The 121896-nt window shown below is 42.8% G+C and overlaps 10 protein-coding genes across 17 annotated transcripts in view; 4 read left to right on the top strand and 6 right to left on the bottom strand.

Annotated features, from left to right (window-relative positions):
- Positions 1 to 2248: 2248 nt before the first annotated feature.
- LOC308109774 (golgin subfamily A member 7-like) lies at positions 2249 to 6879 on the top strand (the record flags this gene model as incomplete). Its single annotated transcript, XM_080463578.1, has 5 exons — positions 2249 to 2290; positions 5169 to 5294; positions 6026 to 6178; positions 6262 to 6363; positions 6796 to 6879. The coding sequence occupies 5 exons, from the start codon at positions 2249 to 2251 to the stop codon at positions 6877 to 6879; spliced, it is 507 nt and encodes a 168-aa protein (XP_080319704.1).
- Positions 6880 to 15023: 8144 nt separating this feature from the next.
- LOC308109773 (golgin subfamily A member 7-like) lies at positions 15024 to 19615 on the top strand (the record flags this gene model as incomplete). The annotated part of the gene is made up of 5 exons (XM_080463577.1): positions 15024 to 15065; positions 17914 to 18039; positions 18762 to 18914; positions 18998 to 19099; positions 19532 to 19615. The coding sequence occupies 5 exons, from the start codon at positions 15024 to 15026 to the stop codon at positions 19613 to 19615; spliced, it is 507 nt and encodes a 168-aa protein (XP_080319703.1).
- Positions 19616 to 27876: 8261 nt separating this feature from the next.
- LOC308109772 (golgin subfamily A member 7-like) lies at positions 27877 to 32456 on the top strand (the record flags this gene model as incomplete). The annotated part of the gene is made up of 5 exons (XM_080463576.1): positions 27877 to 27918; positions 30761 to 30886; positions 31603 to 31755; positions 31839 to 31940; positions 32373 to 32456. The coding sequence occupies 5 exons, from the start codon at positions 27877 to 27879 to the stop codon at positions 32454 to 32456; spliced, it is 507 nt and encodes a 168-aa protein (XP_080319702.1).
- Positions 32457 to 43152: 10696 nt separating this feature from the next.
- crtac1a (cartilage acidic protein 1a) lies at positions 43153 to 50200 on the bottom strand. Of its 2 annotated transcripts, none has more exons than XM_080462651.1 (14): positions 50006 to 50200; positions 48876 to 49082; positions 48591 to 48787; positions 48343 to 48479; positions 48099 to 48255; positions 47881 to 48015; positions 46865 to 47001; positions 46654 to 46790; positions 46486 to 46568; positions 44480 to 44580; positions 44184 to 44352; positions 43643 to 43788; positions 43442 to 43481; positions 43153 to 43348 (listed from the first exon to the last, which is right to left on the bottom strand). In XM_080462651.1, exons 2-14 carry the CDS (start codon positions 49070 to 49072, stop codon positions 43341 to 43343), a joined length of 1644 nt encoding a protein of 547 aa, XP_080318777.1. In that variant the 5' UTR covers positions 49073 to 49082; positions 50006 to 50200; the 3' UTR covers positions 43153 to 43340. The 2 variants fall into 2 exon arrangements, with proteins under 2 accessions (XP_080318777.1, XP_080318778.1); XM_080462652.1 differs by having other exon boundaries at positions 43608 to 43788; positions 50006 to 50173.
- Positions 50201 to 50469: 269 nt separating this feature from the next.
- r3hcc1l (R3H domain and coiled-coil containing 1-like) lies at positions 50470 to 58506 on the top strand. 2 transcript variants are annotated; one of them, XM_080464328.1, is made up of 7 exons: positions 50470 to 50518; positions 52311 to 52805; positions 52954 to 53144; positions 53878 to 53948; positions 54064 to 54159; positions 54505 to 54645; positions 55622 to 58506. In XM_080464328.1, the coding sequence occupies exons 2-7, from the start codon at positions 52335 to 52337 to the stop codon at positions 55672 to 55674; spliced, it is 1023 nt and encodes a 340-aa protein (XP_080320454.1). In that variant the 5' UTR covers positions 50470 to 50518; positions 52311 to 52334; the 3' UTR covers positions 55675 to 58506. The 2 variants fall into 2 exon arrangements, with proteins under 2 accessions (XP_080320454.1, XP_080320453.1); XM_080464327.1 differs by lacking the exon at positions 55622 to 58506 and having other exon boundaries at positions 50478 to 50518; positions 54505 to 55022.
- Positions 58507 to 64286: 5780 nt separating this feature from the next.
- On the bottom strand, positions 64287 to 85725 carry LOC308110144 (lysyl oxidase homolog 4-like). Of its 3 annotated transcripts, XM_080464256.1 has the most exons (16): positions 85316 to 85457; positions 84955 to 85228; positions 84176 to 84447; positions 83479 to 84086; positions 82583 to 82794; positions 75671 to 75709; positions 75356 to 75563; positions 74464 to 74644; positions 72783 to 72937; positions 72059 to 72226; positions 71360 to 71522; positions 69923 to 70166; positions 69005 to 69120; positions 68142 to 68278; positions 65367 to 65478; positions 64287 to 65270 (listed from the first exon to the last, which is right to left on the bottom strand). In XM_080464256.1, exons 3-16 carry the CDS (start codon positions 84441 to 84443, stop codon positions 65200 to 65202), a joined length of 2682 nt encoding a protein of 893 aa, XP_080320382.1. In that variant the 5' UTR covers positions 84444 to 84447; positions 84955 to 85228; positions 85316 to 85457; the 3' UTR covers positions 64287 to 65199. The 3 variants fall into 3 exon arrangements, with proteins under 3 accessions (XP_080320382.1, XP_080320380.1, XP_080320381.1); XM_080464254.1 differs by lacking the exon at positions 84955 to 85228 and having other exon boundaries at positions 84176 to 84444; positions 85316 to 85725; XM_080464255.1 differs by lacking the exon at positions 84955 to 85228.
- A 1952-nt stretch (positions 85726 to 87677) lies between these two features.
- On the bottom strand, positions 87678 to 90941 carry tekt4 (tektin 4). The gene is made up of 7 exons (XM_080464787.1): positions 90323 to 90941; positions 89852 to 89922; positions 89336 to 89479; positions 89172 to 89258; positions 88953 to 89088; positions 88726 to 88880; positions 87678 to 88090 (listed from the first exon to the last, which is right to left on the bottom strand). The coding sequence occupies exons 1-7, from the start codon at positions 90848 to 90850 to the stop codon at positions 87877 to 87879; spliced, it is 1335 nt and encodes a 444-aa protein (XP_080320913.1). The 5' UTR covers positions 90851 to 90941; the 3' UTR covers positions 87678 to 87876.
- Positions 90942 to 91678: 737 nt separating this feature from the next.
- Positions 91679 to 96719, bottom strand: LOC308109447 (polymeric immunoglobulin receptor-like). Of its 2 annotated transcripts, none has more exons than XM_080463011.1 (8): positions 96665 to 96719; positions 96178 to 96504; positions 95234 to 95554; positions 94513 to 94809; positions 93750 to 93803; positions 93012 to 93107; positions 92857 to 92927; positions 91679 to 92716 (listed from the first exon to the last, which is right to left on the bottom strand). In XM_080463011.1, the coding sequence occupies exons 1-8, from the start codon at positions 96699 to 96701 to the stop codon at positions 92564 to 92566; spliced, it is 1356 nt and encodes a 451-aa protein (XP_080319137.1). In that variant the 5' UTR covers positions 96702 to 96719; the 3' UTR covers positions 91679 to 92563. The 2 variants fall into 2 exon arrangements, with proteins under 2 accessions (XP_080319137.1, XP_080319138.1); XM_080463012.1 differs by having other exon boundaries at positions 91685 to 92716; positions 92826 to 92927; positions 96665 to 96714.
- A 3458-nt stretch (positions 96720 to 100177) lies between these two features.
- On the bottom strand, positions 100178 to 106864 carry metrnlb (meteorin like, glial cell differentiation regulator b). 2 transcript variants are annotated; one of them, XM_080463047.1, is made up of 5 exons: positions 106457 to 106864; positions 104948 to 105119; positions 104636 to 104858; positions 102431 to 102490; positions 100178 to 101326 (listed from the first exon to the last, which is right to left on the bottom strand). In XM_080463047.1, the coding sequence occupies exons 1-5, from the start codon at positions 106549 to 106551 to the stop codon at positions 100986 to 100988; spliced, it is 891 nt and encodes a 296-aa protein (XP_080319173.1). In that variant the 5' UTR covers positions 106552 to 106864; the 3' UTR covers positions 100178 to 100985. The 2 variants fall into 2 exon arrangements, with proteins under 2 accessions (XP_080319173.1, XP_080319174.1); XM_080463048.1 differs by lacking the exon at positions 102431 to 102490 and having other exon boundaries at positions 100598 to 101326; positions 106457 to 106801.
- A 6154-nt stretch (positions 106865 to 113018) lies between these two features.
- The window catches only part of b3gntl1 (UDP-GlcNAc:betaGal beta-1,3-N-acetylglucosaminyltransferase-like 1), a 20844-nt gene continuing 11966 nt past the window's right edge, over positions 113019 to 121896 (bottom strand). The window contains exons 7-12 of one of the 2 annotated variants that reach the window (XM_080462969.1): positions 119562 to 119657; positions 118747 to 118871; positions 115401 to 115536; positions 115232 to 115300; positions 115053 to 115127; positions 113019 to 113319 (exon numbers count right to left, since the gene is read on the bottom strand). In XM_080462969.1, coding sequence (XP_080319095.1) covers positions 113239 to 113319; positions 115053 to 115127; positions 115232 to 115300; positions 115401 to 115536; positions 118747 to 118871; positions 119562 to 119657 — 582 coding nt within the window. In that variant the 3' untranslated portion in view covers positions 113019 to 113238. The remainder of the gene's footprint in view (positions 113320 to 115052; positions 115128 to 115231; positions 115301 to 115400; positions 115537 to 118746; positions 118872 to 119561; positions 119658 to 121896) is intronic. The other variant, XM_080462970.1, reaches the window with a different exon arrangement.

Raw genomic sequence — 121896 nt, 5'->3', positions numbered from 1 at the left:
GTAGTAAACTCACCATGGCAAACTCTGTGTAGTTTCCCACTGAATGAAGCCTTAGCTTGACGCTCTATCGATTTCCCTCTTCTTTATCCACATAGAAAAAATCCACAGGACCACTCGTAAAGTTTAACAGTTTATTTAGGCTCAGAAACAAACAAAAAAGGGGTGGTACAGGAAAAATGTCCAAAGGTGTATAACGTCATAAAAGTAGTCCGTTAAATCCTGGTAACAATCATTAATGATAAGAAAAGAAGGAGAGAGGTCAAAAAACCGTGTGGCTCCACTCTCAGACTGCCTGACTCACAGTCCCAGGTAACCCCCAAACTCCCCCCTCCTGAGAGCATCAATTAAGTAATTAAAGGTACACAGCTACCTGAAAACACCAAACAGTTACTCATTTCCAAACAGTGCAAATATGACATAAAGTAAATTTTTATCCACCTAAATTAACCCCAAATACTAAATCATTAACTTATTACAATATTGCACATATGAACTGAAAATACCTGTAAATGATCCTCCTAATTCCTTCTAAATCAATTAACTTAAATTACTGCAGTTTTAGATTAACTTAAAGGAGACATATCATGCTTTTAAATCCTTCCTTTTTACATATAAATCATACAGTTGTGGTCTATATAAAGCGGAACTGCAATGCTTGGGTCTGAATTCCTCATTATTAGAGCTCCACAGGCCCCTTTTCTACCCCCTTTCTGATGCGCTTCTGAGAGCAACTCGTTTTGGGGCGGTCTCTTCAAATGCAAATGAGACACTTCATACCCCGCCTCCTCTCCAGGTTGCAGAGGTGACACTCGGTTCAACGCCACCCTGTTCGACCATCTTTGTAGTTTGATAGAACAGATACAATTATCTAGCGGCGCAGAAACTTTATATTCACACATTATTTACAAAATGTCAACAACGGAAGATTTGTCCATCCAGCCATACATGTTGGAGCCAGAGTCGGACCCGGCGGAGCGAGATGAAAATGACGATGATGCACCCGAAGAACAACGTCTTCATATGGATGTAACGCAATGGTGTGTTACTATATTTACACTAAATTAAATCACGTAGGCCATATCATAGGATTAAAGGATCTAAAACGAGCACACAGCGCTAACATATGAAGACGGTGCAACTGCTAATGCTAACAAAACAATGACAGGGACGTCTTATCATCACACTTTTTAGCGTTATATACAGCTTACCCAAGTGCTCTGTTCGTTGTCTCCATAGATAGAAGGAACTGACCGCTCAATCAGACGAAGTCTTTCGGCAAATCCTTTATACTGGCGGAGGTTGTTGAAGCAGTCGTCCTTAAAGTGATTCGCGCACACAAAAATGACCTTACCCACAGATGTGGGTACATTTCTGTGAAAAATAAAACTCAACCAGGCACTTCGAAAAGGTTCTGATGCTGGGAGACGGTGTAACGAAGCTTGTGGGTTACTACATCCAACAACCGAACATTTCGACTTATCCTCTCGTAACTTCGGCATCCTTGAGGTTGGACTACAAAATCGCAGCGAGAAACCAACATGGCGGATTGCTCGAAGTTGTGGGCCTGGAGTCGATGTCCTAATTTGGCAGTTCCGCTGCGAATACTTTGACGTCATTGTTCAAAAAACGTAATAGAGAATAGAAAAATCGAAACAGATTGCAAAATATGACCAAAACAGAATATAAAGATATCAACGGAGCACCTGAAGAGACTACTTTGAACTTTTCTGTACTTCTAAACACTCTAAATATACAACAAAATGCATTTAAGGGCTAAAAAAGTGGAGTTAGCGTGATATGTCCCCTTTAAATTGTTATTTACCCTTTTAACCAACGTCAATAAAATGCATTTAGGCTCCTACACTCTGATTAGTTAACTACTCGAACTGTGTGCTCCGTTCTCTGCGTTGTATGCAGAATGCACAACCTTTCATATGATTTCCTCACTAAAGGACTGAAATTTCATCTGATGTCTCGTGTGCTCTCTGACCGGAGCCCTGTAGTGGTCAGTTAGGCAAAATTAATCAGCAACAGAGGTCGTATTCCTCAACAAAGGGTCCTTCGAGCCGGATTATTGACAACTACAGAATATGGCATCAGAGGGCTATACAACGTCCCGCCCTCATAGGGACGCACCAGAGCGACAAGTGAGACAGCGCCGCACACCTGGACATCTGGAATAGTACATCCTTGCCTACAATCCTCACTGGCCTGCCCCTTCCTCCCACTCTGACGATGATGAATGAGCATGAGGAGCAGGGAGGAGCAGCGGGCGCAGCACTCTCTTAAGGTCAGTCCCCTTACAGCCCCAGAGAACAGAGGCGTATCGCTGTGAGGATGACGTTCCATACAGGTACCAGCCTCAGGTACAGCAGCCATCAGCCCCTGCAGCCCTGCCGTCAGCTTCATATCAGACGCCGCAATCATCAACAAACTATCCTCCAGCTCAACTCGTTGTCTACCTCAGTATGTACCCGTGCCAGGGATGAGTAACACCACTGCAGCACATCAGGCACTGTTCCCGACAAGTCAGACTACAGTCTCACACAATTTTGGTCCACAATCACACTCCACATATGGTGTGCCCAAACCCAAAATCCCAGACTTCACTACGGATAGTGAAAGGTAATTTGCTAACCTGAAGTTAGCTTTGGACAATCTGCTTGAACCCCATCTGGAACTGTCTGAAAAATACAAATACCTTGTGCTACTCGAACATCGTATACTCCCTGAGGCGCAGATGATAGGTCAGTCATGTCGACATGATCCATTCAATTACACAGCAGCCATGCATGCACTACAGCTCCAGTACAGTCAGCCACATCAACTAGCACAGAGTGAAATAGCAGCAATCCTCACGACACCTGATGTGAAACCTGGAGATGCACCAAAGACACTTGAAGAATCCCTGGTCTTACACATTTGCAGGCAAATGTGGGGGCGGCTGTGTGTTCTCTGACCGGAGCCCTGTAGTGGTCAGTTAGGCAAAATTAATCAGCAAGAGGTCGTTTTTCTCAACAGAGAGCGCCACACCGTCACCATTCCCTCCCTCAACAGTCCCTCGCTTTGCTCTGACCTCCTCTTCGCTGAGCTGGATATTAAGACATGCTTGTTCGTACGGCTTTTTCAGGTTCATCTTGTGGAACTGAAGATTCTTGTTTTGCTGCACCCGCAAATTATTTTGCACCTTCTTCAGTGGTAAAAAGTCACTTTTCATCTGAATGTCATTGTTCAGTTTTTCTTTCAACTCCGGATGCTGTCGCTGGAGTTTGGTTCTGCTTCCCGTTAAGTCTAGGCTCCTTACCGGCTCACGCTTGTACTTTACTTCCAAGTGTTTTTGCTGGTTGAGTTTCATCAGGTCTCGAACCTTCACCCGCGGAGACTTATCTCGGCTCAGGGCTTTGGTCTTTGCATTTATTGCCTTGCCGTCTTTTTCCAGTGCTTTGCAGTCTTTAAGTCCGCTGCTCATAACCTTCAGATTGTTCCGAAGAGCTTGGTTGTCCTGGATGAATTTGTCCCTGTCTTCCTTTACAGCCCTGTATTTCTCCTCCAAGGCTGCTTGAGCTTTGACTTTGCCGTTGAGCATGAGCACTTGCTTCTTCAAAAGATTATTTAAACTTCTGATCATTTTTCTCTCAGCTTTCAGTTCTTCATACTTACGCTGGAGGTCTCGGCTGTTGGTGAGCTTGTTGTTCAGCTCTTCCAGCTGGAGATTCAGGGTGCTGTTCTTTCTTTTAATGGCTTCTGTTTCCTCAAGAACAGTACAGCACTTTTTGTGAAGGCTTTCTTGTAAGTCCTCATCATTCGAGAGGAGAGGACAAGTATCGTCTCCACGACGCAGAAACTTGTTAATTTTTGCCTTGAACGTCATCTCTTCTGTGTTTATGTTGCTCTGTAATCAATTTGGCAGATCATGTAATCTGGTACTTCTAGTGAAACCTGCGAACGACACATATGAACTCTGGGGCAGCTGCAGTGTCTGTCCTTTCAAAATCTGCGCTTTGATCTGTGACATCACAACCATACTTCATAGCTTTGATGCCACTGAATCATCACCATCACAATGTGTGACATCATCTTTCTTTCATCTTACCACGCACACGCACACGCACACACGCACACACACACACACACACACACACACACACACACACACACACACACACATACACACACACACACACACACACACACACACACACACACACACACACACACACACACACACACACACACACACACACTTGTGTATGATATTGCTGTTTGAACTCATTCCATTATATCTGATAGTGGCAGTTTGGATACTAGTGGACACTCGTCGGCAGCAAGCAGCAGGTGCATAACATTTTAACGGAAATGTTCTAGTTCTAACTTTTGCTGTTGTGTCAGCGAGTTTTAGAGCAAACTGGAGACACACAGGTTGTGTGTGAATATTTGGTGTTTCAAAAATATGAAAAGCAAAAATAAGCCGACTGAAAAATAGTTTCTCCTCCTGTGTGTGTGTGTGTGTGTGTGTGTGTGTGTGTGTGTGTGTGTGTGTGTGTGTGTGTGTGTGTGTGTGTGTGTGTGTGTGTGTGTGTGTGTGTGTGTGTGTGTGTGTGTGTGTGTGTGTGTGTGTCAGAGGTATAGTATGTCCAGTGCTGGGCTTTGGTCCACCGAGTGATCGATCACACTGTCTGCTTGTCGTCCATCCTCGGTTTCACCTCCATCAAACTGTTTCCACACGTTTTGAGCGAACATGTGATCAAAGAGGTCCAGCCGAGGGAATACACCGTCTCTGGGGACCCATTCAGGAGTTACTGTATGAACGGTGTTATGCGTGAGTTAATATGTTTAAACCTGAAGCTGAACCTCATTCTAGTTTGACTTTTTCTGTTGCGCTTTGTAAGATATCAGCTTTATAGTTGAGAAAAAATTCAATGATATTTGATCATATTTTACATTTACCATGTTACTCTTACTACTTGCATTGTTTCTCTCAGCTTTTTGATTCCCGTTGATGTTAATTTTATTATTCTTATTAATATGGATGACTTATCAGTTTATGGATTATAAAGTCTTTTTCTTCAGAAGCACGAAGATCGATAAATATGTCTCTGTGTGTGTGTCGTCATATTGGATAATATATTGCATAAAGACTGATCATTGTGTGTCTTTGTCATCTTCAGTTTCATAACCTGCAGGAGCTGAGGCACAGCGCGTCTCTGGCCAACAAAGTATTCATCCAGAGAGACTACAGCGAAGGAACCACCTGCAAGTTTCAGACCAAGTTCCCCTCCGAGCTGGAGAGCAGGGTACGCAGAGCATTTCAAATTTAACATACTTCATAAGTAGATGTGCAACTAAGTAATTTATTCACCTTGTGTACAATTAGCGACAGTTTTCCCAAGTGTGAAAAGTAGGAAATCAAATCTCCAGTTTCATAACTCGATGTAGATAATTCATGAACTGTTTTATGGAGTCACAGAAGTCTACATTTAATGCATCAGAAACAAAACAAGTCTATCAATGCTCTTCCAGAAACTATCCATCACTGTATGTTTTATTGTAGCGAACACATGCTCCATGTTTGTAGTATTAGTAGTAAAGCCTTCATAATGACATTTAAATATTGTTCAATAATCAGCTGTACAGTTGTATAGTGACTAGCACTTATTATTATTATTATTATTATTATTATTATTATTATTATTATTGTATTTGTTTATTTTTTTAATTTTATTAGTGGTGGTAGTAGTAGTAACACATACTACTATGTATGTAAAATAAGAATACTATTGTTATTGCTACACACCGGATTCCTACCTGAACATTAATCAAACTTATTTCTCAAATTAAAATGTGAAAAATTGTAGAAAGTGAACCTGCCGTCACGCGACGTCGTGTTTTACCGAGCCGACATAAGTAGAATGAATTGAATGTGTGAATAATATCACCTCACTAAACTGTTTAAGGACAACATAGCAGTAGCTGTGTACCTACATTCCATTGATGGTTGCCATTTCATTGCTCCAAACTTGTGCAGATTGAGAGGACGTTGTTCGAGGACACTGTGAAAACGCTGAATAATTACTACGCAGAGGCAGAGAAAATTGGAGGACAGTCGTACCTGGAGGGCTGTCTGGCCTGCGCCACTGCGTATCTCATCTTCCTCTGCATGGAGACGCGTTACGAGAAGGTGGGACTGGTCGTCCTCATTCATGTCGATTGAATCCCGACTCCACCTTGCTGCTCATGTCTCCTGCTCTGTGTGTCTGTCAGGTTTTGAAGAAGATTGCTAAGTACATTCAGGAGCAGAATGAGAAGATTTATGCGCCCAGAGGTCTCCTCATCACAGATCCCATCGAGCGAGGGATGCGTGTTGTATCCTTACACACCCCGCGGATATTCACAATAATGATGATGTCACTGTGGGGAGTGACATGCAAGTCACTGATTACTGTTGTGAAATGATATCATTACAAGTACTGAGGCTTTTTGATTAAGTTACTAGTTGCTTTTCTCTGTCCTGATCCATGTGACTGCTGATAGCTTCAGCATTAACCAACCCAGTACTAAACCAACACCAAAGACAACTTTTTTAAACGAAGTAGATCACAAGGTTTCAAATGTACTAAAGCCTGAGGAAAATCACATGCTTGAAAAAAAACAACCCACAATTAAGTGTACACAGAGATTGAAACTAATTACAGTAATATGAGTACCTGTACTTATTTGCTTTCAGCCCTGAGCATCGTTACGTATCAACGCGTGTCCAAACAGAAACAAGTCGCTCCCTAACGACTCCCTCTCCAGATCGAGATCTCCATCTATGAAGACCGGGGCTCCAGCGGTTCCAGCTCAGGCAGCAGCTCTGTGTCCGGCAGCACCGCTCGATGACTGAGTACTTCCTCACGCCCCCACACTTCACCCGCACCCCGACGCCACGCTCACACCGACACCACGCTCACACAAAGGGTTTACCAGCTTGTTTCTGCTCAGTCCTCACATGGAAACTTTTGGAAACATGCACTTTAACGGTTCGTTTCAAAGACGTGTGCAGGTACTGACGTAGTGATGTTAGACAGCAATATATCTGAAAATCATGCAGCGAGAAATGCTTTGTGTGACTGTACAATTCCTCTCCTCGCTGTACTCTTAAACGTTAAGAAAAGAAAATGCTCGGATAGAAGTGAACACAGACCTCTTTAAACGTCATACCTCAGCCAGCATAACTCACCTCATAGTCCAGATTAACAGTTATAGCAGTTTGCCAAGAACCGTGGACCAATCAGACTGAACTCATTAGACTGTAGCTTTATAATCCTCGCTCTAATTTCCTACGTTTAGCAAACACAAGAAGAATATATAATAGTTTAAGGAAGGCAATATATAAGTTCACTGACCCAGAGCCCAGATTAATCCCATAAAAACACCTCTTCTCCCTTCGCTTTGCTTTTAATCCTGTTCTCTGGTGCATGAATGTCTGCCAGTCCATTCATGTAAATAATGTAGCAGATCTACCATCTTTCACACATGAAGCCTACGTTTTATTTGTAAGAGACACACACGCACACACACGCACACGTGCACAAATCCAAACTTTAACCTCTTGGTTTCACTGAGCGAGACCAAGTCTTCCTAAATTTAGATTATGCAAAACTTGTTACTGCATGAAATGCAGCAGCGAGCAGAAGAAAGGGTCAAAACGTCTTCCTGAAGCTCACCTGTGGTGTTACACAAACCCTTCCTTAGTTTATTAGCAAACTTCCAAAGAACCAGAACTGCCAAAAACCTGGCTCGCAAATGTGAATGTGTCTTTTCTGTTGGTGACATTTTGTGCAAGAACAAATTTTCATAACGCTTGTTGTTTGATACACATTGCAATGAGGTAAATATGACTGGTGTCAAATAAACCGTTTCATCGCACCGACGCAGAGCTCATTGTTCTTTCATCTGCTATCATGGAAATATGCAGAATGCATGCCTCTTATGTCAGGCAGGCTCAGAGCTCGACGTCCTCTAAAAGTCTCCTGTTTCAAAGATCGGAAGTCAAAAGGTTTTGAATTCTCTCTTGAGCTCGTCTGTCACGCAGCTGTTTCTGCCACTTTTCATGTGGAGCAGTATAACACGGTGAAACCTCGCCAGAGGAGACTGACTGCAGGGACACAGTTTGCAGGCATTCCCGCATTTTCCCTAAGAACACGATTAGAGACATTTTGATCAGATATGAAAACTCGTTGACATGCAAAGACGTGTGTGTCTGGTCCAGGGGTGTCAAACATAAGGTCTGCGGTCCAAAAAACTGGCCTGCAAGAGGCTTCAAACTACCAAACAAATGGTAACAACTAAAAACTGTTTTTTGGTTGCTGTCAAACTAGCCTCAAAGACATGATGTCAGGGCGAGTTTGTAAAAACACCCATAATGCAACAGCTAGAGGAAAAGGTTTTTGGACTTTTCAATGTATTTTGCATCAGAAGGTTTCATTAAAATTGTCTTTATCTTGAGATTGCTCATTTTTTCGCAGTAATTATGTCGTTGTGTGAAAATATAGACTTTTTCATTACGAATAATCTGCGCCTCAACAAAGGAAAACCTTCAAGTTTACATTTAAAGGTTATTGTGGCTCTATTTTACTTGTGGCCCCTGACCTAAAAGGAGTTTGACACCCCGGTCTGTTCTAGTCTTAACTTTACTATAACTATAGACACAAAAGTAAACTCAGCCAAGCTCAAAGTGAGAACAGGGATTTTCTGAGTTGCACTGGCTGAACTGCATCTGACAGGGTCGCCCTGTGTGGAATAGGTCAAAGGTCAAGATATAGAGAATAAAAGTGATTCCATTTTCTGGTGTGTTGGGGTCAAACTCGTAACCTGCACCCGTGAAAACCGGATCACTACAGACACAGAGAGTAGCGAAGTGCCGACAGACATGAGGAAGTACGTTTAGTCAGGAGCTTTAAGAGGAACAAGTCAGTGACCGTCCATCGTCTGTTCTGCTCGATCAAACTTAACAATTCTCTTCTGTTTTGATGAACTTTCTTTATTGGAAGTCACAAGCAAACAAACTATGAAAATAAAGAGAACAAAGTCAAAGAAATGTACAATTTACACAGGAAGAACATGCAAACTCGGCACATGAAGGCACCTCGAGCCCATTTCTCAAACCGGCATGTAATGTCACTGTAAGGCGTGAGAACTAACCACTGCACCTCTTTAATGGACATGGTTACCTTCATAATGCCTCCATACAATATAAAAAGGATTGCACACGCAGATTTTGGTGAGTTTTCTCTTTATTTTTTTTAAGTTTTGTTTCAGTCTCATGACTTTGATCATGAAATCCCACCAGAAAAGTCAATGTAAGACTGTTTTAACATCAAATTAACGTGATGGATATTTTTTCCGACGTCTAAAAATCTAAATTCAAAGGAAAAAAAAAAAGATATCATTATGTATTGATTGTTGAACAGAGAGCTGCAGTTTGATACGAGGAGCTCTCCCGAAGCACCGTGAACCACCAGCACAGGAACGCAGTGTGATTCCACTGTTTGTCCCAGGATCCATGTTCAGGTCCGGGGTTATTTTTTTACCCCAATAAAAGTCCCATCAGCATCAACCTGGTTTCTACAAAGCGTCCTGGACTTCAGGCAACGAAGCTCCTGAAATGTTTTCACTTCCTTGAAGCAAAGCTTCTAAAGGTCACAGGTACTTTTGGTCTGCTGTGGAAATGTTTTACGGAAAACCACAGATCTAATAATTTGCATCATGGTTTAAAACTCCAGACATTTTAATCAGGATCACTTCTTGAAATGAACAGAAGAGAGATTTAAAAAGTAGTTTCACCATCACAGCTGTAAAACAAATGTTTTACACGCCTGCACGCCTGCATTCATGCTGCATAAACGGCTCGGCCCAGTTTTTCCTTCTTCATTTCCAGCATGCATACAGAAGAAAGAGCAGTGTCCTGATAAGCAGAGACTCTGTTACTGCGCGCCACCAAGGGTCCTCTGAGTGGATGTTTGCTTCCAAGTGTGAAGCAGGATGTTTGCTTTTCACTGAAGGTCGTTCTCACCTCAGGTGTGTCAGCACAGGCAGCGCCATGACACACGTGAGGAAAAGCATCTTAAAGCTGGAGGCTTCGCACGGGGCTGCAGCAGAGTGGAAACCATAAAATGATGGAGCCAGCGCTGCGTGGACGGGGGCGTGGAGAACAACAAAAGAAGGTGGAAGAAGACAGAATGAAACACGTTAGATTTAGACACAACATGGTGAATGGTGGTGAAGAGAGTAAGAGAGTGTGCACAAGGGAATAAAGAAGCAGAGCAGCACTGCATTTCCTACAAAACCCTTTGTGGTTGTTTGTGAACTTTTTATTAAAAGGGTAAGTAAAAGAGGTGTAGCGTCCTAAAAATGTGTAGTCATGAACAAGTTTTTGTTCAATTTCCTATTTTATACTTAATAAAAAGTTACTCTCATTATAAATGATTTGATGAACAATTTTTGTAATCCAGGGGTATCAGTCAGAACGGTGAAATAGTGAAACTTTCCATTGCGAAATACAGTGAAATGTCCAGAAAACTTGTGTGTGTGTGTATATATATATATATATATATCTTATCAGCTCAGGTCTCAGTGTTGATTTGTGTCTGCTACTCTTAAGAACTTTGTCTTTTTTTATAAAAATCTACGTTTTCTTTGAAATCTATACAATATGCTTGGTGGTTTGGACGGATTGGAGCCTCTTGTTGGCCAGTTTTGGCCCACGGGGCTTATGTTTGACACTCCTGTTGTAATCCTTTTACCTTTGTGAAATATCTGCATTCAGAGCAAACAAACCTCTAAAAGTGGTGCTCATTTACTTTCTGAACAAATGTTTAAAAATTCAGTCACAAAATAAACTTACTTGCCTGAAAAATGCAGATAAAAACATTCAAGCATTAATTCAATTAAATTCATGATTTTAAAGGTACTATATGGTGTAAACTGTACTACATTTGTGCACAATTATACATGATATATGAAATTGGACACTTGAACGTACCCAAAATACTAAAACAGAGTAACTATTATAAACCTTAACTTGATGCTTCCTCCACTGTTTTTGATATGAGAACATATTAGTCATCTTTGTTTAGGTCAAAATAAGCAAACAAGAACAGAAAATAAAGACATACTGTCTGATTTATGTGGATTTAAGTGGGAAATGTTCATTCACACACGACTTTGCACTTTTTGTTTCTCATGATTTCATCCTCAACCACACAAACATTGACCTGCTGATTAGTTCACTTGTTTTGGGCAGAATTTATGTTTTATTCTCACTTTTACTGTTTTCTCAGCAGGTTTAACAGCAAACTGATGACAAAACACACACACACACACACACACACACACACACACACACACACACACACACACACACACACACACACACACACACACACACACACACACACACACACACACACACACACACACACACACACACACACACACACACACACACACACACACAGTGATTTGAGGGTCATCAATAAACATAAAATGCCTTTTCCTTTTTCTTTGTTTTCATTTATTTTGAACTGTGGGAGTTAACTGAAACACCGCAGAAAACCCACACATAGTCCACTGAGCAACAGTCCAAATCACGTGTTCAAGACGTCATTTCCATACCTCCAGAAGACGTCTTCAGGGAAGACAGAGTGTAAGAGTTTTGCACGTCTTTCCTGGACATTGTATGAACTGATGTTATCTGAGGCACTGTTAGTCTAATCACAAATACTTTTTAAGCTGGTCATATATAAGTGACATACTTACAAAATTATTGTGAGAATTAATTTGACGAAGTGTGTGATGTTGGTCTGTTGGGTAGGGTTCTTGCCTGTCATAAAAGAGGTTTGGGTTTGTGGCAGTTGTGCACACCACCGCCGGGTTCCCCCACAGAGTCACAGAGTCAGAAGTTCCCAAAACCATAATTCCATCCATCCATCCATTTTCTCCCGCCTATCCGTTTCCGGGTGGCGGGGGTGGCAGTCTGAGCACTGTCACCCAGATCACATTGCACCGATTAAGAACCTTTCCAGCAGGTGGTGAGCCCACGGGAAGGTCAAAACCATAATTCTTTTATTGAAATAAACAAAAACCACAAACTGAAACTCTCACATGCAGACTCTGCAGTCCTGCATGTCTCTTCCGCCTGTCACACCAGTGTCCGGGGAGAGAGGTGAGGAAGCACACCTGATTCCCATCAGGGCTTAATCACCTCCCTGTCACAGGGTTCAATTCCAGGTGTGGTCACAATTATTATTGTTTTTTTCAGTGCGTCACCTCAAACAGAGGTCTTGTTTGGACGTTCCCATGACGTCCAGACAGGACAGCCATGCAATGTCCAGGAAAGTCGTTCAAAAAAATATTCATTCTGGTTTCCCTGAAGACATCTTCTGAAGACATGGAAATGAGGTCTTAAAGACATGATTTGGACCACTGTTTGCTCAGAGGGACACAATGGGAACGCGTCACCTCCACACAGAGAAGCTCTAGGAGCTTTGTAATGGGTGACGGCTCCCCTCTGGTCCTCTCACATGAAGCTTATGAGGTTTCCTGTGCACATCATGTTGGTTTGAGCCGTCGTCTGATTGGTCAGGATTATGGTCTGGCTCTGTGGCGCAGGATCAAATACAATCTCATGAAGGGGGAGTGTTAAGAATTCTCCAAGTTAAATATTCTGAAGTGGGCGCTTTTATTGTTAAAGGCCGAGTGGGCACTTGCGTCCTCCTACGCACGTTCTGAAGCAAACAGGTTTACGGTGGTGAAGCAGTCACTGACGATTTCTTTAATTCTCGTGTCTTTTCAGAAACTGCTAAACCGTAGTAAACTCACCATGGCAAACTCTGTGTAGTTTCCCACTGAATGAAGCCTTAGCTTGACGCTCTATCGATTTCCCTCTTCTTTATCCACATAGAAAAAATCCACAGGACCACTCGTAAAGTTTAACAGTTTATTTAGGCTCAGAAACAAACAAAAAAGGGGTGGTACAGGAAAAATGTCCAAAGGTGTATAACGTCATAAAAGTAGTCCGTTAAATCCTGGTAACAATCATTAATGATAAGAAAAGAAGGAGAGAGGTCAAAAGACCGTGTGGCTCCACTCTCAGACTGCCTGACTCACAGTCCCAGGTAACCCCCAAACTCCCCCCTCCTGAGAGCATCAATTAAGTAATTAAAGGTACACAGCTACCTGAAAACGCCAAACAGTTACTCATTTCCAAACAGTGCAAATATGACATAAAGTAAATTTTTATCCACCTAAATTAACCCCAAATACTAAATCATTAACTTATTACAATATTGCACATATGAACTGAAAATACCTGTAAATGATCCTCCTAATTCCTTCTAAATCAATTAACTTAAATTACTGCAGTTTTAGATTAACTTAAAGGAGACATATCATGCTTTTAAATCCTTCCTTTTTACATATAAATCATACAGTTGTGGTCTATATAAAGCGGAACTGCAATGCTTGGGTCTGAATTCCTCATTATTATAGCTCCACAGGCCCCTTTTCTACCCCCTTTCTGATGCGCTTCTGAGAGCAACTCGTTTTGGGGCGGTCTCTTCAAATGCAAATGAGACACTTCATACCCCGCCTCCTCTCCAGGTTGCAGAGGTGACACTCTGTTCAACGCCACCCTGTTCGACCATCTTTGTAGTTTGATAGAACAGATACAATTATCTAGCGGCGCAGAAACTTTATATTCACGCATTATTTACAAAATGTCAACAACGGAAGATTTGTCCATCCAGCCATACATGTTCGAGCCAGAGTCGGACCCGGCGGAGCGAGATGAAAATGACGATGATGCACCCGAAGAACAACGTCTTCATATGGATGTAACGCAATGGTGTGTTACTATATTTACACTAAATTAAATCACGTAGGCCATATCATAGGATCATAGGATCTAAAACGAGCACACAGCGCTAACATATGAAGACGGTGCAACTGCTAATGCTAACAAAACAATGACAGGGACGTCTTATCATCACACTTTTTAGCGTTATATACAGCTTACCCAAGTGCTCTGTTCGTTGTCTCTATAGATAGAAGGAACTGACCGCTCAATCAGACGAAGTCTTTCGGCAAATCCTTTATACTGGCGGAGGTTACTGAAGCAGTCATCTTTGAAGTGCTTCGCGCACACAAAAATGACCTTACCCACAGATGTGGGTACATTTCTGTGAAAAATAAAACTCAACCAGGCACTTCGAAAAGGTTCTGATGCTGGGAGACGGTGTAACGAAGCTTGTGGGTTACTACATCCAACTACCGAACATTTCGACTTATCCTCTCGTAACTTCGGCATCCTTGAGGTTGGACTACAAAATCGCAGCGAGAAACCAACATGGCGGATTGCTCGAAGTTGTGGGCCTGGAGTCGATGTCCTAATTTGGCAGTTCCGCTGCGAATACTTTGACGTCATTGTTCAAAAAACGTAATAGAGAATAGAAAAATCGAAACAGATTGCAAAATATGACCAAAACAGAATATAAAGATATCAACGGAGCATGATATGATATGATAGCGTGATATGTCCCCTTTAAATTGTTATTTACCCTTTTAACCAACGTCAATAAAATGCATTTAGGCTCCTACACTCTGATTAGTTAACTACTCGAACTGTGTGCTCCGTTCTCTGCGTTGTATGCAGAATGCACAACCTTTCATATGATTTCCTCACTAAAGGACTGAAATTTCATCTGATGTCTCGTGTGCTCTCTGACCGGAGCCCTGTAGTGGTCAGTTAGGCAAAATTAATCAGCAACAGAGGTCGTATTCCTCAACAAAGGGTCCTTCGAGCCGGATTATTGACAACTACAGAATATGGCATCAGAGGGCTATACAACGTCCCGCCCTCATAGGGACGCACCAGAGCGACAAGTGAGACAGCGCCGCACACCTGGACATCTGGAATAGTACATCCTTGCCTACAATCCTCACTGGCCTGCCCCTTCCTCCCACTCTGACGATGATGAATGAGCATGAGGAGCAGGGAGGAGCAGCGGGCGCAGCACTCTCTTAAGGTCAGTCCCCTTACAGCCCCAGAGAACAGAAGCGTATCGCTGTGAGGATGACGTTCCATACAGGTACCAGCCTCAGGTACAGCAGCCATCAGCCCCTGCAGCCCTGCCGTCAGCTTCATATCAGACGCCGCAATCATCAACAAACTATCCTCCAGCTCAACTCGTTGTCTACCTCAGTATGTACCCGTGCCAGGGATGAGTAACACCACTGCAGCACATCAGGCACTGTTCCCGACAAGTCAGACTACAGTCTCACACAATTTTGGTCCACAATCACACTCCACATATAGTGTGCCCAAACCCAAAATCCCAGACTTCACTACGGATAGTGAAAGGTAATTTGCTAACCTGAAGTTAGCTTTGGACAATCTGCTTGAACCCCATCTGGAACTGTCTGAAAAATACAAATACCTTGTGCTACTCGAACATCGTATACTCCCTGAGGCGCAGATGATAGGTCAGTCATGTCGACATGATCCATTCAATTACACAGCAGCCATGCATGCACTACAGCTCCAGTACAGTCAGCCACATCAACTAGCACAGAGTGAAATAGCAGCAATCCTCACGACACCTGATGTGAAACCTGGAGATGCACCAAAGACACTTGAAGAATCCCTGGTCTTACACATTTGCAGGCAAATGTGGGGGCGGCTGTGTGTTCTCTGACCGGAGCCCTGTAGTGGTCAGTTAGGCAAAATTAATCAGCAAGAGGTCGTTTTTCTCAACAGAGAGCGCCACACCGTCACCATTCCCTCCCTCAACAGTCCCTCGCTTTGCTCTGACCTCCTCTTCGCTGAGCTGGATATTAAGACATGCTTGTTCGTACGGCTTTTTCAGGTTCATCTTGTGGAACTGAAGATTCTTGTTTTGCTGCACCCGCAAATTATTTTGCACCTTCTTCAGTGGTAAAAAGTCACTTTTCATCTGAATGTCATTGTTCAGTTTTTCTTTCAACTCCGGATGCTGTCGCTGGAGTTTGGTTCTGCTTCCCGTTAAGTCTAGGCTCCTTACCGGCTCACGCTTGTACTTTACTTCCAAGTGTTTTTGCTGGTTGAGTTTCATCAGGTCTCGAACCTTCACCCGCGGAGACTTATCTCGGCTCAGGGCTTTGGTCTTTGCATTTATTGCCTTGCAGTCTTTTTCCAGTGCTTTGCAGTCTTTAAGTCCGCTGCTCATAACCTTCAGATTGTTCCGAAGAGCTTGGTTGTCCTGGATGAATTTGTCCCTGTCTTCCTTTACAGCCCTGTATTTCTCCTCCAAGGCTGCTTGAGCTTTGACTTTGCCGTTGAGCATGAGCACTTGCTTCTTCAAAAGATTATTTAAACTTCTGATCATTTTTCTCTCAGCTTTCAGTTCTTCATACTTACGCTGGAGGTGTCGGCTGTTGGTGAGCTTGTTGTTCAGCTCTTCCAGCTGGAGATTCAGGGTGCTGTTCTTTCTTTTAATGGCTTCTGTTTCCTCAAGAACAGTACAGCACTTTTTGTGAAGGCTTTCTTGTAAGTCCTCATCATTCGAGAGGAGAGGACAAGTATCGTCTCCACGACGCAGAAACTTGTTAATTTTTGCCTTGAACGTCATCTCTTCTGTGTTTATGTTGCTCTGTAATCAATTTGGCAGATCATGTAATCTGGTACTTCTAGTGAAACCTGCGAACGACACATATGAACTCTGGGGCAGCTGCAGTGTCTGTCCTTTCAAAATCTGCGCTTTGATCTGTGACATCACAACCATACTTCATAGCTTTGATGCCACTGAATCATCACCATCACAATGTGTGACATCATCTTTCTTTCATCTTACCACGCACACGCACACACGCACACACGCACACACACACACACACACACACACACACACACACACACACACACACACACACACACACACACACACACACACACACACACACACACACACACACACACACACACACACACACACACACACACACACACACACACACACACACTTGTGTATGATATTGCTGTTTGAACTCATTCCATTATATCTGATAGTGGCAGTTTGGATACTAGTGGACACTCGTCGGCAGCAAGCAGCAGGTGCATAACATTTTAACGGAAATGTTCTAGTTCTAACTTTTGCTGTTGTGTCAGCGAGTTTTAGAGCAAACTGGAGACACACAGGTTGTGTGTGAATATTTGGTGTTTCAAAAATATGAAAAGCAAAAATAAGCCGACTGAAAAATAGTTTCTCCTCCTGTGTGTGTGTGTGTGTGTGTGTGTGTGTGTGTGTGTGTGTGTGTGTGTGTGTGTGTGTGTGTGTGTGTGTGTGTCAGAGGTATAGTATGTCCAGTGCTGGGCTTTGGTCCACCGAGTGATCGATCACACTGTCTGCTTGTCGTCCATCCTCGGTTTCACCTCCATCAAACTGTTTCCACACGTTTTGAGCGAACATGTGATCAAAGAGGTCCAGCCGAGGGAATACACCGTCTCTGGGGAACCATTCAGGAGTTACTGTATGAACGGTGTTATGCGTGAGTTAATATGTTTAAACCTGAAGCTGAACCTCATTCTAGTTTGACTTTTTCTGTTGCGCTTTGTAAGATATCAGCTTTATAGTTGAGAAAAAATTCAATGATATTTGATCATATTTTACATTTACCATGTTACTCTTACTACTTGCATTGTTTCTCTCAGCTTTTTGATTCCCGTTGATGTTAATTTTATTATTGTTATTAATATGGATGACTTATCAGTTTATGGATTATAAAGTCTTTTTCTTCAGAAGCACGAAGATCGATAAATATGTCTCTGTGTGTGTGTGTCGTCATATTGGATAATATATTGGATAAAGACTGATCATTGTGTGTCTTTGTCATCTTCAGTTTCATAACCTGCAGGAGCTGAGGCACAGCGCGTCTCTGGCCAACAAAGTATTCATCCAGAGAGACTACAGCGAAGGAACCACCTGCAAGTTTCAGACCAAGTTCCCCTCCGAGCTGGAGAGCAGGGTACGCAGAGCATTTCAAATTTAACATACTTCATAAGTAGATGTGCAACTAAGTAATTTATTCACCTTGTGTACAATTAGCGACAGTTTTCCCAAGTGTGAAAAGTAGGAAATCAAATCTCCAGTTTCATAACTCGATGTAGATAATTCATGAACTGTTTTATGGAGTCACAGAAGTCTACATTTAATGCATCAGAAACAAAACAAGTCTATCAATGCTCTTCCAGAAACTATCCGTCACTGTATGTTTTATTGTAGCGAACACATGCTCCATGTTTGTAGTATTAGTAGTAAAGCCTTCATAATGACATTTAAATATTGTTCAATAATCAGCTGTACAGTTGTATAGTGACTAGCACTTATTATTATTATTATTATTATTATTATTATTATTGTATTTGTTTATTTTTTTAATTTTATTAGTGGTGGCAGTAGTAGTAACACATACTACTATGTATGTAAAATAAGAATACTATTGTTATTGCTACACACCGGATTCCTACCTGAACATTAATCAAACTTATTTCTCAAATTAAAATGTGAAAAATTGTAGAAAGTGAACCTGCCGTCACGCGACGTCGTGTTTTACCGAGCCGACATAAGTAGAATGAATTGAATGTGTGAATAATATCACCTCACTAAACTGTTTAAGGACAACATATCAGTAGCTGTGTACCTACATTCCATTGATGGTTGCCATTTCATTGCTCCAAACTTGTGCAGATTGAGAGGACGTTGTTCGAGGACACTGTGAAAACGCTGAATAATTACTACGCAGAGGCAGAGAAAATTGGAGGACAGTCGTACCTGGAGGGCTGTCTGGCCTGCGCCACTGCGTATCTCATCTTCCTCTGCATGGAGACGCGTTACGAGAAGGTGGGACTGGTCGTCCTCATTCATGTCGATTGAATCCCGACTCCACCTTGCTGCTCATGTCTCCTGCTCTGTGTGTCTGTCAGGTTTTGAAGAAGATTGCTAAGTACATTCAGGAGCAGAATGAGAAGATTTATGCGCCCAGAGGTCTCCTCATCACAGATCCCATCGAGCGAGGGATGCGTGTTGTATCCTTACACACCCCGCGGATATTCACAATAATGATGATGTCACTGTGGGGAGTGACATGCAAGTCACTGATTACTGTTGTGAAATGATATCATTACAAGTACTGAGGCTTTTTGATTAAGTTACTAGTTGCTTTTCTCTGTCCTGATCCATGTGACTGCTGATAGCTTCAGCATTAACCAACCCAGTACTAAACCAACACCAAAGACAACTTTTTTAAACGAAGTAGATCACAAGGTTTCAAATGTACTAAAGCCTGAGGAAAATCACATGCTTGAAAAAAAACAACCCACAATTAAGTGTACACAGAGATTGAAACTAATTACAGTAATATGAGTACCTGTACTTATTTGCTTTCAGCCCTGAGCATCGTTACGTATCAACGCGTGTCCAAACAGAAACAAGTCGCTCCCTAACGACTCCCTCTCCAGATCGAGATCTCCATCTATGAAGACCGGGGCTCCAGCGGTTCCAGCTCAGGCAGCAGCTCTGTGTCCGGCAGCACCGCTCGATGACTGAGTACTTCCTCACGCCCCCACACTTCACCCGCACCCCGACGCCACGCTCACACCGACACCACGCTCACACAAAGGGTTTACCAGCTTGTTTCTGCTCAGTCCTCACATGGAAACTTTTGGAAACATGCACTTTAACGGTTCGTTTCAAAGACGTGTGCAGGTACTGACGTAGTGATGTTAGATAGCAATATATCTGAAAATCATGCAGCGAGAAATGCTTTGTGTGACTGTACAATTCCTCTCCTCGCTGTACTCTTAAACGTTAAGAAAAGAAAATGCTCGGATAGAAGTGAACACAGACCTCTTTAAACGTCATACCTCAGCCAGCATAACTCACCTCATAGTCCAGATTAACAGTTATAGCAGTTTGCCAAGAACCGTGGACCAATCAGACTGAACTCATTAGACTGTAGCTTTTTAATCCTCGCTCTAATTTCCTACATTTAGCAAATACCAGAAGAATATATAATAGTTTAAGGAAGGCGATATATAAGTTCACTGACCCAGAGCCCAGATTAATCCCATAAAAACACCTCTTCTCCCTTCGCTTTGCTTTTAATCCTGTTCTCTGGTGCATGAATGTCTGCCAGTCCATTCATGTAAATAATGTAGCAGATCTACCATCTTTCACACATGAAGCCTACGTTTTATTTGTAAGAGACACACACACGCACACACACGCACACGTGCACAAATCCAAACTTTAACCTCTTGGTTTCACTGAGCGAGACCAAGTCTTCCTAAATTTAGATTATGCAAAACTTGTTACTGCATGAAATGCAGCAGCGAGCAGAAGAAAGGGTCAAAACGTCTTCCTGAAGCTCACCTGTGGTGTTACACAAACCCTTCCTTAGTTTATTAGCAAACTTCCAAAGAACCAGAACTGCCAAAAACCTGGCTCGCAAATGTGAATGTGTCTTTTCTGTTGGTGACATTTTGTGCAAGAACAAATTTTCATAACGCTTGTTGTTTGATACACATTGCAATGAGGTAAATATGACTGGTGTCAAATAAACCGTTTCATCGCACCGACGCAGAGCTCATTGTTCTTTCATCTGCTATCATGGAGATATGCTGAATGCATGCCTCTTATGTCAGGCAGGCTCAGAGCTCGACGTCCTCTAAAAGTCTCCTGTTGCAAAGATCGGAAGTCAAAAGGTTTTGAATTCTCTCTTGAGCTCGTCTGTCACGCAGCTGTTTCTGCCACTTTTCATGTGGAGCAGTATAACACGGTGAAACCTCGCCAGAGGAGACTGACTGCAGGGACACAGTTTGCAGGCATTCCCGCATTTTCCCTAAGAACACGATTAGAGACATTTTGATCAGATATGAAAACTCGTTGACATGCAAAGACGTGTGTGTCTGGTCCAGGGGTGTCAAACATAAGGTCTGCGGTCCAAAAAACTGGCCTGCAAGAGGCTTCAAACTACCAAACAAATGGTAACAACTAAAAACTGTTTTTTGGTTGCTGTCAAACTAGCCTCAAAGACATGATGTCAGGGCGAGTTTGTAAAAACACCCATAATGCAACAGCTAGAGGAAAAGGTTTTTGGACTTTTCAATGTATTTTGCATCAGAAGGTTTCATTAAAATTGTCTTTATCTTGAGATTGCTCATTTTTTCGCAGTAATTATGTCGTTGTGTGAAAATATAGACTTTTTCATTACGAATAATCTGCGCCTCAACAAAGGAAAACCTTCAAGTTTACATTTAAAGGTTATTGTGGCTCTATTTTACTTGTGGCCCCTGACCTAAAAGGAGTTTGACACCCCGGTCTGTTCTAGTCTTAACTTTACTATAACTATAGACACAAAAGTAAACTCAGCCAAGCTCAAAGTGAGAACAGGGATTTTCTGAGTTGCACTGGCTGAACTGCATCTGACAGGGTCGCCCTGTGTGGAATAGGTCAAAGGTCAAGATATAGAGAATAAAAGTGATTCCATTTTCTGGTGTGTTGGGGTCAAACTTGTAACCTGCACCCGTGAAAACCGGATCACTACAGACACAGAGAGTAGCGAAGTGCCGACAGACACGAGGAAGTACGTTTAGTCAGGAGCTTTAAGAGGAACAAGTCAGTGACCGTCCATCGTCTGTTCTGCTCGATCAAACTTAACAATTCTCTTCTGTTTTGATGAACTTTCTTCATTGGAAGACACAAGCAAACAAACTATGAAAATAAAGAGAACAAAGTCAAAGAAATGTACAATTTACACAGGAAGAACATGCAAACTCGGCACATGAAGGCACCTCGAGCCCTTTTCTCGAACCGGCATGTAATGTCACTGTAAGGCGTGAGAACTAACCACTGCACCTCTTTAATGGACATGGTTACCTTCATAATGCCTCCATACAATATAAAAAGGATTGCACACGCAGATTTTGGTGAGTTTTCTCTTTATTTTTTTTAAGTTTTGTTTCAGTCTCATGACTTTGATCATGAAATCCCACCAGAAAAGTCAATGTAAGACTGTTTTAACATCAAATTAACGTGATGGATATTTTTTCCGACGTCTAAAAATCTAAATTCAAAGGAAAAAAAAAAAGATATCATTATGTATTGATTGTTGAACAGAGAGCTGCAGTTTGATACGAGGAGCTCTCCTGAAGCACCGTGAACCACCAGCACAGGAACGCAGTGTGATTCCACTGTTTGTCCCAGGATCCATGTTCAGGTCCGGGGTTATTTTTTTACCCCAATAAAAGTCCCATCAGCATCAACCTGGTTTCTACAAAGCGTCCTGGACTTCAGGCAACGAAGCTCCTGAAATGTTTTCACTTCCTTGAAGCAAAGCTTCTAAAGGTCACAGGTACTTTTGGTCTGCTGTGGAAATGTTTTACGGAAAACCACAGATCTAATAATTTGCATCATGGTTTAAAACTCCAGACATTTTAATCAGGATCACTTCTTGAAATGAACAGAAGAGAGATTTAAAAAGTAGTTTCACCATCACAGCTGTAAAACAAATGTTTTACACGCCTGCACGCCTGCATTCATGCTGCATAAACGGCTCGGCCCAGTTTTTCCTTCTTCATTTCCAGCATGCATACAGAAGAAAGAGCAGTGTCCTGATAAGCAGAGACTCTGTTACTGCGCGCCACCAAGGGTCCTCTGAGTGGATGTTTGCTTCCAAGTGTGAAGCAGGATGTTTGCTTTTCACTGAAGGTCGTTCTCACCTCAGGTGTGTCAGCACAGGCAGCGCCATGACACACGTGAGGAAAAGCATCTTAAAGCTGGAGGCTTCGCACGGGGCTGCAGCAGAGTGGAAACCATAAAATGATGGAGCCAGCGCTGCGTGGACGGGGGCGTGGAGAACAACAAAAGAAGGTGGAAGAAGACAGAATGAAACACGTTAGATTTAGACACAACATGGTGAATGGTGGTGAAGAGAGTAAGAGAGTGTGCACAAGGGAATAAAGAAGCAGAGCAGCACTGCATTTCCTACAAAACCCTTTGTGGTTGTTTGTGAACTTTTTATTAAAAGGGTAAGTAAAAGAGGTGTAGCGTCCTAAAAATGTGTAGTCATGAACAAGTTTTTGTTCAATTTCCTATTTTATACTTAATAAAAAGTTACTCTCATTATAAATGATTTGATGAACAATTTTTGTAATCCAGGGGTATCAGTCAGAACGGTGAAATAGTGAAACTTTCCATTGCGAAATACAGTGAAATGTCCAGAAAACTTGTGTGTGTGTGTATATATATATATATATATATATATATATATATCTTATCAGCTCAGGTCTCAGTGTTGATTTGTGTCTGCTACTCTTAAGAACTTTGTCTTTTTTTATAAAAATCTACGTTTTCTTTGAAATCTATACAATATGCTTGGTGGTTTGGACGGATTGGAGCCTCTTGTTGGCCAGTTTTGGCCCACGGGGCTTATGTTTGACACTCCTGTTGTAATCCTTTTACCTTTGTGAAATATCTGCATTCAGAGCAAACAAACCTCTAAAAGTGGTGCTCATTTACTTTCTGAACAAATGTTTAAAAATTCAGTCACAAAATAAACTTACTTGCCTGAAAAATGCAGATAAAAACATTCAAGCATTAATTCATTTAAATTCATGATTTTAAAGGTACTATATGGTGTAAACTGTACTACATTTGTGCACAATTATACATGATATATGAAATTGGACACTTGAACGTACCCAAAATACTAAAACAGAGTAACTATTATAAACCTTAACTTGATGCTTCCTCCACTGTTTTTGATATGAGAACATATTAGTCATCTTTGTTTAGGTCAAAATAAGCAAACAAGAACAGAAAATAAAGACATACTGTCTGATTTATGTGGATTTAAGTGGGAAATGTTCATTCACACACAACTTTGCACTTTTTTTTCTCATGATTTCATCCTCAACCACACAAACATTGACCTGCTAATTAGTTCACTTGTTTTGGGCAGAATTTATGTTTTATTCTCACTTTTACTGTTTTCTCAGCAGGTTTAACAGCAAACTGATGACAAAACACACACACACACACACACACACACACACACTCACTCACACACGCACGCACACACACACACACACACACACACACACACACACACACACACACACACACACACACACACACACACACACACACACACACACACACACACACACACACACACACACACACACACACACACACACACACACAGTGATTTGAGGGTCATCAATAAACATAAAATGCCTTTTCCTTTTTCTTTGTTTTCATTTATTTTGAACTGTGGGAGTTAACTGAAGCACCGCAGAAAACCCACACATAGTCCACTGAGCAACAGTCCAAATCACGTGTTCAAGACGTCATTTCCATACCTCCAGAAGATGTCTTCAGGGAAGACAGAGTGTAAGAGTTTTGCACGTCTTTCCTGGACATTGTATGAACTGATGTTATCTGAGGCACCGTTAGTCTAATCACAAATACTTTTTAAGCTGGTCATATATAAGTGACATACTTACAAAATTATTGTGAGAATTAATTTGATGAAGTGTGTGATGTTGGTCTGTTGGGTAGGGTTCTTGCCTGTCATAAAAGAGGTTTGGGTTTGTGGCAGTTGTGCACACCACCGCCGGGTTCCCCCACAGAGTCACAGAGTCAGAAGTTCCCAAAACCATAATTCCATCCATCCATCCATTTTCTCCCGCTTATCCGTTTCCGGGTGGCGGGGTGGCAGTCTGAGCACTGTCACCCAGATCACATTGCACCGATTAAGAACCTTTCCAGCAGGTGGTGAGCCCACGGGAAGGTCAAAACCATAATTCTTTTATTGAAATAAACAAAAACCACAAACTGAAACTCTCACATGCAGACTCTGCAGTCCTGCATGTCTCTTCCGCCTGTCACACCAGTGTCCGGGGAGAGAGGTGAGGAAGCACACCTGATTCCCATCAGGGCTTAATCACCTCCCTGTCACAGGGTTCAATTCCAGGTGTGGTCACAATTATTATTGTTTTTTTCAGTGCGTCACCTCAAACAGAGGTCTTGTTTGGACGTTCCCATGACGTCCAGACAGGACAGCCATGCAATGTCCAGGAAAGTCGTTCAAAAAAATATTCATTCTGGTTTCCCTGAAGACGTCTTCTGAAGACATGGAAATGAGGTCTTAAAGACATGATTTGGACCACTGTTTGCTCAGAGGGACACAATGGGAACGCGTCACCTCCACACAGAGAAGCTCTAGGAGCTTTGTAATGGGTGACGGCTCCCCTCTGGTCCTCTCACATGAAGCTTATGAGGTTTCCTGTGCACATCATGTTGGTTTGAGCCGTCGTCTGATTGGTCAGGATTATGGTCTGGCTCTGTGGCGCAGGATCAAATACAATCTCATGAAGGGGGAGTGTTAAGAATTCTCCAAGTTAAATATTCTGAAGTGGGCGCTTTTATTGTTAAAGGCCGAGTGGGCACTTGCGTCCTCCTACGCACGTTCTGAAGCAAACAGGTTTACGGTGGTGAAGCAGTCACTGACGATTTCTTTAATTCTCGTGTCTTTTCAGAAACTGCTAAACCGTAGTAAACTCACCATGGCAAACTCTGTGTAGTTTCCCACTGAATGAAGCCTTAGCTTGACGCTCTATCGATTTCCCTCTTCTTTATCCACATAGAAAAAATCCACAGGACCACTCGTAAAGTTTAACAGTTTATTTAGGCTCAGAAACAAACAAAAAAGGGGTGGTACAGGAAAAATGTCCAAAGGTGTATAACGTCATAAAAGTAGTCCGTTAAATCCTGGTAACAATCATTAATGATAAGAAAAGAAGGAGAGAGGTCAAAAGACCGTGTGGCTCCACTCTCAGACTGCCTGACTCACAGTCCCAGGTAACCCCCAAACTCCCCCCTCCTGAGAGCATCAATTAAGTAATTAAAGGTACACAGCTACCTGAAAACGCCAAACAGTTACTCATTTCCAAACAGTGCAAATATGACATAAAGTAAATTTTTATCCACCTAAATTAACCCCAAATACTAAATCATTAACTTATTACAATATTGCACATATGAACTGAAAATACCTGTAAATGATCCTCCTAATTCCTTCTAAATCAATTAACTTAAATTACTGCAGTTTTAGATTAACTTAAAGGAGACATATCATGCTTTTAAATCCTTCCTTTTTACATATAAATCATACAGTTGTGGTCTATATAAAGCGGAACTGCAATGCTTGGGTCTGAATTCCTCATTATTATAGCTCCACAGGCCCCTTTTCTACCCCCTTTCTGATGCGCTTCTGAGAGCAACTCGTTTTGGGGCGGTCTCTTCAAATGCAAATGAGACACTTCATACCCCGCCTCCTCTCCAGGTTGCAGAGGTGACACTCTGTTCAACGCCACCCTGTTCGACCATCTTTGTAGTTTGATAGAACAGATACAATTATCTAGCGGCGCAGAAACTTTATATTCACGCATTATTTACAAAATGTCAACAACGGAAGATTTGTCCATCCAGCCATACATGTTCGAGCCAGAGTCGGACCCGGCGGAGCGAGATGAAAATGACGATGATGCACCCGAAGAACAACGTCTTCATATGGATGTAACGCAATGGTGTGTTACTATATTTACACTAAATTAAATCACGTAGGCCATATCATAGGATCATAGGATCTAAAACGAGCACACAGCGCTAACATATGAAGACGGTGCAACTGCTAATGCTAACAAAACAATGACAGGGACGTCTTATCATCACACTTTTTAGCGTTATATACAGCTTACCCAAGTGCTCTGTTCGTTGTCTCCATAGATAGAAGGAACTGACCGCTCAATCAGACGAAGTCTTTCGGCAAATCCTTTATACTGGCGGAGGTTGCTGAAGCAGTCATCTTTGAAGTGCTTCGCGCACACAAAAATGACCTTACCCACAGATGTGGGTACATTTCTGTGAAAAATAAAACTCAACCAGGCACTTCGAAAAGGTTCTGATGCTGGGAGACGGTGTAACGAAGCTTGTGGGTTACTACATCCAACAACCGAACATTTCGACTTATCCTCTCGTAACTTCGGCATCCTTGAGGTTGGACTACAAAATCGCAGCGAGAAACCAACATGGCGGATTGCTCGAAGTTGTGGGCCTGGAGTCGATGTCCTAATTTGGCAGTTCCGCTGCGAATACTTTGACGTCATTGTTCAAAAAACGTAATAGAGAATAGAAAAATCGAAACAGATTGCAAAATATGACCAAAACAGAATATAAAGATATCAACGGAGCACCTGAAGAGACTACTTTGAACTTTTCTGTACTTCTAAACACTCTAAATATACAACAAAATGCATTTAAGGGCTAAAAAAGTGGAGTTAGCGTGATATGTCCCCTTTAAATTGTTATTTACCCTTTTAACCAACGTCAATAAAATGCATTTAGGCTCCTACACTCTGATTAGTTAACTACTCGAACTGTGTGCTCCGTTCTCTGCGTTGTATGCAGAATGCACAACCTTTCATATGATTTCCTCACTAAAGGACTGAAATTTCATCTGATGTCTCGTGTGCTCTCTGACCGGAGCCCTGTAGTGGTCAGTTAGGCAAAATTAATCAGCAACAGAGGTCGTATTCCTCAACAAAGGGTCCTTCGAGCCGGATTATTGACAACTACAGAATATGGCATCAGAGGGCTATACAACGTCCCGCCCTCATAGGGACGCACCAGAGCGACAAGTGAGACAGCGCCGCACACCTGGACATCTGGAATAGTACATCCTTGCCTACAATCCTCACTGGCCTGCCCCTTCCTCCCACTCTGACGATGATGAATGAGCATGAGGAGCAGGGAGGAGCAGCGGGCGCAGCACTCTCTTAAGGTCAGTCCCCTTACAGCCCCAGAGAACAGAGGCGTATCGCTGTGAGGATGACGTTCCATACAGGTACCAGCCTCAGGTACAGCAGCCATCAGCCCCTGCAGCCCTGCCGTCAGCTTCATATCAGACGCCGCAATCATCAACAAACTATCCTCCAGCTCAACTCGTTGTCTACCTCAGTATGTACCCGTGCCAGGGATGAGTAACACCACTGCAGCACATCAGGCACTGTTCCCGACAAGTCAGACTACAGTCTCACACAATTTTGGTCCACAATCACACTCCACATATGGTGTGCCCAAACCCAAAATCCCAGACTTCACTACGGATAGTGAAAGGTAATTTGCTAACCTGAAGTTAGCTTTGGACAATCTGCTTGAACCCCATCTGGAACTGTCTGAAAAATACAAATACCTTGTGCTACTCGAACATCGTATACTCCCTGAGGCGCAGATGATAGGTCAGTCATGTCGACATGATCCATTCAATTACACAGCAGCCATGCATGCACTACAGCTCCAGTACAGTCAGCCACATCAACTAGCACAGAGTGAAATAGCAGCAATCCTCACGACACCTGATGTGAAACCTGGAGATGCACCAAAGACACTTGAAGAATCCCTGGTCTTACACATTTGCAGGCAAATGTGGGGGCGGCTGTGTGTTCTCTGACCGGAGCCCTGTAGTGGTCAGTTAGGCAAAATTAATCAGCAAGAGGTCGTTTTTCTCAACAGAGAGCGCCACACCGTCACCATTCCCTCCCTCAACAGTCCCTCGCTTTGCTCTGACCTCCTCTTCGCTGAGCTGGATATTAAGACATGCTTGTTCGTACGGCTTTTTCAGGTTCATCTTGTGGAACTGAAGATTCTTGTTTTGCTGCACCCGCAAATTATTTTGCACCTTCTTCAGTGGTAAAAAGTCACTTTTCATCTGAATGTCATTGTTCAGTTTTTCTTTCAACTCCGGATGCTGTCGCTGGAGTTTGGTTCTGCTTCCCGTTAAGTCTAGGCTCCTTACCGGCTCACGCTTGTACTTTACTTCCAAGTGTTTTTGCTGGTTGAGTTTCATCAGGTCTCGAACCTTCACCCGCGGAGACTTATCTCGGCTCAGGGCTTTGGTCTTTGCATTTATTGCCTTGCAGTCTTTTTCCAGTGCTTTGCAGTCTTTAAGTCCGCTGCTCATAACCTTCAGATTGTTCCGAAGAGCTTGGTTGTCCTGGATGAATTTGTCCCTGTCTTCCTTTACAGCCCTGTATTTCTCCTCCAAGGCTGCTTGAGCTTTGACTTTGCCGTTGAGCATGAGCACTTGCTTCTTCAAAAGATTATTTAAACTTCTGATCATTTTTCTCTCAGCTTTCAGTTCTTCATACTTACGCTGGAGGTCTCGGCTGTTTGTGAGCTTGTTGTTCAGCTCTTCCAGCTGGAGATTCAGGGTGCTGTTCTTTCTTTTAATGGCTTCTGTTTCCTCAAGAACAGTACAGCACTTTTTGTGAAGGCTTTCTTGTAAGTCCTCATCATTCGAGAGGAGAGGACAAGTATCGTCTCCACGACGCAGAAACTTGTTAATTTTTGCCTTGAACGTCATCTCTTCTGTGTTTATGTTGCTCTGTAATCAATTTGGCAGATCATGTAATCTGGTACTTCTAGTGAAACCTGCGAACGACACATATGAACTCTGGGGCAGCTGCAGTGTCTGTCCTTTCAAAATCTGCGCTTTGATCTGTGACATCACAACCATACTTCATAGCTTTGATGCCACTGAATCATCACCATCACAATGTGTGACATCATCTTTCTTTCATCTTACCACGCACACGCACACGCACACACGCACACACACACACACACACACACACACACACACACACACACACACACACACACACACACACACACACACACACACACACACACACACACACACACACACACACACACACTTGTGTATGATATTGCTGTTTGAACTCATTCCATTATATCTGATAGTGGCAGTTTGGATACTAGTGGACACTCGTCGGCAGCAAGCAGCAGGTGCATAACATTTTAACGGAAATGTTCTAGTTCTAACTTTTGCTGTTGTGTCAGCGAGTTTTAGAGCAAACTGGAGACACACAGGTTGTGTGTGAATATTTGGTGTTTCAAAAATATGAAAAGCAAAAATAAGCCGACTGAAAAATAGTTTCTCCTCCTGTGTGTGTGTGTGTGTGTGTGTGTGTGTGTGTGTGTGTGTGTGTGTGTGTGTGTGTGTGTGTGTGTGTGTGTGTGTGTGTGTGTGTGTGTGTGTGTGTGTGTGTCAGAGGTATAGTATGTCCAGTGCTGGGCTTTGGTCCACCGAGTGATCGATCACACTGTCTGCTTGTCGTCCATCCTCGGTTTCACCTCCATCAAACTGTTTCCACACGTTTTGAGCGAACATGTGATCAAAGAGGTCCAGCCGAGGGAATACACCGTCTCTGGGGACCCATTCAGGAGTTACTGTATGAACGGTGTTATGCGTGAGTTAATATGTTTAAACCTGAAGCTGAACCTCATTCTAGTTTGACTTTTTCTGTTGCGCTTTGTAAGATATCAGCTTTATAGTTGAGAAAAAATTCAATGATATTTGATCATATTTTACATTTACCATGTTACTCTTACTACTTGCATTGTTTCTCTCAGCTTTTTGATTCCCGTTGATGTTAATTTTATTATTCTTATTAATATGGATGACTTATCAGTTTATGGATTATAAAGTCTTTTTCTTCAGAAGCACGAAGATCGATAAATATGTCTCTGTGTGTGTGTGTCGTCATATTGGATAATATATTGGATAAAGACTGATCATTGTGTGTCTTTGTCATCTTCAGTTTCATAACCTGCAGGAGCTGAGGCACAGCGCGTCTCTGGCCAACAAAGTATTCATCCAGAGAGACTACAGCGAAGGAACCACCTGCAAGTTTCAGACCAAGTTCCCCTCCGAGCTGGAGAGCAGGGTACGCAGAGCATTTCAAATTTAACATACTTCATAAGTAGATGTGCAACTAAGTAATTTATTCACCTTGTGTACAATTAGCGACAGTTTTCCCAAGTGTGAAAAGTAGGAAATCAAATCTCCAGTTTCATAACTCGATGTAGATAATTCATGAACTGTTTTATGGAGTCACAGAAGTCTACATTTAATGCATCAGAAACAAAACAAGTCTATCAATGCTCTTCCAGAAACTATCCGTCACTGTATGTTTTATTGTAGCGAACACATGCTCCATGTTTGTAGTATTAGTAGTAAAGCCTTCATAATGACATTTAAATATTGTTCAATAATCAGCTGTACAGTTGTATAGTGACTAGCACTTATTATTATTATTATTATTATTATTATTGTATTTGTTTATTTTTTTAATTTTATTAGTGGTGGCAGTAGTAGTAACACATACTACTATGTATGTAAAATAAGAATACTATTGTTATTGCTACACACCGGATTCCTACCTGAACATTAATCAAACTTATTTCTCAAATTAAAATGTGAAAAATTGTAGAAAGTGAACCTGCCGTCACGCGACGTCGTGTTTTACCGAGCCGACATAAGTAGAATGAATTGAATGTGTGAATAATATCACCTCACGAAACTGTTTAAGGACAACATATCAGTAGCTGTGTACCTACATTCCATTGATGGTTGCCATTTCATTGCTCCAAACTTGTGCAGATTGAGAGGACGTTGTTCGAGGACACTGTGAAAACGCTGAATAATTACTACGCAGAGGCAGAGAAAATTGGAGGACAGTCGTACCTGGAGGGCTGTCTGGCCTGCGCCACTGCGTATCTCATCTTCCTCTGCATGGAGACGCGTTACGAGAAGGTGGGACTGGTCGTCCTCATTCATGTCGATTGAATCCCGACTCCACCTTGCTGCTCATGTCTCCTGCTCTGTGTGTCTGTCAGGTTTTGAAGAAGATTGCTAAGTACATTCAGGAGCAGAATGAGAAGATTTATGCGCCCAGAGGTCTCCTCATCACAGATCCCATCGAGCGAGGGATGCGTGTTGTATCCTTACACACCCCGCGGATATTCACAATAATGATGATGTCACTGTGGGGAGTGACATGCAAGTCACTGATTACTGTTGTGAAATGATATCATTACAAGTACTGAGGCTTTTTGATTAAGTTACTAGTTGCTTTTCTCTGTCCTGATCCATGTGACTGCTGATAGCTTCAGCATTAACCAACCCAGTACTAAACCAACACCAAAGACAACTTTTTTAAACAAAGTAGATCACAAGGTTTCAAATGTACTAAAGCCTGAGGAAAATCACATGCTTGAAAAAAAACAACCCACAATTAAGTGTACACAGAGATTGAAACTAATTACAGTAATATGAGTACCTGTACTTATTTGCTTTCAGCCCTGAGCATCGTTACGTATCAACGCGTGTCCAAACAGAAACAAGTCGCTCCCTAACGACTCCCTCTCCAGATCGAGATCTCCATCTATGAAGACCGGGGCTCCAGCGGTTCCAGCTCAGGCAGCAGCTCTGTGTCCGGCAGCACCGCTCGATGACTGAGTACTTCCTCACGCCCCCACACTTCACCCGCACCCCGACGCCACGCTCACACCGACACCACGCTCACACAAAGGGTTTACCAGCTTGTTTCTGCTCAGTCCTCACATGGAAACTTTTGGAAACATGCACTTTAACGGTTCGTTTCAAAGACGTGTGCAGGTACTGACGTAGTGATGTTAGACAGCAATATATCTGAAAATCATGCAGCGAGAAATGCTTTGTGTGACTGTACAATTCCTCTCCTCGCTGTACTCTTAAACGTTAAGAAAAGAAAATGCTCGGATAGAAGTGAACACAGACCTCTTTAAACGTCATACCTCAGCCAGCATAACTCACCTCATAGTCCAGATTAACAGTTATAGCAGTTTGCCAAGAACCGTGGACCAATCAGACTGAACTCATTAGACTGTAGCTTTATAATCCTCGCTCTAATTTCCTACGTTTAGCAAACACAAGAAGAATATATAATAGTTTAAGGAAGGCAATATATAAGTTCACTGACCCAGAGCCCAGATTAATCCCATAAAAACACCTCTTCTCCCTTCGCTTTGCTTTTAATCCTGTTCTCTGGTGCATGAATGTCTGCCAGTCCATTCATGTAAATAATGTAGCAGATCTACCATCTTTCACACATGAAGCCTACGTTTTATTTGTAAGAGACACACACACACACACGCACACGTGCACAAATCCAAACTTTAACCTCTTGGTTTCACTGAGCGAGACCAAGTCTTCCTAAATTTAGATTATGCAAAACTTGTTACTGCATGAAATGCAGCAGCGAGCAGAAGAAAGGGTCAAAACGTCTTCCTGAAGCTCACCTGTGGTGTTACACAAACCCTTCCTTAGTTTATTAGCAAACTTCCAAAGAACCAGAACTGCCAAAAACCTGGCTCGCAAATGTGAATGTGTCTTTTCTGTTGGTGACATTTTGTGCAAGAACAAATTTTCATAACGCTTGTTGTTTGATACACATTGCAATGAGGTAAATATGACTGGTGTCAAATAAACCGTTTCATCGCACCGACGCAGAGCTCATTGTTCTTTCATCTGCTATCATGGAAATATGCAGAATGCATGCCTCTTATGTCAGGCAGGCTCAGAGCTCGACGTCCTCTAAAAGTCTCCTGTTTCAAAGATCGGAAGTCAAAAGGTTTTGAATTCTCTCTTGAGCTCGTCTGTCACGCAGCTGTTTCTGCCACTTTTCATGTGGAGCAGTATAACACGGTGAAACCTCGCCAGAGGAGACTGACTGCAGGGACACAGTTTGCAGGCATTCCCGCATTTTCCCTAAGAACACGATTAGAGACATTTTGATCAGATATGAAAACTCGTTGACATGCAAAGACGTGTGTGTCTGGTCCAGGGGTGTCAAACATAAGGTCTGCGGTCCAAAAAACTGGCCTGCAAGAGGCTTCAAACTACCAAACAAATGGTAACAACTAAAAACTGTTTTTTGGTTGCTGTCAAACTAGCCTCAAAGACATGATGTCAGGGCGAGTTTGTAAAAACACCCATAATGCAACAGCTAGAGGAAAAGGTTTTTGGACTTTTCAATGTATTTTGCATCAGAAGGTTTCATTAAAATTGTCTTTATCTTGAGATTGCTCATTTTTTCGCAGTAATTATGTCGTTGTGTGAAAATATAGACTTTTTCATTACGAATAATCTGCGCCTCAACAAAGGAAAACCTTCAAGTTTACATTTAAAGGTTATTGTGGCTCTATTTTACTTGTGGCCCCTGACCTAAAAGGAGTTTGACACCCCGGTCTGTTCTAGTCTTAACTTTACTATAACTATAGACACAAAAGTAAACTCAGCCAAGCTCAAAGTGAGAACAGGGATTTTCTGAGTTGCACTGGCTGAACTGCATCTGACAGGGTCGCCCTGTGTGGAATAGGTCAAAGGTCAAGATATAGAGAATAAAAGTGATTCCATTTTCTGGTGTGTTGGGGTCAAACTCGTAACCTGCACCCGTGAAAACCGGATCACTACAGACACAGAGAGTAGCGAAGTGCCGACAGACATGAGGAAGTACGTTTAGTCAGGAGCTTTAAGAGGAACAAGTCAGTGACCGTCCATCGTCTGTTCTGCTCGATCAAACTTAACAATTCTCTTCTGTTTTGATGAACTTTCTTTATTGGAAGTCACAAGCAAACAAACTATGAAAATAAAGAGAACAAAGTCAAAGAAATGTACAATTTACACAGGAAGAACATGCAAACTCGGCACATGAAGGCACCTCGAGCCCATTTCTCAAACCGGCATGTAATGTCACTGTAAGGCGTGAGAACTAACCACTGCACCTCTTTAATGGACATGGTTACCTTCATAATGCCTCCATACAATATAAAAAGGATTGCACACGCAGATTTTGGTGAGTTTTCTCTTTATTTTTTTTAAGTTTTGTTTCAGTCTCATGACTTTGATCATGAAATCCCACCAGAAAAGTCAATGTAAGACTGTTTTAACATCAAATTAACGTGATGGATATTTTTTCCGACGTCTAAAAATCTAAATTCAAAGGAAAAAAAAAAAGATATCATTATGTATTGATTGTTGAACAGAGAGCTGCAGTTTGATACGAGGAGCTCTCCCGAAGCACCGTGAACCACCAGCACAGGAACGCAGTGTGATTCCACTGTTTGTCCCAGGATCCATGTTCAGGTCCGGGGTTATTTTTTTACCCCAATAAAAGTCCCATCAGCATCAACCTGGTTTCTACAAAGCGTCCTGGACTTCAGGCAACGAAGCTCCTGAAATGTTTTCACTTCCTTGAAGCAAAGCTTCTAAAGGTCACAGGTACTTTTGGTCTGCTGTGGAAATGTTTTACGGAAAACCACAGATCTAATAATTTGCATCATGGTTTAAAACTCCAGACATTTTAATCAGGATCACTTCTTGAAATGAACAGAAGAGAGATTTAAAAAGTAGTTTCACCATCACAGCTGTAAAACAAATGTTTTACACGCCTGCACGCCTGCATTCATGCTGCATAAACGGCTCGGCCCAGTTTTTCCTTCTTCATTTCCAGCATGCATACAGAAGAAAGAGCAGTGTCCTGATAAGCAGAGACTCTGTTACTGCGCGCCACCAAGGGTCCTCTGAGTGGATGTTTGCTTCCAAGTGTGAAGCAGGATGTTTGCTTTTCACTGAAGGTCGTTCTCACCTCAGGTGTGTCAGCACAGGCAGCGCCATGACACACGTGAGGAAAAGCATCTTAAAGCTGGAGGCTTCGCACGGGGCTGCAGCAGAGTGGAAACCATAAAATGATGGAGCCAGCGCTGCGTGGACGGGGGCGTGGAGAACAACAAAAGAAGGTGGAAGAAGACAGAATGAAACACGTTAGATTTAGACACAACATGGTGAATGGTGGTGAAGAGAGTAAGAGAGTGTGCACAAGGGAATAAAGAAGCAGAGCAGCACTGCATTTCCTACAAAACCCTTTGTGGTTGTTTGTGAACTTTTTATTAAAAGGGTAAGTAAAAGAGGTGTAGCGTCCTAAAAATGTGTAGTCATGAACAAGTTTTTGTTCAATTTCCTATTTTATACTTAATAAAAAGTTACTCTCATTATAAATGATTTGATGAACAATTTTTGTAATCCAGGGGTATCAGTCAGAACGGTGAAATAGTGAAACTTTCCATTGCGAAATACAGTGAAATGTCCAGAAAACTTGTGTGTGTGTGTATATATATATATATATATATATATATCTTATCAGCTCAGGTCTCAGTGTTGATTTGTGTCTGCTACTCTTAAGAACTTTGTCTTTTTTTATAAAAATCTACGTTTTCTTTGAAATCTATACAATATGCTTGGTGGTTTGGACGGATTGGAGCCTCTTGTTGGCCAGTTTTGGCCCACGGGGCTTATGTTTGACACTCCTGTTGTAATCCTTTTACCTTTGTGAAATATCTGCATTCAGAGCAAACAAACCTCTAAAAGTGGTGCTCATTTACTTTCTGAACAAATGTTTAAAAATTCAGTCACAAAATAAACTTACTTGCCTGAAAAATGCAGATAAAAACATTCAAGCATTAATTCATTTAAATTCATGATTTTAAAGGTACTATATGGTGTAAACTGTACTACATTTGTGCACAATTATACATGATATATGAAATTGGACACTTGAACGTACCCAAAATACTAAAACAGAGTAACTATTATAAACCTTAACTTGATGCTTCCTCCACTGTTTTTGATATGAGAACATATTAGTCATCTTTGTTTAGGTCAAAATAAGCAAACAAGAACAGAAAATAAAGACATACTGTCTGATTTATGTGGATTTAAGTGGGAAATGTTCATTCACACACAACTTTGCACTTTTTTTTCTCATGATTTCATCCTCAACCACACAAACATTGACCTGCTAATTAGTTCACTTGTTTTGGGCAGAATTTATGTTTTATTCTCACTTTTACTGTTTTCTCAGCAGGTTTAACAGCAAACTGATGACAAAACACACACACACACACACACACACACACACACACACACACACACACACACACACACACACACACACACACACACACACACGCACACACACACACACACACACACAGTGATTTGAGGGTCATCAATAAACATAAAATGCCTTTTCCTTTTTCTTTGTTTTCATTTATTTTGAACTGTGGGAGTTAATTGAAGCACCGCAGAAAACCCACACATAGTCCACTGAGCAACAGTCCAAATCACGTGTTCAAGACGTCATTTCCATACCTCCAGAAGACGTCTTCAGGGAAGACAGAGTGTAAGAGTTTTGCACGTCTTTCCTGGACATTGTATGAACTGATGTTATCTGAGGCACTGTTAGTCTAATCACAAATACTTTTTAAGCTGGTCATATATAAGTGACATACTTACAAAATTATTGTGAGAATTAATTTGATGAAGTGTGTGATGTTGGTCTGTTGGGTAGGGTTCTTGCCTGTCATAAAAGAGGTTTGGGTTTGTGGCAGTTGTGCACACCACCGCCGGGTTCCCCCACAGAGTCACAGAGTCAGAAGTTCCCAAAACCATAATTCCATCCATCCATCCATTTTCTCCCGCCTATCCGTTTCCGGGTGGCGGGGGTGGCAGTCTGAGCACTGTCACCCAGATCACATTGCACCGATTAAGAACCTTTCCAGCAGGTGGTGAGCCCACGGGAAGGTCAAAACCATAATTCTTTTATTGAAATAAACAAAAACCACGAACTGAAACTCTCACATGCAGACTCTGCAGTCCTGCATGTCTCTTCCGCCTGTCACACCAGTGTCCGGGGAGAGAGGTGAGGCCGCACACCTGATTCCCATCAGGGCTTAATCACCTCCCTGTCACAGGGTTCAATTCCAGGTGTGGTCACAATTATTATTGTTTTTTTTCAGTGCGTCACCTCAAACAGAGGTCTTGTTTGGACGTTCCCAAGACGTCCAGACAGGACATCCATGCAATGTCCAGGAAAGTCGTTCAAAAAAATATTCATTCTGGTTTCCCTGAAGACGTCTTCTGAAGACATGGAAATGAGGTCTTAAAGACATGATTTGGACCACTGTTTGCTCAGAGGGACACAATGGGAACGCGTCACCTCCACACAGAGAAGCTCTAGGAGCTTTGTAATGGGTGACGGCTCCCCTCTGGTCCTCTCACATGAAGCTTATGAGGTTTCCTGTGCACATCATGTTGGTTTGAGCCGTCGTCTGATTGGTCAGGATTATGGTCTGGCTCTGTGGCGCAGGATCAAATACAATCTCATGAAGGGGGAGTGTTAAGAATTCTCCAAGTTAAATATTCTGAAGTGGGCGCTTTTATTGTTAAAGGCCGAGTGGGCACTTGCGTCCTCCTACGCACGTTCTGAAGCAAACAGGTTTACGGTGGTGAAGCAGTCACTGACGATTTCTTTAATTCTCGTGTCTTTTCAGAAACTGCTAAACCGTAGTAAACTCACCATGGCAAACTCTGTGTAGTTTCCCACTGAATGAAGCCTTAGCTTGACGCTCTATCGATTTCCCTCTTCTTTATCCACATAGAAAAAATCCACAGGACCACTCGTAAAGTTTAACAGTTTATTTAGGCTCAGAAACAAACAAAAAAGGGGTGGTACAGGAAAAATGTCCAAAGGTGTATAACGTCATAAAAGTAGTCCGTTAAATCCTGGTAACAATCATTAATGATAAGAAAAGAAGGAGAGAGGTCAAAAAACCGTGTGGCTCCACTCTCAGACTGCCTGACTCACAGTCCCAGGTAACCCCCAAACTCCCCCCTCCTGAGAGCATCAATTAAGTAATTAAAGGTACACAGCTACCTGAAAACACCAAACAGTTACTCATTTCCAAACAGTGCAAATATGACATAAAGTAAATTTTTATCCACCTAAATTAACCCCAAATACTAAATCATTAACTTATTACAATATTGCACATATGAACTGAAAATACCTGTAAATGATCCTCCTAATTCCTTCTAAATCAATTAACTTAAATTACTGCAGTTTTAGATTAACTTAAAGGAGACATATCATGCTTTTAAATCCTTCCTTTTTACATATAAATCATACAGTTGTGGTCTATATAAAGCGGAACTGCAATGCTTGGGTCTGAATTCCTCATTATTAGAGCTCCACAGGCCCCTTTTCTACCCCCTTTCTGATGCGCTTCTGAGAGCAACTCGTTTTGGGGCGGTCTCTTCAAATGCAAATGAGACACTTCATACCCCGCCTCCTCTCCAGGTTGCAGAGGTGACACTCGGTTCAACGCCACCCTGTTCGACCATCTTTGTAGTTTGATAGAACAGATACAATTATCTAGCGGCGCAGAAACTTTATATTCACACATTATTTACAAAATGTCAACAACGGAAGATTTGTCCATCCAGCCATACATGTTGGAGCCAGAGTCGGACCCGGCGGAGCGAGATGAAAATGACGATGATGCACCCGAAGAACAACGTCTTCATATGGATGTAACGCAATGGTGTGTTACTATATTTACACTAAATTAAATCACGTAGGCCATATCATAGGATCATAGGATCTAAAACGAGCACACAGCGCTAACATATGAAGACGGTGCAACTGCTAATGCTAACAAAACAATGACAGGGACGTCTTATCATCACACTTTTTAGCGTTATATACAGCTTACCCAAGTGCTCTGTTCGTTGTCTCCATAGATAGAAGGAACTGACCGCTCAATCAGACGAAGTCTTTCGGCAAATCCTTTATACTGGCGGAGGTTGTTGAAGCAGTCGTCCTTAAAGTGATTCGCGCACACAAAAATGACCTTACCCACAGATGTGGGTACATTTCTGTGAAAAATAAAACTCAACCAGGCACTTCGAAAAGGTTCTGATGCTGGGAGACGGTGTAACGAAGTTTGTGGGTTACTACATCCAACAACCGAACATTTCGACTAATCCTCTCGTAACTTCGGCATCCTTGAGGTTGGACTACAAAATCGCAGCGAGAAACCAACATGGCGGATTGCTCGAAGTTGTGGGCCTGGAGTCGATGTCCTAATTTGGCAGTTCCGCTGCGAATACTTTGACGTCATTGTTCAAAAAACGTAATAGAGAATAGAAAAATCGAAACAGATTGCAAAATATGACCAAAACAGAATATAAAGATATCAACGGAGCACCTGAAGAGACTACTTTGAACTTTTCTGTACTTCTAAACACTCTAAATATACAACAAAATGCATTTAAGGGCTAAAAAAGTGGAGTTAGCGTGATATGTCCCCTTTAAATTGTTATTTACCCTTTTAACCAACGTCAATAAAATGCATTTAGGCTCCTACACTCTGATTAGTTAACTACTCGAACTGTGTGCTCCGTTCTCTGCGTTGTATGCAGAATGCACAACCTTTCATATGATTTCCTCACTAAAGGACTGAAATTTCATCTGATGTCTCGTGTGCTCTCTGACCGGAGCCCTGTAGTGGTCAGTTAGGCAAAATTAATCAGCAACAGAGGTCGTATTCCTCAACAAAGGGTCCTTCGAGCCGGATTATTGACAACTACAGAATATGGCATCAGAGGGCTATACAACGTCCCGCCCTCATAGGGACGCACCAGAGCGACAAGTGAGACAGCGCCGCACACCTGGACATCTGGAATAGTACATCCTTGCCTACAATCCTCACTGGCCTGCCCCTTCCTCCCACTCTGACGATGATGAATGAGCATGAGGAGCAGGGAGGAGCAGCGGGCGCAGCACTCTCTTAAGGTCAGTCCCCTTACAGCCCCAGAGAACAGAGGCGTATCGCTGTGAGGATGACGTTCCATACAGGTACCAGCCTCAGGTACAGCAGCCATCAGCCCCTGCAGCCCTGCCGTCAGCTTCATATCAGACGCCGCAATCATCAACAAACTATCCTCCAGTTCAACTCGTTGTCTACCTCAGTATGTACCCGTGCCAGGGATGAGTAACACCACTGCAGCACATCAGGCACTGTTCCCGACAAGTCAGACTACAGTCTCACACAATTTTGGTCCACAATCACACTCCACATATGGTGTGCCCAAACCCAAAATCCCAGACTTCACTACGGATAGTGAAAGGTAATTTGCTAACCTGAAGTTAGCTTTGGACAATCTGCTTGAACCCCATCTGGAACTGTCTGAAAAATACAAATACCTTGTGCTACTCGAACATCGTATACTCCCTGAGGCGCAGATGATAGGTCAGTCATGTCGACATGATCCATTCAATTACACAGCAGCCATGCATGCACTACAGCTCCAGTACAGTCAGCCACATCAACTAGCACAGAGTGAAATAGCAGCAATCCTCACGACACCTGATGTGAAACCTGGAGATGCACCAAAGACACTTGAAGAATCCCTGGTCTTACACATTTGCAGGCAAATGTGGGGGCGGCTGTGTGTTCTCTGACCGGAGCCCTGTAGTGGTCAGTTAGGCAAAATTAATCAGCAAGAGGTCGTTTTTCTCAACAGAGAGCGCCACACCGTCACCATTCCCTCCCTCAACAGTCCCTCGCTTTGCTCTGACCTCCTCTTCGCTGAGCTGGATATTAAGACATGCTTGTTCGTACGGCTTTTTCAGGTTCATCTTGTGGAACTGAAGATTCTTGTTTTGCTGCACCCGCAAATTATTTTGCACCTTCTTCAGTGGTAAAAAGTCACTTTTCATCTGAATGTCATTGTTCAGTTTTTCTTTCAACTCCGGATGCTGTCGCTGGAGTTTGGTTCTGCTTCCCGTTAAGTCTAGGCTCCTTACCGGCTCACGCTTGTACTTTACTTCCAAGTGTTTTTGCTGGTTGAGTTTCATCAGGTCTCGAACCTTCACCCGCGGAGACTTATCTCGGCTCAGGGCTTTGGTCTTTGCATTTATTGCCTTGCAGTCTTTTTCCAGTGCTTTGCAGTCTTTAAGTCCGCTGCTCATAACCTTCAGATTGTTCCGAAGAGCTTGGTTGTCCTGGATGAATTTGTCCCTGTCTTCCTTTACAGCCCTGTATTTCTCCTCCAAGGCTGCTTGAGCTTTGACTTTGCCGTTGAGCATGAGCACTTGCTTCTTCAAAAGATTATTTAAACTTCTGATCATTTTTCTCTCAGCTTTCAGTTCTTCATACTTACGCTGGAGGTCTCGGCTGTTGGTGAGCTTGTTGTTCAGCTCTTCCAGCTGGAGATTCAGGGTGCTGTTCTTTCTTTTAATGGCTTCTGTTTCCTCAAGAACAGTACAGCACTTTTTGTGAAGGCTTTCTTGTAAGTCCTCATCATTCGAGAGGAGAGGACAAGTATCGTCTCCACGACGCAGAAACTTGTTAATTTTTGCCTTGAACGTCATCTCTTCTGTGTTTATGTTGCTCTGTAATCAATTTGGCAGATCATGTAATCTGGTACTTCTAGTGAAACCTGCGAACGACACATATGAACTCTGGGGCAGCTGCAGTGTCTGTCCTTTCAAAATCTGCGCTTTGATCTGTGACATCACAACCATACTTCATAGCTTTGATGCCACTGAATCATCACCATCACAATGTGTGACATCATCTTTCTTTCATCTTACCACGCACACACACACACACACACACACACACACACACACACACACACACACACACACACACACACACACACACACACACACACACACACACACACACACACACACACACACACACACACACACACACACACACACACACACACACACACACACACACACACACACACACTTGTGTATGATATTGCTGTTTGAACTCATTCCATTATATCTGATAGTGGCAGTTTGGATACTAGTGGACACTCGTCGGCAGCAAGCAGCAGGTGCATAACATTTTAACGGAAATGTTCTAGTTCTAACTTTTGCTGTTGTGTCAGCGAGTTTTAGAGCAAACTGGAGACACACAGGTTGTGTGTGAATATTTGGTGTTTCAAAAATATGAAAAGCAAAAATAAGCCGACTGAAAAATAGTTTCTCCTCCTGGACCAAAGCTCTAAATTCAAACAACAGAAGATATGCATTCAATGTGTTTTCTATTATTGATTATTTCTTTTGGGAGCATTATACACCTTCAACAGATTCAGTAATAATAGTAATAATAAAAGTAATAATAGTTTAATGAAATGATTCATAGTTTACCTTCCTACTATTTATTTTTCTCTGGAGTTCCAACTTCCTACTGCCTCCTAAAGACCATTGCATTGATTTAACCAAATCATAATCTGACTCCATCAGCACACTGATAACAAGCAGTTTATTCAAAGCAGGAAAAAAACAAAAGAGTTTGTGAAAAATAACAAATCGCTAAAACTACTCATAGAGTAAAGAAAAACCAAGGCCCCCCTCTGAAAGCACAGCCCAAAAGAAATGAAACGTATAGACATGTTCTCTGTAACAGCTATCTCTGCATTTCATGCGATTATCCTCAAAGACCTGCAAAAACATAACACAATAAAAAAAAAAGAAGAAATGAATCACAGATTAAATGTATTATAAAACTGATATTCAACTAACAAAGGAACTTACCTGCACAGCGGCCATTCTTCACAGTAAAGCCAGTTCCACACTATAAACAGAGTTTGGATGATTAGATACAGATAAAAGAATTGAAATTATTCAACTGAATCAGTTCTGCAGTGAAATCTTTGGTGTGGTGACTGAGTTCAAACAGAGCGACTGCAGTAATACACACGTTCATAATTCATCCGGCGAATCCACACTGTGTACCTGCGTGCCGTTGGAAAGCACCGACACTTCTCCCTCTGTGGGATACGACACTTCCACCACCGAGTTCATTTCACCGGCCTGCAGCGGCCGAGTGTAGACGGAGCCGTCGGGCCAGGAGACCTGCAGCACCTTCACCTCGTCGCTTCCTACGAGTCAAAGGCAATGAAATCACCCAGAATCACATGTAGTCTGGAAAATATCACTTCGCTTCAACTGTACAGAGAGAAGATGTCGCTTTAATGCTTTTCATAAGAATATGATGACATATTAGAGTCAAATCAATAAAAGATTTAAAAAAAACAAAAAAAACATCCACATTTCCAATATGATGTTCAATATTTGACTTTTGAAGTAGCATTTCAATAATTTTCTACTTTTTGAGTTTACATTAGATCTATAATGGCCCATTCAGCTCATCGCCGCTCAGCAGATCTATTGTTGTTTCTCACTAATATTAAATGTGTTTCGGTTCCGAATGCTGCTTTATTCGACCTACAAAAATACAGTTTTCAATTGGATTTTGATCATTTGAGGGACTGACCTAAGCCAAAGTGGGCGACAGGCTCCATCTCACACAGGTACCCGGACCCTCCGTCAATGATGCGTGTGAGCGCCCCGCTCTGACCGGTGAAGGCTGTGACCTTCGCACCGCGAGCGAAGGAGCCGGACTGAGTGCGAGGAATCACCCGCAGGAAGTTATTGGACGAGCCCTGATGAGAGAGGTCAAACGTGAGCTTGTGGGGAGATGAGACGACAGCACACGCACACGCGCACACACACACACACACACACACACACACACACACACACACACACACACACAGTAACTGTGTGTACCTGGGTGACCTTGAAGACAGATATCGGCTGCTGGGCGCTCTCTCCATGTGCCAGCAGCAGGTCCAGTCGTCCGTCTCCGTCCAGGTCTGTGACAGTGCCACCTGGTGGAAACACAAAGCGTTTCATCAAACAAATTCAGCTGTTTCATCTCTGAATATCAAACTGAGGTATACTCGTTTCAGCATGTGACAGTACTGTTTTCAGATTTTTAGACCTACAGACAAGCAAACTCTCCAGCTAGTCTCATAAATGGATAAAATATCTCCACAGTACCAAGGACCTCACACACACACGCACGCTAGCACACACACGCACGCGCACGCACACGCACGCACACACCCTGGCCATATTTGAACTGATGCTGCAGATCCCTGAAGACATGCACATTTTAAAATGGGACTTCTTCATGTCTTATGGCTTAAAGGTGTGTTTGCTGCTGCATCACAAAGACTTTAAATTGTTTGAGCCGCTTGCTTACAATGGTTATAAATTATCTCCATCTAGTTTAACCTCAATAAAACATTCCCAAACATAATATATAAACATATTTCTATGCATGAGACTTTTCAAATTATAAAAAAGTTAAGATGGCAAAGAATGGGCATGGTGGTGGTTGCAGGGGCCATTGGTGTGAAATGGCAGCCAAGACTCTGTCAGCATGCCCCAGGGCAGCTGTGGCTACAACGTAGCTTAGCACCACTTGTGGGACTGGTGTGAATGAATAATGGTCTCTGTATGCACTTTGAGTCAGCTTGAAAAAAGTGCTATATAAATCCAAGCCCTTATTATTATTCCATTCATTTACCATCGTGTAGGTTTTTTAAAGGTCAGGTTAAAATGCAAAGTAGCTGTCATACTCTAAGGGGAGGCATAACTATCCCATATTTAGATATTTTAAACTAATATTAATGTACTTATAGATTGCACGTTCAAAATGCCACATGTCAGTGACTGAAGTCTGAAGAGCTTTCAGGAATCTTTTCCTTCACTCTCGTCCCTTAAAGCACCTCGGTGCTCTGCAGTAAATATTACAAAAAAAACAAAAAACTGGCCAAGTGATTCATCTTCCATAATGTACGTGAGCATGACAAGTCTGTTAATACTAACACTAATACTGATACTAACACTAACACTAATACTAATACTAATAGTAATAATAGCACTAATACTAATACTGATACTAACAATAATTCGAATACTAATACTAATAATAACACTAATACTAACAATAATACTAATACTAACAATATTATTAATACTAACACTAATACTGATACTAACAATATTATTAATACTAACACTAACACTAATACTAATAATAGCACTAATACTGATACTAACAATAACACTAATACTAACACTAATACTGATACTAACAATATTATTAATACTAACACTAATACTGATACTAACAATATTATTAATACTAATAATAATAATAGCACTAATACTGATACTGATACTAACAATAATTCTAATACTAATACTAACAATAATACTACCTCTTTCATCATTCCATGAAGAAAGCATCCAGAAGTGGTTAATTATGTGATATCTTGGTTCAGTTAAAACTGTGATAAATATGTGATTATTTACCCTTTTGAATCAAATGATGTTATATTTACAACCAAAGAGGCTTTTTAAAAAAACTCTTAATTATTTGGACAATAACTTTTCATCAGACCCCGAAAGGACGATAAACAATGTGTATCTCTGACATGTAACCTTTTTAAGTTCGGAAAAAAGGAAACTTTTTGCCCAATAGTTGTAAAGAAGGAAGTGAAGATGTGTGTACTGTTAGCACATGTTAGTGGAAGAGTTGTCACTGTGTGAAGATTGCATGTTCTCCCACCGTAAGCACAGATTTAGTCTGGATACTCTCCAGACTCCCACAGTCCAGAAACAGATTGTGGTAATGTGTGCATTTGTTCCGGTTCACCACTTTGAGATGAACAACGCCAGGTTGTTTAAAGTTTACTGGACAGACACATGTGGTGACCTCTGACCTGTTCCCCGCCCCTCTGGCTCTTTAGCATCTCCCACATTGAGCTCCTGGATCAGAGGGTCTGCACCGGCTCTCCTGGACACCCTGCAAACAAGGACCAGCATCCATAAGCAGCTGAGACAATAATCCAGCCATCAGCATGAGACTGACTGGTTATTTGACCTCTCACCTGAACAGCTTGTTGGGGGCGTTTCCTCTGTAGGCGATGTTGTTGAAGAAAACCTCCAGCTCTTTGTCGTTATCAAAGTCAGCGGCGATGACGGTCCGGATCGGTGACGGAGTCGCAAATCCTCCTGTGGCAATATTCTGGACAGGACAACATGTAAAAGTGAGACTTTCTTCCACTTTCTTCTCTCGGTGGTCCAGTTTCTCTTTCTCACCCTGAACGTGGAGTCGCTGGTCTGCAGGAAAAGCCTGTGTGGGCCGTTCCAGTTCCCGTACACAATGTCTGTCTTCCCATCGCCATTAAAGTCAGCAAGTGCCACTCCTCTGCCGTGCTGGTATGTGTCCTCCACACCTTCCAGAGTGATTCGTTAGTTAGTGTCTTAACATTAATGGGTTGATTCTTTTGGAAAGTGAGCAGTGTGGGAGCAGGGTAAGGATTAGGGTTCACCAGGACACGTTACATCAAGTTTATTTTAACTCAATTAGCAGGCAAATAACAATGTTATTTTATCAAAGGTGAAATATATTTGAAACATTTAAAAAAAAAGAGGAGCAATTCTGCATGTTGTGACTAATAGAAGACAGAAAAATATGCTGTAACTGCAAACTTCTACATGTAACAGCCAACCTAAATGATTTTCACTTTGGTTTGCTCAAGTTTCTTAATAATAATTTTTATATAAAATGCAATTTGACGTATTTTCCAAAATAACTTTGATGTTTTTGTGCTGGAAATCTTCAGTAGTTTGCTCAGTGCTTTACACTGATCATGTTTCATGACGTCCAATGACGTTCACACAAATAGTTTTTACACAATAAGTATGTGAAAATACAAACTTTGCAACAGAGAAACTACAGTGATGAAACACAAAGAAGAAACAGATGGTCACGTTAAAGACTTTTGTCTGCTGGAGTGAAAACTTAACCAACACGCCTCAGCTCCAAGTCTCATCAACAAGATTATTAGATTAAAAAACTGTGAATAATTTCAGTTTTTGGTCTCTTTTCTGATGTTTACAACATTTGGTCTGAATTTGCTGTTGTTGAAAGTAGAGCGAGACGCCTTTCTAAATACTGAAACCTTCAGCACAGCCAAGGTTAACAAGAATGTTCCCAGTGTGGGTTGTGCTTGTTGGACTTTCTGTGTGGGGTTTGCATGTTCTCTCTGCAGGTTTCAATGTAGGTGTGTGACTAATATGCTGTTAGAGACAAACGGCTCTCTCATTCCCACCTGCCTGTTTGGCCATGTCCACAAACGTCCCGTCTCCGTTGTTCTTGAACAGGAAGTTGGGGCCGTTTTCGTTGTCACAGAACACATCAGACCTGGACTCACTCAGGATCGGTCCGACCACCACACCGCGTCCGCCTGCACCACAAGCCGACTGTGAACACTTCTGCCGTTTCCTCCGTCCATCAAAGTATCTCAAGCTTTCCAACGTAACCCCTCACCCGTGAACCTGTTGACCCCGGCCTCCGCGGCTACGTTGGACAGGGCGATGACGCCCTCGGCCACGTTGCTGGCAGCCTCGTCCATTTCGAGGAGAGCGTGGGGGCCGACGCTGCCGCTGGCGTAGTTGGCCACGTAGATTGAATAGCGGCCAGTTCCCTGCAGAGCAGCGGCAGGTTAACTCAGGAGAAGCTGTGACCCACTCAGAGAACCGTGAGACTTTATGAATGAATTGGCTTCACGGACCTTCCTGTCGACACATGCGACCGAACGGCCTGCCATGTGATTCGCCACGCCGCGACGCACATTTAGCTCATCACTCAGCAGATCCTCAAAGCGTCCATTACGCCACTTGAACAGCTTGTCTGAATACGTTGCCCTTCCTATGCAGATAAAGAAACACTTTTCATGACAAGAACATGAATCTGGCTGTGAAAGCCTGATTATTACTATTTCGTTTTGGTGAGGAAAGGTTGTGGGAGTGCAGTGCTCACCAGAGTAAGCGTTGTTTGTATTAAGGAAGTAGATTTCCTCTCGGCCGTCTCCATCCACGTCACAGGCAGTGACCCCGATGGCGTTTCCCGCTCGGTCCCTCAGTGCATAGTAAGGAGACTCACTGTCATCGACAGCAATGTTGACCAGCCTGCTTTGAGTGCGGTCGTACTTCAGCACCAGGTTCGGCCCGTTGTACCTGGACACATATTATAAACTGGAATCATCACACGAGGTAACACATGAGCTATTTTCTCCCTCCTGTCTTTGATGGTTTCCTCACTCACCCTGCCACCACCACTTCCAGGTCTCCGTCACCGTCCACATCTGTCACCGCCATCCCGTAGTTGAGCTGTGTGGGATTGTGCACGCTGTCAGGAGGAAGCATCGTCTGCGTCACAGCCTGAAACATCGATTCAGGGCTCTGGGCTTGGGACCGATGCCAGAGTGTCAGCAGGGAGAGCAAGAAAGTTGAAGCCCACATCACTGCAAACCTGATGGGACACAAAGCAAGAGCACTTGATGAGATTTTATTTGAGATCTGGACTGTTTAGAACATAGGCTCACTATACAACAGCACATCTGAAGAATATAAAGAAAGCCTTCCAGGCAACAACGCAAAATAAAAACAAGACTGGGACTGGAAACTATTATATTGACTTGGGGGGAAATGGAGGCGTCTTATCAATCTGAAATAAGAGGATAATAATAGACATGATTTTATTCACCCCTTAAAAAACCCTAACATTCAGTAAAATAATTCCTGTCTCATAACAATGAGGTATGTCATTACTTAAAACTCTTCATGATTATAAAACAGAATATTATACTGCTAAAGAATAGAAATACTTTATGAATCCCAGGAGGAAATTCTTTACAACGTTGATCCACACAGAAATGAATAATTATAATAAATTGAACAGAAAGTTAGAAAATTGAATGACAGAATCCGTAAATACACAGAATTTCAGCATCACTGTATTTTTAAAGCTTGTCGTTTCATAAGATAAATAATCAGGCAAACAAGGTTTCACTGATTGTATTCATGTAGGGTGACATAATTATCCTAGTGGGTTATTAAAACCAAAAGATTCGTTCATTCGGAACTTTCCGGTAAAAGAAAAGGAATGATCTCACAAGTCAGGAAAAAAAATTATTAAGATTGCATAATATAGTTAATTGTCAAAATCAGTATGAGAAAGTAAATGTAAAGAATTTCACTGTAATAGCTTCCAAAAACAAAGTGCAGGAGTAGCTGGGTGAAATGATAATCCCTGCATCGCTGCAGCTTTTTCTTACACATATAAATGATGCACATTATATATTATATATCTATCTAATATGATAATATTTTTACAAGCTTTATCAGACATGCACGAGCAGGTTATTCATTCCTTCAGTGTCGATAAACTCTTACCGTGTCAGTGTGCACGTCGTATCCCGAAACTGAGATTATTCACGTCTCTGCTGGGATAAACTGAGATTATTCACCTCTATTAAAACATCCCTTTGCAGAAAAGTGTCTCCTTACACAACTCGTGTTTTGAAAATTTACGAAACAGCTTGTATAACACTGGAGGACAGCAGCCAATCAGTGAACCACTCTGTGACTTAAGAGGATTTTGACCAATCAGTGAGCGCAATTCTTTTGTACGTATATTTCAGGCGTCGGGATTTGTAGTTTAGTTCCTTACAAACCCGTCACACCTACGCTCGAGATATAACATACAACAGCGACTGTGCTTTAGATAACACGCAGATTGATGTGTTGTACTGAAAATATAGAATGCAAACATTTTTTTCCCTAAAAACTCGTCTTGTTTACGAGAATGAATCACCACAGAAGACGCCGGATGGACGACATGTCCCAGAGTGCCTTGCGCGGTTTCACGCTTACGTCATCATCTGTTCTCAAACAAACGGGACACGGGTGAGTTTTCAGGACAGAATTTATGTTTTTACATTTGAAAATGGGCAAATGAGATTTAATAGACGCTATTACGTTTAGTGTAACCACGTTTAGACTAACTCGGTTTTAACGATGTTACCCGTCGTTATAACCGAGTCCCGAAAAAGACCTTTAAGAGGAGGATGGAGTTAGCTTTGTGCGGCTAACAGCAGCGAGCGGCGGAAATCAATACGCTTTAATTTAATCATTTTCAGATTCAAGTGCAAACGAGTACAATTCACTTCATTTATTTTCTTCTAGAAACATGTTTAGAAATCTGTTACTTGCTTTTGTTGTCAGTTTTCATTGTGGTTTTTACTTGTGTTTATGTACGTACCAATAATCACTTTTAGAAGCATGTTTCACTGTTATTTAAAGTCTGAAGTACTCAAGTACTCAAGTCAGTTTGAACAGGGTTTGAAGCAGGCAACCATGAAAGAACGAAACAACCAAAATAAATACAAATATAAAGAAACAATATGTAAACAAAGACAACGTAAACTACAGGAACATAGAAAATCCTTTCAGGGTCAGTCTCTTACTCTCTCACAAACAATTCAGTGAATTCATAATCATTTTGATGCATGTTCTCACTCATCAAACATGAATACAATAATGTGCTTACATATCAGGTACTCAAAACAACAAAAAGTCAGTAACTAGATCAGTTAAAAGTGCTCCAAATGTATTTAGATATTTGCTGAGCACCCTTCAGTATGTTGCTGATTATTTCCTGTTGAAGGTCTAAGTTGATGCAGACGATCCTCCATAGGTGAGCTGTACGTTCTTTGACACAATATCTTCTGTTTAAAAACACAATCTTAGAGGAACAATATAACTATTTTATGTTGTCATGCATATTCTAACATCCCCAGAGTCTCTATCATCCCAATAATTCTAAATTGGACAAACCTTCTATTGAATAACTACTTTTTTTTAAACAAACTGCTTGATAGTACAGTTTGTCCAATTTAGATTAAAAAGATGATTAATTTCTGTCTATAACTTAAATTATATTTTTGTTATAAAACTCGAAAGCTCAATAAAACAGCTAGTGAAAGAATAGATGACTGAAATGTTTATGTTGATATTGCAATCAGACACATTTTCATCCATCTATCTTCTATACTTCTTATCCTGTTCAGGGGCGCTGGAGCTGATCTCAGGTTACTATGGGCGAGCGCTAGATAATCCTTGGACAGGTTGGCAGTTCGTCACAGGGCAAACCCACGCGCATGCAGGGAGAACATGCAAACTCCACACAGAAAGGCCCCGGGCAATATTTGAACCCACAACCTTCTCGCTGTAAGGCGAGAGCACTAACCCCAATATACATTTTGTCACAACTTATCTGAACATTCTTAAAATTGTGGCGTTCATTTATTTGTACTTCTGGTGCCGCCGAAGTGGCAGGGCGCAAAGGTTGCTCTCCGAGGCAGCTGTTTAATTGTGTGAATGCCGTCAGCGATATTTCTCAACGATCTTTAACCGATTTGAACCGTTCAAATGTCAAAACGTGCAGCTTGTTCATTAGATGAGTGCTATGCTGTATGCTTTTTCATATCTTCAGCCGTTTCGGAATACGTCAGCGTCTGTCGCCATGGATCTTTCCATCGCTCTCTCTTGCCATGGAGATCAAAGGATGTTGGCAAATAGAGGCAGACACACAAAATTCCATCTGGAATTTTGTAGTTTATGTTGCAGTCTTCATTGTAATATATATCGGCACAATCTCAGTGTTTTCTTTTTAAATTTAGTCCTTGTTCATTCGCAGATGTTTTGTTAAAATCTCCTGACCATGGAGGTACAACCCCCAGAGGAGGGCCGTGCCGAAGCCCAGCCAGCAGCCACACCCTCAAACCAGATGAAGATGCCAAATCAACCTCTGTATGTCCCCAAACAACGTCTTCCTGCATCCAAAGACAAAGCTCCGACTCAGGGAGAAGGCAAACCCAGACCCAGACCTCGGTACACAGACAAGGCTCGGAAAAATGCAAAGAACAAAAAGGACAAGGCGGGAGGAGCGGATAAGGCAGCGCCTGCTGGAGAAGAGCTACCAAACAACGTTGACAAGCCCGATGGGAAGGACGAGCTGTTACAAGATGCGGAGGCGGGGGTTAACGGGCAGTCCGTTTCAACTCGTGTCGAAATGGAGGCTGCGGCTCTGTTGGAAGCGACGTCACTTCAGGAGGAAGAGGAGGAAGAGGAGAGCTGGGACACCTTGTTCAACGATGATGGAGACTGTTTGGATCCACATGTCCTTGAAGAGGTGAGCGCTTCACAGCAAAGCCATTACAACCTCAACACTCAGCCGCGACCTGTATTTTTTATATATAAAGATCTTGTCATTTTGACGGAATGCCTCCTTCAAATCTATTATTTCTACATTGTCTGTTTGCTCTTCCTCTTCTCTCCAGCTCGCTGTCAAGAAAGGTAAAAAGAAAGCGTCAATCCAGGAGCGAAGATTCGATTACTACAACATGGACGGAGATGACGACGACGATGACATTGACCTCAGTGAGGAAGAACTTTCCCACATTGTAGAGATCTACGACTTCCCTACAGATTTCAAGACAGAAGACCTCCTCAAGTTATTTCAGTGCTACCAGTATGTATGTCATTACTCTGTCAACCCGTGCCAATATATTTGAAGTACCCCATGAGGACTTCTGTGTGGGGATACACAATTTTTGATTTTTTTTTTTTGTTAATAGTTGTTTTATCATCAATCTTTGGCTGAGTCACATTGTCATTGTATGCAATGTTTATTTTATCCAACTGGAAACATTATTTTGATTTAATGGTAGAATTAACTACAAAATAAAAATACAGCAAATTAAACACTTTTTTAAATGGTTATCATCAAACTGGAGAAAGTAAGAAGCACTTTGTTTCTGATTTTGTAAGATTTTCTTAGAATCTAGTAGATTCAGACCCTCAGTTGGATAAAGACACAATATGGTGATATTTACCTGAACTTCATTGTCTTTTTAATGACGGCTCTAACCAGACCACATTTCATGTAGTCAGGTATGAAATGTTTGGTAAATCACTGAAGAAATGTTTCTTTTAGAGTCTAAAACTGTGATTTTGAAGCCAATTGGAAAAACCCTAGGAGTTGTAATCGCTCTTCTTCCTTTTACTGCTGCTTCTATTGGTCTTTTGAATAATGTTCTTGCTGGTATGACTGCAGGAAACGCATTCCATCATCTATTTGTTTTCAAAAAGCGGAATCTGAAACGGTGCACGGCTCTGTTCCCTCAGTGGATGTACGATGTCTGGAAGTGTCATTTTCTTGAAATGCACATTATGTACTTTGTGGTTTTTGTTTGTTTTTTCAGGCAGAGAGGCTTTGATATTAAGTGGGTCGATGACACACACGCCCTGGGCCTTTTCTCTAGTCCAATAGCAGGTCAGTGCCTCACTCTGAAGTTAATTATCAAACTTCATCCTCTGCAGCCAGTACTTTGCTGCCACAATTCCATAGTGACAGCTTTTTTCCTGCATTGATATTTTGTTTTTTCCAGCCCGTGAAGCTCTACGATCCAAACATCCTCTGATGAAACTGCGTCCACTGGCCAAATCCTCCTCGGCCATTAAAGCCCAAGCACGGAGCTCCTCAGGTATGAATCTGTGCGGCACAACAAGTGAGAATAATTTCCACTTGGTACACGTGGTGCAGTGGTTTGCCCTCTTGTCTCACAGCAAGCAGAGCCCGGGTGCCGGTACATCGCAAATATTCACAATAGCAATCAAACCTCAGCTTTTAATTTAAACTCCTGACATGTAAATCCAAAGATTTCACACGTTTTACAAAGTTTGTGATTGTTTTTTGGTGGGTTTTTGTTTTTCCAGCTATTAAGACTGTCCAACGGAGTTATCCAAAGACATGCTTGTTAGCACCTTCAGATTGGTTGAAGTTCTGAATGTTTCTGTGATTGATTGGTCTCCTGACGCCTGTTCTGCAGATTACCTCCTGCCTGCCAAAGAGAGACCTCAGACCAGTGCGGCGCTGGCTCGGAAGCTGGTGATCGGTGCCCTCGGTGTAAAGAGTAACCTGACGAAGGAGCAGCGTGAAGCAGAGAAGAAGAAACTGCAGGACGCCAGAGGTATGTTACATGTTGACTGGGAGTCAGAAGAAGATTGTCATTGTTCTTCTTCTTGTTCTGACCTCAATTTTCCAAACAGAAACTCCAAGGGAAACTGAGAAAAGAGGTTTAGCTTCAGTTTGGTGGTGCTGTTGCTCAGTTAAATGTTGTGTTCAATAATGCAGGTGGGATTGTCGTACAGAGTGGCCTCGTTCAGAGTATTCACGGAATATACTTATTTTTCATTGAGTACACCCACTTCCACTTCCCACTCAACAGTACCTACAAGCCACACAGGCTGATATTGCTAACCGATAAATTATACCGAAACTGTGAGCAAAAAATGAGCAAATAAAGGGATTTTCACTAGAGTCATCATACATGCCACTATTTGTATTAAAAAAAAAAAAAAAAAGCATTTCTGGGTTAAATGAAAGAGTATATCGACTTCTCCAGGGACCAATACAGCTGGACGGGCTCTCCAGGCAGTCTGAAATAAACCTGCAAAAAACAAAAAGAATTGTGAAACACAAAACTTGTCTTCAGAATTGTAACACAGATTTTCCTCCACAAGTGGGAGCTGTTTTCTTACTTTACTCATGAGAACTATGACCGGAGTTCATGCTTTCCTGCGCAGTTCATAGCAGGTCTATAATCAGCACAGCGTCATTTCCCCTCACAGACGGAACATAAGTATATAGGCACAGAAAACCACAGCTGGCCGTCCTCTGAACAGTCAGTCCAGGAGTGGAGCGACCTAAAAAAAAGTCCCTTTGTTCTGAGCAGGGCTGCACTGCTCAGCTCTATTTACGCATTTAAATGTCGGTGTGACTGAGCATCATGTGCGAAACATTGTGTCCTCGGACAAGACGCCACGTTCAGGTCTTGTGCAAAGATTAATTGGCAGTTGGTTCTTCAGTGTGACTCGGGTCTTGTCTTCTTTCCATACGTTGAAGACAGTGACGTCAAGTCGAACCTCTTGGTTTTTGTCTTTCAGACCAAAAGCGATTGGCCGCCAAACAGAGGGATGATGCCTGGGAGGGGAAGTGACTTGGCATTATTGTGTGTGTGCTTCTTCTCTTATTTTTTAATTTCTTAATTCAGCAGAGGCTTAAAACTTGTGTTGCTTCTCCTGTTTTTTTCTTAACCGGCCACTCCTTCCCACCACCACACTTCCCAGAAATGGATTCCCTCCATCTTTTTTCTTCTCTTTTTAATTGCCACAATCCTTCACTGCAGCTGGACGCCTCGTCACTCGCTGCCCGATCGCCCTATTCTGTTGACCCCTCCCCCTCCACTAACTAAACTAATCACGACGTATTAATTCCCTTGGGGAAATGACTTTTTTCTGCAGTGGCCCATCCTATTCCTAACGTGGAGGTGCGGCCACATTATGGCGTCCTGGGGAGCTGATGCGGGGGTCAAGGGTCAAACTCAGGGACCCACAGTGGTGACCCGTTAGCTGCGGGATTCCAACCTACGAACTCCCCACCCCAAGTCCACTTCTCTCACCTCTCGGTCACCACTTTTTTACCTTCAACATTGTTATTGTGATCCACTGTAAAACCCTGAGCCCAGTTTAGAAAGTGCATGGTGGAGGTGTATTCTGTATAAATCCAAAGTCTATGTCAATGTATGAATTTTAGAAAACGTTTAATGAGAAGAATTGTTTTTCGAGTAATTATTAATGTTAACATACAGTACTATTATGCAGAAGTTCAGTGTACTTTAGGATACACTTTAGATTTATGAATTCTTTGTGTGTCATTAAAACAAAGTCCAGTGAGGACAGATTATGCTCATTTTCAGGCTTTTTTATCAATGCTGGTAATCGGAGAAATAAAATTAATAAACTTAGGCCCATTATGCAATGTATTTGACCATCCTCTGTCTGAAACTGTTTTTAGGAGTTTTGTTTTTACAACCCCTTAGCCTAGTGACGGCTCGTGCTTGTAATTTGACACCAGCCTCGTTGTCCCGTCTGCTGCTTGTGTGCACGGATTCACATGAAGAAACTCGTGGTGAGCTGACATGAGTTTTCAAAGCATTGTGATGCATTTTTATGTGGATTTGTCATCGTTTCAAGCCCTCTTGTGTCATATACTTGACTGGGGAAAGTAAATATTTCCTTCTCTGCCAATTTGGCAAGTTTTCCTGACTAAAGGCTCCTGCACACTCCCTTTTTGAAGCCATGAGAACAAGAAGAAAATTCGGCAGTGACGTCAGCCAACTGCCGAAAAAAAAGCTTTTTCGGTGGGACTTCTGCGATAAGAAGCTGTCGAGCTCGCAGGCCACGCCCCCTCGCAGCAGCCACACGTCTGTGATGCGGCGTTTAAGCTATTCAACTGAGCTTTTTCAGTAATAAAAGAGAGTTTTTGTCCGAGCCGCGATGTTGGTCCAGTTTTACCTACAGGAGCTGACAGCTGTTCGTGATGCGTTCAGGTGCGTCACGTAGGCCTGCGCTCTGACATTTTAACGAGCTGTGGCGCTCGTACAGTAGCGATGTTACAATCTAAATATGATTAAAATATGACTGATAGTCATGAGCGAGCTGGAATACGCATGCGCAGCAGACGGCACTGCTGAACTTTCTGCTTGTTCTTATGTAGTATGAACCTGCCTTGAGAGACAGACCCCCCCAAGATCGGTATGGAAACTTTAGTTTGCAGTTACAGAGGTCAGTCCTTTCCTGTAGTTCTTGAGTAAGTGTGCCCACCGTGCGGTGGGGCTTTCTGACCCGCTCCTCCATACTGATCTTCTCCAGATCTTTCAGCTCTTTGCTCCCTCCAAAGTTTTTTTCTACAGGGTCCAGCTCTGGAAACGGGCTCGGCCACTGTAGGACCTTGGAGTGCTTCTAACGGAGCCTCTCCTTCGCTGCCCTGGCCGTGTGTGTTTGGATAATTGAGCTTCTCTCATGCCTCCTCTGGATCATCCAGATGGTCATTGGCAAACTTCAGACGGGCCTGGACATGTGCTGGCTTCAGCAGGCGGAGGATTTTAATCCATGATGGCGTAGTAGTGTGTTATATCTTTCAGACTGTGGTTCTGGCTCTCTGGCTGGTTTGTATTTCCGTGTGAGAGATTTGGTCTCGGCTTCCAGGAGCGGTTCGGTGGAAGTCACCACGGTAGTCAAAAAGCTGCTTGGTGGCAAAGCCCCACTGAGCTACGCCTGGAGCTGCTGAAGGCCCTGGATACTTTCATGCTGTCCTTGTTGACACGCCTCTACAGTATCACAGGGACCTCGGGTACAGCAGACTGGAGTGATTGTCAAAAGGTGACTGGAGTGAGTGAGTGCGTGCGTGTCACCAAATACTTATTTTCTCCCTTGTAGAACTGCATCATAGGTTTTCATGTGGCTCTAATAAACGCTCAACTTCTACCTTTAACTGTTCACCCAGTGTGCTGTGCTGCGTTAAAATTAGGAAAACCATCGTAATTAACTGGTTCCCTAAACCGTTTCAAACCACAATGAGAGGAGGTTTTAGTTGATACTTGATGAGGACGATATGTCTGTCTTGTCCCCTGCATGTTCACCAAGACAAGTTTTCAGCTAAATACTCACCACCATATTTCTGATTGTTAAAAGCCCACAAAGTTGACTTTACTGTTCTGTGCATGTCGAGAGGGATTTAACCAAGTGGCCAGCTTTACTCTTTAAATCCTTGCAGTATTGTTTACAACTTGATATTTCGTTTGAAAACCAAAAATAACTTTTTCTGTTTACATGTACATCTTGGGCCAACAATAGTGGCTTGTCAGGGTGGTTCAGTATCAGAGCTCGGATGAACTTGAGTCAATCCACTGAGGTGTATTTCACTTATATTTTCTTTGTCACACTGATGTATTTGAATGAAATCTGTTAATAAATAATGCAAAAAGTTCAGTTTTTGTAATCTGTATTCTGTCTCACACCAGTTTTCCCCAGAATGCATGTTGTTGGATTGTAGAAGCAACCCAGAGAAAACACAAACATGCAATCCCCACACACAAAACTCTGGTTTGGATCTGATTATCGGCTGGATGGATGAGAAATCATGAGCACACGTGACTGAGATGAAGAAAAACCTCAGCACAGATGTTCGAACACACTGTAGAACCAAAGCTTCGTTTGCTCTCCTGCAGTGTAGACTTACATCACCCAAACTGAAAATAGAGAATATCGACAAAATATATTACCCAAAACAATAAGAAATAAGAACATAGAGAATACAGGCAAGTGCAACAAGAATTTCAAATTAAAGCTGAAATGTGCACTATACAGTTGTGTGTTGCTATAAGTGAGAGTGAGAAATCCCAACTATCCAAAATGATAAAGATCATGAGTCCTTCAACCTGCTTCAAACCTGGTTTTTTTTGTTTGTTTTTTTGTGGAAAGTTGGGGTTTGCACTTGTTTAACAAGTTCTCCAGTGAGAGGCGTTTGTTGTTTGATTCACAATTCATTCTCCAACACGGTCCCTGGGTTTGCCGGCAGGTTTTCTCATTGGGTTACACATCACAGGCTCAGGAGACGTTTCCGACAACCGCAGGCGGTCGTCTCCATCGCAGCTTCCCCCCTGGCTTGACCACTGACCACGTGGCACTGCGCGGCTCATTCATCTCCTCGAACAATAATTACAACACTTTCCGCCAACTCCTGGAAAGAGCTGTAAATTTGTCACTCCTCCCCTGATGAACTTCATATCAAACTGAAATGTAACGCTACCTGTGCGTGGGAATGTTGATCCAGTGATCCTGCAGATGAGCGGGTCTGTTGGCATAAAGGATAATTAATGCGGAAGATGTCGTGCAGCCTGCAGTTTAATCGTGCTGTGTGAAGTTTTACTATACCACTGCTAAATATCAAAATCAGCCCAGTCCACATGTGTTGTAAAAAAAAAAGCTGCTTTGGTAACGGTTTAGCTCATAGGGTTGTGGGCGGCTGACACTCTGCCACGTGGCTCCTGGAGGGCTAATTAAAGTGCAGCAGCCTCAGAGCAGGCATCGTTACATTTTAATTTCTTTTTAAATCTGCAGAGATTAGACGATGCACACAAAAATGTTTCCAGAGATGTTTATTGTACAGCAGGATCAGTGAATCCAGGTTTTAGTTTCCTTCTTTTTTCTTTTTCTTATTTCAACTGTTGAAGTTAGTGGACGTGCATCTGACTGCATGTTTTTATGACAACAGTTAAAAAAACATGGACAAGACTTCAATTAGTGGGAGAACTCGGTTTTACTCAACTGGAAAGTTGGTTGTGTTCACCTTCATTTGTAGTTAGTTAGTTTTATTTCATTCATTAACAAAAAAAACCCAAACTAGAACCAAACTAAACAAAAGTTTCCAAACAGAGTGAAAGGGAGCAGAGGGAAAAATGAAATGATCTAATCTGCCCCCTTTTTAACAATCAATTTACAATGTGCATTAAAACGAAACAACAAACGGCAAACAAATGAAGTCTGAGAAGCCTGGCGACACTTTCATTTATATCAGGTTTCCTTACCTGAACATGCTTTGATACGCTTATATTTTTTATTTTTTTTTTTTGGGTGGGGGATAATATGCTGCTTTTTATTCCATTTTTTAATCTTGCATGTGATTTAGATTGTTTTGTTTCCTTGTCTAGATTAATTCATAAATTGAGAAATGCAACGTTCTGAAGATCTCTGTTTCTTTTAAGTTATACTTACTTTCTCTTTTAACAAATGTGTTGTAGATATTGACTGGTCAAGTTTCTTTAAGCGCTTTATACATAATGAATTAATTAATTAAAGGAACAAGTTAACCCATTCTGTATGGAGGACTAAATGTGCCAAAATGAATTTGAAAATTTATGGTTTACTCTTGATAATGCTGCTTAAAAAAGAGATGACCTTTAAGCTTTTGTTCTACAAATACAGTATGAATCTATTTAGTCATTCACTGTTTTTGTTGAATGATTCATCCAGGCGGTTTTCAGAGTCGACCAGCTGGACTACATATAGAGTCCTGTAGCTGCTCTTTCCCATCATCGTGTGAGATCCGAAGCCCAGCCCATAATCTCGTGTTTTTACTGTGGCTTCACGAGGGGGCGATGCACCACAGAGCCGGCTGCTGGCTGCCTCGTGCACAATCAGTAGATCAGCTACACAAGCACAAACCACTACTGAGAAAGTTGTGGTTGTAAGTTCACAGCTCGGCGGCACATACAAAGTTATGTCATGGAGCAAATGTGAGGCCGTGTCCAAATGAAGAAATGATCCCACAATAAAGGATGCTGCTGGTCCCAACACCAAACACTGTCACCGAACACACCTTTCACCAGCGGTTCGCAAAATGTAATCTCTGAAGTCCCCCGAGTTAAACCCTAAGGAAGTCTGATCCATCAGAGCGAAGCCAAACTACCGTCATTGTTTCCATTATTACCCAACGGAAGTTGGGCGACCAACAAAGTAGGCCGAGGAGGTTATGTGCGTACGAACGTGACTTTTATTTTATTACAGGACTAATTACTGTCATCAGCAGTTCAATGATGCTCTGGCCAACCACCTCTGTCTCTTCAACATTAATGCTCATCAAATTAGATCATCAGACTAATTATTATTTATTTTAATAATGATATAGTATAGCACTTTTTGGGGGAATTCAAAGACGCTTTACATAAACACAAATAAATATATGACCATAGCTTCGAAATGCTTCAATAGAAAATAAACAAATGTTATCATGGGTACCTACAGGAAAGCTTTAGTGATTATTTTATGTTCTTAAGCATGAAATGTGATGGATGAACCTTTGAAAAGTGATTTGTTCCGCCAACTTTACTATCTTGTCAGGCTCATCAAAGTTGTTTTCCCAGTACCAGAAGTCAGAGCTCATCGACCGCCTCAAACAGCCGGATGCCCGGTCCAGAGTTTATCCATGTCTACGGATGGAGCTAATCCTAATGAGCTAACGGCTATCCTGCTAGCGATGCTAACTTGGTTCTGCAAACGAATGTGGCGTTGGCAAAGGTCCGCCCTGTACCGAGTGCATGTTCTAGTTTAATGAATAAAAATAATTAGTTTTGGTGATTCTGGAATAAGCCAGTCTCATAAAGTGTGAACCCAGCTGGTGTTGATTGTTAATATGAATATTAATGGAACGTGACGTGTTGCCAAAAGAGTCGACATCCAAGGATTCAAAACACTTGGCTGCCGTGAGCCGGTTTCCTTTCTAACATTTCTGTAACCTGCCGCTTAAAACGTAAAGTCAGAAGGATTGAGAGGCTTCAGCCGTCTGTGTTCACACCGGAACTGAAGCTCAGAAGAGCTTTTTCCTTTTCCAGATCTGCTCGGGGTTCGATAGAGCGCCTTAATGTTTATTAAACAGGTCCAAATGTTTTCTATAGCGCCAAACACAACACAGTGATCTCAAGGCACTTTTACAGAGAAAAACCCAGCAATTCCACATGAGTAAGTAGAGCAGACGGTGCAGAGGCAAAACTCCCTTTTCAGAGGAAGAAACCTGCAGAACCAGAGGTGGAGACTTTCTGCTGCTCCGGTTGGGATTAGGGGATAAAAAGAGAGAAGAAGAAGAGAACAGAGACAGACAGATTGTAGGGAGGGATTCAAACCCCTGGTCGGGTAGGGGGAAGTATTCACTGCTCCATTGAGTTTTTCACCAAAGTCAAATAAGCAAACAGACATGAATCGACACGCTGCAGACGGAGGGGAGCGGGAGGCTCCGACCACAAACTTCCAATTCTGCTGACAGAGATCCTGCAGTGGGAGGGAGAGAGAGAGAGGGAGAGAGAAAGGAAAGAATTTCAGTGTCTCCCAGCAGGCGAAACCTATAGCACCTTCACTAGAAAATGGTCCAGGGTGATTGGAACCAGTCCTGACTGTAAACTTTATTAAATAGAAAAGTCTTGAGCCTGGCACTGTGTCAGCTTCCCTAACTGAAACGTGGGAGCTGAACACTCTGCCTCTCATTCTGCTGGGAGAAAGCCTAGGAACCTCCGGTAAGAAGCCCTCTGAGAAACCAACTAACAGCTCTTTAAGATACGATGGAGCCTGGTTGTTAAGAACTTTAGAAGTTAAAGATTTTATATCCTGTTGTCGATTTAAGAGGAAGCCAATGAAGAGAAGCTCATATTGGGTCCTGTCGGGACGCTCTGCTGCACTCTTCAATCAGTTGAAGACTTCTTAAGCAGTTATTGTTTCACCCTGATAATAGGGAGTTACAATAATCTACTCTGGAAGTAATGAATGTATTTATCCACCTCTCATGTACAGATTCAAATACATTTGTGTACCATCGCCAGCAACCATTATTGTGCATCATTTTAAGCTTTTTCTACTTTTGCTTGTGAAGATTTGACGAGTTGTTCAAGTTTAGATTGAAATGAAAAATGCTATTGTTGGTATTGAATTAAAAATATATATATAATTAGTTAGTAATAACAGATGTTATGTTAATCCTGTTTCACATCCACCCATCTTTAATCCAATATAACTAATGATCAGTTTTTCTACTCATTCATGTCCACTGACATGTGATGAGACCTGAAGTCAGAGAGATTGGTCACTTGGTGCAGTGGATTGTTTTCTCACACAATCCAACCACATTCTTGTTAGAGTCATTGTTGTTGATTGTGTGTGATTGTTTCTTGTTTCTTCCAGAGTGTACCCTGCTTGTTTTGTCCAATTGTAAGTGGGATTATCTCCAGCCTCTCAGGTTGTAGTTTGGTTATGAGTGAACAGCAATATTTAGAGTAGATCAAGTTTATTGTGTTACTTGATTAGCTTGTTTCAAAATGTCAATGAAATATGTATTTGTGTCCATACTGGGCGTTTCTGCTCCATCTCCGTACATTTTGTTTCGGTGTTTCATATGATGGAGGATAATTAGAAAAGTGACTGTAGGACAGTAAAAAAATGGCTGGTGTTACAAAAACTTTGACACTGTGATGCCACAGGCCTTAGTTTGTCCACAGTATTTGCTGAGATATAATTAACAGAAAATAATATTAAGATTATTTTTCATAAATATTTTCCTATAACATTACACAATTGCTGAATTGTTGATTTCCATGACTTGTATTTTACGACTTAAGACGAAATTTATTCTTTATTGCTCCTGAACCAGAAAATCGATCTTCCAAACAGTCAAACCACCACAAAGTGCCACTTTAGGCTTAAATGTACTAAATATGAAGTTGGTGTATCAAACCCAACTGCAACAACAAGGACATTAAACATTAAAACTTCAACAATATCAGGAAATCTAAATCTTTTAAGAATCACTGTCCAACTTTAAGGCTTAAAATAAAGTATGCAAGTCTTCTTGAAATACCAGCAAGCTGCTGTCAGCATTGTGCAAGTGACCTTCAGGAAATGCACCTGATAGATGCCTTTCATCGTCTATGAGTGACCAAAACTTTGCACACAGATTGTTGTTATTACTTCATTTTTATTTTAATGTTTAAGTAAGCAGCATCAGTCGGAGGCCTTAGTTGGTTTTACATGAACTGACTCACAAAGTGATGCGTAAACTCTCTGAGCAGCTGCTTCGGGGTAGTTTTTATTTGTATTTTTTATGACAGTCACTTAAGTACGGGAATCACTTTTAGCAGATTCCTCAGATCTCCTGCAGAAGCTGTAGCATTACACTTTGTTTGGATCTGTATTAGAAAAGTCTGCAGTCAAATAACCATGCCTCAAATGACCATACAGTTTGTCAATCTGACATTTATTCTTTCACTACCATTACCAAGTACTGTTAAGCGCAATACCGTGGTACAACCAGATTTCATCTGTTGTTACCAATGGTTAACATGTAAAGAACAAACAGGGTGGAAATACTTGTCATAATAAAATTAACAATACAAACAATTGTCAACTCAAAAGTACATTGAAATTCTGCATAAATTAGAGACCTAAAGAACAATATTCCAGAGAGGTAATATAAAACTGTACATGACAATACATTTGCAATACATTACAATATTTATTCAAAAAAGGCAAAATAGCACCATGAAATTAAAAAAAAAAAATCTCATTCAGAAGCAAAAACCACACAGTTATAACAGTAAATACTGCAGTTTGTAATGTGATCAGTGAAAGCACAGGAAGCACATACAGTTTATTTAAGATCATCTGTTACCTGTGTCGACAGTACATGAGTGAAAGCCGGGTGACATACTTTAAAAGTTCTTCTCGTGTGCCTTCCTATCATTACTTTTACAACTGTGGTCTTGTTTGAAGATCAGTAATTTAATTTGTTTAAAAAAAAATCAACACAAGTATTCAAAGGTATGAACTACTCTAATTTTTGTTTCTTATCATGGTGACATTGTTTTCCCCCCCCCTTTTTTCTACATTTTTCCTTTTCTCACTTTGACTTCCTAACAGCCACAAAAAACTACTGATGCCAATCAGTTAAGGGATAAGACATTTATGCATCAAGTCCCTCCATCCCCTCCCAAAACACTTCCCATTTTCCTCCCTGCTCTCGCTGACCCTCATCTCACTATTTATTGGCATGTCATTGTCATTCGCTCTCCTTCCACCGACACGTCGAGGCGTAGTCAGCAGTTGTACAGTTGTTCTGTTCTCAAATCTGCGTGTTCCCCAATTCACAGGAAATTGTTGGAAATCTGACGTTGGTGGTCGAACAAGTCCTCCGCCTCCGCGCTGTAAGCGTCGCCTGGTAAAAAAAGAAAACAGACAAAGATCAGTGGTAGGCAGACGCAGATGTGAACAAGTGACCGTTCAAACACATGTGCTGGTAAAAACTACGTACCGGCGTGGCACCCGAACATGTAAACCCTCGCTCCATCGTACTTGCACCGACAGCGCATCACATTGTTCTGGAAATCGGATTCAGCCATGTCCAAGGAAGGGTTGACCTCCACCTGTGCGGGAAGAAACTCGAGACATGAGATCCTGCTACACTGAATTTGACTTCTGTGACCCAAAAGGACACATGAAAGAACAGACAAGACAGCATACGAACAACAGCACAGGAAGACACAAGAATGGACTGGAATCCGAGAGGATTTGACTCTCTTTAGACAAAATCTTAATATACGATAAGTGCTTGTGTATATACAGTCGCCCCAATGTCTTCTCCAGCTCGATTTCAATACTCTTGCAGGAAAAGCAGCTTGGTGTCTCCACAGCTATTAAACATCTCATGCAAACATCAGAGTGTCGCAGCATATTTCTGTAATAGACTGAGACATATTTCACCATACGCTGATGATGCCATGTTATATATGTCAGGTTTTCCTTCAGCCTATACTTTAGTGTGGTTTGGTTACAGCTATAATTACAGTCAAATAACAAAAATTAAGTGAATTGCTTTTAATTCAAATTTCAACAATAACCTGGAAATGTGATTAAACTCTAAAGGTTTTTGCCATTTCACCTCTCAAAATAAAACAGCATTTCTCGGCGTTGGAAACCATTTACTTTTAATTGTATGTATTGCATCAGTGGACATTACAGTAGCTGAGGTTGCAGAATCAAAGAGGCCAGAGGCCCAGGAACCATGGGCGTATTCATGGAGGATGAAAAACATTTAAGCTCTCCCACATTGCATTGTTTTTTTCACTCCTGCATCTGTGTTATGGCGAATGACTCGGCAGATTATTTTGGACTACAGAGCACTTCTTGGGGAGTCAAAATGACGCCTTGGTTTGTGGCTTTCAGCAGGACTCTGCAGCAGTTTCCTCAGAGGTCATTAGTATTACCCCCCCCCCCCCCCCCCCCCCAATGAAACTACAACTCGCTATAGTATTAGCACGCCTTTAGACAAGAGTTTTCATTAATGAAGCGTATGAGTAATTTAGAGAGAAACACTTTTCTTTATTCAGGGTGTTAGGAAATCCACTGGATGTGACTGGGAGGCCACAGGATTACTGTTTTCTCCCTTTCTATATGACCCACGGTGTGTAAATCCAGGGCTGAAGTGATGCATTACATCACTTTCCACTGTTATCTGAATGCCGGGGAAAAGGCTCTTAGATGCAGATGACAGTTTTGGGTTTGGATTTCGGGTGCAGTCTATCATTAGACTGTAACTATGGTTGGTTGCCATGGTTTGTTGCTTTCCACCCTGTCTGTCTGCCTGCCATATATAAGAAAAGCACACAAATGAATTTTCCTGACGCAAACATCAAACAGATAAGCCGACCACATTTTCAATAAAGAATCCTCGTTTCATTTTTTTACATAGGGTATAAATATTGTGGTTTCTTTTATATTTATAAGCACGCCTTTAAAGGAATAAAATATTCATAATCGTGATTATTTTCTCATTGCATTTATGGGCAAAGTTGGTATCAAGAACTTCATTTATCTTTCTATGTTGCATGATTTCAGTGCCTTCTTTATGGCCTTGGTGTAAAACACCATATTAAGCTGGTGGCAGTTGATGCCCCATTAAAATCTCTTGTAATGATGTTAAACAAAGGGGCCACAGCCAGTTTTACAGAACAATGAAAGGCTGCCATCGTCCTGTAAAATACTATGAGGTTGCGCAGCTGATTTTAAAATGACGACGCAATCAGGAGCAATCAAGCTGAGGTGAGCGTGACTCATCAACTTAAATGTAGGATCCTAAAAATGGCCGCCACCCAGCGATTCTCGGTGAAGCCTCGGAGAAACACCCAGCTTCATGAAGGGTGAACAAAGATCTACGCCCTCCCTCCGTCTCTCACTTCTTATACAAATTTATGAGCAGCTCAACTTCTGTTGCGCCACAGTCACGACCACAAAGTGCTGCTGGGCCGCGGCGTCGTGGCAGCGGAGGATTTCTGTTTAAGGCCTCATGTGTGGTTTGATTTCTCGACGGGACGCAGGTCGCGTGAGGCTCGCTCAACGACGACGGGCAGTTCACATCCAGTCCACGTACGGACATGTGAGCATAACTTAAACATCTTGATTCCCTGTAAACACTCAGAAAATAATTACAAACTGTAAACATCGTTGCTTTGCTGCCACTAATCTGTACGGAAAAAATAGAAAAAGATGACAGAGAGGTCACCGCAGGGGATCGGATGTCTCCAAAGAAGAGACGTGAATAAATACTGAAGCTTAAAGCTTGTACACATGTGAAGTGCTGACAGACTTTTTCCACCACCAATAGGTCCTGTAGTTCCTGCAAGCATGGACTAATAGCAGGTCTACTTTCTATATAAATCCAGACTAAATTCACTTTCTGTAAATACACACACACCCTTAAAACGACATACGAACTGTATACCTGCAAGGCTGGGAAAAGCTAAGAGCCATTTAGCTCAAATTACAGTCTTTTATCGCAGGTTTTTATCTCGTGTGAGACCTCAAATGTTGAAACATGAAGCCTTGTGTTTGTTCTTTTTCTTTTCTTTTCTTTTCTTCTTCTTCTTTTTTTTTTAAAAGGTTGTGTAAACTTCCAAAATTATTGATGCCATTTCACCATGAAGATTAAGTACAGATCATGTTTATATTTGGTTCTTTGTGTTCCCCGGACTAACATTTCTTCCAAGACTTCTATAAACAGCTCGGGGGAGAATGATTTGTATGAACTGACCTGGAAGATGTATTCACCGGGCCGTATGTCTGTGATATCGATCCACTGACAGTCTATGTCGTGGCGGTAGGTGTCCCAGCAGCCAACCGAGATGCCCTGTTGTCCCATGTTGTAGCAGGCGTACCGCTTATGGATGCCTAGAGGAACAAGACATAGTTCAGAAAACCTCAAATCATAACAGAAAGATTCAAAAGTAGGTTTTCTTCTCCTTTTAGATGAATGGTGAGGATCTGCTGCGTAAAGCTCAGATCAGTTTGGGTTCAGCTTCTGACCTTAACAGCCTGCTTCTGTCTACAGCTGCTTATTATAGGATCTCAGCTTTGCACTTCAGTATTCCTGATTCTGGTGTTTCATTTTAATTGACCTGTTTAGAGATTTCCCTTAAAAACGCAGGAAATGGATTCAGGGTTTCATCTAGATTTGAACATGACTGGAGTATTTTCACCTTATTTCTTTGTATCATTACTTTTCGTTTTTTTCTCTTGAAAGTTTTATTTCACTGTGTTTTGATAATCACTCTCATTATAGCTCAGCGGTTTCATGGGGGAAGCCTTTTCCCACCATTTTTTTTTTTACTGTATATCCTTTTTGATTTTAAATCAATAATTTTGAGGATAAAACTTGAAAAGAGAAATAAAATAAAAAAACACATTGATTTTTAATGTTAAGGCTATTAAGTAAATAGAACCAGATGCGTAGCAGTTGCAGACTACATATAAAGAATTAATATGAGGTGAAAAACAACAGGCATACACCTCTTGCTTGGTTTCACCTTAGAAGTACTTTTGAATGGTACTAACCTGCATGACAGGAACAGTACAGAAGTATGAGTGGTGGATAGATACTGTGTTCTCACGTCTTACCATCGGGGCAGTAGGTGTCCTCCAGACAGAAGCTGGCTTTGTGACCTTCAGCGATCTTGGTCCCGTTGAAGGTGAGCAGATCATAGTGGGTGAACACCTCAATGCTGTGGTAGTGCCTGCGACAACACAAAAAAGCACAACTGAGAAATATCTCATTTGATTGTTGAGTTGTTTTCACTTTGTTTAGCAACTGTGGGGGGAAAAAAAACCTAAAACTGGAAAAAAAAAGAGGCAGGTAATGTCTTGCTTGTTGGTCCATTTTTACAAACAAAGTGATTCTCAGAATAAAGTCTTCCAAATTGGAGAGTGGACTGTGTGTTTGCTGGTCGTGGGAAGTGGTGATTGTGTGGCTCAAAGACCAGAGACTCTCGCTTTCAGGACACCGAACCACAACCGCAGAGATAAGACGCCAGGCTGCCCCGAAAGCCGTCATGGCTCTGAATGGAACGACTGGGTGAGCAGTGAGAAGCATGTTTATTGTAAACATAATGTTAGAGGATAAGCAATTGTGTTTATTGCACTAAATAACAGACTTTTATACGTCCCTGGCTATTTTAATCGAGAATCTCCAAAATATCTCTGCTGTGGTGCTGAAACCAGTGATCCCAAGTCACTCAGCAAATCTCGAGTTTTGATTGATCTCTGGTGGGAAACATGTTGTTTTTGTTTATTTTTGACTTCATGTAACAAGTTATTTTCTAAAATGCTTCTTTTTCTTGTTCCACCTCATAATAATGCCCAGCCAGCCCTGCACCATGAACATAATGCAGTTTTTCTTTTCTGGCCACACGTTGCAGCAGCTGAAATCACCACATAGTTTCTCCCTTTCTTTGAAGACATAAACGGCTTCAAATGGAGGACTTTAAGAAAGCCCAGTGGCTCATGTGATCATGATATAGATTTTTTGTGCAGCCTTACCTGTGACACTGGTGCCACACCCAACTCTCTCTGGTGGCCCGGGGTCGGAAATCAGCGCGGCCCATGTTCATGATGCGGGAGGAGAATCGCAGTAGGCGGCGGTGTCCGTAGGGCCAGTTCATCCTGGCAGCGGAGGACGACAGACAGTTCTCCTCATTGGCGCAAGTCAGCAGGTGGAGAGGTCGATCCTCCAAGTAGGCCGTCTCCTGGACCAGCTGGGCGTCCAACACCAGGTCAGGAGCGGCTGCAGGGACCAGGAGGACGGATTAGAAAAGAACTGGTCTCATTTAGTTTAATGTGAGACGCTGAAATTCAACAGCTCTTCTAACCTCAATCTGACAGCCAAGATTTAGTTTCCATGGACTGAGGCTTGGTGAACTGAATAGACTGTGTCGTGCATATTTACTAGTTTCAAACCAACTCAGCTGCGTTTTTCCCATCTGCTCACTGATGAGCAACAGGATGGGTCTTCCAAGTATTTTAGGAACTGTGATTTCATCACAGACAAACTGACAGCAAGTCGGTGGCTGTAGCTTGTGTTGGTGATCCGGGATGGGTCCAGAGCCGAGGACACACCGTAAAAGTTTTCATCTGTTCAGAGCTGATCCGTAACTAGAGAACTGCTTATATGTTACAATCAGTGATCCTCTGTTCTGAACTCTTGTACTCACTTCGCCTGGCGAATCAGACTTCATATTAACAAAAATAACTTTCAATTTGCTATCAAATTCACGTCGTGCAAAATTACCACACAGTCACTTTTAATTGCGATGCGCTGAAAAGTAAAGACCTGCACTGAAATGTTGGTTCATCTTTCATTGAATACACCCAAATATACAATCTGTATAAAGTTTAGGAAAATATATTCTATTAGAACCTTGACACCATCAAATGAGATCATTTCAGGCATTTTGTCAAAACTTCCAGACTCTCTTCATCTTGTAACTGGAAAATCAGAGATGAGTTTCTTTGCTTTTTAAAATTTATGTAACCTCATTAGAAATACATTACAGTGAAAACAACTCCTTTTACTCCTCTGGTTTAATCTGTAAATACTACTTTGTTGATGGATCATTGTTGAAGGGTATTCCAGGTGAAGGGCAATACTGAAAATACCGCCAACACGCTCACACCTACAGACAATCAACCTAATGTACCAGTGTTAATAAACTGTAAATGGAAGTATTTGGCTTGTAGAAGCATCCTTGAGAATCCCAACCAAGCAAAGGAAGAATAAAGAATTCATATTAAAAGACTCTGATTCATAATTAAACACTGAGGAAACAGTGTGAACCAGTAGACCACCTTGTCACCCCCTCTGGCATCAATGAGCCAACTTTTTACGTTCAAAAAAATAAAAGAAGCTTTACTTTAATAAATACAGTTACTGCCCAGCAAAGACAAGTGTGTCTTTATGTTTGCTGGTTTTGGACTCACTCTCCACACATGTGACTCCCGCAGCCCGGCCGTCTCCTCCTCGGGGACAGTAGACATTTGTGTTCCTGCGACACTGTTGGATGGACATCTCGGTGCCGACGCAGTGAGTTCCGCTCAGCACCACTTCGGCAGCGTCGGATGATCCGGGCCAGTACCAGGTCTCCTGTGGAGGGACATGAAGAAACACTGCACTTTGTACACGCAGTCACGAGAGCTTGTCTTTGTTGTAAACACTTCTGGAGTAACAATGTGAAGACATGCGAAAGCTGTCGGCGTGAAAACAAGTAGCAAACAACTCTTTTTTTTTTTTATGGACACTATCAGTATACATTATCACATTTTCCACTCCTTTTCACAGTTTTATAGGTGGCTGTTAAGTGTTCCCAGCAGCCCCCCCCCCCCCCCGCGACACTGCTCTTTTCCATGCACACGTCTATTTTCAGTCTGTTTGCTCTGTGAATTTCTCCTCGTCTTACTTTGCCTCACTTTCCCTGTTTTATTTTGGGCATGCTGGAAGTGGACATTTCAGAAGCCTGTAATTACCTCAGGGCTCGGTAATAACACAGCACAGGCACACAAACAGTGCAATGGGGAAACAGAGGAGGAAATAAAGGAGCAAAGAGCTCAGAGGCAGAAAGCCAAAGACTCAGGGGGAGAACTGTAAGAAAGTGAAGACAAAATGAACTGGGATTCTTTTACCTGATGAGCTCGAGCAGCAAAGCCCAAGCCCAGCTGTCGACAGACCACCATGGCCTCGTTCAGACCCCAGTTCTCACTGCAGACGGAGCCCCAACGCTTCGCCCCGCCGACCTCCATCAGCACCTCCACGCGGCCTTCACCCGGCTCCCGCCCTCCGGCCAGACGCACCTGAGGACCGGGATCAGAGGATTTTTCAGTCTGACAGTGGAATATTTGGATTAAATGAAAATGATGTAGAATAAATAGGAAAAAACTGAAATAATGGCACAGAAACCTTGTGTATTCTTGCTCCCATTAAAACCATTAAAGTGACAATTTGAATGAATCCTCTTCACAAATTTAGAAAATTAGTTAAAATGGGCTCAAATCCAAAGATTCTAGATTTGTTTTAAAGACATTTTTATCAACGTTTATTCTTAAATTATATTTTCAACTTCCTTTCTGAAACGTCTATCTTTAGCGTCAACTCTTTCTGCAATTAAACTCAGTTCAGTTTTATTTATATAGCAAGAACAACAACACGGTCATCTCATGGCACTTTATATTCCAATGAAATATAAAGAAACACTCAGCAATACCACATGAAGCAAGTATCGGTGACAGTGGAAAGTTTATTCAGACTTGAGAAATGAATAAATAAATCTTTCCTTTTTGCCACAATGTGACCTCCATTCATTCTCTTAGTCATCGAGGAGAAATGCCCCTCTCAGTGTGTGTTTGCTACCGTGGTCTGCAGGCCGGTGTTTGGGACATTGCAGCGCACGGCTACGTCCTGGCTGTGTTTACAGCTGTACAGCGGCACTGGTCTGTAGTTACACTCTGTGATGGACTTCTCTCTGCCGGTGCACTGGACGCTGTTCATGTGGATGGGACCGGTACCTGAGGAGGAAGGCGTGGAGCTGAATGATCACCACGTGAAGGCCGCATGCAGAGAGTGATGCTCTCACACACACACACACACACACACACACACACACACACACACACACACACACACACACACACACACACACACAAAAGCTTATAAAACCTGGTGGCTCTGCAGGCGCAGATGTCCACGAAGAGGGATTAAAAGCCCAGACGTGATCGGGACCTCTGATGTGGCTTTGCAGCTCAGCCCGGCCAGAGAACTTTCTGTCTAAATTACGGTAGCTGTGTGCTACACGTAGCGCTCCAGGGCTATGCTTCGTGAACCAAAATAGACACCAGCATGGTAAAATGGGGGTAAAAATTTGAGCACTTATGTGTTTGTGTAGGTGTATGACGCCCAGGCTGAATCCCAATAAAGCCCTATAATTTAACTTTAAATAACTATTGATGTCACTGAGACGTGCTGCTCTTCTTTGTCTGCAAAAGAGGCCCCACGTCTTATATGTGACTTGCTCAAACAACTTACAAGCTGGTCAGAGGTATTTAAAGCCACAATGCTAAAGTAATTTCTGGCATTTAATGGTGTTCATTATCCCGACATAGCAGCATCATAGCACCTGGTTTATTAGAGCCCTAAAAGTTACACTCAACTGCTTTCCATGAATTACTCAATTAAAAAAAGTAGAGAGACGGAAATGCACCCGCTATTATTGAACATGCTATGTGCTCATTTGTGCAGAAAGATAATGGGAGGAAATGAACGTGATTACAGAGTCAGTGCAGGGGTATGGCAAGAAGAACGGACAATAATTGAGTGTGAGAAAGCAACTTCGACACTATTTCCCTACTAAATGTTTAACTCTGTTATTGCTAGACACTTCAGTAACTATATTCTTACATCGACAACAGAAGCTTTGCCAGAACAATTACTTGTGAATGTTTGGTGCTGATTGCCTGACATCCTGCTTTCAAAGCCACGCTAACATTTCACATACGACAGGTTTATTTTCACAACAACACAGCCACCGTTTGGGCCGCTCAAACGTCCCGCGCAGTTTGAACTTGTATAATTGGTCATGGGTAGAGTTCCCCAACAATCAGCTTCCCTGATAGAAGTAGGAGACAAGTCGTAAACATTTCCCCAGCGTTTATTTGTGTGCTCAGGTCCTCGGTTCTGGAAATACTGCATTTAGTAACCGACATTTGGACTGAGAAGTGTTTAGTCTGAAGGACTCTCACTGATCATACTGGTGCTACATGAGGAACTGGGGCATCTGTGTCATTTCAGACACAACTATTTATCAGATCAGTACTTTTTTTTTATACACTTTACAATTTCATGTTTGCCATTATATGCTTTCTTACAGCAAGACAAGTACAGAGCCAGTTCTGTTTAAACACACAAGTGTCTCCCACGATTACCTACCTAGTCATGGTGAGTAAAGCCAAATTCATCTTTGGCAAGCAGCAGAAAGACTTCAAAGTGCAGTGTGAGGGTATGGACACTACGTATGTGTGTGTGTGTCCTGTCTTACCTTGTCCCAGTTGAGCCTTGGTCAGGGCCTCCTTGGCTGTTCCAAAGCCCAGCTCTCTGCACACCACGCTGGCTGCAGGCATGTCCCACAGGTGGTCGCACACAGTGCCCCACTTCCCCTCTCGGAGGACCTCCACACGGCCCTCCCCGAGCCGGGGCCCGGCCTTCAGACGCACGGCGGACTGGAAGAAAAAAGGGAGACATTGGATGAAAGTTAGTGAAGAGATCTGAAAACCGTTTGCTTGTTTATCAGTCATGGACTTAGTTTCACACACGATGAAAAACTGAGGAAAATCACTAAACTGACTGTGTTTACAATGAAAAACAGCATCACAAGAGTCTTTAAATCATTGCTGTGTCAGTGTAAACTTGTTGTGTGGACTAAACAAACGAGACAAAACATGTTGAAGTAATTACTGAGTTTCAGAGGTGCTGCAGATTATCTTGTTTCCTCTGAATCGAGCCTGAAAGAAAGCTGCTGAGATGAGAAGCTGCTGGCTTATTCCTGAAACACGACTTCAGTTAAAAGCTCCTCTCACTTACATACATGTCTTTTGCAGGAATCAGTCATCCAGCCTTGATAATCTGTTCATTTTGAAGACTTTCTTCTCCTTGGAGAAAATGCTTCATACTATTTGCATTACATAGATTTGAATTCCAGTCAGGGATTATAAAATGTGGCTTTAGGCTGGACTTTGGACATGGCTGACCTAAATGACAACTTGGTGTGAGAGATTGTTATGCATCTTGAGTGAGGCAGTGTGACGTGGTTCAAGGTGTGAGAGGCGCACGACTCTGGAGCTCCCTGTTTGTACACAATGGCCGATCTTTGATGACAGTGTCCAGAGACAGAAATATATGTGACGTGAATCTGCTTCCACTTGCACACTGACCGGTACAGCCGGTGGTGCAGGCGCGCTGCCGTAACGTGCGAACTGAGATCCGGGGACACAGCGGACCACCGCGTGCATGCCCCCCTTGCATGGGACGTCATTCCTTGGGATGGACAGCTGGACCTGGCACTTTGACAAAGATGCCTCCGCACCCTTGCACTGCACCTTCTCCACCCAGTAAGCCTTCTTACTGATCTGCGCTCTCAGCCTGTGGATACCATGCAGAATTGGGAGAAGCAGAGACAAGGAGGTTGACGCGTGATTGGACGCCTCACTTCGTTCCACAAGATGAACTTATGTTGACGTTTGTTTTACCTGGATGAGGGATCGGCTAACTTGGAGTCCCAGAGTTTCCTGGAAGGCAGAAAACATCATACTTTGGATTTTTGAGCATCTTTATATTGAGAAGACTAAACAACACACCTACACACACTCCCACAGGCCGCTGCTTTTTCCTCCTCAATCATCTGCTTATTTGTTCCCTGTCATCCCGACTCTTCAGTTCTCACTGTCAAAAGTTAAATAAACGGAAACCGGTAATATAAAAGAAACACTGCGCATCTTTGTCTCTGGATGAATGTTGGAGGAAGGGGGGAAAAGGGATGGTTTACGACAACTTGTCACAAATCTCCTTCCTTCCGCCTTCCTTTCTTCCCCCCGACACAGCCTCCTTCTTGCCCCATCTTTTTTAGATCTTCCATTTCTACCTTCCTGGGTATTTCTGTCGGTGTTTGTTCATATGTCTGGTTTGGGGCATCCAAGTGGAAAAAACTAAAAATATGAATAGACCACCATACATTAATCCCCGCAGGAAGCCTTGCCGAGGTCTGCCAACGGCAACAGGCTTTTCTAAACTGTGTCTACTTTCATGGGCATTACCTTAAACCGGAGTCAAACCCAAAGGGGAAATATTATGTGTACAGAAGAATGAGCCCCACTGAGCACCCCCCCCCCCCCCCCCCCCCCCCCCCCCCCCCCCCCCACACACACACACACACACACACACACACACAGGACCACAGACAGGTGCCGTGGGACAAACGGCCTTTATGAATGTGTCTCCACTGAACAGCAGATTCAGACAGGAGACTTTACCAAACAACCAGATACCTGATGCCATATTTGGGAGACTAAAACCGGAGATGTTCCCCGTCTATCATTTTGCACATTTCCAACATTAGAGAACTTTCGTTGAGGCTGGAAGAGCTTATGATGAGAAAAAGAATAGAACCAGCGAGCCTGAGAAACCACTGGATGGAACATGTGCACCACAAGTCTTTTACAGCTCAACAACTGGCCGGACCGTGAAGGCAAACTGTGCATGCAAGAGTTATTTCACAGCACAAAGAAATTTCCCCTCTCAGATAAGCATGCACTGTTATTATTTTCTGATTCTGCTGCAGTCCAGCAGTGAAGAAATGTGATTTAAACAGCCTGTGTGGTTAGGAGAACTGGTCTGCACTGCTAAATATAAAACTCCACATTTAATCTTAAATTAAACATCAAAGGAGCGGGTGGTCTCTATGGAGCATGCAGGTTCTCCCTGTGTCTATTTTAACATTAGTTGCAATGGAAACAAGCTGTTTTCAATATGACATTCATGTAAAACTGTTAAAGTGTTTTAACTTTGTAAAACTTTTTTAATTGAGTGCTTAAAGGAAAAACAAAGTTGAATCGTTCCGATGAACTTTATATCTTTGACTCTTTAAAAATCATGGCTCATGATAAGAGAAGTGTTTCGAAGCATCTTCCACTCTTCGTCAGTATATCGGTGGGATTTATTCCATCTCATGCATTTACGAGGGCTGCACAGAATTAGTTAATCATGCGATAAGTTGTCAAGTACTTTACTTGCTATAAATGAATAAACTTGAGAACATGATGTCTTTCTCTTTCTCGTCATTTTACTTTTTTATATATTTCTTTCTATTTTAAATATTCATTAATGTGCTTCTGACTTCCAACCTGCCAGTAGGATGGTTTAATGTTGAAACAATTGAGTGAAGTACGATCCATTAAACAATTGAGTGAAGTACGATCCATTGTCAATGACATGTGTCAAGTGAATTTAAGATGTTGAAGATAAATATACGTTACACTGTGCTGGGCTGGTACTTTATATTTTGACCAATCATAGAAATAGCAGCTCAGTCATCGGCGACGATGAATAAAAGAACATAGGATGGAGTTCCTGAATAAAAGAAGAGTTTGCGTTGTATATCACAACCAATTCTCATGACAAATCCAGATGAAGTGACATGAGACAGACATGAGAAAATAAAGAAATAATAAATATCAAGTTCCAGTGTCTGTGTGTAATCCTATCTGTGTATGTTCCATTGTTTGAAATGTTTCATAACTCAGAGGTAATTCCAGATCTGAGGGACTGTGTGGGGGTGTCAGTTCAAGGTTTGGAGGAGGCGGTGGAGGAGGAGGAGGAGCAGGAGGAGCAGGAGGAGGGTTGGGAAGATGGAGGTGGAGGAGGATGACACTGTTGAAGAGGAGGAGGACGGTTGAGGGGGAAGTAGGAGGAGGTGGAGGTGGAATGATGAAGTGGAGGAGGATTATGAAGAGATAGAGGAGGAGGAGGAGGAGGAGGAGGAGGAGGAGAGCTGATGGGGAGGAGGAGGTGGATGGTTGAAGTGGAGGGGGAGGAAGAGGAGGAGGGGGAGGAAGAGGAGGAGGAGGAGGAGGAAGAGAGTTGAGGAGGAGGAGGAGGAGAGTTGAGGAAGAGGAGGATGTGGATGGTTGAAGTGGAGGGGGAGGAAGAGGAGGTTTGAGGGGGTGAGCGTGCTTCCCATATAATTGCCTGCTCCGCTGAGCAGCGTCTGCTCTGCGGTCGAGCAGGAGCATGTTGGTTCACACACAGCAGACATGGAAATATGCACGTAGATATCAGCTTTCCTTTCCTCTGTAAAAACAAAGCCTGTTATAGCCTCGGCCTCGTTACCCAACGTTATGACACAAACATGGAACGGGTGATGTCAGGCTCAAATCTCTGTGAACTGGGCAACTTTATGACAATCGTCTGTTCACGGCTGAGGAAAAGCATGTTCCTTTGGTTTGTTGAATCAGTTCAGTTGACCTATGTTGGGGAAGAATTAAGGCTTGCTCTATCTTACGAGAGGATTTAGAGGAATTGAAGTGGCTCACGACTCAACACAACAAAGGCATCGTGATCTCAGCAGGACGGCTTAGATCCTTTAACCAAGAGAAGGCTTTGTAACTTCTCTGGAGCCTCGGCTTTTTATGCAACTGTGACTGCATAACACTCTAAGCCACAGCACAGAGGAGAAAAGGAGCTGACTGTCAGGAAAGCCAAGATAACCCGTTATTATAGTGCATGAATGCGAAACTGCCTGGCTGGAACAATCTGCTCACTCAGGAGACAACAGGTTGCCTCACTGAATCCACAACAGCCCCCCAGACGGCGGCATCAACCTCCCCAGAACGAAAAGTCAAAGGGGTCACGATGATGTCCTTCCCATGAAAAGTTGATTTTAAGTGGCAGCACCACAAAGGAATTAAATGTAGCCTTCAAAACAGGAGCGTGCTTGAGGAGGGGAGAAACAAGGAGAGCCGGGTGAAAGTCAATTAGAAGAAGTTTTCTGCCTCAAAGGGGAGAGCGACTGTGATGAAACGGGGGAAAATGACTTTAACACTTGCCTTTTGTAAGCGCAGCAATGTGGGGGAGTATTTAAGCGTCTGTAAAAATGCGCTGAGCAACTTAACAGGCAAAGAGAGTCACACCAGAAAAACAACCACATGACCAGAGAGGGAAGCGCTGACACAGCAAAGGGTGTGCAGCAGGTTCGGCTGAGAGAACACTGGAGATTAGAGGAGCTCCAGCACCATAATTAGAACCCTTCAAGTGGAGACAAACCCCAAAGAATACCAGGCATGGAGCACTGCCAGCAAAGTGGGGAAGATGTTATGTGCAAACTGTCATGTCTACATCAGTCACTTGTCTCGAGGCTTGATTCGTCTTCGAAGATGCTCAGAATGACCAGATGGTGAAACTCTTTTGTGGATTATTGCTTTGTTCTCTGTTCAGTCCAAAACCCACTGCAACCATGAATATTAGAGTTCCATGTATGACTGATTTAAAAACTTTAACACAATGTTCAAGATGTACATGGATCAGTGAGAGACTTGACTATAGAGAAATGTACATCTTAAATGTGACAGACAGAACATTTGGCTTTTCCCACTTCCCATCAAAGGAAAGTTCCACTTCCCACAAGTTTTTGAAAGTTTCCTGAAGAAAATGTAACGTCAGTCTGCGCTGCCCCTTTTAAGTGTTTTTACCCCTTCAGAATCAGTTCCAGATGATTTTAAGTGGACAGATTTATTAGTCTGACACACATCATTTCAGTTGTCGATCAGCAAAAGTCTATAATTGCGACTGAGTTTCCCAAAAGAATTCCTTGTGATCATAGTGCTGTTTGCCACTGATCTGCTGGGGCTGCTCGGTGAGCTGTTGTGGGAACACTCTCAAATTGGGAAATGCAAGTTTTTCTAACTGGTCGCTTTCCAAGTTCCCATCTACGTACCTGAACACACTTAAAGAGCAGCCACACAACCAGAGGACGGACAGAGCAGATTCAGAAGAACAACTCTTCGCTAAGACATTTAAAGATTTAGACTCAAGACAGAAACAGGTTTTCTTTTCTTTTTTAAAGTCTTTTAGGTATTTGAGAGCCTCTACTTTTATAGTTTAGCAGAATGAAAGAAGCTGATCTACCACTGCTTTTCATCATTTAGGACACATATCAAATTTCAATTTCAATTTCAGTCCATCTCTGAAACTCAACGTTGACTTTCAAAGAGCCATCAGAACGTCACGAAGCCTTTTTCATCTGGTAGAAACGTCTCCTGGTGAAATAATTCAGTGAGAAACCAAATCCTCTGCCAGCACTGGCCTCGCCACACGCTGCCAGCACAGCTCAAGAAGGGAGTCGCATCACAGAGAAATACGACTTCAGTCTCATTTCAGAACAGCCAAACGTCTGCTGCTTCAAAATACACAAGGAGTGCCACATGATAGAGACCAACCTGATGCTACACGTCCATGTTTGTCCAAAAACAAAATCCCCCCCCCCACTCGGCTGTTTACCGATGGTTAAAAATGTCTGCTTCATTCATCTCCCACGTAGCTGGGTGAGGTTGACAAAACAACATTCATTGGTTCGGGCTTTATAGAAGCTGCTGGTTGGATCCTTTTCAGAGGAATGTGATGTTTCTCAAGGCTCCTCTGAGGTGTTTTTCTGTTACGTTGTCCACATCTACATAAACTTTTACATGAAGGCCCGCCAAGCTCGGCCATACTCTGGATTAAAGGTGACGTGAAAACTGGGTAATTGTTACGCTCCTGTTTCACCGGACCCGAGCGGCTCTGAAGAAGAGCTGAGAGATAAAGGAGAGTTTCAACCGCGAGACTGAGGCCGCCGTGGTGAGCGGGGCAGCAGAGGAGAAGCAGCCTGTGTCCTGGTGCAGGGCAGAAAAGGGACATAAGGGGTAATTATTGGCGACATGGAGAGACACAGATGGTGCAGTTGCGGCGGTCAGTACAGTCGTCCTGCTCGCCAGGCCGTAAAAAGAAGCCTGTGGGCAGACGGAGGGACACACGGAGGGTTGTGTTTGCATGTTTAGTTTGTTTTGCACGTGGATTTCAGTTTATGCAAAGTCTGTGAGTGATGCGGCTGAGAGGCGTGACAGCAGCAGTGTTTACGCGAGACATCGGCTTGTTGATGGTATGTGTGCCGATGCTTTGAAGGCTCGCGCCGGTGCTTCAGTGGGTGTTTATGTCAAACGTTAGAGCGATCAGTCGGAGTCAACACGACATGCTGATAATATTAGTTATGAAAACATAGTTGGATGAAATGGCGTCAATTCTCCAACTCTTTGTTCTTTTTTGAGGACTTAGTTCGTCTTACCGGACATATCAATCAATTTCGAGTGAGTTTCTGGTAGGAGTACTGAGTTACATGTTCAGGACTGTGTTGCCCAATCAGGTTTCTGCATTTCAGCTGCTCCATAGGATCTACAAAATAAAGACGTCACTTGCTAGACACTTGCTATAGTTTCTCATGAGTAATCTTTAGTTTGAACTTTACTAGTAGTGGAGCATCGAAAGGACCGCGTAAAACCAAATAGACATATTCTGCTTCCCTTTAAAAAGTTTGTAGACACAACCGAGCAGGTTGAAATGTGACCCAATGAGATTTTAGTTCTTGGTTGTAGTTTGGTCAAATGTACCAGTGCTTGCTGACTGTGTTTGTTGGGTTTTATTATTTATTTTATCTGTTGGTTGCCAAAAAATATTAAGAATGCTTAATTTGTAATATTAAAGAAAAACAAGAGGAGGATTTTATTTTTGCATGAATAAATGAATGAATGAATGAATGAATCTTTAAGTGGAGAAATTTAAAATAGTTTGTGGTAACAGTGTGTCTTTGGAAAACATGTTTATTTCCCTCAGAGTAAAATTCCTTACATCTGGAGTTTCGTTCAGCCGAATAGGAAACTTTCTCCACCACGTTGTAGAAACTCAGAGATGAATGTAGTGAGTGAGCAAACCCAAAGCTTGACTAATCAGGTGAAACATTAACTACAGACCAATAATCCTGAGAGATACACACAGAAAACTTTCTACCTCCACGAGGGATCTAAAAAAAAAAAAAACTTAATGCATCTTAATTCTTTGCTGACATTTTTTGATGCACAGAGTTTCTTCTGGATGTTTCCTAATTACATGAGATTAGAAACCATGTGCAGGAGGATGCGAGGATGATGATAATCTTGTCGTCTGGATCTGACATTAATAACATACTCCCCGGGACTATTTTAGAGGTCTGTCTTTAGGCCCACTCAGCCGGTGACACAGACAGGGCTGGCTCAGCTAATACCACTCTTCACCATGTTAGGCCAAGTGTGGTTTTACTAATGACAGCAGTTGTGGTTAACCTTTACTACTGGGGGGGTTGAGGAGCAATCCAGGCGCAGGGCCGACTAATCCATGGAGGGATGTGTAGTCGACCACATTTCCATCCGTTTCATAAGCACGCACGCACGCACACACACACACACACACACACACACACACACACACACACACACACACACACACACACACACACACACACACACACACACACACACACACACACACACACACACACACACACACACACACACACACACACTCCTCCACTCTCGTATACGTACCTGTAGGCGTTTTGGTCAAACGCCTCTGCAGCAGGGAATCCCAGCATGCCACAGACGACCCGGCTACTGCTCAGGTCCCACCCGTTGGTGCAAATGTGACGCCACCTCCCGGCATGCTTCACCTCCAGCACTCCTTCTGTCACCAGTCCCCGGTTGCCGCCGGAGAGCACCGGCCGGAGGCGGGCCTCCTCCAGCTGAACCCGCTCAGAAAACTGTTGAAGGAAAAAGACCAATAAATGACACTCCTTCAAGCTGAAAGCTTCGAGCTAGACTTTCATTAATGTTTTTATGTTTCCACCAGCAGATGACTTTTAAGTCTTCAACCTCTACCTCCACCAACCAAACGCCCATAAAACAGGATTAATTTGACTTAATGAACTCAACTTCATCTTTTCTCAAACAGCACATTGTCACTTTGATTAAATAAACAGCTGCAGCCTGCACGCAACCGAGACGGGAATAACACAGAAAGATCACATGCTATGTCTCTAATCACCAGACGCTCTAATCATCCACATTGCATACTGCAGGAAGGAAACTGAGTGAAAACACAGGGATTGTTTACTGTGCAGGGATCTGTGTTATAGTGATAACAATATGGTAAAGAAAGTATCAACTGCAAGTTCAAAGGAAAAAAGAGAAGTGATAAATGCCCCAGTTTTCTTAAATGCGATGGTTTCTGCGATTGAAGTAAATTCAAGGCCCAACTGGTGGATGAAAACTTGGATCCTGAGAAGAACTGGTTTTAGGTTTGTCTCTAATTAGACATGCCCGCCGGCATGTGGATTTGATGTCTTTTTTGGTGTGCACAAGAGGTTGTTTGTGTGTGTGTGTGTGTGTGTGTGTGTGTGTGTGTGTGTGTGTGTGTGTGTGTGTGTGTGTGTGTGTGTGTTTACCTGTGTGTATTGTGGATCAGTCTCCTGGCCCAGTCCTGGATAAGCAGGGTCTGGTTCAACATGGTTGCCACTGAGCTGCTGCTGCCTGTTGGCCTGGCCCCCTGCCTCACGCCTCATGCCGTTCCTGGCCGCCTCCTCCCTCTGCCTGTAGGAGGCGCCGTTTGCCAGGCGGGAAGGCAGCTCGTGCCCTTGTGGCAAAGCAGGGCTGCTGGGCTGGCTTACCCTCGAACCGCCTCGACTCCGTCGAAGTATCTGGATCTCGTGGCCATTTTCCTGAGGGGAGACGTTACTGCGACGGGAAGCCGTTGGGTTGCGATGGAGGGCGATCTCGTGGCCTCTTGCAGGAGAAGACAAGATGTGGCCTGGGGAAGCAGGTGGAGCTGGAGGTGATGGAGGTGACGGGTTTCTCTGTCTTGGTTGACTTTGTTGATTTCTTGGGGAAGGAGGGCTTTCCCCGGCTGCCGGAGCGCCAGGTCTTCTCTCAGGACTGCAAATGACCCCCAGATCCTCAGCGTGGGTGCAGTCGTTGATTCCCCAACCATTAGAGCGACATTCTGCAATGGAGCGCTCTGACCCTTGGCAGCGCACATTGTCCAACCAGATGAGGCCTAGCACCAGGAGAGGCATTCAGTTGTTGAATGTGAATGAATCAAGTGACACAGATGATTATTGTGGACCTTGGGTGGACTGGACGTACCTTCTCCCTGGCCAAACCTGGCGCTGTGTGCCCAGGTAAAGCTCCGTTGGTAGCCCAACTGTCGACACACTACATTGGCCAGGTTAAGATCCACCTCGTCGTCGCACACTGTGCCCCATGCTCCATTGTAGAAAACTTCCACACGTCCCTCGTTGTCCCCACGCCGGCCTACCCCCGCAAGACGTACCAGCACTTCCTGTGCGGACAGCAGGGGGGGGCAGACCAGGAGCAAGAAGAGGAGCGTAGACAGCGAGCTGAGGCGCAGCATCCTGCTGAAGAAAGCAGCTGATTGAGGTGTGAACAAAAGGAATCACTGCAAGTGTGTGGGGCCTTTAGCAAAACATAAGCAGAGAGTATAGAAAACTGTGAAGATGCAGATACAGCAGAACCCCCCCACCCCCACCCCACAACAAATAAATGTGCACGTCACCACAAAAATCCTGAAAATCACACAAAGCCACAGAACTCACATACCGTACTCTGACAAAACATATAATTAGAAACCTTTTTCTAACCCTAATGGGACATTCCACAGCACAAACAAAGAGTGATATATGTTTTTTATCATTTAGAAGAATCAGAGTCATTCGGGGGACATTCAGGGGCCGAGACGCAGTCTGAGGCAGCCAAGTGCAAAGAGAGTTATAACCGAGGCTAAAAGTAGCCCTCTCCATCCAGCCAACGGAAACTCTGGCTTTCCACAAACCATCTGGCTTAGCTGCATGTATTTAGCCAACAGACACAAAAGCAAATAAACACTGTCATAAAAATGTTCTCACACATAAGTAAAGCTGCAGGTCTGCTTCTGTAAGCGATGTTTTGGCTGATGAGCAATGATGAATCCCTCCACGGTCTTCCTCTAACAAAGGGCTGATAAGACAGATCTTACATTGAAACTGTTTATTTTGTTTTGTTTAATCCATCCCATCAGATTTCTATACGGATGATATGAATTAATTGATATTTACGGTGCTGGTATGTGAAAGTAAAAGATGCTCTTCAGACAATTGGAGTCTAGATTGAAGTTGAGATGTGGGATTGAAGTCCTGGCCGCTGCAGAGGTAAAACTTGTAAATTAACACAAATGAACACGCAAACCAGTTTAAAACGACATATCAAGAGAATTAAAGTTCAACTCACCTATATGTTGAGCTCAGCCTGCAGTCACTGAGAGAAAGAAGGGAGAGAGCGCCAGAGGAAAAGAAGGCAGAGAGTCTGGTCCTGCTGTCCCTCTATTCTCCTCTTTCCCTCCCTTTTTCTTTTTCTGTCACTCCCTCAGATCTGTTACTTCATCCATCCCTCCCATTTTATCCTTTTAGGCAGTTTTTTCCTCCTTCTTTGCCCCAGGTCACGTTTCTCTTTTCCATCACACACTGCCCATCAGGGAAAGTCTGGAAAAGGGAAACTGACCCTCAAAATCAGGAAAAAATTGTTTTTCACAGTATAAACAATGAAAGCGTTCTTTGTCTCCTGACTCTTGATATTTACATTGATTGTATGACAATTAGCAGATTACAGAGAAAATGTACCAACTGTAACCTGCAAGGGATGGGTGAAGTCCTGGACCAACCTTCTACTTATAGGTTGGTCACATGGTTTGATGCATGTGGCACGTGAGCTCAACTTACATAAAATAAAAAAATAAAAAAAGGTTGTACAACATCATCTCCCTTCTTCTTGGCACAATCCCACAAATTTAAACATGTAGTCTCTTTACCTGAAGTTTATTTTTTGTGCCAAAACCCAATGATCAGTGTCAAACTACTGATTGCCTTTAATGTAAAAATAAAATTCAACCTTCACTTTCCTCTCATTTTGTTTGAAGCCTTGGTAGCTCTTTCATTCCCCTCAGTGATAAAATCATATGCTCTCACACACAAATACATGTTTACACATGGTCCTGGCCCTGCGTCGTGCCCACAGCGTGTGGTGTCATAAAGTAAATGCTATGTGCTCCGCAGTGAGACTGAGACTGCATGTCTGAACTTTGCATCATTGCATGAAGCTGAGTTTCATAACACTCTCAGTCGTGGCACTTCCTCACTTGATCTGAGCTCCCTCTAAGAATAGAGATGAACAGTGGCCCTGTGGCCACAGGGAGACCAGCAGATCGATGCTGATGAGCTTTAACACTTCATGACCTTGAGAATTGAGGATTTTGTAGCAATGGACTCCTTCACATGGGAGTGTTTGAACTTTCGTTGTTGCTTTGATGCTTCTTCTGTCATGAAACAAAGCTCAGAGAAGAGAAAACACCAGTGATCCATTTTAAATCACCAACAGAACGGATGGCCAATCTTCCAAACCGATTTACTTTGACACATCAACATCTCCATTCTCTTTAAGTGAGATCTTAATGTGTGTTCTCATTTTAGGTTGTAGTTTAATGCAAAAGTTTAGACTGCTTTTGTGATATAAGAATAAGAGTTCACTATGAGGAGGTACAGAACACCCTCCTGCGCTTTTTAGGGTTTAATAGCGTCCTCTAGTGGAGTAAATTACAACAACGCTTGAAAAAAATTCCTTCGTTTCTGGCTCAGCATTAATCATGAGATTGATGTTGGTCACATTATCTTTGAGCTTCATGGAAAAGGAGCAGGGTTCGAGGCTGAATAATTAAGAAATAAATCCTGAGGCAGAACATTCTTCTACCACCATGCTTCAGTACAAGAAGAGACGAGACGAGGCAGTTCAAACTGTAGTTTACATTAATTCTTCTATTATAATTCTCCATGATTTCAGATGTATGAATTCATCATCAAATTTAGTTGTGTCGTTTCACTTGTGTTTTCTGGTCATAAAAATGTAACTGTATTAATCATGTTTAAATTAATACATTTAGTCAAAGAGACACATGTCCAATATGGCGAGTGGTACAAACTGTATTGTGACTGTGTTTATACTCCTGAAAACTGTTCTAACAAGAACTTTCCGCGGTGTGGAGTTATCTATTCACAGCAGGGCTTCTCAGTGTGATGCACAGAGCTGGAACAACAAACCCTCCAGCAGCTTCCCTCTCACTCTATACATGCTTTGTCTCACTCCAACAAGGCAGGAAGTGATTTATGGTTGAATGCTGGGCTTCAGAATGTTTGCACATTATGAAATATTACTGCTGCCAGCGGTTTGGATCTACATGCCAAAGGAAATAAAACAGATTTTACTTTTTCACCGAAGCTTCATTTATATTTGTTTTCTTTATTACACCTGATAAGGAGGAATGTATGAATACAACGAACATGAAATGTATAGGATTTCTTTTTGTTTTGATTCCCTCCATGTTTTCCTGTCGAAGCTTGCTGGCGCCCCTCAGTGGAAGCATGCCACAGTTTATGAAATGTTTGGGTTGTTGCACGAAATCATTTAAAAACCAAACAAACAAACAAACAAACAAACAAACAAACAAACAAACAAACAAACATAACCATCATAACAAATTAAAAGTAAATTCTCTTTGTGACTCATGTGAGGACACAGAATTGTCCAAAAAGCACAAAACACTGGAGCAACACATAATTTTTATTAAGTTTTTCTTTAAAGCTGCAGTAAATTTACATGGATTATACATTTAATGAATTGAAAGAAAAGTATATGTCACTACTATCCAGTGCCAAGTCTTTTCTGGCCACAAACTATTTCAGTAAATCACAGCACAATAAAACAAACCATAAAAACAAAACAACAACTCAAAGGTAGAGTTATCAGTGTCCTGACAGTACGGCGACAGTTGGGTATCGTTTACGACGAGTGATGCACTTTTCTCTCTCAATAAACAGCGACTGAGTTTTACAGCTTATGTCCTTTTCAAGCGCCATGCGCGACTCCTCCAGGTGAGACAGGGAGCTTCTGGCTTCACTCAGCTGCTGGTGCAGAGACGCCAGAGAGGCGTCGATCTGCTTCACCTCACCTTCCAAGCTGCAGGCACAGGAGACACAGGAGGCATAGGAGACACAGAAGACACAGAAGGCACAGGAGGCACAGGAGAAACAGGAGACACAGGAGGCATAGGAGAAACAGGAGACACAGGAGGCACAGGAGACACAGGAGGCATAGGAGACACAGGAGGCATAGGAGACACAGAAGACACAGGAGACACAGGAGGCACAGGAGAAACAGGAGGCACAGGAGGCACAGGAGACACAGGAGGCATATGAGACATAGGAGGCATAAGAGGCACAGGAGACAAAGGAGGCACAGGAGAAACAGGAGACATAGGAGACACGGGAGGCATAAGAGGCACAGGAGACACAGGAGGCACAGGAGGCATAAGAGGCACAGGAGACAAAGGAGGCACAGGAGAAACAGGAGACACAGGAGACACAGGAGACACAGGAGGCATAAGAGGCACAGGAGACACAGGAGACACAGGAGACACAGGAGGCATAAGAGGCACAGGAGACACAGGAGGCACAGGAGGCATAAGAGGCACAGGAGACACAGGAGGCATAACAGGCACAGGAGACACAGGAGAAACAGGAGACACAGGAGACACAGGAGGCACAGGAGACACACGGAGAAAGCGAGAAGGAGGATAGACGACATGTGCATACCTGAGTTGGGGCTCGTCCCTGCAGAGCTCCATGTTGGGCCTGAAGGAGCGGAGGTAAAGTCTGGACTGTGCCACCCTCAGAGGAGCCTCTTTGTCGTGAATGGCCTGCTGTAGGGTCACCATGTTCTTCTCCTGGGCGCCAATTTGCTCTAAGATCTGCACTTGGGACCGTGTAGAATCAGTGATGTGTCATCGATCAGTCCGTCACACCGTTGTTGAGCTTCGTACCTCAGCATGCCTGTTCTCCAGCTGGGCCTTGGCCTCGCAGAGCTCCTCACAGCGTTGGCCGAAGGCTCGATCCACGCTGCAGCACTGAGCCCTCAGGTCCTCAGTTGTGTCTTGCAGAAGTCGTTCCACCAACAATCTGACACACACAGAGAGCATTCCCTGTGTTTAACTCAAACCAGGATCACCATCCTGCAGCAACTCAACAGTACAGACTCCAACCTGAGACTGTAAGTGGCCTGTTCCTCCTGCATGGCCCTGGACAGGTTGTCCTGAGTGAACTGTGTCCACGATGAGGGATTACACACACTGCAGCACGCCACAAAGCAGATTAGGCACATTCTCTCACAGTGCTGGACTCATCAATGTGTTCGTATAGAACTCACTGCTCCTGCAGTTTGGCTGAGCTGGGGTGGAGTTTGGTGTCTGGACTGGTGTTGCTGTGTCGTCCACTGCGATCGTCGAAGCCATAAGCCTCCTGCTTGTCGGACCAGTCCAGCTCCAACATCTGCTTGGCCTCTCCATTCATCCTGGTACACACACACTTGTGAAACATTTATGCTCAGTGATAAATAAACTACTAAAGCAGATTGATTTAATTTCTCCTTGCTTTTTGTTCTTCTAACTTCTGTCAACCACGTATGAAACAATTATGACGGTCAATTAGACATTGTTTGTGAATTTATTGTGACGGATTACACTTTAGTTTCATATTCAAATTCCTACCATTTTAAAGGAAACCACAGTGAAGGAAACATAATTTATTATATACAGTCAGTCTTTTTTATATTAACATTGCACATGTTTATATCACAATAACAACAATTTTGGACTGTTGTGTGCGGCACTGCACTGAGAGTTATCAAAGTGATGGAGACGGTTCCAGCTCATGCGACACTGACTTGATCTGACTGGCGACCTGAGCCGTGGTTCTCCTCAGAAGAGCCTGGACGCTCCTGATCAAATCCAACTCCTGAAAATTAGATTTCAGATTAGTACCTCACTCCTTTTTCTTTTCTTTTTTACAACATGCTTGGTGGTTTGGCTGAATTGGAGCCTCTTACTGGCTGGCTGACTGACATTTGACACCCATGAGGTGGGTGGATTCTTTATTGTCATTGTAACGAGACAGACAGTAGAAACAAATAAAAACTTGAAACTCATTAAAAATCCATTTATAACATAAACAGACACAAACTTGTACAATCCCTCAATGGAGCATGACTGTAATGTTCACAGATTTTAATATTGAAATGAGTTATTCTGGAATTTATTTCTCGTTTGTTCTTTTCATGATGATGTGTCAGACGCCTCCCTGGTTTGACCCCTGACACCCCCCGGGTCCGGGTCACCGTGCAGTGTGCAGGTCTGACCTTCAGCAGCTCCTGCTCCACCGAATCTCTGACCAGGTCTGGTCCCGGTCTGCGCGCCCTGCAGCTCAGGTTGTCGGTGGTGATGGCGTACGGGGCCTCGGTGGCGCCCAGCGCCCTCTCCAGCCGGGCCTTCAGCGCCCGCAGCGCCTCGGTGTCGGCCTGCAGCCGCTCGACGTGCTGCCGCAGCTCGGAGCTCCAGCCGTGGATCTCCTGCAGCCGCTCCCCCAGCAGGCGCGTCCCGGTGGCCTGGCAGCTCCGCGCGGCCGCTTCCGTGCCCTGCGCCAGAGCCCGGGACTCCCGCTGCACGCTGCGGGCTTGCAGGCGGTCGGAGCCGGCCTGCTGGAGGATGCGGTGGTAGTTGGAGAACCATTCGCCCGGCGCGTACTTGGCTGAGCGGTACCCCGCCGTGGCTGAGCCCGCGGAGGGCTGCGTGTCCCCCGGCGGAACCGGAGCGCCCCTCCCCGGGACTCCGTGAGCCGCGGCCCGGCTGTCATAGTGCGGCCTCGACACCAGGACGTCGGAGCTCATCTTCCTTTTTTACTCAGTTAAAATCAGACAAAATGAACCGGATTCAGGTAGAAATCAAGTTTCCAGTAAAAGCTTCCGCGCTTCGACTCCTGGTTTGTTTGGCGTTTCCAATAGTTACAGGTTGGAGAAGCTCAGATTACTGGACTGGTTATTTTAAAAGGTATTAAATTTCAGCTCCAGGCATTAAAACAAGTATACATAACATCAAACCTTCTTAAACAACTGATGAGAGACACCTGGACATTCACAAACATCATCTTAATCCAGTGGGGTTGAAGAAATACTGGAATCATCGCACATTATTTACCATTACCAAGTAAATTAACCTTAACTGAATATTATTTAAACCAATGGTGTCAAACATTAGACCTGTGGCCTGAAACCAGATTTGGTAAAATGTTTCTGGTTTATTTATAGAGGAGCCTCTGTTTCATTCATAAAACTCAGGTTTCGTATCATATAAATAGCAGTAAAGTGGACTAACTCACTGCGTGAATGAATTTGTAAAAACTGAAAAAGACGCATGCTGAAGAAGTGGCAGGTTTTTCAAACCGCAACCTGAAATACCATTGCAGCAGAAGTTTCAGTTGAACAGCCAAAAAAATAGTATGAAGTTGAGCCATTTGCTGCAACTAAATCTAAACTGGAAATACAGGCACTGGGAGTGGAAGCCATTTTTTGACACAGTATTTTATGGAATTAGACGCTGTTGAAATACTGTACTTGCTTTAATCTAAATACAAGCTCGGTTCAAGGGGGTGATGAAGGATGTTTCCCTTTTAATTTGTGAGCACAAAACATGAAGCAAAATAAATAAGTCAAACCAATCAGTTTCTTAAACACACATATTTATTGCTGAATGTATTAAAAGTTTAAAAACATATATTACACACAGTTACAATATTTGGAAACTATATAAATACATACTATATTTTAAAGTTTCCTGTTGATCCCAACAGATGTCAACAATAATATATTATGATGTAACAACACCAGGGATTCCAGCGTTTAGACTTGATGTGAGACACTTTGACAGTTATAAAGCAAAAACACTTTTAAAAAGAAAAAACGTGTTTTTCTTCTTCTTCTTCTTCTTTATTTTAAGAATTCACATTTCCAGTTTGTATGTACATAACATTTTGGGTTTTTATGTCAAATTTCATGCAAGAAATACACAAAAATATATTTGTTGCCTTTTATACTCCCTCACTACAGGCTGAACTATGATGACCTTTGACCTTTACGCCTCACAGCTTGAGTGTTGATTCTTTCTCCTGCGGCCCGTTGTGTCCCGGGGATCGTTTTAATTGCTTTATTAATAAAGATAGATTGGATGCTTGGTTTTGACTGACAGTGTCAGAGATGTTTTTCTCTACATTTGCTTCACTGATGTTCTTTTTTGCATTAAAATGTCTTTTTAGAGCTGCAGAGCTATTTTGTTTATTTAAGTTATTCCAGCAGTGGAACAGAAACAAACACCACAATTTATCCATAAACATAAAGTAGAGTCAAAACTCTAGGCTTCAAGAAAAAAAAAAAAAAATGAACAAAAGCAATAAGTATGTTGATAAAAATCATGAGAATGAAGAAACAAGTTTGGACAAATGAAAAAAACCATCAGAGAAAACACTGGTACAGAGTGTTTCACAACATGCTGTGCATCTGCTCCATGTTAGAATGCGACCAGGGTTTGATCACGGCTGTGCCTCATACTCAGTGCATATTTGCTCTTTGGACGCCTTGATTGCAGTAGATTTCCTCTGTTCTGACGAAGTTTTCGTACTCTGGTTGGTCCTCGCTGACGTTATCGTAGTCGTAAGACGAGCTCTGCTGTGCCCGTCCAACAAACTCTTGATTGGAATAAACCTAAGAAAGAAAACAAGATGCCACATTACAACTAGTGTGGTTGTGTAAAATCTGACTGACAAGTAATCTGTGTGCAAAGTCTTTGCCGTCGTATTTGCTCTATACACACTTTGCACGAGTTTGTGCGACTGTGTTCTTACATCTGGTCTCGTCTCCTCCTCCTCCGCATCCACTGACTTTCGTACGTTTGTGACGGCAAAGACTTCAGCTTCTGGAGATACATGCGAAAACATTTAAACGCACGCCGGTGTTTGTCTGCAGAGTCCATCGCGTTCATCAATAATGCAGAGTATACCTTGTTTTTTGTGACATTTGCGCCGGCGTATGGCCCATATGAACAGCAGTGTGAGCACCAGAACGATCACACTGAAAGCCACAATGAGGACGGCAACTGAAAAAAGACAGAACAGCAATAGGCTTCCTCTTAGCAACAGCAGGGTATTACAGTCAAAAAAACATAACCACGGTCTCATAAAACATTATAAAAAGGCATGTTAGAGCCTGATATGTGAGAACAATCGGAATTGTTGTAAAATATAATGTAATAAAACCCAAAATGTAATAACTGGTCAATAGTGTAACAAGATTTAACAAGAATTTAAATGATCTTAATATGTTAAAATGCTTATACGTTATCTTATACTGATGATTGGAGAAATAGATTACAGATTATAGAGAACAGAAGACTAAAAATGAGTTGGGCAACAGCAATGTTACATAAATACCATAAACTGTATATTGATATACGCATAAACAAAAAGTCCAAAGTTTTAGAACTCATTCTTTCAGTGTTATTTAAATTGAAGCAGTTCAAGTTCACGTTCAAACTATAAATCATTGACTCACTTTTGGCTGCCCCATAATGTAATATTAAAAGTTTTTAAGTTTTGGGCTCAGGGTCTTTTTACATTATTGACCAGTTGTTACATTTCGGGCTTTATTCCATTATATTTTATAACAACTTGGGTCTTGTTATATACAGTATCGGGCTCTAACAAGGCACAGGGGAAATATTACGTTCCTGGGAGTTTACCTGTAGGAGGTTTGCCGGTGATCGTAGAAATCGCTGTGTCATGCTGCAGAAACACTGCAGGAGAAAAGACTTTTCACTTGGTTTGTGAGCAGCAGAGCTCGGGAGGTTGTGTTTCGATGTTCAGATAAATCAACCGTTGTGCCAATAGATGGACTGACTTGAGCATTCTGCACCTCATGCAGGAGGAACGTATGTTTAATTATCAATCTCACCATCTGGGCCTAGCTTTAAATGTGTAGAGATGTTAAACAGCAGATTAAATACGTATTTTTAGCTCTGAGTAAAATAGTCCGGAAACTCCCACACAATAAGTGACACAAGCACTGTGTACTCTGAGAGGCAGTTAGGAAATACCCACCATTAAGTTGGTAGAGATCACATAGCAAAACTACAAATTAAAAGATCTGTATTCAGTTATCAATCTTTTCATCATCCATATAAATCGACTTACAGACGGTAGTTATTAATATTCACAGAGTATTCTGGAGCTCTGTATAAGCAGTCCTGCTTCTCTCGCTTTGACAGAAAGTTTAGGGTTTTTTTCCATTTACCAAAACACAATTTTGAAGACGAGGCTGCCTTTATCCAAAAACTTAACACAACACACAAAGCCACACACCCAAACTGCAAAATACCTCATGTATCCTGCAGAATGAAGCATTGCAACCAAAACTACACACAGCATCATCAGATCAAAACCTGAGTCTGTACCAAGTAGCACACACTGACATGGAGCTCTCCCTCACAGTGGGCCCGGACTCACCTGACAGCTCAATCTTGGTGTAGTTCCCCTCCCTCCACCACGGGTCTGAACCACACCAGTACGTCCCAGAATCCCCGGCCTCCAGCTTCGACACCGTCACTGAGAAAGAGCTGGAGCTCACGTTGTCCTGCAGTGTGAACCTGCTTCCATTCGTCACCATGTCGGTGCAGTTGCTGCGGTGGTCTCCCTTGCAGAGGAACTTTCTGTTGTCCCGATGCCGAGGTGGATATGGACACTGGAAAGTGACTGCTCGTCCCTCAGCGCCTGTCATGTTGCTGGACCTGATACAGCACCACTCTGTCACACAACAAGGTGATGACGTCTTAGTGTAACATGGCTTACAGGTACATCTAATAAAGTTACCACAGGAAATGCCTTCATCGATTTATGATTTTATGAAATGTGATAATTTGGGATTTTCATGACTTGTATTATAGAATTATGACGAATGAAACCCATAAAGGCTCATAATATTTCCCATAGTGGTAAAAATACATAGTATATTTCATGTGTGAATGAGCCTAAGAGATAAATGAACCTTTCCACTGTGTTCTGATGGGCTGAGATGCTGAATCACATCAGAAATACATGCATGTCTGTGGTTGATGACCTTCCTCCGAAATGTATGAAACATTTGCACCTGTAGAAGCAGTGCGTTTTGATTTTTTTTTTGTCCGATTCTCTCATCTTGAATTGCACCAGATTGACCATGAACTCTTACCTTTCACCTCCAGGTGAACGGCAGAGAAACCCTGCAGTCCGGCGTTCGATTGGACCCCACAGAGGTACGGCCCAGAATCCTCCCCGGTCAGCCTGCTGATGGTGACTGTGAACTTTCCTGACATTCGATCATCATTGATGGTGAACCGTCCGCTTGACGTCGTCTCAGAGGTGATCACCGCCCGCTGCAGACACGTGGACGTCTGATTCCCTCTGCAGACGAACTTCACTTTGCTTTGGTATTTGGCGGCGTAGGGACAAGTGATGGACACCGAATCCTCCTCATGACTCTGGATTTTATCCACTTTGCTGCAGCAACTGTCTGTGGGGAAGACAGAAGAGTTTTAAGGCTTTTTTTTTTTCTTTTCCTTAATCTGTAATTTCTGATCACCATCTCTGTCTCCGTGTTTGGACTTCACAGATGTGGCTTCATATTTTAAATCACCTTTTCTGTCAAGCAAATTCATTATAATTCAAAGGTATTACTGCGCGCATGACAAAACCACTAAGGGACACGTACACACACAAACATTTTCATCTACTCAAGTTTCTCAATTATATTTATATAGGAATTTCAAAAACAACCGCCGCTCAAACAAAGTGCTGTACATAAATACACACAGATACGTGACTGTGAGGTGACAGACCAAACATAAAGCCTAAACACACTAATACATGCCCAAAAAGTAAATATTAATGTCAAAAACAAGGGTTTGAAATACATTTGTTTATGTGCTTCTGTTGTCACTGCTTCTCTATTCTGGTTATTATGATGCAGCAAATTGTAGAAGAACTACAAAGAGAAAACTCTGCTCAGCCGTCATGATGAAATATACTTATTTAGTTAGAATCACCAGAAACCACAACTTTCTCAGATTTCCTAGACAGTTCTCACGTCTGATTTAATTGCATTTGTATTTTAATTCATGGAGAAACTTGACGTACCGTGTGTTATGATCAGCTTCACTTCATAGTACAGATCTTTTCCGGACCTGCTCACGCCACACCAGTATTTCCCAGCGTCTGAAAAACTCAGACTCGAGATGGTCACGATGAACTTCAACACATTTCTCTGGTCAGAGATAGAGAAGCGGCCATTTTTGGTTCCTGGTGTGGTGATGAGAACGTCATCGTTGCCACATTCGTTCTTGCACAGGTACTTGTCATATGACTCATAACCACGATCGTAGGGGCAAGAGACATCCACGTCTCTTCCCAGGTACCCATAAACCTCTATCACCCCCGAGGCTCTGCTCACACAACCTGCACATACTGCAGAGGGAAGAAAACAGCAGGAAATAAGGCATTTCATTTTAATTTTGTCCTGTTTTGCACATCTGCAGAATGACATAATGAATACGAAATCTATTAAACACGCCTTCGTTTTCTCATGGAAACAAGGACGAATAGTCATTTCATCTGGAGGACTTACTGCAGAAGAGGAGCAGCAGAGTTCGAAGCCTCCACATCTTTGTTGCGTTTAAAGGAAACAGAAACTATCAAGGAGGTTTTTCTGAAAGCTGAAATTGATACGCCCACATGTGCCAGCATGTCATGAATATCTTGGGAACTTTCACTTCTGCATTTTTTTTTAAATATTTGTTAACTTTTACAGTTATAATGCCAAAGAGCTGATGTCATCAAAAACTGTGTGACACTTGTGACTGTTTCTGTTTGTGGACGAACATGATCTCATCAATCTTATCCTAAATATATAACTGTTAAGTTGTGAGAGGTTGTGTGTTGCTCAAGTGAATGTTGATAAATAAAACAAGGGAATCAAGTACCACAGAATTTTCATTTTTTTTTTAAATTTATACTTATATAGATTTATGGCATTCAGTTGTATTTGTATATACAACACAGTCATCTCAAGGCACTCACAGAGAAAAAGCTAATAATTCCACATAGGCAAGCAGAGGAACGTAAAAAAAAACAACCTCCTTTTTAACTAGAAGAAACCTGCAGAATTAGAGGTGGAGACTTTCTGCTGTTCTGGTTGGAGGTTGGAGGACAGAAAGAGAGACATAGAAAGTAGAAAGGGCAGTGACAGAGAGGAACAGCCGATTGTGACAATAATATCATTAGCAAGATTATTGCCTGCCCCAGCTCTTGATGGAGCCTGGCAAATTCTATTCTCGATTCAACAGGAAGCCAATGAGGAGAAGATATTGTTACTGGTTCCTGTCTGTACTTTCGCTGCAGCATTTTGGATCAACAACATTTTGTTCTTCCCATTTCTACACTTTAGTTTATCAATATTTAAAGAGATGGGAGTGGGAAACACTCAATTCTTTATAGTGTGTCTCATAAAGAATTGAATAAACTGAATAATCTCATCTTGGAGAAAGTTTTCCGTCGAACTTCAGTTTGCTGCCACAGGAGGGCGCTCAAACCCAACATCATCCGAAATGACCGCAGGACTCTGTAGTGCATGAAATGACTTTTCAATCCGAGACTAGTTTCATTATCAAATATCCTGAATGAAACTCTCTGACAGCCTCATGAATGCTCCAAAGACTTTTGGAATTCCTTGAAATTCCTGATAATAAAGAAATATATCAAGTACATCATTGTAATGAACATTTGCAATATTGTGAAAATGTCCAATGAGGTTTCTTTGAACAAGCAGCCCACTGAGTATTTGATTATTTATTTATATGCCACAAGGAAACTGTATAAGTCTGAAGAATATCGATGTTTATCGATCTGTCCAACAGAGACAGAAAACCACATACACACTGTTTGTATGCCGGAGTCCACGCAGAAAACTCAGACGACCACAGGATCACAGAGAGAACGTGCAAACTCATCACCAAAACGTTCTTTCTTCTGTGAAGTGACAGTGCAAAGCGACATTAAAGTAAGATGTATGTTAAGTTTTCTCCAATCAGAGCACATCTCTAACAAATCAGACCAGACTTTTGACAAATTAAAACAAAGAGAAGAAACACCACCAGAGGAAACCCGTGCACAAGGCAGGGAGAACATGCAAACTCCTTTGATAAGAGGCCAGGAACCAGGGACTTTCTCACAGTGGCACCACAATGCAAACTGTTCATGCAGCCACAGTGTTGTGAATGAAAGTTACACAAATATTCTGAATTTAATTCATCTTGTGTCAAATTGGGACAAACTGAGGTGATTAATCAGCGGTCAAGTCATTTCACACGGCCACTGAAACGTTTGGGAAAAGTTCAGTTTAGAACGAGAGCAAATCACTGATCTGGGTTCTTCAAAACAACATCCAGGATCCGCCAAGTCCCGGACAAGAATTCTCCTTTTGTCTGTCTTAAAGTCCAGACGTGAACTTCACCGGGCGCGTGCGTTTCTGTGAAGATCTCCACAGATGCCACATCCTTTTAGAGGCCGGACGTATTCCCAGCCTAAGACGCCGTGCCACCCGGATCAGTGCATTATAAAAAGCCAGTGGTGGTACAGTATGTGGGCGGAAGCATGCAACACGGATTTCCCCTGAGCTCAGCCATTCCCTCAACTCCAGCTGACCGCCCAGCTGTCCCTCCGGCATACTGCGGCACAAACTGTTTCCATATCTCACACACCCTCACACCCAAAGGTTAACATTAAGACCCCCGGTGCACAGGGATAAGTGTGTCCTGAATTAGCGAGGATGCCAAGGAGAGCTGGGGTCTTGCCAAGGTGGGTTGCCAGGCGGCGTCGGGTGTCACAGAGATGGGTTGAATTTCTGCAGTGTGGCCTGCGTGCATGACGGCAGCGTGCGAGGCGCGTGTGTCGGGGGTCTCCTTGTGCTCCACCTCCACAGCCTGATGGTTTTTAAATACTGTAATGCAGCGAAGTCTTTCTTCTATACTTCTTTATCCAGCTTGACGCGGGTGAAAGAGGGACATCACAGCGCCGGTCCATCACGGGGCAAACACTTCAACAATCAACTCAATCCAGTTTGGGCGACTGGAATGAGGCTCGTCTTAATCGAACAAGCAATTTAGAGGGAACAATAAGCCAGGAGTGCAGGTTTTCAGCGTCGGAGGGGAAAACACCTGGAGGGCATGACCACTCTGCACAGCCTGAACTCTAACTGGGGGTTTTCTCACTGTGAGGGAGGCGTGCTCACCACTACCCCACAGTTCAAACCCTGTTGAGAGTACATAAGAGTTCACATCATACTGGCTGAGGGTCCAGAGTTAGCAACGTGATTAAGCCAGAGTGTCAAACATCAGGCCCGGGGGCCAAAACCGGCCCTCAGAAGGCTCCGATCTGGCCCCACAAACCCTTGAGCAAATTGTTAAATTCCCAAAGAAAACATTGACTTTTTGTTAAACGGATTTCTTCAGAGTAGCGACCGAACACAATACCGAGACGAGAGCTGAGATATCGGTGGTACTGTCATGAGGGTCAGCGACCTGGTTGTTATCAAACCTCAACGCCGTGCTGTCAGGGGGAGTTTGTAAAAACACCCACAATGCAACAGCTTTTTGGATATTTCACTTATTTTGCAGCAGAAGGGTTAATTTAAAATGTCTTCATGTTGAGATTGGAGTCATTTTAGATAGTAACTGTTTTGAGGAAAATATATAAAGGTGATTCTGGCACTATTTTACCGGTCCTGGGAACCAGGCTGAATGTGGAGCCTGATTGTTTTAACAATGAGCAGTGAAGGTGAGTTTCATTCATCTGATATATCTGTGTGTGTGTGTGTGTGTGTAGAATGGGGACATTCCCGTCATTCTTGTTCTTCCTGTGGGAAGAGCAAAGAGCATCAAATGAACACACACACACACACACACACACACAGCAGGCCATTTAAGACCATTCACACGTTCATTATTGACTCCTCACATAAACTTTTAACCACCATATAAACCTTTAACCACCATTTATCCATCTGTCGTTTTATCACTTCCACGTATTCCTTCTGCCGTTGTATTTGAATCACATGCTTTTATGTGTAAAAATCACAAGGAAACACCGACTCAAGTTCTTTAGTTGGAAAATCATAAAAGCCGTAACGAGTTCATTTCTCTTCCTGGAAATTCTAATTTTGATGATCGTCTTTTTGGCTTCTCTCTTTTACAAGGGTCACTGCAGAAAGTCATCACAACTTCCACTCGGCTATTCTAACACCTTGATGTTCTTCTGCCACAACCAGGATCTGGTCTGGATCCTCACGGTCAAGACTCGGCCGGGAAAGGCAGTTTCAACAGTTTACCATAAATTGAACATATATGGAGAACGTGCCGCCACCCTGGAATCAGGTTCACTCTGAGCCAGCAGGTCGAAGATCCTACGTCCTCCTTCGAATCCATGGAAGCACAAGAGAGCTCTCCGTTATTTGTTCCTACTGGGAGTTTCGCATCAGTACATCCAGAACAAAAACAGATTATTTATCCACAGAAAGACAAGATTTTATTCAAATAATTTTTGGGAGTTGTGGGGGACACACACACACACACCACACACACACACACACACACACACACACACACACACACACACACACACACAGAAGACTCACAGAGCTGTATACTAAACACTTCTGTCAGAAGACTCCTAAACTTTACAAAAAGCTTTTTACAAAGCAAAAAAAAAATCATTTAAAAAAAATGAGCAATATCACCACAGGGGTAAAAAAACACATTTATAAACACGACGACTCAGTTCAGTCAGAAAGACGTTTCAGTCCAGTTGTAGTTGTTCATGAAGGCTCTGGGTCTGGAATCCTGCTCAGACCAGAGAAATCCGTCCACAAATTCAGCTTTATGAGAAGCGTAGCTTTATTCCACGGCGGGCTGAGCAGGAATCCCTCCACGAGTTTTTATGTGACAGGGGTTTGCTCCCGCCTCCTTTGCTCTGACGTACAGTTTGTGGAAGTCGCTGTAGCGAGGAGCACAACCGAGCCACGCTTCCCCGAAATGGACCGAGCCGGTCAGCAGATACTCGTCGGCTCCCCGCCGCGCGCCGCACCGCGCCGGGACAAAGACGCGTCCGGTCCAGCGCCGTCCCCGGGCGCCGCTCCACACGAAGATCCCGCTCTTCTGATGAAACAGTCGGCTCAACGTGACCAGCGAGCGCTCGTCGGGACCCGCCGCCGCGCCGCCAAAGAAGCCACTGCCGGCTGCACAGACAAGGAAACAGGAAAGTCATACATCCAGCAGTTTGAGCGTCGACCGCCGCACTCAGTTACTGGATCCGGGGAACAACGTTCGCCATGAGGACGGCGTACTTTTACACTTCACATCGGACATGAGAAGGAATGGACGGCGTGCAGCTCTCATCCACACGTTGTGCAGCCCAGACGCAAACGTCTGAATTTAAATGAATTGAAGTTATTGGAATATGTTTCTAGAGCAAAGTGAAAGATATCAAATAGGATGTGTTGAGGCCCAGACTGGGAAAAACAAGTGGAACTTAAAGACTATGACAGTCTTTCCCCAAAACAGAATTTGATTTGATTAGGAAGCAGTTGAGCATGTTAAGCATTAACAGAGGAGCCGTGAATAAATGGTAAAAAACAAAAATATCTGCAAATAATTATTGTAAGTAATAATCAGGACAATTGTGAAATGTGATTATTGAACACTGGAGAAGTTATCAGATTAAGTAAGTTTGACTTCTTCCTACCAATTTTCAGACATGTTGAATTAGATATAAATCTTTAAATAAGATATGGGATTGGAATTCCAATCTAGGCTTCAACATGCATGTTGACTTAATAAGCTCACTTCAGAGACAAACAGTTTATTAAATTAAAAGCCATAATTCCAAAAATCCCAGAAAGGTGAGCTCATGATCACATTAACAGTTTCAGGAATCGTCTCCTGTGTCTGGAAGTGGCTGAGCCTCGCTGCTATTCGACTTACGGCCAGTCTCACATCGTCACCGTCGGAGTCTGAACAGTTTTTATATGAAAAAAATATCTCCGGCCCCTGAATTTAGTGTTGCATTATCATGCGGTATTTAAAACAAAAGAATCCATTTCGAAGACTAATTGTCCATTTATTAACCATTCTAAGTGCCAACATTGTCCTCCAGATGATTTGAGTAGGAAACCCGTGTATTAAGCACTTTGGATGTATTAGATCCGTTTTAATTCATTGGTACAACAGATAAAACTACAATCTGATCACACTCACTGTAAGAAAGCCAATAAACTAAGTTTGAAAACACTGATCTGCATGTGCTTATCTGTAACGCGTGCACACTCGTGAATGTAATTTACCAAAGTCACTGGTGCAGACGGCCATGAGCACTTCTTCATCTGAACACGGTTCACAGGCGGCTGCAAACAGAAAAGAACAACGCTGAACACACCTGCATGCCAGACGCTTTGCTTCTGCTTCTTTTTCTGGGTCTTTATGAGACATCAAAAGAAATAAGGAGAGTATGTGAATGAGACAAACAGGTGAGGAAAACCAGATAATCAGAGAATTACCCCCCACAGCCCCCCACCCCAACCCCCCACCCCACCCTGTCAGCTATAAAAACAGCTATAAAACGCCCAGACAGACAGGAAACCTCACAGAGAGGCTTTCTTCTTTCTTCTCTCGCTCTCTCTCTCTCTCTCAGTAGAAAGACAGTTCAGCCTTCCTCCACACTCATATGGGTGGGCTGGGTGGGGGGGTCCTGCTCTTGATTGACAGCTGAGAGACGATTGGCTGACCTTTGTGCTTGACCTTAACAAGACCTTTTGATTGGCCTGCTTGTTTTCATCTGTCTGGCTGACACATGGAAGTGTGGGAGCAGGAGACTGTGTGTGTGTGTGTGTGTGTGTGTGTGTGTGTGTGTGTGTGTGTGTGTGTGTGTGTGTGTGTGTGTGTGTGTGTGTGTGTGTGTGTGTGTGTGTGTGTGTGTGTGTGTGTGTGTGTGTGTGTGTGTGTGTGTAGTGGTGGGGGGGGGGGGGGACACCTTTTTGTCAGGTCAGACCTCGTCTGTCACCTTCGGTTCGGGTTTATACAGAGCAGGGGTGTTCAACATATGACCCGGGAGTCTGAACTGGCCCCTCAACGGCTCTACTGGAACGTTATTCGTACAATTCTTTTTAAATAAAAGTAACCGTTATTAGTTTATAGCAGCGATAACGCAACACGAAGGAAACCATTTCTCGGAAAATGACCCCGTTTGGAAAGTTGCTTCCAAAGTGCAATTTTTTCCAAACAAACATTCCTCCGCTTCCGTTTCCAACAGCAAAACACAATTTCTCTCGAACAAATGATCAAGGTTTCCCACCGATACCGATGACTTCCTGCTTCTCACAATCGAAGCTGGTACCGATAACATTTTTAATAATTCAACAAAGCAAGCAAAGATGGTTTTTTTTTTTCTCCTCTCTCTGTATTTCAGTTGAAAATTCATTACATACTGCGATGGTGGGGTCTTTTTCAGATGCAGAGAGAAAAATGGCCACACCAGTGATGGCGGCGCCATGTCTACGTCCGAGGTGGTGCATCAATATGACATAGTGCAACACCAGCAGGCAGCAGCGTCACGGGACAAACGAGCGAATTGAAAATGAGCAAAATCAAGGCAATGTTGGCTATTTATATGTGAATCCAGTTATCTGTAAAGATATCGGGCCGATAATCATCGCTGCCGATAGTTATTTTGCATCCCTACAAATTATACTTGCACATGCACACTTCAGTTGCAGCCAATAGTTTTTTTTTTTAATTACCACAAGCCAGAGGAGGAACTTTAAAGCAGCGTTTTCAATGTAGTCCAACCAACTGCACCCGCAGCATTATTGAAACGGTTTCCAGTGAATTGTTCTCATGTAAATGGGGCCTGAAGCAGATTCAAAAAATTTTTTGGAGTTGTGGGACACACACACACACACACACACACACACACACACACACACACACACACACACACACACACACACACACACACACACACACACACACACACACACACACACACACACACACACACACACACACACACACACACACACACACACACACACACACACACACACACACACACACACACACACACACACACCAATTTTGTCTATTTGTGCTTCTGTACATCATATTTTATCTATTTGTTTGTGTTTTGTAATTTATATGTATTTCCTATTTTGATATTGTGTTTGTAGAGCCTGGTGGACAGTCACTGCATTAATGCCACACCTGAAAAGAAATATAAAAAATGTAACATGCAAACTCTACAGAAAAAGACCAGGTCGGTATATGAACATCTCACTGTGAGGTGAGGAGCACTAACCACTGCACCACCGTGGAGCTCTATGAGAAATCACTAAATCCTTTGAAAGCTTCATGAAGAAAGAAATTTAAAAAAATCAGTTTCCACTGAAAATCCCAGAAAACTCAACAGAAAGCTGATATATTCAGTCGACTGGTTGAAAGTGTGAGAAAAGTACATGACAAGACCATAAAAGAGAAAAAAGGTGGTGTTTTACCTGAAGCAGGGTGGAGGTACGGGTACAGGTGAGCCCCCGGGCCCTGGCTGGGCACCAGCTCGTACTGGAAAGCTGTGATCCTCCGGCTGATGTCGGTTTGCGGGACGGACTCCACAAAGAGCGCCCCCTCCCCCAGGCTGAAGCAGCGCACCTCACCCCGATGGTCCCGGTCTGCCAGCAGCAGCCTCAGATCCCCGGAGTTCTCCAGGTACACACGGGAACCCTGAACACGGAGACCCATGAAGACAATCTACACCCTACAATCCACCCGCCAACCCAGATTCATGAAGGAAGCCTCATTTGATTCTTCACCTGAGAGTAAACGTGGGGCTTGATGCAGACGTGGAGGCCCGACGGAGGCTCGGTGTTTGGCCGCAGGTTGACGATGACGGCCCCGGTGGGGTAGAGCCACTCCAGAGAGCCTTCAGAGCAGCGGAGGTAGACCTGCTCCACGTCTCTGCGATGAGCCTCGTGGCTCAAACCACTGCGGTCAAGAAGACAGTGGTACTTTTAGGGGCCGGTTCACATTCAGACAGTCTGGGACTCGGTTCACTTCAACTCTTTCTTTCTGCTTCTTCTGAATCACGCGGTGAGCTTTGTTTGTCCACTACCCAGAATGCATTGCGCTCTACTTCACATCCTCTCCCCTGTCCTGTCCTGTCACTCCGCCCCCTAGAAAGATGGTTTGTAAAGGAACAGAGACCCATGTTTTCAAGGGGGCCAGAGATCGATTGTTCGCTCTGGTTCAGAGTTCCTGGGCGTGTTCACGTCGCCCAAACGAAAAGGTTTTTCCCTGAAGAGACTCTGGTCCGGATCAAACAGGGGAATGTGAACACGGCCTTAGAGCGTGAGGACGGAGAACTCACACCAAAACCTTCAGAAAGACCAGGACAGTAAACGCTCCATTAAAACAGAGGCTGAAAAACCCAACAGAGACGCTGTTGGTATTGTGATGAGACTTTACTTGGTCTCTCTGCTTCTCACTTTGGTCCTTTACTGTTGATCATTAACATTTCATGTAAATAAATCACAATTAAACACAATATAAAATAAAATAAAAAAATCAATCCCTTCGAATCATTCAAAGTTCCACGATTATAATTTATCAGTCTTGATATCGGACAACAGGTCATTTCTGATCAATTCCTCAGTCCTGATTGAAACACTGCAGAAATATGTCAAAGTTAAACAAACACATCGGGGAGATTTAATGATCCTCATTAGGTGCCTCGGTGGCAGCTGTCTTCCCAACAAATCTCTGGCTTGTCTCGGATGTGCAGGAACTACCTCGACAGCAGGAACTGATTAAGTCGTTAGAAGTCTGAGGCGAGTAAACTTTACAGCACCGAGTGCAAAGTACAGGCTTTCATTTTTATGACTTAAGGACTTGGAGGGGCGATCAAAGACGCCATGTGGCTGTATTTACTTATGATAGGCGCTGGAGCAGAGGCATTCCTGTCATCACACATCACTTTAAAACTAATCTTAATGGAGCAGATTGAAGATAAATTAAAACAGGTCTTGAAACAAACGAACACATTTGATTATTGATCTCTTTAGGGAAGATTAATTGCGCACTAGTAACCACTAGAAATTAAAAACCTTTTCCATGAGCAGTGAGTGGTAAAGTAACCAAAGGAATCTGTGTGTAATTGTCTCGTGAACTTAACGGCATACAAACATGTCCTGATGTCCCTGATGTGCGTATTTGGCGTTTCCAAAAACTTGTCCCAGAAATCTTCAAATCGAAATGAAACATTCCTGCAGCAGTGGAACCTAAAGGGAGATGAGCTTCGGTCCTTCGTTCGGCTCCATCCTCACCTTCCTCTCCAGCTGCACTGGTCGCTGGAGTACTGCGCCACCGCCCGACACGCGAGCACCGCGGTGATCCAGTGCGCCAGCCACGGCAGGAGCATGGCGGCTCGTCCGCCCCGCGCTCACCGGATTCCGCACCGCACCGGCAACGGTGCGCCACGCAGCTCACCAAAACCGCAAAGATCCACGTGAAAGAAAAAAAAACACCCACTCCACAAAGAGTTCCGTTCGAGCGCGCGCGGGCTACATATCGGGTGGAGAGACCACAAACCCGACGGGGAAAGTTTAGTGCGCGCGCAGCGGGGCGACACCGTCCTAAAGTAAAAACTTTCGCCGCGTGCGATCCGCTCTGGAGGGGGCGCGTGCCAGCAGCTGACTCCGCTCGAGTGACACGCGAGCGCTCACTTAAGCCCCGCCCACCGCGGGTGGTAAAAGTCTTTTCGTTCAATGTGTTTATTTTGGAACAAAAGTCATATTTTCACCAAAGAAACGTTTCAAACCTTTTCTGAACTAACTAACAATTACACACATGAACACTAAGCTGTCCATGTTTATTTCCATGCAGTAAAATAAATCTGCATATTTTCATTTAGTAAAGTAGAAAGCATCTCAAAACAATTTAATGAGGTTAATATTTTGGAAAATGTTTCATCCTTCATCAGTTCGTGACTAATCTTATCAAGGCTCCATTTACACGAGCTTCAAGTGATTTTCGCAGAAAAGTTTCACGTTTACACTACAATGTTTTGAAAACAATGTAGTTTTCATGTATGGCCACTAGTGGGTGCTGTTGTTTGCTTTTGTACTTAAACTACGAAGTGTTGGGGTTTTGGAGTAGTAGCGTTCACAAAAAGTGTCGTCTTTGGCGTCTCGGAGCGTCGCTGTTGTGTAAGCAGACACCCAAAACGCAACGAAACTTTCTGTTTTCACTTGAAGACGTTGTCTTGTAAACAGACCCCCGAATCGTGCCACTGGCATCTCCCATTGACGACTTTTGTTAAACTTTGAAATTATATTTTTCTTTGTCTTTACAAATAGGGAGCGTCTGATTTCATTTCTCATTGACTGAGGACATTTCTGGCCAAGAGGTAGCTCACTTGTACTGCAGCACAATGTCCATTGCTGCAGTCTCCTGTTTAGTTACTCTGTTATGTCCCTCCCAGTTGACAAATCAGAAATACATAATAATAGATGCAAACAAAAACAAAGTTTCATTTAGCGTGCACAGTAAAATGAGTAGCTGGTATCTATGTCGGGCAGATTAATTCCACCACACTAACCACCTGTTTCTACTTTCTGGAACTCCTCAGCTCTTCGAGTCCTGCAGGTTCTTCACAGTGTCCGCCTGAGTTATCGGCCATGTGTGTTCATGCTGATTTCATAGACACACGGATTGAATTATCACTGAAAATCACATCAGCATGCAGGTTACATCAGCATCTGACTACTTCAACATGTCCCTCAAACTTTCCCTCAAATCTCCGCTAGAGTTCCTTCTGTTTTAAATTTTCTGTTTATTTACAGATAGCCTTACCTGACAGCAGAGTAAATTATATGGAAGTTTATTTCTTGAAGCAAATATAAATGGAAACCATTGCTCGCAAAAATGCGGCGTGATCTCAACAAGCTCATGGGAAACGAAAGGTCCTGATGTAACACGAAGTAGCACATGTGCTTTAGATGCCTGTTTGGGTGTCGGCCGGTTTTCCCGTGAGAAAACAGTGGGAACGGCAACAATGTTACCGACTCGTCACATTCCAGCCAGAGCAATGTCGCACGTTGCAAGAAATACTGTGTGTGGAAATGTGTAAACATGTGCAAACAGCTCTCATTAGCAGAAACAATTTCTCTAAAGGCTTCTAAGGAACTCTCTGGATCTCTTGAGATTCTTCAAGGCTTGGCGTGCTGTGAAGGAGTTTAAAGATACCAAACAAAACGCCCAATTTCTGGAAGATGATTCAGAACCAGATCGTCCTGGGTTTTTTTTTTTTTGGGGGGGGGGGGACAAACCTCATCATCATAATCATCATCATCACTCCAGTAATGCTTTCCTTGCAATATTCACAGCACTGACTGTAACCTAGTGTTGAAAGCTGATTGACTGTTTTCTTCATTATATTCAGAACAAAATGATTGTGTTTAGCTTCGCCTCATAGAAACATTCTGCAAAACCAAAAATAAATCGTTTTGGTAGCCTGACAGTTTCTCTAAATAATGGCTTGATTATATAGAAGGTTGGACTTGTCATTATTAAAGAAACACAAAAGTTCCTCTGGTTTAAATTGGATGCGGTTTCACTCCGGCACACTTCGTTTGCCTGAATCTAATTCTGTCATCACAGCAGGGGGGCTGCCGCTGATGTGCAGTTTGACCTCAGATGCTCCTTCACTATGCAAAGTATTTACGGAGCAGCAGAGCCGCTGACCTTCTCCCCTCGCGCCCCCTGCAGTCACCTGGCTCTCCACCTCGTCTGTCCTCACACCGCTTCCTCGTCCCCCCGCACGCTCATTCCTCAATCTCTCATTTCAACCCCAGTGACCTTCGCTTCCTCTCTCATCTGAAGAAATCTTAATTTACCTACGGGGGCGAGCCAAGCGCACCCACCAGACTTGTAGTAATGCCTATTGCTTTGCTCAAGGGAAGCGTGACAGTTGTTGGTGTGGAGGGAAACACACACTTCCCTACAGAGGAAGAGCGCAGTGAAAGTCAGAGAAACAGTTTTCACAAGCCAGCTTCCTGCTATGGGATCTTCCTTTCATCGAGTAACTATTAATGTTTGCAAACAAACCTTTTGTTATGATAAGGTAATGACACAGTGTGAAAATTAAATCCTGAGTTCAACCCAAAAAAAAAGTTCCTTTAGAAATCAACCAGCGACGTAACTTTGATTTCTCTTTTCTGTGTTTGTGGGATTTAATAACTTCTCTTGACTGAAGCTTCTTCTAGTCTAATTAACACTGTTAATGGCGTCAGGCTGATAAAGAAACTTTCATTTTATAGATATGTGTATCTAACATTTGTCCTCTTGTAGTGTGAGATAGTCTGCCATGCATGTAAAAATTAAAAAAGGTTTAGTAACTTAATCATTTAGTAAAAGGTTCAGTGAGCCGATACAGAGGAGATGAAGAGGTGCATTTTGATTCATGCCCTGAGAGAGAAAAATCTGCACATCTAAAAATAGTGTGATTTCCATTATTGTCAAATATATTCACGTGAGACGACTTGGGTTTCACCCTGCAGCGAAAATGAACAGATCTATAAACCAGGAGGAGGAGAGCAGGGATTCCTCCCCCAGTTCAACACAACAAAGTACACATGGTAACACTCCAGGAGATCAGTCGCCTTAAAGGTTGAAATAACACACAAAAGACTCAATAGAAACACAATATCTACAAAGAGAAGTTTTGTCAACCCTACACACACACACACACACACACACACACACACACACACACTGAAGAAACATCGACACACAGGAATGTGGTAACTTTCCAGGTGAGTGAAAAAGTCCTGAGTGTCTGACCTCTGTGACCGTTCTTCACTCAGACTCTTATCTCTCTCATTTATCAGCTGTCCAGTTAGAGATTCTGCAGCTGCGCACAGGCACACACACACACACACACACACACACACACACACACACACACACACACACACACACACACACACACACACGCACAATAAATGACCCTGACACTGGAGCCTGCGTGGCCTCGCTGGCCAAATAAGTGTGTGTGTGTGTGTGTGTGTGTGTGTGTGTGTGTGTGTGTGTGTGTGTGTGTGTGTGTGTGTGTGTGTGTGTGTGTGTGTGTGTGTGTGTGTGTGTGTTATCAGTTGAGTGTAAACACCGAGCGAAGCTCTGTTTACTCTCGCCGGGTCTCGTTCATAGATTCTCCATTAGAGCTCCGCCTGATCGCCCACCAAGTGCTTCATCACGAGGGGTCAAACAGACAGGACGCGTTTCAGATGGAACGTGGTCTTACCTAAACAACTGGCCTTGGTTTGTTACTCTCTAGAATTTATGTTTCAAACTAAAAGCACATCCATTCATCCAAAACACCTGCACCCACGTCGTCCCATGTGCTATGAATGAGTGGTTGGAAGCTTCAGATCTCTCAACACGGCCAGGTAGCAGCCCGTACCAAACCAAAAGATAAAGTAAAACCACAGTAAAGATAGAAAAACATAATTTCATTATTCCTAATCATGCAGCCACAGTGCAGAACACTACACCAGGGTTTCTCTAAACCTGTACGGATGCATTAGAAAGCAAAGACAAAGCTGGTTGTGGGTGTGATTTCCATGCTTATTGACTGGAGCTTCATTCAGCGCTCACCACTGCAGCCTGTATTCCTACTAAACTGGCTCTCGCTTCAAACTCACTGGCTTCATTTCAGATACAAAACTCTTGTTGGGAAAAACTGTTCTATGTCTGCAGTCTTTTCTCAAAAGTCTCACAGCTCGTACTGCCTTTGGTCGCTCCTCATTTCAGGTTTCTGCTTACGAATGACTGGAATCACCAGCAGCAGACCTTCAAATGTTCTACATTTATTCCATAAAACCAATAATGAAGGATTATTTGTCTCTTAATATATATCACTGTAAATACGTTTGTGTGCCACTGTGTTATTGTATATTTGTTTCTATGTTTTTCTTCATGCTTGGTGGCCGGGTCGTCATCGTATATAGAACAACTGGATCTGTATTGACCTACCTGGTAGAATGAAGGTGGAATCAATGAACAAACTGATAAGATGGTGTTGCTTTGCGAGCAGCCACACAGTCATGTTGCCGCACAGTGAGAAGATCCACGGGGCCTGACTGACTGGAGTTTGCATGTTCTTCCTGGAGGTTTTCCCCGTGGCCTCCTGATGGACTGGAGTCAGCTGGTGTCTGCAAACACAGAGGCAGACAGTCAGACTGGATGTATGGTGAAGACTGTGTGTGTGTGTGTGTGTGTGTGTGTGCGTGTGTGCGTGTGTGTGTGTGTGTGTGTTCAGTGCAGATGGAGACTATGTGCCAAGTGGAAGTGATATATTTCTCAGACTCTACACAGCTATAGCGTGGGTGGCAGAAACATGGAACTTTTTTTATTTTCTTACCTCAAACCTCACAATGCTCCTGCGATTCATCCAACACTGATCCAGCCTTCACTCCTCACATGATACAGTGATTCTAACAATCACACCCCGTGCTAACAAACAACGGCATCGAAAACAAAACTTGTGCCGAGGAGCAGTTTACTGTCGGGCTACTTTTCTTCAAACTGTGGCCACGTTTACAGTAATAGCGACCACTTCACTGACCCGGGAAACAACGGGCGACATTGTGTGGCTAAAGGCCTGTTTACCTTCGGGTCGAGGAACTCCTCCGTCTGTGAGGTCAGATAAACCTCTTTTTCAAATCTGTTTTTGTATCAGAGCTGTGAGCTCCTATAAAGGAGTTATTGTTCTCTAGATTTCATAATGGGAAAACAAATGTGTGTGTGTGAGTGTGTGTGTGTGTGTGTGTGTGTGTGTGTGTGTGTGTGTGTGTGTGTGTGTGTGTGTGTGTGTGTGTGTGTGTGTGTGTGTGTGTGTGTGTGTGTGTGTGTGTGTGTGTGTGTGTGTTTGTGATTCTGCATGGCTGCAACAAATAATGTTAGGAAATCAAAACCATTTCTTCATTTCAGAGTCGAAGCCTCTGTGATGAGCAGAGTTGTGCAATTTTCTGAAAACATGAACTTGATTAGAGTTTCTAGTTATAATCTGCTGGTTTGTGCAATAAGAGAGTGAGAAGTGACACATTACTCACTCCAACAAGGCGTGTTGATCATGACGATGAAACAACAGCCGTTTCATTGGAGCGTTTCTGTGAAACATTGATTTCTGGCCGACGGTACATCAACAGTTTGGCTCTGAAGTCAGAATGAAATAGAGTCAAGAAGTAAAGACAGTGAGAAGAGGCAGCAGCAGAAATGATCAGGCAGGTTTATTGGAAGGAAAATATTGTTTCTGTTGTGCTGCTGAAACATTTCAATGCGGGCTGAATCGTTTCCCCCTCCGGTAGTGATGATGTACAAGACAGACACTTCTATACTTCTACACGGCTGGACTGCAGCACGATGCAACGTTTCACTGACTGTCGGGCTTTTGTCATGTGCATGTTAAAAAAACAACAATTTCTGTACAAACTTCTGTAAAGTGTTGTGAAACTTGGTGAAAGCATGTGGCATCATTGTGTTATTTAGTGTTTACATGTAAGCTCTGTAGTTTAGATGGTGATACGACTTCACTCGACTCGACACCGTATGGTAAATATGCACATTTACACAAAATGTGATGTCATTTCTTCCAGTATTTCTAAAAACAGCCAGAAGAAAGAAAAACGATCAGCACTCTGCTGAAAAAGGAAGGCAGACGAATCATGGCAGGTTTGAACGATGAGTTCCAGGAAATGTGTGAAGACATTTGCTTGTCTTCTGTTACACCGGCAGTGGTGGTGAAACTCCAAAACTTACATTTGCGTGAACCAAACAGGATTACGAGTGACATAATAATACAATCACAATTATCACAATGTTTGTTTTTGTAATATTTTATTTATAAAAGCCGCCCATTTCCAACAGTAACCAGTTTGCATTGACCATTAACTCTTTCGCCAAATACTGTAGTGGAATATAAATACAATGAAAAACGTAGAAAATTATAACTTACAATCAAAAATTATACTTTTCTTACCACAATCCAAGATTTATTGCATTTCGCACAACAAGTAGCGCTGTGTGATTCCTGATACTACTAGTACCGCTAGTTGAAATGGTAGTAATCAATTCCTTCTTTCAGCTGCAAAGAGTTGAGATTTTCCTCCAGAACACCTCCCGTCATGTCCTGTAAACAGAAACAACAAAACATCACAGAAAGACGAGAATTATGAGAAAACATCAAATATTAGCTTTACGTTTTCAAGCGATATCAAGTTGTTCGGAGAAACGTGAGCAAGGCTCCTGCAGAAACAGAAAACAATGATAACCTTCAGCTTTCATGGTTTCCAATGGATGGTACTGACAATCTGATAAAGATACATCTCATCATTTCTTTTTTAGTTCTATAATACTTAGCCACCATTTACGCGACAACGTTTGAATTGAAAATGCATCAATTTTACATTTTGGTTTTAGAAAAGTTTTATGTTTCCACTGCAACGTTTTGAAAACGATGTTCGTTTGCACTGAAATGCCAGTAACACTGAAAACGATGTAGTTTTCATTTTGGGCCACTAGTGGGTGCTGTTGGTTGTTGTTGTAATGGAACCACACACACATGCAGTAGAGAACAATACACTCTAAACATTAAGAATGAGAGACCACGGACATTCTAGTGGACATACGACCAAGTTGGATTGTTATTACAGTGACTGTCAAAATAAAACTACCAAGTCCCAGGAGAATATGAACTGGGAGTCATGACACGCTGGAGGAGACCTTGTTGTTATTGTCCAGCTACTGAGCATGTGCAGAACTACTAGTCACTACGGCTGTGATGTGCCTGAGCAGTAGCCTTGTTTTTTTCCATCTCCATGGGGGTGGAGCCTGAGCATTTTCACAAAGTTGTGCTTCCCGCTGCTTACTTGGAGACAAGAGTTGGACCCGGTTTCTCTAAAAGTTGCATTTTCAGTGACAGAGTGCCGCTGTCGTGTAACCAGAACACCCAAAAAGTAACAAGAGTTTTGTTTTATTCACGTTTACGTTTCCTAAACGGGGCCTTATTCAGGCCACGTCCATACAAATTTTAACAGTAGGTCTTTTTTTCTGTATTTCTAATCTGTGCAAGAGTTCAGAGTGAAAGAAAATAGAACTCCAACACGGAGGCTTATTTAAAAAAAACAACCCAACTAAAAGTCAAGGCCATTACTTATAAAAGACACATTTCCATCAATTTGAGGCTTTTGGCTTTGAAATGAAGGTAATTTTCTGTCCTCGGACTTCTTTCTGCTGGGTGTTGTTTGGATACGCCAAAGTTAAGCCAAAGGTTAGACAAAGACTGACGATACTCAGACTCACCTCCAGAAAATCAGAGTCAATCAAAGCCAACGAGAAAAGTTCAAATAAATATATCTGCTGCTTATAATTTAAAATAATTTCAATATAATTCGACGAAAAATGTGTGATTGGGTCCAGGTGTGTGTGTGTGTGTGTGTGTGTGTGTGTGTGTGTGTGTGTGTGTGTGTTAGAAAGCTCATGATTGAGTCCAGGTCCCTAATTGCTTCTACAGTTTCCCCCTAATTGGGCAGTTTAGTGGAGCCCTTAGGTGGAGTTACTAGATGTGAATCTGGCTGTGTGATAGCGAGAGATTCGAGCAGTGTGAGTGTGTCATTACTCACTAATCTCACCGAATTTACCACCATCACAGTCGGCGTGAGCGCTGCCAGCGCCGTGCAACAGAAAATCTAACTGAAACCAACAAATATGTGAGTAAGTGAACGTGATCATGTGCTCGGAGACGAGGCTGCTGCCCGTTTCCTGCCAGCTCCCTCGGTGTCCTGACCGGCCGGGCACACGCCCTGGCTCATTATGTTGTTAACTGCCATGACCTGAGGGACAGACGGTCAGAAACAAGCTCACCAGCTTCACACAGATGATGAAGGGCGCAGTGGCGTCGGTGTAGTGCAGAATGGGGATTTTAGGCTTCGGTCTTTCCTGGAGGAAAAACAATGAAAAGTCATTTACAATAATTGGAATTCATTGGAGTGAGATAAATCACACTTTTGAGACGACATTTGTCGTTTCCTCAGGAATCTCACCTTGGATTCCTCGTATGTGTAGAAGCCTTTGTGGATCTTGTTCTCGTCTACATCACAGAAGGCTTTGACCTGACGAACGCAGCAAAAACACCCTGAATGTTGGCACGTCACAGTGTGTTATCGACCAAGAGGTACAAACAGGCTTATGTCACGTCTCCAGATAACGTACCTTCTTCTGATTGGCGGGGCTGAGGCTGCGGTACAGCTTCCGACCCTGTTTCCCAGCGTTCCATATCGTGACGTTCTCCCAGCGACCGAGAAGCCGCTCCTGCAGGAAGTCCACTCGCAGCCTCCAGATCGTCTCCCTGAACACAGACAGACGTGATCACAACGGTTGATGCATATGCTTCACTTTTTTTAAGATTTGATGAGTTGTTGTGACAACTGGAGTGTTTACCTGCAAATTAATTTGATCTGACCCTTGGGGCAAATATTTATTTAGTTTGTGGAGCATTATCTCTACTTTAAGAATCCATTTCTACTCTAGATAGAAACTATTTTGCTGCCTTTTATTTAAAGGGGACAGATCATGCAAAATTCATTTTCTAGTGTTTTTCCTACAGTAATATGCGTCCCCATCCAGAAGTGAAGAAAGTCTGTCGTTTCTTTCTCTGGCTTGTTTAGTTTTTTCTAAAGTGTGTGCTCCAATGAGAGAGTAGGAAAGCAAACTCTGTGTAGCGTCACCAGGGTTTTTGTCGCCAAACCCCATCCAGGTAGACCCTCCCGTTGACCCGCCCACCACCAGGCAGCTCCTCGCTACCGCTGCAGGTAACAAACAAGGTGAAGATACGAGCAAAACACACCAGATGCACCGTTATCAACTGTATCAACGAGCAGAGGAGTCGATGTTTACTGCCTTCGTCTGAGCCTGTGAGGACCCAGTGGATTCATTTTATTTTTGATGGGACTCTACCAACAAGACTTCCCAAAGTTTTATATGTCGCTCTCAGCACTTCATGGAGGAGTGCTTTCATAACATCGACCAGAACAACCCTGGATATGCTGCAAAACTTCTAATAAAGCTTGGGTCTGTACCAACTATCTGTGACTCTACTGCAAATGTGGGGACTGTAAGTAAAATATTCTGATTTATATGATTTTATATTACTTTTCGAAGCACCAGGCTGGTTAGTTTGCGACACCTGCGGCCAGTTTTTGTTTTGTTTGTTTATTGTGAGGTATTGTTCATGTCTGTAAAGTCGTGCCGATAGAGACTGCAGATCAAATGTAGGCTGTGCAGAGTCTGAGGTCTGTGTATGGGCTTGATAATTATGAGGTGATCGTTTTATTTATTTCTATGATTTAATGGGGGCTCAGGATAGGCTCCTGTCCGCTACTAATTATGTCATTGGTAAAGGCTAATCAAATTATCCGATCTCAGAGTGGCATGCACATAGTTAGATAAGTGCAAAGTCACTCAGGCTGGTCTGAATAGACATTTATTTGCTGTTAAAACATCACATTTCTTTGAAAAGAAAATATTCAGTGCAGCTAATTAACATATTCAGACACACAATATGTTTTACTAACCATTCTGAAACGTCAATAGAATGTAAACAATAGCAAATGGCATCGGGAGAGGAAGTACTTCCTCCTCTTCCCAAGATGGGCATGTGTGGGCGGAGCCAGTCCAGCTCACACATACACAGCAGATTCTGAATGCAGCTCCTATGATCAAATATTCAAATGGAGGAAAATCAAGGAAAATATGGATTTGGGGAAAAAAAACTTTAAATATGTTTTTGGACCAAGGAGACCATGTGAAAGTGTTGAAAAGCTGGAGAATATGACCCATTTGAAAACACTTGAACCGAAGTGCAGGACATAAATAGGCGTAAAAATCTAAAAACTTGAGGTGCCATCAGAAAAAAAACAATAAAATGGCAACAAATAAAAAAAGGAGCAGAAGCCAAGGAATAACAACTGGTTTTAAAAATACAATGAATTCAACTGAAATCTTTGGAGGGATTTATTTGCAATTTATCCATTACGTTAGACTCATAATGTTCTTCACTGTTTTCCACATGCAGGTTTGTTTTCTTCAAGAGGCCAAAAGTTGAAAGTTGGATCCATGTTGGAGTGTAAAAAAAAAAAGAAGGGTTATTTGTAATTAATAATCAAAAGCAATGCGGTAAAACCCTGGCCCTATTTTCGAGTGAAATTCTTATTTCACTCGATATTATTAAAGTCACTGCATTTATGAAGAGAAACAGGCCAAACGAATGGAGACTTAGACGGAATCACCTGCTCCTCCTCTTAACTCTCGCCCTTAGTGAACAAAGAGAGGAGCTCATGTCAGGTCATTTACAGGAAGCACCACGCTCTCGTCTTTGGACGTGAGCTTTATACTGAGACAAGCTGTGGGCCTCACACTGCAAACAAACCCGGACGCGGCCGCAGCGCCGAGCCCGGGTGGTCTTAATGCTTTCTCTACGCAGGCTTTGATTCTGAGACATGGCGGCAACATGGAAGAGATTTACAACGCGCATACCTTCCACTCACATTTCCAAACAAGCAGAAAACTTCTCATCTCAGTTTTTCTTTGGTACCGTGTTTCAAAAAGACACGTCCCACCCAACTCACGGGCCGACAATGTTCACATTTACGTACTTGCATGAGACAGAAATGAGACGATGCTTTTTGTTTGACGAAAGACAGGAAGTAGTCGCGTGGACGACAAAGAGTGCGGGAGAGTGGGAAGAAAACATAATCTCAAAATAGAGCTCCAGAAATACACAGATGACAGATGAAGACGGAGAGGAGGAAGATCGGTGAAGGGGTGCGTCAACACTGGCAGATATACGAGTGGTGGAGGGAGGTGAGTGAGGAAGGAAGGAAAAAGGAAAAGTGGGAGGGATAACAGGAAAGAGGGGATGAAAGGTGGGAGTTTAAAGCAGGAAAGACCTTTGGTGTGCTCATTTACACACACGCACACGCACACACACACACACAGTACAAGTACATTCAACAGCAGGAATGTCATCTTCACCACCAACAATGTCAAACTCTTCTCACTATGAGATCAGATCCTTCGCCCAGCAAATACTCCACATTCTTCCCAGAGAAGAAAACGGGTTGAAAATCCTCATTCAGACGCTGGGAAAGCCAGTGGAATTTCAAAAACAGAGATAATCTCAAGATTCCCACAACATGTGTCCGAGTGTGAGAAACGGTGGCGGGAAGCCTGTGGGCAGCTGTGAGTAGGTGGAGGATCATCATCACTATGTCCAAGTGTGTGCGTTCACACTCTCTATACTTGTGGGGACGTGACCCAGACCAACTCGTATCACAGTAGAGACAAACACGGAAATACACTGAGGTTAGACTCAAGTCAGGTGACAGTTAAATGTAATTTAATGTCATGTCCCCGTAAAGCATGGAGATAGTGTGTGTGTGTGTGTGTGTGTGTGTGTGTGTGTGTGTGTGTGTGTGTGTGTGTGTGTGTGTGTGTGTGTGTGTGTGTGTGTGTGAGAGAGAGAGAGAGAGAGAGACTGAAGTTATACAGTAAAACTGACTCTGTGACTGAGAGAGTGGCAGCCTTCTCATGGTATCGATAAACCAGCAGGCACTCGTCCACCCTGGTCAGACCTCCTCCACGACGAAGACTCTGGTAGAAGAAGAGCAGATCCTCTGGGACTCCCTGCAGACAAACATCAATAGTAAGTGTACGTTGTAAAAAAAACCCCATTCATTTCAATACACACCATCACAATTGCACATCATCAGAATTGTTGCTCCTCTTAGATTCATGAAATTTAGAGAAAAACAGTCATCAAACTGACGTGTTTCATTTTGAAGCAGAACATTTATGAAAATTAACAAACAAGATCTTTTTAGTTGGGACACATTAGGATTAGGGATGGCGCTCGATTCTGCTGAAGGATTCGGTTCTTTATCGATTCTCATTTGGAAATGAAACCTGCAGTATTAACATCACGGCTCACGGTGCCGCTGCTCCTGGGTTGAGATTCACTCCCGAGCGGATCAAAAACAAGACGTTCATTCAAAGTTGTTGCTGCTGTGTGCAAATGTTTCTGCACGGTGGTCGTTATTCCCCCTCTTTGATGAAATATCCACTTTACAAGTAGTGCAAGTTGCCCTGTTGTCGCCGTTTCTCCTGAAATGGAACTAAACTTTCGAGCGTTTGTGCCACTTGGGCGCCATGTTTCCTGCCGGCTGCAATGGTGAATGACGTCATTTGCGCCCACTGGAATCGATAAGAGAATCGTTTGTCAAATTGACAAACGATTCCAAGGAATTGAAACAATTTTTCGATTTCCATCCCTCATTAGGACTCAGTTTGTTGAACACTTTGAGTGTGAACCTTCACCTTGCCTCCCTCGTCAAAGGGGCCGACCTCCTGGAACCATTTTCTGGAGCAAAACCACGTTGGCATGACGACTGTGGGCCCGTGAGAAGTATAAACCTGAAACACAAAAACATTTCAACATCAAGTGGTTTATTAAAAGTGTGTGTGTGTGTGTGTGTGTGTGTGTGTGTGTGTGTGTGTGTGTGTGTGTGTGTGTGTGTGTGTGTGTGTGTGTGTGTGTGTGTGTGTGTGTGTGTGTGTGTGTGTGTGTGATAATTTAAGCAGTAAAACACAGCATTATAATCTATAACTAACTAGAACTCTAAATCGTTGTGTTTGTTATAGAGCAACAAAGTATTAATATATCATTAAGAAGTCCACCTTTAATGAACCGTCCTCTCTTCTCTGAATACAAACATGAAATTTGGATAAAACACAGGAATTCAGACAATTCACCATTTACACACTTGCATTAGAACATACAGACCACAGTGGATGTTTATTAGACTATTTACATCTACAAAAGCACAAAACATTCGGCCAAATAAGAAAATATATAGTAGGCTAGTTTAATGGTCAGAATAACGTCTAATGTAGAAATGATCTTGAGTGTAGACCCATTCCTACATCTGTGCAGTAACCCTGATCACCTGAACTGACTCACCACATAATACAGACTAAAGTGCGCCCCTGGTGGTCAAATAAACGTATTGCAGTTAATCGAATAATTTCTCACAGTTAGAAAATGTCATCATGCAGGAGGTTTGGACTCTCTGGCGGGCCGGTTCTGACCTGCGGGCCGTATGTCTGATACCGCTGCTCTATACTAACGAAGTCCTGCACAATAAATTGTTTGTAATTTTAACACTGAAAGTTGGCAGCTTTACTATATTTAGTTTTTAAAACAGTATTTATTTAGCCACTTCTGTGGTCTGTGATGAAGTAGCTTCATTCACCGAGGGGAGATGAACTTCATCCTCCTGTGGTGAAAATGATGAACCCTCTCAACACACTCTGACAAAACACTGATAGTGGGAGGAGACCTCAACATCGCCTTCAATCAACAAGTAGACAGAGTTAGTAAAGCAGCAAACACCCGACACTGGGAATCTACAGACATAGTCCAGCAGTACATGAGTGACTATGGTCTTTGCGACGCCTGGCGCACCTCTCATCCCACTCTTAAAGAGTACACCTTCTACTCAGCAGTGCACCAATCTTATTCGCGCTTAGATTACTTTCTGGTGAGTAAATCAGTGATTAAAGACATCTTGGACACACAGATTCACCCCATTACTATCAGTGACCATGCACCTGTCACTATGACAGTTACTAATAGAACAATCACCCCTCCTATTAGACAGTGGAGATTTAACACGTCACTGCTTAAGGATCCAGATTTCCTCACATTCTTTAAAAAACAATGGACAATCTTTTTAGAAACAAATGACCTGCCTGGTGTCTCTCCCTGCGTCCTCTGGGAGACGGCTAAAGTTGTCATGAGAGGTAAAATCATTTCTTACTCCTCATACAAGACCAAAAGAGAAAAAAAAAAGGAGAAAGAACTGGAAGATAAAATCAAAACCATGGAAACAGCTCATGCTGCCTGCAAAGACGACAGCCTATTAATGGAACTAAGAAAATTTAAAATAGAGTTGAACAAAATAATTGAACATAAAACACAATTTCAACTGCAGAGACTACGCTGGGAGAACTTTGAACATGGTAATAAATCCAGCAAACTTTTAGCCAATCAGTTAAAACGAAATAAAGAAAAATGTACAATCCCCTCAGTCCAAACTCAAAATGGTAAAATCACTTTTAACCCACAAGAAATAAACAATACTTTCAGAGAATTCTACAAAAAACTTTACTCTTCACAAATTGATCCTTCACAATCTGAAATAGAGAGCTTTCTGAGCACAGTCAACCTCCCAAAATTAAAAGAAGAACAGATCCAAGGTCTAGAAGCTTCCATCTCAGTAGAAGAACTGCAGGAAGCTCTCCAGCACATGCCTGATGGTAAAGCTCCAGGACCTGATGGATACCCCACTGAATTTTACAAAGAATTATGGTCTTTACTCTCACCTATTTTTTTCAGAATAATTGAGGAAATTAAAGAATCTTCAACTCTCCCCCAACATATGAACTGTGCAAATATCAGTCTTCTTCTAAAACCGGATAAAGATCCCACACTACCATCTAGCTATCGGCCGATATCACTAATCAATGTAGATCTTAAAATAATTAGTAAAACATTAGCAAGCAGACTGGAAAAAATCACACCTCACATCATACACCCAGATCAAACTGGGTTTATTAAAGGACGACACTCCACTAATAATACACGTAGATT

Source organism: Lipophrys pholis (genome assembly GCF_963383615.2).
Source record: "Lipophrys pholis genome assembly, chromosome: 5".
Taxonomy (NCBI): domain Eukaryota; kingdom Metazoa; phylum Chordata; class Actinopteri; order Blenniiformes; family Blenniidae; genus Lipophrys; species Lipophrys pholis.
Note: the sequence above shows the minus strand (reverse complement) of the source record. Positions and strands in the feature narration are given on the sequence as shown.

Bases quoted from the DNA above. Each gene is read 5' to 3' on its own strand.
- r3hcc1l (XM_080464327.1), top strand. From the start codon at position 52,335: ATGGAGGTACAACCCCCAGAGGAGGGCCGTGCCGAAGCCCAGCCAGCA. The intron at 53,145-53,877 runs GTATGTATGTCA...TTGTTTTTTCAG, and splicing joins AAGTTATTTCAGTGCTACCA to GCAGAGAGGCTTTGATATTA. The intron at 53,949-54,063 runs GTCAGTGCCTCA...TGTTTTTTCCAG, and splicing joins TTTCTCTAGTCCAATAGCAG to CCCGTGAAGCTCTACGATCC.
- metrnlb (XM_080463047.1), bottom strand. From the start codon at position 106,551: ATGCTCCTGCCGTGGCTGGCGCACTGGATCACCGCGGTGCTCGCGTGT. The intron at 105,120-106,456 runs GTGAGGATGGAG...TCTTGACCGCAG, and splicing joins CAGTGCAGCTGGAGAGGAAG to TGGTTTGAGCCACGAGGCTC. The intron at 102,491-104,635 runs GTAAAACACCAC...TTCTGTTTGCAG, and splicing joins GTACCTCCACCCTGCTTCAG to CCGCCTGTGAACCGTGTTCA.
- crtac1a (XM_080462651.1), bottom strand. From the start codon at position 49,072: ATGTGGGCTTCAACTTTCTTGCTCTCCCTGCTGACACTCTGGCATCGG. The intron at 48,788-48,875 runs GTGAGTGAGGAA...ATATGTGTCCAG, and splicing joins CTGGAAGTGGTGGTGGCAGG to GTACAACGGGCCGAACCTGG. The intron at 46,791-46,864 runs GTGAGAAAGAGA...TGTCCTGTCCAG, and splicing joins CCAGCGACTCCACGTTCAGG to AATATTGCCACAGGAGGATT.
- tekt4 (XM_080464787.1), bottom strand. From the start codon at position 90,850: ATGAGCTCCGACGTCCTGGTGTCGAGGCCGCACTATGACAGCCGGGCC. The intron at 89,923-90,322 runs GTCAGACCTGCA...TCTAATTTTCAG, and splicing joins TGGAGCAGGAGCTGCTGAAG to GAGTTGGATTTGATCAGGAG. The intron at 89,089-89,171 runs GTTGGAGTCTGT...TGTGTGTGTCAG, and splicing joins CAGGCCACTTACAGTCTCAG to ATTGTTGGTGGAACGACTTC.
- LOC308110144 (XM_080464254.1), bottom strand. From the start codon at position 84,443: ATGCTGCGCCTCAGCTCGCTGTCTACGCTCCTCTTCTTGCTCCTGGTC. The intron at 72,938-74,463 runs GTAAGACAGGAC...CTTCCTCCTCAG, and splicing joins CAAGGCTCAACTGGGACAAG to GTACCGGTCCCATCCACATG. The intron at 71,523-72,058 runs GTAAAAGAATCC...GTCCCTCCACAG, and splicing joins TTGCTGCTCGAGCTCATCAG to GAGACCTGGTACTGGCCCGG.
- LOC308109447 (XM_080463011.1), bottom strand. From the start codon at position 96,701: ATGTGGAGGCTTCGAACTCTGCTGCTCCTCTTCTGCA. The intron at 96,505-96,664 runs GTAAGTCCTCCA...TTCCCTCTGCAG, and splicing joins TCTGCTGCTCCTCTTCTGCA to TATGTGCAGGTTGTGTGAGC. The intron at 94,810-95,233 runs GTAAGAGTTCAT...GTTGTGTGACAG, and splicing joins CGTTCACCTGGAGGTGAAAG to AGTGGTGCTGTATCAGGTCC.